Raw genomic sequence first — 142,886 nt, forward strand, 5'->3', positions numbered from 1 at the left:
AAGTACACAAATCCTGGCCAGCCACTGGAGTCCACGTTGGGGCCATGGGCCATATCCTACCCCCATGGTGGGAAATAGGGCCACCTCCTGGCTAGTGCCTCTACCTGGGGCTGGACCCACCCTTGGCCCCCTCATGTCTCCTGTGGCCAGGATCTGCCTTCATCATAGTTCTGTCTCTTGGCGTATATCTTGATGGCTCTAGTGCCATGGTCAGAAACAACAAGAAGAAATAACAAATTTGTAAGCAATGAATACACCCAATTTTCTCTAAACCTCGATCCTTCCCACCCTGATCAACCATATAATCATTATTTTAAAATAAATTTTATTTTAAAAAAATTTTAAATTAAAAAGGGAAAAAAAGAACATTATAAAAATTTGACTTATAGAGAGAAAAGACAAAGGGAGAGAATTTTCTTTTTCCTTTTTTTAAAATAAAGATTTATTTATTTTTATTGGAAAGGCAGGTTTACAGAGGGAAGGGGAGACAGAGAGAAAGATCTTACATTACTGTTTCACTCCCCACGTGGCCCCAGTGGTCAGTGATGAGCTGATTCGAGCCAGGAACAAGAAGTCTCTGCTTGATCTCCCATGCAGGTGCCAGGTCCCAAGGACTTAAGTCACTGCTTTCCCAGACCACAAGCAGGGAGCTGGGTGGGAAGTGAACAGTCGGGACACAAACTGACACCCATATGAGATCCTGGCGCTTGCAAGGCGGGGATTTAGCCACTAAGCCATCACAGCAGACCCTGTGTCCAGTCTTGTAAATCATTGTTGACGCTAGGAAATGAACCCACACTCATCCCACCAGGTTCCCTGTAACATTCTGAGCAGCCACCTACATAGGTAGTCTTTTAAGGCCAAGTGAGACCTGTGGATTCTCATATGTGGAAACAACAGGTGTTGTTCAGGCTGAATGGAGGGCCTGAGGGAACGGTCACCAAGACCCAGCCTCTCTTTTCTGTTTGTGTTCTGGGTACCATCTCCTCCAGGCTGGCCCTGTCCTCTGCCAGGCTCTTTCCAGGCATCATTCAAGTGTCCTGCCCCTCAGCAAGAGTGTCTGCCTCCAGCCCAGCTCACCTTCTTTCCTGAGCCCACTGCCCCATCCAGCCCTCAGTCCTGATCACTCTCACCATCATACAAGCTGCTCCAAAGATCAAAGCCAGCCAGGGAGAGGAATGCACAGGCCACCACCACAGGCCACAGCCACAACCATGACCACGACCATGACCACAACGACAATCATGAACACAGTCACAACCACAGCCCTGACGTGACTATAACCATAACCACAGCCACAATCACAGTGACCACCACCATAATCACAATCACCACAACCACTATCATGACCATGAGGAGTATAGCTCTGAGCTGCTTGGCACTCCAACCAGACCAGAGGAATGGACCAGAGGCATGGTGTTGTGCTCAGCTTTCATTACTTCCAAAGCCCCCATGGCTTCCATTCACAGGCACTGATTTCTTCCCCTCATTTGCTGGTTCCAAGCTGCCGTAGGTTGGACTCGCTGCCTCCACAACTCCCAGCCCACACCCTTCTGACCGTGATGGCTGACAGCAAGGCTAAACACCTCCACCAATGTCATCTCTGCTGTGTGCCATTTGCCCAAGCAACCCAGGTGGCCGAACTCAAAGTTCAGTGTGAGGAAGCACACTTCCCACTGTGTCACAGTGGGGTGGAAGCACAGAATCCATCCCAGAAGGAGAACTCGGGATCCATCATTTAATCCATCCCAGAAGGCAACCAAAGAGTGAAACTGGCTTGTCACAGTGAGTGCTCAGCTCTGAGCACCAATGCCTGACACAGAGGCCTTGTCCACAGTCTCAGCATGAATCTGGGGGAGTGAAGGAAGAAATGGGGGAGCTCTAAGCTCCCAGGGCAGAGCAAAGCACTGGTCCCATAGCCCAGCCTGGGGAAATGAGGAGTATGCGTTAGCCCCTCCTCCCACAGCTGTTTCCGCCTCCAACGACCTTAAGGAGCAAGGTCCGGAAACAGGAAGCAGAGAGCCAGAGCTGAGGCCAGCCCTGGGTGGCCCCTCCATCATGTGGAAGTGGGACAGTGGACAGGCAGGGAGCTCATACAGGGTTGGGGGCTCCCAGCCTGCTTCGTGGGCACCTCTTCAGGCAGCGGGTTTCTGGGGCTTTGCACAGGTCTCTCAGTGGGCCAGAGAAGAATGGGGGAGCAGGGGTAGGGTCAGATCCTACCACAAACTGAGTGGGCCAGGAACCCTCTTCAACTCAGTTTTCTTGTCTGAGGGAAGGGCCTGGATTGGAAGTTGAGAGGCCGGGACTCAAAGTGTCACCCATAAAGGATGTTGGCATAGCAGGTGGCCGCTCCACCTGTTATCTCACAGCGCCAGCCCCATGAAACCCATTTTCCAGCTGAGCAGACTGAGACTCAGCAAGTAAAACAACAGGTGCAGAAGTAGGAAAAAAATAGGACAGGAATTAGATGCCAAGGACTGGACTTGTTCTCCAACATCCCCTGTCACAGGCAGATGAAGACGTGGGGGGGGGGGGTTGATATGGATTCACCAGTGGTGAACTGCATGTCTCCCCCTGGCCTTTCTCCCTCCTATCCCTGGCAGTCAGCTCTTCTTGTTAGAGCACTCTGAGGCCACATCACTTCTTTACCACCTGTCTGTCATCTCCCCACCCTCTCCTCCCACGTCACTGGCTATGCCATTTGTGGTACCCACTTCCTTTGAAGGCTGAGACAGGGTGCCCCCTGAGCAGTGGAGTGGGTCCAGAGCCCATGAACTCCTGCCTAGCCCCTCCAGTTATAAGACCAGGAAGTGCCTCTACCTCCCTCAAGCCCCATACCAGTCCTGCCTGGAGTGAGGATCTGCTGGGCCAGGTGGATCCACCTGCTTTAACCAGCAGAGCCAGCATGGAGGTGCTCCCACCTGCCCTGGCCTGGCCTGCTAGAACCTCCCAGCCCCTTTGTGGCAGGAGAGGCACGTGAGCTGGGGCCCTCAACCCTGACCTGTATAAGCTCGCAGAGGACAACAGTGGTGGCCACCTCCTAATCTCTGGAGCTCTGATTCTCCCTGGAATACCAGCAGGAAGCTGAGAGGCTGGTCGTGGGCTTGATTAAGGCATAGCAGCTGTGGGTCCCCTTAGAGACCTCAGAGCCCTGGGTGAAGCTGCACCTGCAACTGGATGAGCCATTCTTGTGCAATCTAATCTAACCAACCGCAAATCTGCCAACTCCCGGTTATATGAACACTTCGTATTCCAAGTACAGCACTACCTGGAGCAAGCAGCATGTAGAGCCCACTGCTGCTGGAAAGGGAGGGCTTTGTGCATCCTGGCCACCTACAGGGCCACCTGTCTGTCATCTCCAGCTGGCATGAAGGAGGAGCGAAGGTGCCCAGACCCATGGCAAGGGCAAGAGACTTGGCAAAGGGATGCTCGGAAGGCTGGGCTGTTCCAGTCGTGGCAGCTAGGAGAAGCCAAAGAGAAGGCATACTTTTAGAGCACCAACTGGGTGCCAGGCCCTAGCCCAGGGGACTCAGGAGCATCCGGAGCAGTCTGGGATTCTGGCAATGTTGCTTGTAAAAAGTGGAGGCCAGATCTTCCCGCTAATACACATACACACACAGTCCCCAGCTGCCCAGGGCAGGGATGGTGCCTTTGCTCAGGGCCTGGATGTGAAAAGGTTGACAGGGAACTGAGCCAGGCCCAGGGAGGCCTGGGAACCTCGGCAGGTGACTGTAGGTCCTTCAGAGAGGCCAGCAGTTGCGCACGTGTTTTCTCCCCTTCAGCCTCTTTGGACACAGGGGAGGGCTGGCCTGGGATGTGGTCCTGGGGCTGCCCTGTGGAGGCTGTGGCAAGCGTGCCTGGTTCGAGGACCTCAGGAACCCAGGTCACAGCTCTGGGGACCTGCAGGGTCCCATGTCACACTTGTGACCTCTGGACTCAACTCTCCCACCTCCACCGTAGTGGTGCTCCAACCAGACCTCACCCTCTCTGTGCTCTGAGGTGGGGAGAGAAGGGGGGTGGTAAGAGGAGAGGACCAATGGGAGTTGGTCCTGAGCTGTAAACAGATGTTCTGATTGGCCAGTTATTTGGAGGTTGTGTTACTCGGAAGGTCTGGGTTAGGGCCCAGGATTGCAATTTTAGCGAGGCCTCAGGGACTGCCAGCTGCTACAGGTTTCCGCACCACACTGCACAGGGCAAAGCAGCTGCTACATTGTCGCTCCTCCTCCTCAAGGATGTCTGGTTTGGGGGTGTATACGTCCCTGCTCGAGACCACCCTCGCCTAAAGCACTTGCATCCAAAACCACACCTCCCCCACCAACGGCCAGGTGTCCAACTGGAGCATCACCCAAGGGTGCTCAAGTTCTCTGTGTAGCATGTGCACAGGCACCAGCTCCTGGGCCAGGGGCTGTTCCCACTAAAGCAGGAGCCCCTGGCAGGTGACTGCCTCTGCATCATCTGGAGAGACCTCGAGGCTGAGAGCCTGGAGGTGAGGGCCAAGGTCACCAGCTGTATGCCGGTCTATGCAACTTTATGCCAGCAGCCACAGCATCAGCCCCCTGCCCACTGCACAGGCACACACCCACACCCCAACACTGCCACAAGATCAGCCCAGGTCCAAGCTGCACATGGGACCAGTGGGGAACGGACCTGCTCCGTGAGAGCATGGGGACAGCTGAGCTCTTTCTCCACAGTCTGCAAGTGGAGCCACTGGGAAAATCCACATTTAGATTCCCACCCAGGCTTTGAAAGGCGATATCACAGACACCAGTCCAGAGAAGGAGTCACCTGCCACCTGGCTCCTCCTGGTCCAGCACCTGCCGGGGGGACCAGTCTGGGACACTTCCCCCTCCACTCGCAGCCTCCCTCGGAGATTGGGGGCCTTCAGTTCTGCCTCAGCCGCAGTGGCTGCCTGGACTGCCTGAGTTCATTCTGCGTGCCAGAGGCCTCCTGCTGCAGGGAGATGGGGAGCTTGTCAGTAAGTCACTTCCCTCTTCCCACTCCCCTACGTGGCAGCTGGCGCTTGAACTCTGCCCTGCCTAGCCAACACCCCTTCCTGGAGTGCTCTCCTCCCAAGGGGCCCTACCCTCAGGGGAGCTCAGAGTTCAGATATTCCCTGTCGGAATCCCACCCCCAAACAGCACGCATCCCCACCCCAAGAGGGGGACGTCTGCGCAGTGAGGCCATGGTCTGGTGGCCTAGGGCAGCCTGAGCCACCATAAGCAGACTGCTGGGCTTCAGAGGCAGAGGAGGTTAAAGGAGCCAAACTCCTCCCATCCATGACCTTCCACTGATCAGCCCCAATTTCCTCTGGCCACGCCCTCTGCCCTCAGTGGCTGGTTTTATCAGAACTGGGGGGCCCTGGAGCCTTGGTTTGGGCACACTGCCTTCCCAACCAGGCTTTCGAGTAGCCATGGGGGCTGGGTCCCTCCCCAGGGGCGTGCCCTTGTCCCTCTCTGGTGAACCACAGCAAATTAGTCAAGCGCAAGGATATTTCGGCTGAACCAGGCACCACGAAAAGTGTGCACAATGAGACTCTCAGCTTTCAGGCCAGTGTCAGACTGACTGTGTTGCAGACCGTGCGTGGGTCGGTGAGGAGGTAGGTCGCAAGGCAGGGGAGGAGTGCCGGGTGATGCTGCGGGGTGCTGGGGGTGAGGGTGCACGTAGGGGTATGACTTCTATACTCAGGACCTTAACAGGTCCCCTTCTTCCCCTGCAGAGAGCCGCCTGCTAGGCCATGCGGTAGTGGGCACACCAGCATCAGAGAACTGGGACACTGGGATACAATGTTTGGCCAGCCCAAGGAGCTGGTGATGTGCTGGCATGCCCCATGCCACACCACCGAGGCCTGACCCCGCTCCAGGACTGTGTGCCCAGTCCTCGCCCGCATGCACACTGCAGCTCCCCCATGCAGAGATACCTCAGCCAGCATGTCACTGAGCAGCTGAGCCAGCGACATGCTGGACAGAGAGAAAGGGGCAGCCCCGACCCGGCTGGGCCCACCCACGCGTCCCCCCAGGCAACGCCCTGCTGGGTGCTGGTGTGACTGTACAACACTCCCTGGGAGTGCAGGGTGAACGCAGAAAGAGGAATGAAGTGAGGAAGGAAGGAGGGAAGAGAGGCAGGCTGGCTGGCAGCAGCGAACATTAGGAGCTGTGCTCCTTGAACTTCACCTCTGACCTCTCGCAAGTACAAACAAAAGCCGGGCCTCCAGGGCTGCCTGTACACAAGATGTCTCCTTGTTCCTTCTCCTTCATGCCACGGTTACATTTGCCACCTAAAACACACGCAGCCGTAGCTTCAAATTGCGCAGATGGAGCAGAAATTGTGCATTTGGAAAGCAAGCCACTGAGATAGGAGTCTCCTCTGGGGTCCCTGGACAAGACGTGGCAACTGCACTTGTGACCCAAGGGGACCAGGACCTTTCTGGGTCACTTGGAAAAACTGTTTAAGTGTCCTCTCTGCAGAACCAGGGCATACTTGTGCCAGACTCAACCCTGCAAAAACTAAACGGCAAGAAATGAACAGGCTCTCCACTCTGCGGGGGAAAGACGGGGAGCTGGCCTAGGTTGTCTCAAATCCTCTGCATGTCTATGAAATATCTTAAGTATTTAAAATTTGATTTATTTTATTTGAAAGGCAGAATTACAAAGAGAGAGAGAGAGAGAGAGAGAGAGCGCTTCTGTTTGCTAGTTCACTCCCCAAACGACTGCAACACCAAGAGTTTAGTTGACCTGGAGCAGAGAGCCAGAAGCTTCTTTGGGGTCTCCCTTGTGGGTGCAGGCGCCCAAGGATGTGGGCCATCCTTTGCTACTTTCCCAGGCCATAAAAAGGGAGCTGCATGGAGAGTTAAGCAGCCAGCACAGGTACCCATATGGGAGTCAAGTGCCACAGGTGGAGTTTTAGCCTACTAAGCCAGGGTACAGATTACATCCCCCTGTTTCTTTAGGTCTCTTAAAAATTTTCTGAACTGGGTCTGGCGTGATAGCCTAGTGGTTAAAGTCCTCACCTTGAACGCAGCAGGTCCCACATGGGTACCCATTCTAACCCCGGCGGCCCCGCTTCCCATCCAGCTCCCTGCTTGTGGCCTGGGAAAGCAATCGAGGGCGGCCCAAAGCCTTGGGACCCTGCACCTGCGTGGGAGACCTGGAAGAGCTCCTGGTTCCTGGCTTCGGAATAGCTCAGTTCCAGCCATTGCAATCACTTGGGGAGTGAAATCAGACAGAAGATCCTCTCTGTCTCTCCTCCTCTCTGTATATCCACCTTTCCAATAAAAATAAAATAAATCTTAAAAAAATGAATTTTATTTTCAGCCAAATACTCTTGTATGCATTTCATATATTTATGCTTAGGTGTTTTTTGTTTGTTTTTGTTTTGTTTTGTTTTTTATTGCTAATATAAAGATTCTATGGGAGCCTGCTGCTGTGGCACAGCAAATTAATTCCCATATAGGCACCAGTTCAAGTCCCAACTGCTCCACTTCTGGTGCAGCTCCCTGCTTATGCTCCTGGGAAAGCAGTGAAGGATGGCTCAAGTCCTTGGGCCCTGCAGCCCTGTAGGAAGTGCCTGGCTCCTGGCTTTGGATTAGCCAGCTCTAGCCGTTACATCCATTTAGAGAATGAACCAGATGAAGATCTCTCTCTCAGTCTCTGCATCTCTCCTTCTGTATAACTTGGCCTTTCCAACAAAAATACATAAATCTTAAATTAAAAAAAAAAAAGAAAGAAAGCTTTTATTGGGGTTGACACATTGGTTCAAATAGCCACTCCTCTGCCTATAAGCTCCAGCTTCCAATATGAGCACCGATTTGTGTCCTGGCTGCTCCACTTCCCATCCAGCTCCCTGCTTTTGGCCTGGGAAGTAGTTGAGCATGGGCCAAAGCCTTGGGACCCTGCACACATATGGGAGACCTAGAAGAAACTCCTGGATTCAGACTGGCTCAGCTCCGGCCTTTGCGGCCGCTTGGGGAGTGAAGATCTTTCCGTCTCTCCTCTTTACGATTTTTTTTTTAAAGCCTTTTGCTTCACACCGCCTTGCCATCGTCATGGGGAAGCTGAGCCAAGGGGCCAAGCAGCGGCTGCAGCAGCTCTTCAAACGCGGCCACTTTACCATCCACTGCGGAACTGTTTCTCTCATGGTCTACCTGGGTTTTAAGAGGGGTGCAGACCCCAGAACGCCTGAACCAACTGTTTTGGGCCAAATTTGGGGATAAAGGAGTTTCTTCATCTGGACTCAGAAGCAGTAATCAGACAAGTGCAATGTGTGCTCTGGCTGGCATAGGAGCTGGTATACCGTTCAGTCACCAGATGATGGCACGATGTGGCACAGGGCTCTCCCATGATGCATCTGTGGCAGAATGGAACTTCTACTGACTTGTTTATGATAGATTGGTGAAAATAAAATTTTTCAGATGTACCTGAAGTACAGGGTACCAAAAACTCAAGGTAAGTGCTACCAAATTCTTTTTTTTAATTCTTTTAAAATTTTTATTGGAAAGGCAGATATACAGAGAGGAGGAGGAGAGAGAGAGGAAGATCTCCATCTGATGGTTCATTCTTCAAGTAGTCACGATGGCCGGAGCTGTGCTGATCCAAAGCCAGGAGCCTGAAGCCTCTTCCAGGTCTCCCACATGGGTGCAGGGTCCCAAGGCTTTGGGCTGTCCTCGGCTGCTTTCCCAGGCCACAAGCAGGGAGCTGGATGGGAAGGAGGGCTGCCGTGATTAGAACCGGCGCCCATATGGGATCCTGGCATGTTCACAAGGTGAGGACTTTAACCTCTAGGCTATTGTGCTGGGCCTGAAAATAAATATTTTAACAACAAAAAAGCCGTTTCCTTGAAATCATAAGCAGTGTTTAAATTGTGTAAGACAATTTTCAGTTTTCCTTTTATTTTTTTAAGATTTATTGATTTATTTGGCAAGGAAGCATTTTCATGGCAAGGAAGAGAGCCTGAGCGCTCATGCCTGTGCAGTCTAACCCCAGGCACCGCCCTAACGGGATCCTCACCAACTGCTGTGCTGACTTACCCCGCCTTGCCCCGTGGGTCCTGGACACCACTGTCATCTCCTTCGTGTCATGCCCTGGCCCCTCACTGCCCTCTCCAAGGGACTGAATGGGTTTGTTAGTCTTACATTTGGTGTGGTTCAAGGCTAACTGTGGTGGAGCTGTGCAGGGACCAAGGACCTCATGGCCAGCCAGGAGGCAGAGGGGCAGAGACTCACAGACGTCCTCTGTCGGGTCTCCCCCTAGAATCCCAATCTAAGCACTTTCCAAAGGCCCATCAGACACTTGATCAGATTCAATTTCATCCATAGCATGCTAAACCTCTGCTTGTGGTGCTGGCATCCCATACAGATGCCACTTCGAGTCCTAGATGCTCCACTTCTGATTCAGGTCCCTGCTAATGGCCTGGGAAAGCAGCAGAAGATGGTCCAAGTCCTTGGGCCCCTGCACCCAAGTGGGAGACCTGAAAGAAGTTCCAGGTTCCTTCAACCCTGGCCATTGCAGCCATTTAGGGAGTGAATTGGCAGGACAGAAATTCTGTCTTTCCTTCACTCTGTAAATCTGCCTTTAAAAAAAAAAATGGTCCATCTCTAATCCTTGGGCCTTTTGTGGATATGTAAACAATTCCCCAGAGATGCAGGTCCTGCTGAGCTATTCAAGTGTGGCCTCGAGGGAGGAGTCCCTGGCTATAGGGTCTGAAGGCTACTGCTGAGGACAAGGCCACCATGAGGACAAGGCTTTTGTTGCACAGCCATTTGCCAGGGATGTTACATTCTTTACTGGAATTCATGGGGGAGTCTCAGGCATCCTGCTGTTGTAGTGATGAGAGGAGACAATGGTTTTCTCACCCAAGTCCCTAAATCCAGCAGAACTACCCTGGGGCCTTGTTCACAGACTGCCTGGGGAGCTCTCACTTCCAGAAAGCTGCAATCAAGATCCAAGATCCCAGCAGCAAGATCCTTGCCTGCTGAGCCAAGATGTAGGACAAAACAGGCTTGCCTGACCCAGGAACTGGGACAGTAGTCAAAGCAGCCACGTGGGCCTTTGGGGACAGCAACAGAGATCCACAGGGGAGCAGCTGGGCACCCGCCTGGCACTGTCCCAGACCCTACTGGGCTGCTGGAGCTGGAGGGAGCAGGAGAGGAAGCCCTGATGCCACGGACCCACTGCTGCAGGCACGGGCGGGGGCTGGGGGAGAAGGGGACGCTCCAAGCTGACCGGAGCCAGGAGGTGAGGCACCAGAGACTGCACATGACATTTTAAGTGCTGGGAAGAGCCATGTTTGTAAACAGGAGTCACTGGGACAAACTGTCACCTAACAGCAACCGAAACCCCACAGTACTTGCCCTGGATATTGTCCCAAGGGTAGGAAGAAGCCACCTGCCCAGCACATTTGAACAGACAACCAGAAACACAGGCAGTGACAGTCCCTTAGCCTGGCTCTTTCAACACGCTGGCTCTGCCATCATACAGGGGCCTGTGCTAGCTGCCTGTGGTAGGGTTTGCTGACTGATGAACTTCCAGGAAGTGGGTGAATGGATGCTGGATGGAATATGGTGGGGGCATTGTGTGGTGTGTCTGGGGAACCTATCAGAATGGGCTGAGGGCTGAGGGCTGAGGGTGGGGCCAGGCTGGCCAGGTAGGGCATTGCACTGTGATCAGGGCTTCATATCCGGTCCCAAGTTGCAGCCATGACCTCTCACTGTGCCTCTACCACCCCCCACTGGTCAGCTTCCCACCCAGCTCTCTACCTGCGGCCTGGAAGAGCAGAGGAGGTCTTTGGACTTTTGCATCCACATGGGAGACCCGGAAGACGCTCCTGGCTTCAAATTGGCTCAGCTTCAGCTGCTGCAGCCTCTTGGAGAGTAAACCAGCAGCATATGATATATCTCTCCTTCTCTGTAACAGTTTCCAATAGAGAAAGAGAGGGAGAGAGAGAATGAATTCCCTTGGAGGGCTCACATTGCCTGGGCAAACTGTATATTAAAATTCTGGCCACAGTTGAAAGAGAAGAGCTGATAGGATGCTAATTTTTTTAAAGATTTATTATTTATTGGAAAGTCAGGTATACAGAGAGGAGGAGAGACAGAGAGGAAGATCTTCTGTCCGATGATTCACTCCCCAAGTGAGCGCAACAGCCGATCTGAAGCCAGGATCCAGGAACGTCTTCTGGGTCTCCCACATGGGTACAGGGTCCCAAGGCTTTGGGCTGTCCTCGACTGCTTTCCCAGGCCACAAGCAGGGAGCTGGATGGGAAGTGGAGCTGTCGGGATTAGAACCGGCACCCATATGGGATCCCGGTGTGTTCAAGGTGAGGACTTTAGCCACTAGGCCACTCCGCCGGGCCCCAGTATGCTATTTTGACTTGAATTTTATCACCCAGGAGAGAAACCAATGTGAGAAACCTAGCATGTTTTTGAATCCCTATCTCTGTCGACACTAGATGGAGCAGTTGTTTCTCTACCCCTTTAGGAAACCTCAGCAAACCTTTGCACCAACCCCGTTGTCACCAGGCCCTGGGAAGAAACTCATCAATGAAGGCCTTGGTTGACCTTTCTTCCCTGTCAGGTCTACACAGCAAAATGTCCTTGTGTATGTACACATTTCCACACCCGTGTGCTTCTGCACAGAACTCTCGAGGTTCATTCCTAGGGAAGCCAAGTTTAAAAATTCTGTGTTCAAGCAGTGGCGTGGATGTCTTTGTCCTCCAACCACATGGCTGTGGCTGGGAGTACCTGTACCGGCCCAGACTTCCTGCTGGGGATCCTAGCTCCCCGTGCAATGCTACTAGGCAGGGGGAGGGTCCTGGGCTTGTGGGCTGCCAGAGTGCCAACTGGTACCAGGCTCCACCTGTTGGCCTCCTGTGGCAAGCTCTGGGGTCTCAAGGGTATGGAATTACTGTCTAGGGACATCCATGGATAAGACCACTGTACATGCAGTTGAGGAATGGATCCTGAAGGACACAAAGCAACAGGGCCACTGTACCTGCAAGTGAGAGGACTGAAACCTGGTGGCTTGGAGGGGAGAGACCTGAAGATATTTTTGGGTCAGAGCGATGCACCAGCCCACATGGGAGTCCTGGGTTGGGCTTGTTAGCATGGAACATGGCTGACCACTATACACCAGCGCACATGCAAGCTATGGCTGGGGACCTGTATGGCAGGGCTGGATCCCAGTACCTGACAGTGAATGTCATTCAGGGGATGGGTCACATTAGACTGGACCATGACACCAACCAGCACGCAAGAAAACCAGGTTCAGGAGTGGATTCTGTGTGGGATATGTGGGCCCAGCCTTATGGAAATACAAGTCCTACTGGGATGGCAATGGGCTGAGCTAGCCGTGACCATGGAACTCACCGATGCTCACTGGTACTAGGGCTGGGAGTATGCAGGGCAGGTCCAGACTGCAGCACCTGCATGAGAACCCTAAATCAGAGTGTGGGGTGGGCTGGGCCACACCAGCTCATACAAAGCCCAGGACAGATCATGTTGGGTAAGGGCCAAGCACCTGCTGGCATACGTGAGATCTAGGTCTGGGAATGGCCTGAGTGGGGGAACCTGGGAAACTCCCCTGGTGGGGCATAGCTCCCACTGATGAGCATGTGGTTTAGGCCTGGGTGTTGGGCAGGCTGGGCAAGGTAGCTCCATCCACTGGCAAGTGCGTGAGTTGGTTTTGGAAGAGAGCAGACCAGGTGGGGCAGAGCAAACCATAGCCCACTGGCAGGTGCAAAAACCAGGATGGAGTGCAGGTCGTGCCAGGATAGGCTGCCACAGCTAATGGTACACCTGTTGGTGGGTGTCTCTCAGGATTCATTCCTTGCCTACATGTACAGTGGCCTTATCCATGAATGTCCCTTATCCAGCGCTGTCTGAGATCCGTCCTTAGCATGGTTGCTGTGGACAGAGGAAATTCTTGAACCTTGGGCTTGGCCCCTCCCCCCCAACCTAGCAATGTTGCATGGGGAGCTAGGATCCCCAGCAGGAATCCTGTGCCGGCATGGGTACCCCCAGCCACCCATGCCACACAGCTGCTCAGCCTTACTTGATGAATTAAGTTATTTTCAGGCAATATTACTAATCTGTTCACACTGAACATGCTTCAACCCAACCAAACTTACAACCCAAGGGTTTAGACCCAGCCCTGTGACCCTATTTTCTACAAGCTTCTCTCCTTGGCAGAATGAAAACAACTGCAAGATGCTTGCTGGGAATCTCAGGAAGGCACTCAAATGTGAGACATGAACTAATTTATGAGTTGAAATATGACATTATGTCATTTATTTTCAATGTATTTTAAGGAAGGAAATGCTGGTCTCGTGTACTTTTAAACATAGGCTTTTACAAACAAATCCGTTATTATGTTCAGCTATAATCAAGAAAATCATTTCAGGCCCAGTAAGATGGCTCAATTGGCTGATCCTCCTCCTGCACATGCAGGGATCCCATGCTGGGGCTGCTTCATGTCCCGGCTGCTCCACCTCCTGTCTAGCTCCCTGCCTGTGGCCTGGAAAAGCAGTCAAGGACAGCCCAAACTCTTGGTACCTGTGTAGGAGATCCGAGGAAGTTCCTCGCTCCTGGCTTCAGATTGGTTTAGCTCTAGCAGTTGTGGCCACTTGGAGAGATCTTTCTGTCTGGAAGATCTTTCTGTCTTTCCTGTTCTCTGTAAATTTTCCTTTTGGGCCTGGTGTGGTAGCCTAGTAGCTTAAGTCCTTGCTTTGCACACAGCAGGATCCCATATGGTACCAGTTTGTATCCCTGCTGCTCCACTTCCCATCCAGCTCCCTGCTTGTGGCCTGGGAAAGCAGTCGAGGACAGCCCAAAGCCTTGGGACCCTGCACCCGCATGGGAGACCTGGAGGACCCGGAAGAGGCTCTTGACTGCTGGCTTCATTCAGATCTGCTCAGCTCCAGCTGTTGTGGCTGCTTGAGGAGTGAACCAGTGGATGGAAGATCTTTCTCTCAGTAGCTCCTGCTCTCTGTATATTTGCCTTTCCAATAAAATAATCTTTATAAAAATCTGCCTTTCAGGTAGGAATAAATAAATCTTAAAAAAATCATTTCACGTAGAATTCACAATATATGAAGAATGAACAGACCAAAGACTCTCTTTCCCCCTAACACTTTGCCTTAAATTAAAACAAACAAAAAACACAACATACAACTCCAAAACATGAGTGAGGGAAAGCACCGAGGGTGCATGAACACAGCAGGGAAGTGATTTCTGAGCACACGTCTGGCCCGTGTGTGGATGCTCATCTTTGGGGTAGTGCCTGGAATGTAACGGATAAACAGTGAACAAGTGTGTGGGCCTTGGCCTCCTACGGGTCTGCTCCCTGACTCCTCCGCTGCTGGATCACTGCTCAAAGGAAAGGAAGGGGCCGGGGCTGGTGCTATGGCACAGCAGGCTAAGTACGCCTCTCCCTATGGTGTCAGTGTCCTCTATGGGTCCCAGTTCGAGTCCTAGTGGCCCCTCTTCCCATCCAGCTCCCTGCTTGTGGCCTGGGAAAGCAGTAAAGAATAGCCCAAGGCCTTGGGAGCCTGCACCTGTGTGAGGGATCCAGAAGAAGCTTCTCTCTCCTGGCTTTGAATAGGTTCAGCTCCGGCCACTGGGATCATTTGGGGGAGTGAACCAGTGGACGAAAGATCTCTCTTTGTAATTCTGTCCTTCAAATAAAAATAAAATATATATTTCTTAAAACATATATTTTAAACTTCATGAAATTTTCATAGAAAAATAGTTTTATTTAACACAATCCTGTTTTTAAAATATATTTGTTTAAAAGTTAAAAACCCAGTCAATTCATTTGCTTCAGGAGACAGGTCATCTCAGCGCGCCCTCCTTGAAGGGCCGCCGTGTCTTCTCGAGGCGTCAGAAAGGGCCGAGGTGCCAGGCACCATGCTGCCGGGGTGGAAGTCCAGCAGGGAGAAGTCCTGTTGCAGCGGGAAGCTGTTTTCATCTAACACGAAAAGGCTCTGAATCTTCAACACGCAAGGCTCCGCGCTGGCAGCCAGCAGGGAGTGCAGCAGGTCTGCGGCGACCATCCCATAGGTGACCTCGGACGAGGGTACTGAGGAAGGTGAAGACACAGACAAGCACTCAACATGCGGCTGGACACACACACACACACACACACACACACTGCTTCCCGGCTCCTTGTGTCTCAACCACACTTCCAAGTTCTTTCCCAGATCTCTATTTCCATTTCCCACTTACTGACAGTCACGTACATTGACAGCTGCACAAGAAAAGCAGGTGCAGGTGATACGCTGTTCAGACAGAAAACGGCTCCTGTCACAGCACAGCTACCAGCTTCCTAAAACAACACGCTGTTGGGGTTGGGGCTGTGGTATGTTAGGTTAAGCCTCTGCCTGCCACACAGGGACAGGGAACCAGCCTGGCACAGCCCCGGTCACTGTGGCTATCTGAGGAGTGAACTGGTGGGCAGAAGATTCTCTGTCTCTTTTCTCTAACTTTGCCTTTCAAACAAAAAGTACAAGTTTTTTAAGAACAAGTAGAGTATCTTCATTTTGTTCTTAGCCACTCACTATCTCTGGCAGGATGAGCTACGATCTAACAAATCCTCTGACAACAGGCTATGTTCACACACATGAAGTCACATGACCGTTTACTCTGCCAGTACAAAAGCTAGGTCCTGGTGTTTCTGCTGACCCACTGAAAGTCGAACGTACACTTGGGAGCTTCCCTTAGTTCATGTACTAGTTACACTATCCTCCTGTGAATTAAAAAATCTAGACAGAAGCTGCTTTCATTTACAGCAGCTCCAGGATGCCGCCTCCACTCCTGAACTAAGGGTGCTGCCCTAAGAAGCTCTCAGTGCTGTGATGCTCAGTACCCATCACTCACTCAAGGCAGCCTGGCCCGACCCCACCCTGCCCCAAGCAAGCCCTTGGCAGTGCCATGCTCAGTACCCATCACTCAGTCAAGGCAGCCCCGGCCCCAGCCCGGCCAAGCCCTTGGCAGTGCCATGCTCAGTACCTATTACTCGGTCAAGGCAGTCTGGGGAGATGTTGAGCAGAATCTTCTCCATCAGCTCCGAGCCAACATGGACATGAATCTTATAGTTTCCGTCAGCCACGGTCATCAAGGCTGGCCTGTCAGACAGTGGAGAACAGAACTAAGACATCGAGTGACAGCAGGGGCGCTTCGCCCACAGAGCTACAGTTGGCTCCCTGACTTGCCCCTGTCACTCTGCTATGGTTCTGGGTCCTTCCCTCCAAGCTTTCTTCCTGTATCCATCCACAACTTTAACAACCACAAACACCTATGATGCCCCATGGATCTGCTAGGTTCTGTGGATGTACTAGTGACCAGTCCAGCTCCTTCACTCCAGGAACTTCAGTTTTTAGTGCAAAATAAAAAAAAAAGATGCTTTTTTAAAAGATTTTTTTTTCTTTACTAATAAGTCAGATATACAGAGAGGAGAGACAGAGAGGAAGATCTTGCATCTGCTGATTCCCTCCCCAGTTGGCTACAATGGCCAGAGCAGAGCCAATATGAAGCTGGGAGCCCAGGGCCTCTTCTGGGTCTCCCATGCGGGTGCAGGGTCCCAAGGCTTTGGGCCGTCCTTGACTGCTTTCCCAGGCCACAAACAGGGAGCTGGATAGGAAGTGGAACAGTCAGGACATGAACCAGCACCGATATAGGATTCCGGGGTGTGCAAGGCGAGGACTTTAGCCACTAGGCTATCGTGCCGAGCCCAGAAAATACACTATTTTTTTTTTAAAAAAAGATTTATTTATTTTTTATTACAAAGTCAGATGTACAGAGAGGAGGAGAGACAGAGAGGAAGATCTTCCGTGTCTGATGATTCACTCCCCAAGAGAGCACAACGGCTGGAGCTGTGCTGATCCGGAGACAGGAGCCAGGAGCCAGGAACTTCCTTCAGGTCTCCCACATGGGTGCAGGGTCCCAAGGCTTTGGGCTGTCCTCGACTGCTTTCCCAGGCCACAAGCAGGGAGCTGGATGGGAAGTAGAGCTGTTGGAATTAGAACCAGCGCCCATATAGGATCCCAGTGCATTCAAGGCGAGGACTAAGCTGCTAGGCCATGCCGTCGGGCCCCAGAAAATACACTTTTAATGGGGTGCCAAGATGGTTCAATTGAGAAAGGGTAGACTTTTCAAAAAGTCATTTTGGGACAACTGGTTGAACTTGCATTAAAAAAAAAAGATTTATTTTACTCATTTGAAAAGCAGAGTTAGAAGGAGAAAGAGAGAGAGAGAAAGAGATCTTCCTTCCATTGGGTCACTTTCCAAATGGCTCCAGTTGCTGGGGCTTGGGCTAGACCAAAGCCAGGAGGCTGGAGCTTCCTCTGGATCTCCCACTCATTCACTTGACCCTCCTCTGCTGCTTTCCCAGGCATATTAGCAGGGAGCTGGATCAGAAGCTGAGCAGCTGGGACTTGAATCAGCGCCCGTATGGAAAGCCAGAGTCTCAGGTGGTAGCTTTACCCCCTACTCCACATGCTGGTCCTCCTTCCTCTGCTTTCAACTCAATTTCCTGTTAACATGAACGCTGGAAGGCAGCAGATGATGGTGCAAGCACTTAGGTCTCCCTAAACACGGGAGACCAATGGAGTTCCTGGCTCCAGACCAGCCTGTCTCAGCCCCAGGTGGTGCAGACATTTGGGTAGCAGATCAGCAGATGCACTCTCTCTGTCTTTCAAATAAATAAAAATAAACTTAGAACAAAAAAGGAAGAACTAGTCAAATAGGTGTTGAATGTAACTTGGAGTAAATTAGAGAAGTTAAAGAAGTAGCGATGGACGAGGAGTCATTAAAACCGCTGCCTTCCTGGAAGCAGTGTCAGTGGCAGGAAAGAAGTAGTATGAGCTGAATGACTGAGCGGGAACATGTACAACATGGAAGTCGCTTATCACACTTCTGAGGGGTGTGAGCACTTGATGAGGACTCCATTTTTATTACTATGCTATATATCATGCATCTTAGTTCAAATTTCTTTTCCATAAACGCAAACTTTCAAAGCACTAGGAAAATTAATTCATGCACTTGTAACATAAATATATATAAAGAGAAATAAGGCCCATGAGTTAAGACTCTATTCTTATTCTTGAAATACATCACAATGATGTAATGAATATATGTGCATTCGGCTTTTACACCACAGTATTTAGAAAACATTGTGCTACTTCGTAAATAAAGCATGTAATCTACTAGGTAAAAATAAATTATCCACAACTGTGAATATTTGATATCTGAGAAATAATGAGTTTTTCACTGAATTTGTTAGCAATTTTATTGAATACTGATTTTTCTGTCTTTATTCTCTATGATAAAGGTAAGAAAACTGCAGTACATTATGTTCAAACATCTAATTGTCTTCCACAACCCAGGTAAGATCATGTAACATCTCTAATCTTTTTTAAGATTATTTTTATTGGAGAGGCATATTTATATAGAGACAACAGGCAGGTTCACTCCCCAAATGTCCACAATAACAGGAAATGGACCTGTCTAAAACCAGGGGCCTGGAGCTTCTCTCAGGTCTCAAGTGGGTGCAAGGGCGCAAGGACTTGAGCCATCCCTTGCTGCTTTTACCAGGACTTGAATCAGCGTACATAGGGATGCCAGAGCCACAGGCAGAGGCTTGACTGGCTATACAGAGCCAACACCTACATCTTTAACCTTTGAATTCTGATCATATGGTAAGTGGGTAAATGAGTTATTTATGAACCATTTAAATCTCACTTCAAGATTTAAGCCAAGTAAAAAATTTTTTTAGTGTGTCTAACAGTTTGAAAACAGTAAAGTCAGCCCAGCGTGATAGCTCAGTTGGTTAATCCTCCCCTTGCAAGCACCGAGATCCTATATGGGTGCTGATTCATGTCCCTGCTTTTCAACTTCCCATCTAGCTCCTTGCTTATTATGGCTGGGAAAGCAGTAGAGCATGGCCCAAAAGCCTTGAGGATCTGTACCTATGTGGGAGACCCAGAAGAAACTCCTGGCTCCTGTTTTATGATCAGCTCGACTCCAGCCACTGTAGCCAGCTGGGGAGGGAACCAGCAGATGGAAGACCTCTCTGGTTCTCCCCTCTGCAAATATACCTTCCCAATAAAAGTGAACACATCTTAAAAAAAAAAAAAGAAAGAAAAGAAAAGAGTAAAATCTTCCTCAGTTCCTGCTTTAATTTTTTTTTTTTTTGCTTTCCTAAATCGTTATTTGTTACTCAGGAAGTATAGTTTTTTTCTCTCAGAATAGCTCCACTTTGCTGTTGTAAGAAAATAAGGGTTGACCTACTAAACTTGCTAGTCATTTCTCGTCCTATACCATCACATGAGCGTGCGTCACTGCCTTACCTGTAGTACACCTTCTTCGTCGTGCACGGCAAGCAGGTAAAACACTGCTTGTAGATCCTGTTCTCATCTCTCTCTAGTGCCAAGGCGCACTTGGCACAGCCGGTGTATGTGAGCTGGGGAAGACAAGAGAAGACCCTGTGCAGGGACGTGAGCGCATTCAGGGTGACTGTCTCAGCTGCTGCGCCAGGAAACACCAGCTCTAAAACCCGGGCTTTTATCAGGCTCACTCCTAGACAAGGCAGACACAAAGGAACACACTAAATTCGGGCCCCAAACCAATAGGTTACACTGTGTGAAAGCCGCTTTTTATTCCTATTTTCCTGCCTGCTACCACTGATGCTCTCGTGTACGTTAAGCAGCTCTGAGACTCCTGGTTTCCTAAAAAGCTTCATTGATGACTCAGCAGAACCTCTGTCAATGGCTCCCCACCCATTAAACAGACACTATCTGGGATGTGCCAGACAAGCTTTCCTAATCAGTCTCCGTCAATGAAAGACTGGTCTACAGGAGCTTATCTGAACATCACTCTCCCTTCCTCTCCATTTTTAACTTCAAATCTCTCTCAGCCTTCAGATGTGCTTCTTGTCCTGTGGGCACTAGAGCGTTCCAGGGCAACACCTCATCCTGCTGGTCTCAGAGTACAATGGAGGCTCTGCTGCTCTCACCTCTCCTTCCAGTGCCCAAGACGGCTCATCACCTCTTCCAGCCATGCCCTGCACCCCAGGTTAGCAGGAGCGGGCAGCAGCTGTGTAATGACCCACCACAGAAACGCTGCATTACAGCAACACCATCAAGGAAGGAATTCCATCAGTTTGGAAGATGGTTATCATTGTTCCAGTACTGTGTAAATGTACATGCCTCTTTAAGAGAAGCAAATGGGGGCTCAGCGCAGTAGCACAGTGGCTAAAGTCCTCACTTTGCATGCGCCGGGATCCCATATGGGTGCCAGTTCTAATTCCGGTGGCCCCACTTCCCATCTAGCTCCCTGCTTGTGGCCTGGGAAAGCAGTTGAGGACGGCCCAAAGCCTTAGCTCTCTACAAGGAGGCAGAGCCTGTCTTAGCATCCCTCCGGCTGCTGGTAAGCAAGCAGCCCATGATTTCTGAAAGCACCCCCAGCTTCATCCCCAAGCCAGAGGGGCCATGCGCTTGGCACCATTATTCATCAGTACTGCAGCCTCCTACTCGGGTGCCAGCCATGCGGTTATTTTATGTTTAAATCTAAGCTGGGCTCACTAGCTGAACTATATGATCTGGCTATTCCAGCAGGTGTCTGGAAAACAGTAACATTATCATCTGGCACTTGACTGAGGAAGAAGAGACTGGCCTCTTGCTTACATCCTCAGATATAATAAAAAATTTTTGATCTCTATTCCTGATTTCTGGCACAAAATTCTTAAGACCCTTTGATAAAAGTGAGATGACTGGTAACTGGAGGGGGGGGGCAGGGTCAGGAAAACCACAGGAGGATTAGAGGGTTTGAACTTGCATCGCCTCCTCCCTTCCTCCTGGGACAAGGGGCTGGAGACTGAGTTAAGTACCACTGGCCAGTGTCTCAACCATGCCTGCTTCCTGGAATCCTGATAAAACCCTAGGTGGCAGGGTCTGCAGAGCGGCTGGGGTGGTGAGCACAGCTGTGGGCTGAGGGGAGGAGCAATGGGAAAGGGCACAGCACGCGCTGCTCAGTCCGGTGCACCATTCCAGCAAACGGTCACCGCCCAAAGGAGACTGTGGCAACTCCCAATTCTGTGGAGAAGTCAGACAAAAATGTGGACATCTGGCCACTCAAACTCTTCAACCTGACAAGTCAGACACCACCTTTGGGTGTGTGTTCTCAGAAGTACACTGAACTGTGGGACACCCAGCTGGAGTCTGGGAAATTGGGTAACTGGTTGTTGGTGTGGGAAAGAAATCTGGCGTCAGCAGTGTAGCAATTGACACAGTTCATACTCGTGAACAACATAAGAAGCCTATCAAATGCATGACTCAACAATTCAGGAGACATTGAACAATGGACGGCAGGAGAGTGATCCCAGGCGACGGGAGATGAGAGCCGTAAGCCCTGTGATGGCCGCGGCTCACAGACCAGTTTCTGCCTACACTACTGACTGGGAAGCAGACTCCAGCCGGAGCCGGCAGTTCCTCTACGCTCAGATAGAGACAAGTGTGGAGTTTAGAAGGCTGACGTGGCGGGGAGTTCTCAGCAGAGGGCACAGGGCAGCTGGGAGATGCAGCCAGCCAGGACTCTGCAGAGTGCAGCTGAGTATTGTCTAGCAGCCAAGGGCAGAACTGCCCATCAGGAGCAGACAATGAGAAAGCACCCATATCGATGACCTCAATTTCTAGGTTTCATAGGTAATGAGAAAAGGTCGGGGCTGGCACTGCGGCGTATCATCTGCCTGCGGCACCAGCATGCCGTACCGCCTCTGGTGTGTGTGCCAGCTGCTCTACTTCAGATTCAGCCCCTTGCCTGTGGCCTAGGCAAGCTGCACAGGATGCCTCAGGTCCTCAGGCCACTGCACCTACATGGGAGACCTGGAGGAAGTTCCCGGCTCCCGCCTTGGTATTGGCTCAGCTTTGATTGCTGCAGCTATCTGGGGAGTGAACCAGCCAATGGAGGATCTCCGTGTACCTCTCTTGTCTTTCAAATTTAAAAAAGTAACAAATACTTAAAAATTTTTTTAAAAGTGAATTCCAAGTAAGCAGGAGGAAATGATAAAGATCACAGCAAAAATCAATACAGTAGGAAAGATAAAAATAGAGAAAAAACAGTAAAACCAAATGGCAGTTATTTGATAAGATCAATGAAACTGATAAAACCAACTACATTAATCAGAAAAAAAGAAAGAAAGAAAGAAGACACAAAGTGCCAGTATCAGGTAATAACAGTACCACTACAGACTCCACAGGTATTAAAAAGGATAACAACATAATATTATAACTGAAACGGCACCACAGTTTTGTGGCTAAGTCAACAGGCTTGAAGAAATGATTCCATTTCTTGAAGGCTGCTAACTACCAAGCTCGCTGATGTGCGGAGCACAGACACCTGGACAGCATTCCAAGCTGCAAATGACATCTGCTGTCGTTTCAACTCGGAATCAGCATCTTTTTCTGTCTGTCTCATTATAAAGCCCCAGTGAAACCTGCTTCCTACTAAAATCGTATATTCATCAAGTGATTTTGCTAACTGCCGCTTTCTCTCTTCATTCAAAAGTCTATGGCATTTTGAACACTAAGTGAATTTATTAAAAAAGATTTATTTTTATTTCAAAGTCAGATATACAGAGAGGAGGAGAGAGAGAGAGGAAAATTTTCCGTCTAATGGTTCATTCCCCAAATGAATGCAAGGACTGGAGCTGAGCTGATCCAAAGCCAGGAGCCAGGAACTTCCTCCAGTTCCCCCAGGTGGGTGCAGGGTCCCAAGGCTTTGGGCCGCCCTCAATTGCTTTCCCAGGCCACAAGCAGGGAGCTGGATGGGAAGTGGGGCTGCCAGGATTAGAACCGGTGCCCATATGGGCTCCCAGGGTGTTAGGTGAGGACTTTAGGTGATATACTATCATGCTGGACCCAAGTGTACTTTTTTTTACTTCACTCAAGAAAAATTACTTTAGGGCCTAGTGAGGTAGCCTAGAAGCTAAAGTCCTTGCCTTGCACACATTAGGGTTCCATATGGGTACCAGTTCGTATGCCTGCTGCTCCACTTCCCTTCCAGCTCCCTGCTTGTGGTCTGGGAAAGCAGTAGAGGATGGTCCAGAAGAAGCTCCTGGCTTCAGATCAGCTCAGCTCTGGTCACTGTGGCCACTTGGGCAGTGAACCAATGGACAGAAGATCTGTCTCTCTGTAAAGCTGACTTTCCAATTAAAAAAAATCCATTCTCTGATAATGATGTGCCTGGAAAAGCAGCAGAGGATGGCCCAAATCCCTGGACCCCTACTATCAACGTGGAAAACCTAGCTCCCGGTTTAAGCAAGGCCAGGCCTGTCACTCGGCAGGTGAACCAACAGAAGATCTCTTTTACTCACTCTGTCACTCCCCACACCTTCTCACTCCTTAACTCTGCCTTTCAAATAAACAAACACATCTTTTTAAAAAGTCATCACCAACGGCATTTTCCCTTTGGTATACTTTTTTTTTAAGGTTTATTTATATATTTTTTTTGGAAAGGCAGTTTTGCAGAGAGAAGCAGTAACATACATCTTTTGTCCACTGGTTCACTCCCCAAGTGGCCGCAACAGCTGGAGCTGAGCTGACCTGAATCCAGAAGCCTTTTCCAGGTCTTCCATGTGGGTGCAGGGTCCCAAGGCCCCAGGCCATCCTCCGCTGCTTTTCCAGGCCACAAGCAGGGAACTGGATGGAAAGTGGAGCAGCCGGAACACTAACCAGTGCCAACACAGGATCCCGGTACCTGGAGGTGGAGGATCAGCCAGCTGGTATGCTTCTAAGGGATGAATTCTGTCTACACTCACCACACAGGGTTTGGGAAGTATGCCATTACATTCACAAAGCAGTAAATAAAGGTCACATGGTTTATTTTCACAACTGTGTCTAGATGATAGCCAACTGATTTCCTAAGATGTTTATCTCAACAGCGACTCCAGTGAAGGTCAGCCTTTTTCTATTTCAGACTTACCAGAGGATGAGCTGCTGGCAACTATATACCAAAAAGCATTTTAATTGATCCCTAATACTTAGAAATTAACCTCAGAGGACCAGAGGCAGGAAGCTAAGAAGTTGCTAATATCTGGGCCAGCTGTTTGCAAGAATTTACACTTCATTTTAATATTCAACTATACAAATGAAAGCTTCTTTGCATATATTAAAACTAGCAACATTTTAAGTATATAAAAATCTTACCTGAATGCTTATCTTGTAGCTGAGTTGCTAAGTCTGACAGCTTCAAAAAGGAGGGTGTGCGTTTTTGAAATTTTTCTTTGAATGTAATCGCCCTTACATCATCATCAAAGAAGCACTCACAGGATGACCAGGGTGTGGTATGCAGTTCCAGGCTTTCTAGTACACAATTACGCTGAACAAAAAGATATTTAAATTCCCAAATACAATCTTAAACAAAAACAGATAAAAACAAAAAGTCACCAAAAAGGAAAAAGTCTAGGTTCAAAACCAGATGAAATACACTGGTCTGATTATATCAGTTAAACACAAATTCTGTTACTAAAGAATTTGAGTATCAACAGAGAAAACATGTGGCGTTGTTGTTAAAGCCTCTGTCTGTGATGCCAGCATCCATTGAGGGCACTGAGTCCTAGCTACTCCACTTCCAATCCAGCTCCTGCTAATGGACTGCGAAAAGCAGTGGAAGATGGCCCAAGTGTTTGGGCCCCTGCCACCTACATAGCAGACTCAGATGAAGCTTCTGGCTCCTGCCTGGCCCAGGGCTCCCAAGCCACATGCAGGGAGCTGGATGGGAAGTGGAGCAGCCAGGACACAAACCAGTGCCCATATGGGATCCCGGTGAGTTCAAGGTGAGGGTTTCAGCCACCTAGCCATTGTGCTGGGCCCAAGGAGAGGTCTTCTAACACTAATTTTTCTGATAGCAACAACTCTGGTTGTAGTTCCTTACTTACTTCAGACCATAAATCTAACTCACTTTACTAATTCACCTCTTTAGTGGATTCTGTTGGGTTTTTTTCCCAGTGCAAAATTGTCAAACAAATCAGGTAATCATCAGCACATCATTACACAGAACTACAGCAGAGATAATCCAAGTTGCTACATAATAGCCAATTATTATTTTTAAAGTAGCTTTCTTATTTTATTGCAGAATGTATATAAGAAATCACAGACATTAAGTAAATAAATAAAAGCAGCTATAATCTCAACATTCTAAAATGAAATAAGCATTAATGCTCTTGCGGACAACCTATTTTTTGATTTTTTTTATAAAGATTTATTTATTGGAGGGGCAAAATTTTACTGAGAAAAAGATCTTTCATCTGTTGGTTCGCTCCACAAGTGGCCACAATGGCGAGTTGAGCTGATCTGAAGCCAAGAGCCAGGAGTTTCTTCTGGGTCTCCCACGTGGGTGCAGGGTCCCAAGGCCTTGGGCTGTCCTTGAATGCTTTTCCAGGCCACAAGCAGGGAGCTGGATGGGAAGTGGGACAGCCAGGGCATGAACAGACACCCATTTGGGATCCTGGACCATGCAAGGCGAGGACCTTAGCCACTAGTCTACCACACTGGGCCCCCTATTTTGGATTTATCTGAGTTTTACTAACTGTGTCAAATATATGTTTTTAGGCCACTAAGTGTCATTCTAAGTATCTTTAAAAATTACAACATATAACACACACATATGTGTACTATATTAAAACTACAGCAACAAATCAAAATCTTAAATTATACTAATTCTCTACTTTGGGATTCCATTTTTAAATTTAACTTTATTATTATTATTACTAACCATACTATTTGAAAGTATAAACACTTTTGTAAATGATCTTTAGAAATTTAAATTCCCCCCTAAAAAGGTATTATCTTTGGGAACTGAATTGGAAACCATAATTTTTAAATGCTGGCTAAAAATAAATAAATAGATGAACCAAAAAAATCACACCTTAATACGTGCATCAGTAAGTTTCCAATAGTAAGCACACCAGAATCATTAAAAGATTGTGACGTCTCTTTTACTAACCACGTAACTGAGAACCTTAGATGTCCGCAGTGAGCAGCACGTGGCCCGCCTGCCCGCAGCCCCAGCGCCCTCTGACCCACACTTCTGTTCAGCATGCTCCAGACTCGTGCCCCTGGCCGTGACACGCAGGTCAATGATCATGGCTGCTTACCATCAATACATGTTTGCCAGATTTCCTAACTGAACAAATACCTGCCGCTGTTTAATCCCAACTTAAAAGTCAGAAGTCAGACTTCTCATGAATCCTAAGTTACAAGCTATTAATGATTAAGGGAAACAATGTGACAGACCCTACCCTGCATGACTACTGGGTCCGTAGGAGTTTGGGAAGAGACATTAATGTCTTCAGGTAAAATGTGATGGGCCATGCCATGAATCAATCTTTAATTTCGCAGGTAAAATGACGTAAATCCACTAACCAAACTATCCTTCACTGTTAAAAGAGGATATCACAATATAAAAAATGAGACATCATAATCTTTTACTAGAATGTCAACTAAATTTAATTCATTATACCACAAATCATTTAGTTTTAAAATATAACCATGGGTCATATTTTAAATACTAATTTGCGATGGGTGGCTAACAGTGAGTACTTTTAAAACAATTTGAGGGGCCAATGCCAGGGCCTAGTAGGCTAAGCCTCTGCCTATGGTACCAGCATCATGTATAGGTGCAGGTTCGAGTCCTGGTGGCTCCACTTCTCATTCAGCCCCATGATTATGGCCTGGGAAAGGATGGCTCAAGTCTTTGGGTTCCTGTGTCCATGTGGGAAACCTAGAAGAAGCTCTAGGCTCATGGCTTCGGAAAGGCCCATGCCCAGCCATTGTGACCACATGGGGAGTGAACCAGCAGGTGGACTATCTCTCTGCAACTATGCCCTTCAACAAAATAAAATTAAATCTTAAAAAAAAAAAACCTAGAGGTGAGACAAAATGAAGTTTTTAAACTTTGGAACAAAACCACAAAACCCTGAAACATTGTAATTTTTGAGCAGCAACTGTGAGTAACTGTGATTTGAAAGTTGATGTACTCTGCTAATACTTGATCAGAGAGCAACTCATTTTTTGAGAGTGCTATGCCTGAAAAAAAAAATCGGGAATTTTCCCAGAGCTAGATTTTCAAAAAGCACTATTTGAAGGAGACCAAATTTTAACTGAAAAGGTAAAGTGGTAGACATGTGAATAAACAGAAGCCTTTACTCTGACACCATTAATTATAAAACAGGTTTTAGACAACCGAATTGTTACAGAAGGCATAAAATGACAGAAAAGTGGCAGAAGACTCAATCATGGTCACTTGGACTCCAACTGTTGTCTCACCTCTTACTATCTCTTCACCCCAGGAACATAAGCATTAATCATTGACCAAACATAAATAGGCTGTTTTTGGTGTGTTTACCTTTTTTCCTTTGAAGCTGAGGGTACCACGCTGCCCCAGGACCCCACAACACCAGCACGTACTGTTGACCCGGGGTCTGTTCCACTGTTAACACAACCTTCCTTTGCGTCTGTCCTCTGTAACTGTAGGAAGCCTCTGGGAAGGGAGAAGAGAATCTGACCTGATGTGACAATCACCCTTCAGCATCTGCACCCCCCACGGATGCCAAAATCCACGGGTGAGAACAGTGGAGGATTTGGGTAAACCTATGCACTTCCTTCCACACACTTCAGTCTTCTCTAAATTGCCCAGAAAATTCAATGGAGAGTACATGCTGCGTACAGGGTTGTTACACTATCTTGTTCAGGGAATAACGCCAAGGAAAGGAGTGCGTCCACAGTCAGTATCCCTGAAACCTGAAAGGAAGGAGGTCGTCAAGTGCTTACCTGTAAGTACTGTGACATCCACAACTCTCACCACTGCATGGACCAGCGTATCAGACTGGAGCTGCTCCAATTCTACGGACTCTATGCAGTTCACCCTCTGAGGCCGTCTGTGAGGTAGGTCTCTGAGATAGGGATGTTTTGTAGACACATATGCCAGTAAGTCTCTAAGTACAACATCACTAACAACACTGGAATCTAAGGAAGAAACACACACACACACACGGACAAAGGATAGCACCATTATATTTTCCTGACAACATACAGTATTTTCTTAGAGCTGTATTTTATGTTATACGTGTTGATTATATACAAAACCTGACTCCGTCTCTATAAAACAGGTAGCTTGCTCTTGAATCAATTTAGATGTGAAAACAAAGCTTGATACTCCTAATCACTGGAAGCAATCACTATTCTCTAAATAAACTTGCTGTGTCCCCTAACTTCTTCTCTCTTGGGTTAATAATCTTATTTCTCCTCCAATTAACCCAGCTGAAAACTCCCCTATTGTCTTAACTCCCCCAGTCCCTCCCTAAGGTCCCTGCAGTCTGATGGGATCCTGTCTCCTGCACGTCAGACACCAGGACGCCTGCCCAAGGCCCCAGCACCTCACACCCGCCAGACTCCACAGACTGCCAACTGCGTCTCTCCCTACACCCCGTCCTCCTTCCCTTCTCGGCGCCTCATGCCCACCACGTTCAGCTGGGTGCAGGGCTGCCAGCCTCCTTGCTCCCCACCCAGACGCCACACAGAACCACCACCTCAGTAGCCCACAGTGAACCCCCTCCCCGGATCTCTCAGAGATTTTTATCTCCAACTCTCATCTGGCATTTGAGCAGGTGCTACACCAGCTTCTCTTGGTTAGAAGACTTGTGAATTAATTCCTCAGTCCTTATGTTATTTAAAGGCCTTTTTCTCCTTTCCTTCTCCATTTCTTCTCATTTTTAAAAATCAGGTATACTTACAACATACACATATATATTTACACATATATTATATGCATATACATATATATTATATTGGTAATATGTGCAATAAAATACAGTCATTGTAAAGAAACAGACTGATGAGTTTTGCATGTATGCTGTTAATTTGTCTGAAGAGATGTATGTTTGCATATGTGATTGATCGTGTCAAAAACAAGATTTTGGGGGAAAACACACACACACACACACTGACTGCAGAAGCCAGGAGCTGTGCTCTCCTCCTCTTTTTTTTTTAAAGATTTATTTATATTTTTAATTTTTTTTTAGATTTATTTATTTATTGGAAAGTCAGATGTATATACAGAGAGGAGGAGAGACAGAGAGGAAGATCTTCCATCCGATGATTCACTCCCCAAGTGAGCGCAACGGCCGATGCTATGCTGATCCGAAGCCAGGATCCAGGAGCCTCTTCCGGGTCTCCCACACGGGTACAGGGTCCTAAAGCTTTGGGCCGTCCTCCACTGCTTTCCCAGGCCACAGGCAGGGAGCTGGAAGGGAAGTGGAGCTGCCGGGACTAGAACCAGCAACCATATGGGATCCCGGTGTGTTCGAGGCAAGGACCTTAGCTGCTAGGTCACCGCGCCGCTGGGCCAGATTTATTTATTTTTATTGGAAAGTCAGACAAAGAGGAGGAGAGACAGTGAGGAAGATCTTCCGTCTGAAGATTCACTCCCCAAATGACCACAACAGCCAGAGCTGTGCCAATCCAAAGCCAGGAGACAGGATCCTCCTCCAGGTCTCCCATACCGGTGCAGGGTATCAAGGCTTTGGGCCGTTGTCAACTGCTTTCCCAGGACACAAGGAGGGAGCTGGATGGGAAGTGGGACCACTGGGATTAGAATCGGCACCTACGTGGGATCCTGGCACATTCAAGGTGAGGACTTTAGCTGCTAGGCTACCGCGCCAGGCCCTATATTTATGTTTTATCAAATTTACTGACATGTTCTTTGTGACCTAGCAGTTTATCACTTTCTTGGATGTATTGAGAACATGACAAGAATGTCTATTTCTACTATAAGAGTTTCATCTGTATCCATAAACCCAAATCTAGGGTCCTGGCGCAGTAGCCTAGTGGTTGAAGTTCTTGCCTTGCACTCTCCAGGATCTCAGCTGGTCACCGGTTCCTGTCCCGGCTGCTCCATTTCCCACCCAGCTCCCTGCCTGTGGCCTGGGAAAGCAGTGGAGGATGGCCCAAGGCCGTGGGACCCTGCACCCGCGTGGGAGACCTGGGGGAGGCTCTTGGCTTTAGATTGGCTCAGCTTCGGCCATTGCAGCCACTTGGGGAGTGAACCAGTGGATGGAGGATCTTTCTGTCTCTCCTTCTGTCTGTGGTTCTCCCTTCCCAATAAAAATAAATAAACCTTAAAAAAACAACTAAACCTAGATAAGGTAAGGTAAATATTGAATACTATTACACATGATTAGTGGTGCAAAAGACAATCCTTACAACTTAAACATACATTTCGGATTAGAACTTTAAATGGTACAGCCCACTCAGGAAAGTAGTTTGGCAGTCTTACTAAACATGGACATACAAAATACAAGCCACAAAGTGGACTATTGGACATTTCAAACCAAAGAAATAAAAATCTATGTTAACACAAAAACCTGTACTCAGATTTCTATGTTTTCCTGTTTTACTCATAGTAGCTCAAACTGGCTAATAATACAAACGTCATCCAGCAGCTGAATGTTTAAACAAACTCTGGTAAATCAATATATCGGGATACTACTCAAAACTGAAAAGAAGTTAACTACTAAAAAACAGCAAATTATTAAACATTTTTAAAAATTTAAAAGAAGTTAACTACTCATATACGCAACAAACAAATGGCTCCCAAGGCATTACCTTTAGTGGCAAACAGAAATCCCAAGATCGCAAGAAGGAGCAGCACTGTGGGCAGAGGGTTAAGATGCCATCTGCAACATCACTTCCCATATGAACAAGTCCTGGCTGCTCTGCTTCTGTTTTTTTTAAGGATTTATTTATTTTTATGGCAAAGCCAGATATACAAAGAGGAGGAGAGACAGAGACAAAGCCTCTTTGATTCAATGATTCACTCCCCAACTGACCGCAACAATGGCTGGTGCTGAGCTGATCCGAAGCCAGGAGCCAGGAGCTTCCTCCAGGTGTCCCACGCAGGTGCAGGGTCCCAAGGCTTTGGACCATCCTCTACTGCTTTCCAGACCACAAGGAGGGAGCTGGATGGGAAGTGGAGCTGCTGGGATTAGAACTGGGGCCCATGTGGGATCCCAGCACATTCAAGCCAAGGATGTTAGCCATTAGGCAACTGTGCCAGGCCCAGCTGCTCTGCTTCCAATCCAGGTCTCTACTAATGCACCTCAGAAAAACAACAGAAGCTGGCACAAGGTCTGGCCCATACCACCCACATGGGGGATGGACTTCCAGATCTCTGGCTTCAACTTGGAACAGCCTTAGCTGCCCTTTTCTCTCTATTTCTGTCTGTCATTATGCCTTTCAAATATATATATATATATATATATATCATATATAACACACATATATATTTTTTAACGTCACACTGGTGCCCGGTATGACAGCCAAGTAGCTAAAGTCCTTGCCTTGAATGCTCTGGGGTCCCATATGGGCACCAATTCTAATCCCAGCAGCCCCACTTCCCATCCAGCTTCTTGCTTGTGCCCTGGAAAAGCAGTCAAGGATGGCCCAAAGTCTTGGGGTCCTGCTCCCGTGTGGGAGACCCGGAGGAGGCTCCTGGCCCCTGGTTTCAGATTGGCTCTGCTCTGGCCATGTAGTCACTTGAGGAGTGAATCAGTTGATGAAAGATCTTCCTCTCTCCCTCTTCTCCTCTCTGTATATGACTTTCCAATAAAAATAAATCTTTTGAAAAAGGAAAAACAATTTTAAAAAATTTAAAAACTTTAAAAATAAGCTATCATAAGTACCCCCCAGCTATTTAGAAAACATTTAATAAAAGAAGTATTTCAACCATAATCTCTTCTAAATGTTTACATACTTAAAATTTTTAGAGATTCTAAGGAAATGTTACTTTCGTAAGCATCTTACATTCTTCAGGTTGCACGGATGAGTAAGTGCCGAGATTCAGCAGCTGGCTGGTAAATGTTGACTGGAGCACCGTCTCAGCCGCCCACCGATCTTCGTGAATGGTAACATCTAGAGGGGAGAGAGTCTTAGGCATGCCATAAACTCCTTCACATTGCGCAAAGAAGCCAGTGGCAACGATAGTTCAGATGTGTTAACCGACCTGCTGAGGACACAGAGTGACGCAGAGCCAGCCAGAGTCCGAGCTCAGGAAGAACACATTCTCCTTATCCACACACATGTTCAGTGTTGCTGCTACTCACAGTCAACCTCAGTCTGAAAACATTAAATGGAGATCTCGGAAACAGCTGGGAAGCCAGCACTGCTGTGCAGGGCCCTAGACCAATCCCGGCCTGGCCGGCATGTTGTGTGCGTCCTGTGACAGCTGGCACTGAGCATGCTCCTGCACAAGTTCTCAGCCAAGCACATGACGGGTGCATGGTTTGCCTGGACAAGTATGGATCTGGGTGTGAATCATCAACAATGTGACCTCTCAATGAGGCAAGACAAATACGAACAGTACTCATCAACTTTCACACGCAATAGGCTGAGTGTGGTTTGCACATCCTGGCCTTACCCTACAACCAGGAGCCAGGGAGTAACACCAAAATCAAAGAGTTGGCTGCTGGCTATAACGTCACATTCAGAATGCACAGCAAGATCTGCATGAACGTTGATGACACACATTCTTTGTGGAAGTGGATGACAGTCCAGCCGACGGTCAGGGGAATCCTGGGCAACACCCTCAAGTGGAACTTCACCAAGTCCCTCAGCAACAAGAATAGCTGTGTGGTAGGGTGGTACAGCCCCATGGAGGAGTCCCTGGTGACACAGAAGGACTTGCCATGCTATCTCTAGTTCCATAAGTGCCCTGACCCACCCGAGCCTTCCGCCTATGTCCCCATTCCTTCCACCCAGCACAATGATGGCCCATCTCTAAACCAGCCCATTTGTGAAACCGGCCAGAGAACCTGCATTCACCTGCCAGAGGAGGGTCACATGCCACTGGGTGCCAGCTCGGCGTCCCACCTTGGCTGTCTTGTGGGAATAAAGGACAGAAACTTGGGCCCAATGTGATAACTCCGTGGCTAAATCCTCTCCTTACATGCACCAGGATCCCATATGGGCTCCACTTCCCATCCCCGTTACTCCACTTCCCATCCAGCTCCCTGCTTATGGCCTGGGAAAGCAATGAAGGATGTCCCAAGGCCCTGTGTGAGAGAGCCATAGGAAGCTCCTGGCTCCTGGCTTCAGATCAGCTCAGGTCTTGCCAATGCAGCCTCTTGGGGAGTGAACCAGCTGACAAGATTTTTTTTTCTCTGTAAATCTGCTTTTCCAATAAAAATAAATACATGTATTTTTAAAAAGAAACTAAAAAGAAATAAATTAAGAATGAGCAACTGAGAAGCTTCAAATCACACTCCAATCTGAACAGCGTGATGGAATCTCGCAAGACCTGCTCTATCTCCACTCCGCCCGTGAATCATCCTCCGTCCTGGGTGATCACAGTGAACACACTGCCTGCCCCTGAGTCACTGCCTTGGTTATCAGATCAGCTGTCCAGGGGTGGCAGTGCTCACGTGTGAGTAACCCGTGTCTTAGTTAATCATGGCCTCCACGTGCAGCAGCGGCAATGCTGCTGAGCTGAATATGTCAAAGATGAGCCATAAAGTGTCTCCTCCTTGGAGTGAAAAGATAAAGTTCTCCATTTCAAAGGGAAACTTAAAAATTGCATGCTGAGGCCAAATGCCATTCACCTTACCTCACCTTATCTCTCCCTGGTGCTTAATTTAGGAATTAAATTTCCTAACAGGTGCATATGTACTGAAACAGTAAGATACACAGGGAGCTCGGTACTAGCTGCCTCCAGGTATCCAGAGGGGGTCTTGGAACAAAGCCCCTGTGGTCAAGGAATGAAGACCTTTCTCTTTTTATGAACAAAATAACAAACTGCTGCCACAGTCTTATACATCATTAGTATGAATGCTCATTCATCTATGGGGAAAAGTTTAATGGTATCTGTTTGCCTAAAGCAAATGTTACAGTACATATTTATGATAAACTAACATCAATACAACAAGGCATCCTTAAAGGACTCCATCACCTTTCCCTAAAGTGCATGGTCATCATCCCACAGATGCTAAAAGTGAAGGGCCTTGGTAGCAAGAACACTGTCCAATGGGAAAGCAGGAGCTGCAGGAGCTAAGATGGCTAGCAAAGAATCACCTAGTGTAGGCCTAAACGTACCCGCAGGTAGAAAGAATCTAAGCAGAGCAAAAATTGTGCATTGTAAAGACAGAATGAGGGTTATCGTCCAGTTAGCATATAACCAGTATACAAGGTGTTATAAGTATGAAGATTGTGTTGACAGTAACGAAATCATGTGGAGACGATGGGAAAGGAAAACAAGAACACATGAACTCCAAGTGATGACTCCCACATTCACCCCACGCACTCTCAGCTTAAAGCCTGCATATCTGTAACCGCCCAATGGACACTCCTAGTTGGATACTCCACGGGTTCCTCACACTCACACTGCCCGAATGCGCCTTCCCTCTCATATCACCAGCCTCATTTGTTGGCACCAAGTTGCTAATCAGGTAAACTACCCTATGAAGCCAAGTGTCATTTTATCTGCATTATACCACATATTCCTTGCACTCCTAACAGACCTCCTACCTCTGAATACACATCTCACAATGCAGCCAATGGTTCACTGAGAACATTTATGCCATCAGATAACTTGCATAGAAAACACCCAGGGGTTCCCCACTGCCTGGCCAGTTAAGAGCTAGAACAGCAGCATCCATGCCATGATCCTACTCTTCAGAAGGAAAACAGATGAGATATTTTAGGGGGAGCTTTCTGGAAACCAGAATAACCCCCATGTTGGATCAGCGGTGTGTTGATGACTGGCAACCATGGTGCTCCCTTTTGTCCACCCTTGCTGCTTTTTCATCTGCTTCCCAAGGCTGTGTCCCACTTCCTCCTCTCTCTCAACATTGGTCAGGGGTCTCCCTTAGACACTCCTTAGTTACAACATCTCTTCATTATATGGCTAAATTCACAGGACCAAATGCCTACTGCGTATTACTAAATGGAAGTGATACGTTTGTTTGCCATAGGTTTGTTATACAGAACTGTTCAATATAAAGATATCTTTCAATAATATCATGAGCTGTCCAAGATAGGAATATAACAACATACAACTGGATGCTATAAGCTCAAATGTGACTCTACCCATGAATTTCTACATGATTTATTACAATAAGAAGCACAGTGAGGCACTGGCATTATAATGCATTAAATTAAGCCACAACGTACAACGTTGGCATCACATATGAGTGTTGCTTTGAGTTCTGTCTACTCCGTTTCCAACATGCCTTCCTGCTAACATACCTAGAAAAGCCACGGAGGATGGCCCAAGTACTTGGGTCCCCTGTCACCCATGTGGGAGTCCAGGACAGAGTTTCAGGTTCCTGCCTTTAATCTGATCCAGTAGAGGCCATTGCAGCCATTTGAGTAGTGAATCAGTGGATTCACCCAGTACTGTGGTGAACAGCCTTCGCATTGTCTCTTCCTGCTGCTAATATTATCTTTATTATTTATGTGTTACATATTCTGATTACAGAATCATCCATAATGATTCAGAGCTCTCTGATTATCCCTTTGCTTGTGATCTGGCTCCCAAGTTGTAGAACAGACTACAAGTTGGGAACAGGCCTTAAGTATTGTTTCTTTAGGCACTTAATACCTCATTGTAAACGAAAAACAATTTTATTGTAACTTAAACAGAATTTTAATTTGAGAAGCAGAGAGCTATTGCTGTCATCTTCTGGTTCACTGTCATGATGTTAGAGCTGAGCCAGGCTGAAGCTAGCAGCCAGGAACTCCAGCCAGGGTGACAATGATCCAACCACCGGAGCTACTCCTTGCTGCCTCTCAGCGCGCACAGTAGCAGGAACCAGGGACCCCAAGTGGAGCTAGGGTTCAGCTACAAGCAGGCATCCCAACCAGTGGCTTAACCACTAGAACAAATGTCCACCACTGTAAAAAATGTTTTTAAATTATGGTTTTAATGATCTATTTATTTTTATTTGAAAGGCAGATTTACAGAGAGGAGAGACCAATCTTCCATCCACTGATTTGCTCCTCCAATGGCCTCAATGGCTAAAGCTGAGCTGATTTGAAACTGGAAGCCAGGAGTTATTTTAGGTCTCCCAGGGGGATATGTGGACCGAAGGACTTGGGGCATCTGCTGCTTTCCCAGGGCATAAGCAGGGAGTTGCACTGGAGGTGGAATAGCCTGGACTCGAACTGGCATGTGTATGGAATTCTGGTGCCAGAAGTAGAGGGTTAGCCTATTATACCATGACACTGCCCCCAGCCCATTCTCTATTTTTTCCTTTTTTTTAAGATTTATTTTATTTTTATTGGAAAGGCAAATATACAGAGAGGAGGAGAGGCAGAGAGGAAGATCTTCCATCCACCGATTCACTCTCCAAACAGCCACAATGGCCAGAGCTGAGCCAATCTGAAGCCAGGAGCCAGGAGCCAGGAGCTCCTTCTGGGTCTCCCATGCGGGTGCAGGATCCCAAGGCTTTAGCCCATCCTCAACTGCTTTCCCAGGCCACAAGCAGGAAGCTGGATGGGAAGTGGGGCCACCAGGATTAGAATTAGTGCCCATATGAGATCCCAGACATGCAAGGTGAGGACTTTAGCCACTAGGCTATTGTGCTAGACACTCCTTATTTTTTCAAAAACAAACTTTTTTTGAAAGGCAGAGAGGGAGAAAAAGCAGTGGCCAGATAAAACCATTAGCTGAATTACTCCCCAAATGGCTGTAACAGCCAGGGCTAAGCCAGGCTGAAGCTAAGAGCCCGGAACTGTGTCTGGTCTCCCACATGGGTGGCAACGACCCAATCACTTGGGCTCTATCCTCTGTTGCTTCTAGGGGGCTCATTGGCAGGAAGCTGGATCAGAAGCACAATAGCTAGGGCTCAGAGCAGGAATGGTACTGCGGCGTGTAGGTGTCCCAAATGGCAACATAACAGCTACACCAAAAATGTGCCCCTTTATTGTCCTTACTGATTTTTTCTTTTTTTACAATGAGGGAGTCAACTTCTGCCTTTATTTCTGGTTTTTTTTTTTTGTTAAGATTTTTTAATGTTTATTGGCAGAGCACATTTATAGAGAGAATGAGAGACAGGTTTTCCATTCCATCTGTTGTTTCACTTGTCAAATACCTACAACATTTAGGCTGAGCCAGACTGAAGCCAGAAGCCCAAAGCTCAAATCCATGTGCAAATCCAGCCATCACTGCCTCTTTCCTCCTGGAATGTGATTTAACAGGAAGCTGGAATTGGCTGTGGAGTCAGGACTCAAACTCAGGAAGTTCGATAAAGGATGCAGGCACCTCAAGCAGTGCCCTAAACCTCTGTGCCACATGCCTGCTTCACAGATACACATCTTAATAAATGAATAAAAGTAGCTGGCAGGGAGCACTCTACAACCCTGAATCAGCTGGTTATGCGAAGTTACATATTACTAAGAGTTTTTTCCCTTGCATGTTTTCAAATGTGATTAATATAATTTTTAAATGGAAAAGTACCACAGAAATCTCTATCTGTTCCCTTGCTAAGTAAGTTATGTGCACAGTATGATTAGGGAGTAAGCAGCAGCAGAAAAGCCATATCCTTTGATCCCAAGACTATTACAGTTAATAAAAAGGGCTAAAAATAAGACACATCTGACACAGACAAAGCCATCAGACAGCAAGGAACCTGGTTATCTGTCTGAACACTGACATGGGGAATGAACAAGAGCAGACCCGGGAAAGGCTTGTTGGCAGAGAGGGACAGAACAGAGGCCCACAGATAGTCACGCACAGGACGCTGGGCATACTCTACCTGATCAGTCATGCTAGGCCCAGAAGAGGCCAAAAGAAAGAGCCCTAGAAGACTTCAAGAGGAAGGAACAGAAATAAACCAAAACCCCCCAGAGCTTTAGAAAAGACCCACCCCTCTACCACCACGACCTCACCTGTCAGTAAAATCACATCTCCAAGAAACACTGTCAGTGCCCAAAACGCGGCAGTCCTCCACAGGGAAACCTTCCTGGTGGCTTCTGACTGATCCGTTACCACAATCGTCGCTAAGGGCACTTTAGTGCCAGCGTTGGGGCCCGACTTGATGCTGACCTCTTTCAGGTGACATGGAGCTAGCACCATGACTAAACAATTATACTTCTGACTTTTGGAGTCACAGCTTTTGATTAAGGATGTCTTTTTCACACCCTTAGACACCAAAGCAGTCCTCTGGCCCGCTGTCACGGCATAGTTGGCTGTAGGAGAGGCCAGCTTCCTTTTCTTAGGTGCCCGGGGGGCATCAGATGGGGCGTGCCTGTCTTTCGGTGCCCGGGTCCCTTGGGCCGCACTCCTGCAGGAGGTGCTTCGCTGGGAGCAGAGTATTCCGGAGCCACACAGCTCGATCCCGACCTCACTGGGCAGCGGTTCCTCCTCGGAGCTGAAAAGCTCTTGGGATCCTATGTTTTCAACAAGAGCTCTCTTAGAGTTGAGGTCGGTGTGGCTGCTTGTGTCAGAACACATGGGACTGAAAAGTTCAAGCGAGTGGGCTTGGCTTTGGTCGCTCCCGCTTCCTTCTGCTGAGTCGGCACTGGACTGACTCTCCTGGGCTGCAGTTGGTCTCACTTCCCCCAGTCTGGTCTCTGGCTCAGTCTCCATGTTTACAGTCGCTGCATTTACAGATGCCTGCCCTTCATCCTTCCTCATAGCTAAAAAAGCCAGCTGGCTGGAGGTCATCACACTGAGAAACTCAGTGGCAGCAGACACGTGCTGCTCAGAGAGCGTCTGCCCAGCTCCCCGAGGTCCAAGCTCAACCACCTGACACGGGGCTTGTGCTGTTGGCTCCTGCTGGGTTTCCACAGTGCCTGGCCCCATCGCGACTGGCTGGGCACTGAAGGGCACACCGGACATGGCAGCACTCTCGGGATTTAACCTCAAGCCGTCAGTTTGAAAGCCCCGACCACTTGTGCAGGCCTGGTTAGTAAGCAGCTCACTTGTAATTTTCTTGTTTTCCTGCTGCAGCTCATGGTACTTTCCCCCTTCTGTTAACTGCTGAAATCCATGTGGTTGCAACTTAGGGTTAGTCACATCCTTCAGTCCTGACAGGTGGATCTTCACAGATTTTGCACTTCCTGCTTCAGAATGACAATATGTAAATTCATCTTTCTCAGGAATGGATCTATTTATGGGGTTCACTAACACGGGGCCATCAGGAAGCTCTGCTGGGACCTGAGCATGCCCATCACTCTCGTGGGCTAGGTTCTCATCCTTCCCGCCAAGCTGTGGAAGCTGCATTTCCCGCCAGGGCTCAGCAGTGGGGGCTGGAGACACTGCTTCCTGTGATACTGTCATTTTCAGGGGACCAACCGGAGCACCCCAAAAAACATGCACTTGAGCTCCTCTGCTCATGGTTTCTGGAAAAAACGAAAAATACAAAGTTTAGTCAGTAGATTTTTATATGCTGATATTAATTTTATAATGTACCATAAGAAAACTATGACCAAAGCATAATAAAAATTATATCATTTAATATAATTTATAAATAAAAAATCATCAGGAGAAATACAAAAGTCACCATAAAACTTCTCCTGAAGATTTTTTTAAATAAGCTTATCTTTGTACTGTTTTTCTTTGTTAATTTTTTTTTTATTTGAAAGGCAGACTTACAGAGGGAGAGAAAGACAGAAATATTTTCCATCAGCTGATTCATTCCCCAAATGGCTACAACAGCCGGAGCTGAGCCGATCCTAAATCAGGAGCAGGGAGTCTCCCACATGCGTTCAGAGGCCCAAGGAGTTGAGCCATCCTCTGCTGCTTTCCCAGTTCACAAGCAAGGAGCTGGATCAGAAGCAGGGAAATGGATTGAAGTAGGGCAGCTAGGACTCGAACCAGCTGGCATGCTGGCACTGCAGGAGGAGGATTATCCTGTTGAGCCACTGTGGTCAAACTCACATCAAACAAGTGACTAAATGTTCAGTACATTCATATCTGATATTTTTAAAAAGTTGCCCCTATTTAAATAACAAGTAGTAATAAAAGGGGGAAAGGCATTTACTGAATTGTAGTCGTCTTTATTATCTGTGTTTTATTGCACAGATTATCTCAATAAGTATAACACCTTCTTTCTTCAACAATGAATTCAATTCCCATATGCAAAGTAGAAGGCTGAGAAAATTTACAAGTGAGTCTGCCAATTAAAAATATTTATTCTAAAAGTAGAAAGAGAGAGAGATATTCCACCTGCTGATTCACTTCCCAAATGGCTACAATAGCTGGAGCTGGGCCAGACTGAAGTGAGAAGCCAGGAGCTCCAGCCAGGTCTCCCGCATGTGCGGCAGGGACCGGAACACTGCAGTCAACATCTGCTGCCTTCTCCTGAGTTAAACCTGAGACAGAGCAGGAGCCACTCCACCGGCAAGGGGCTCCAATAAAGCAAGGGAGGCTTTTTTTTTTTTTTTTTTTTAAAGCTACAGAGAGAAATGAAGAGAAAAAAAGAAGGCACTTCCATCTGCTGGTACACTCCCAAATTGGTCATAATGGAACAAAGCGGGAACAAAGCCAGAAGACAGGAGTTTCTTCCAAGCCTCCCTTGTATGTTGTGGGGTCCAAAGACTTGAACCATCTTCTGCTGCTTTCTCACATTCATTAGCAGGGAGCTGGATCAGAAATGGAATGGATATGAATTAAAGCAAGGCCTATTTGGGATGCTGGTTTCACAGGCATTAACTTTATCTGCTATGCAACAATATCTCCAACATCCCAAATTGACTTTTTAAAAAACATCCTGGTGGGGCCAGTTGGCTCAGCTGGCTAATTCTCCACCTCCAAGCACTGGCATCCCATAGGATGCTGGTTCATGTTCCAGCTGTTCCACTTTCTATCCAGCTCCCTGCTTGTGGCTTAGGAAGGCAGAGGAGGATGGCCCAAGGCCCTGGCACCCTGCACCCTGCACCCATGTGGGAGACCAGGAAGAGGCTCCTGGCATCTGGCTTTGGATTGGCTCATTTCTGGTTGCTGTGCTAATTGGAAAGTGAAGCGGCAGAGAGACGATCTGTTCTGTCTCTCATCCTCTGTAAATGTCTTTCCAATAAAAATCAATAAATATTTTTCTAAAACATACTAGTGATTGTATTATCTATCTTCATTTTAATACACAATCAATAATTGTTTCTATAGTTTTTAAGCTTCTCTAAAATACAAATAGACTAATTTTAGACATTTTGTAATATGCAAAGAAGAGAAACTCACTATAAAATTTTTTGATTAACTGTGGCATTTGATTCAAATATATCTAAGCCAGTAACATACTAAGATAAAGTATTATAATAACTGATTTTCAAAAGCATTTATTAAATAGATCTAAGGAAACAATTACAATCAGGGGAAGTGTATACCACAGGAGACGGACACTGTAGTAGACATGGTATGAATGAGGATCACTGGTCAGTGGACAGGACCCGATGTAGAAAAAGCAAAGGACTAAACCATGAAAAGCCCAAATGGAAAAACACACTGGATCACTGCCACCTCGGCCAAATCCAATGATCCAGATTATTCCAGATTATACCTTGGGATTTCAACATCCAATGTGGATTTTTTTTTTTTTAAAGATTTATTTTTATTATTTTTTCATTGGAAAGGCGGATATACAGAGAGGAGAGACAGAGAGGAAGATCTTCCATCCGATGATTCACTCCCCAAGTGAGCGCAACGGGTCGATACTATGCTGATCCGAAGCTAGGAGCCTCTTCCGGGTCTCCCACGCGGGTGCAGGTTCCCAAAGCTTTGGGCCGTCCTCGACTGCTTTCCCAGGCCACAGGCAGGGAGCTGGAAGGGAAGCGGGGCTGCCGGGATTAGAACCGGCGCCCATATGGGATCCCGGGCGTGCAAGGCGAGGACCTTAACCACTTGCGCCACCGCGCCGGGCCCGATTTTTTTTTTTTTTAAGCCAGAGAAAAGATAGATAGGGATAAAGACAGAGGAAGACAGACACACACCAGAGAATTTCTTTCTGCTAGTTCACTCCCTGTATATTCTAGGAGCTGGGATGTTAACTCCGGTCTCCCAGCAAGGCAGCAGGGATGCAATTACCTGAGTCATCACTGCTGCCTCCCAGGGTCTGCAGAGTTGGAGTCAGGAGCCAGAGCAGGAATGTAACTTAGTTACTCCAATGTGGCTAAACACCTACTCCCCCTACTTACTGTACTTGACCTCAGTCCTCCGTCCAATCCAGCTCCCTGACAATAACCTGGGAAAAGCAGTGAAAGAGGCCCAAGTGTTTGGGCCCCTGCACTCATGTGCAGATTGGATTAAGCCCCAGGCTTCTGGCTAGCCCAGTGCTGGCTCCTGTAGCTGCCTGGGGAGTGAACCAGCAGATGGAAATTTTCTAAGCATGTCTATCCCTGTAATTCTTTCAAATAAATGAATAAAATTCAAGAAAATTTTTACTAAAAATTTTTATTTATAGTTTATTCATTTGTTGGTGACAGGGGGAGCAATGTGATGTGGAGGAAGGGTGGACTGTCCATTTGCTAGTTCATTCCTCAGATGCCCACATAGCTTGTGCTAGATCAGGACAAAGCCAGGACCAGGAGCTCCATGTGGGTCTCCCACATGGATGGCAGGAATTCAGGTACTCGGGTCACTATCTGCTGGATCAGCAGGAAGCTGAACTGGAAGTGGAAGCAGCACTTGGTCCCAGATTTGGGATGTGAGTAATCCAAGCCTCATCTACTGAAACATAATGCCCACCTCGTAACAACTGGTTTTGAAAACTGGCAAGAAGAATTTTATCCTGTCATTTATACTAACAGTATCTCAGTGATCAAATGGTGAGAGAAAACCCTTATGGGCACTTTGCTAATAAACAATAAAGGAAGGATAGACTCTCATTCTATAATTTTGAATGAACTAGTGGATCTTTCAGGCAATGCTCAGTAATGGCTTTTGACAGCACAAAGTTCAAGGAGAGGGGAAGGGCCCTGCAGACTGAGGCCAATTACAGACCAGTTACTGAGATCAGGACTTGAACAAGCAAAATGCAAACCTGACAAGACAACCAGAGAAACTGAGGCCTTGACTGACATGTGACTTAGTGGGATAATGGGATTCTGGCTGCATATGGAAGACGCAGGTGAGAGCACACAGACCTGTGTGAATCCCAGACTTCTTCAGAATCCTGGAGAGCGGGGAGGGAGTGATTGTGTTGATGACTGTTGGGGCAGGCTGATAGTTCACATGTAGTAACTCACTGTACAAACTAATAAACTATTGTATGGGCTTTAATCATCCTACATTATTGGTTTAGCCCTCTTGTTTTTGCCTTATGAAACATGGCTTAACATTCACAAGACTGGAAAAGATTTTAAATAGTCTGACAAAAATCAAGACTGAGAAACTCTTACAATTATTGGTGCAAGGATGAATTGGCACCCACTACGAGCAACAATTTGGCAAAGCATAGTAAAACTGAATATGCATAAGCCATATAACAAAACAACTCAGAAGTTTCTTACATACAATTCACATTTCTGTAAGAAAACATGTACAAAAGTGAGCATGGGAAACTTCAAAATCCCCCAAGATTAACATAACCTGAAGTCACGGTAACCTAGTGGCTAAAGTCCTCGCCTGGCATGCTCCAGGATCCCATATGGGCACTAGGTATAATCCCGGCGGCCCCGCTTCCCTTCCAGCTCCCTGCTTGTGGCCTAGGAAAGCAGTGAAGGATGGGCCAAAGCCTTGGACCCTGCACCCGTGTGGGAGATCCGGAAGAAGCTCCTGGTTCCTGGCTCATGGCTTTGGATGGGCTCAGCTCTGGCCATTGTGGCTGTTTGGAGAGTGAATCAGTAGATGGAAGATTTTCCTTTCTGCCTCTCCTCCTCTCTGTATATCTGCCGTTCCAATAAAAATAAATAAATCTTTTTTTAAAAAGAAGATACAACAAAAGTTCTTAAAATCTGAAAGACCAGGAAGAAAAGAATGGGTACATTGTGGAAAATTTAGAGAAGGACTGCCATAGGGAAGCATAAGTAAATGAACAGAACATACCAACACACAGGGTACTTCAGAAGGGTCACAGCGGATGGAACTAAGCATAAGCTTATTTGAAAAAAAAAAAAAGAAACCCACGTATATGAGGGGGTTTCCAAAAATCTCAAGAAAGTATATAATGTGGAAAAACTGCAATTTTAGAACTTTTTACAATATAGCTTTTTTTTTTTTCAAGAACTTTGAAGTATCCTTGTGGATATGTCTTACAAATATAAGTTTAAATTTAAAAGATAATTTTAAGAATGTGTAGCTTATGGTATCAATATACTGAGCTTTACAATATGCCTGGAATGGGTAGGCGTTGTTGTTGTGTAGCATGTTAAGCTGCTACCCACAAACCCATGTAGGACTGCAGGTTAGAATCCCAGCTGCTTTTCTTCTGGGAGGCAGCAGAGGATGACCAAAGTACTTGGCCCCTGCCACCCATACAGGAGATGTGGATGGAGTCCCAGGTACTGGCTTCAGCCTGGCCCAAGCACTGAATAATGCAGGCATTTGGGGAGTGAATCAGTGATGGAAGATCGCTCTCCTCTCTCTCTCCCCAACCCTTTCCTCTCACATTCTCTCACTCTACGTTTCAAATAAATAGTACCTTTTAAAAATATACCTGAGGTGGGGCCCGGCGCGGTGGCGCAAGTGGTTAAAGGTCCTCGCCTCGCACGCCCGGGATCCCATATGGGCGCTGATTCTAATCCCGGCAGCCCCGCTTCCCTTCCAGCTCCCTGCCTGTGGCCCGGGAAAGCAGTCGAGGACAGCCCAAAGCTTTGGGAACCTGCACCCGCGTGGGAGACCCGGAAGAGGCTCCTGGCTTCGGATCGGCATAGTATCGGCCCGTTGCGCTCACTTGGGGAGTGAATCATCGGACGGAAGATCTTCCTCTCTGTCTCTCCTCTCTGTATATCCGCCTTTCCAATGAAAAAATAATAAAAATAAATCTTTAAAAAAAAAATATACCTGAGGTGGACCCAGCGTGATGGTTCAATGGCTAAATCTTCAACTTGCAAGTGCCAGGATCCCATATGGGTGCTAGTTTGTGTCCCGGCTGATCCACTTCCCTTCTAGCAGCCTACTTGTGGATTGGGAAAGTAGTAGAGGATGGCCCAAAGCTTTGGGACCTGCACCTGTGTGGGAGATGTGGAAGAAGCTCCTAGTTCCTGGCTTCAGATCAGCTCAGCTCCAGATGTTGCAGATATTTGAGGAGTGAACCTGTGAATAGAAGAGAGAAGCAGAGTCAGAGACAAAGATCTCCCAATTGCTGGTTCACTCTCCAAGTGGCCACGATGGCCAAAGCTAAGCCACTATGAAGCCAGGAGCCAGGAGTCTCTTCTGAGTCACCTACACAGATGCAAGGTCTCAAGGCTTTGGGCATGTTTGACTGCTTTCCCAGGTGACAAGTAGGAAGCTGGATGGAAAGGGAAGCAGTTGAAACACAAAATGGAGTCTATATGGGCACTTGACACAAGATGAGAATTAGCCAACTGAGCCATTGTGCCACGTCCAAAAATAATAAATATATATTTTTAAAAGAATAAATATCTGTTTCTCTGCCTTTTAATTAAATAAAATATAATTTTTATTGTGGTGAACAATAGACAGAATTTTCATAACAATTGTTTGTTTGGTTGGTAATTCAGGCTTTTATAATCTTCAAATCAGAAACAATGTGTCAATGTTATACGACAATGACTATATCTAACACCTTTGTATAAGAGAATAATGGCAGCAACTGATAAATATTAGCAGCTAAATACACTGCAATATTCAAACAGTCCATATTAGGAAGGAAGTCATTAATAAGAAGCAAAATTATGGTAATCTTAGGTATCAAGTTGCAGCTCACTACAAACCAGAAAAACACTAAGCATCCCAGTTGCTACTATATAAACCAGCCTGTTTTACCCTTCACAGAAAGAATAAACAGTGTAAAGAATTACTGACGTATTAGATATTATAGATGGTATAATATATGTGACATTTGACTATTCATGTGTCATCAGTATATCACCACTAGGGGGGCCTAAATAACACGGCGAACGCTTCAAGTTCAGAACACAAGTTCACACCCAGCAGGAGAGAGAGAACAGCGTGTGCTGGTGGGAATACTTAGATCTAGATCTACACAGATCATACGCATACAGATACCAATAATGAACGTCTCTTGAATCTTTGAGCTTACTCTTCAGTAGTTTCTTCCTGTTAGCCCCCAAACTTTAAAAACAAAACAAACTTAGGCTGTCTTTCTCGCTCTCCCTTCCCAACCATGTCAGTAAATATGGCTCGCCAGGCTGCAGCTCTGTGCTAACACTTTCACTACGGAAATGAAAAGCTTTCCAACGGCGGATCCAAAGGTCAGTCTGCAAGCTTCACCTTGCTGCCATTTGAAACTGTATCAATTCCCCTTCCTAACATGTTCTGTTTCCTAAATTCTATGGCACAGCCAAATTGGATTTCTTCTGTGCTTCAAACACCAATGCCACTGGTTTCTCATCACGTACCAGAATCTCTACTGTGCCAGGCGTTATCTGTGGCACTGGGATCTCAGCCACAGTGCCAAGGGGCTTTAAGGTGCTCACAGTCTAACAGGACGAACAAGCCGATAGCATCAGTGACAAGGGCTACCACAGGAGTAAAGGCAGGACTGTCCCTAGAAGACAACTCAATGAATGCTGCCTGGTGCCTGCACTTTTCATAGGCTCATGAGGATATGGTTAACCGTGAAATTTTGAAACTGAATTCTCATAATTTTCAGGAAAGGGGAGTCTAATACAGTCCAGAAGTGATGTTGGTCCCAACACAGGGCCCAGGGAAGTTGTCCTCAGCCAAAGGACAGGCTTAATGCTGAGAATGTAAGTGCACCTCACTTCACACTTACTGCTTCTTCCCAAACGTCCTGCAGTCTGATCTTCACTTTTTAACTCTGCAGACAAGCTCTCTCAGCACTTCACCATTCCGACTGTGAAACTCTTTCCTTGGTTTTAAGAACAAGACTGTTTCCAAACTACTGTTTTTATGCTGTTGATATTTCTTATGCTATTTTTCCTCCTTTGGGTCATCTTTTTCCATTTCACACATTTCTGGATAATTTCATCAGTTTGGCTTAAAAGCCAAGCTCTGTCCTAGCCTGCATTTCCAGCCTATGTGACAGGACCACAGCAGAATTAGGGACAAGGGCATGAGTCACAGATGGCAGAGCACCGGGGTGGCACTGAATGGGCTGAGAGCTGGAGGAAGCCCTCCATGGCTGGAGGTGCCCTGGGTGAGCCGAAGTCTACGGAGAACTAGCTTACTCCTACATGACAGCTTGGGAGAGAGAAACATAACATATCATGCAACAGGCCTTCCCTCAGGTGTCTAATAAATACCTGAAGTGGAACTCCAAACAACTGACTAAAAAGTGGCCCTGGCAATTAAAAGAGCTATTCAAGAAGGAAGGAAAGAGAGAGGAAGGAAGGGATGGAGGGAGGAAGGAAGGAATTGTGGGTCAGTGTTGTGGCACAGCCAGTTAAGCTGCAGCCTGTGATGCTGACATCCCAGAGTAGCACTGGTTTGCGTCTTGGCTGCTCCATTTCTGATCCAGTTTTCTGTGAAGTTGGCAAAGTGACAGAGGAGGCACAAATGCTTAGATCCCTGCCACCTACATTGGAGATCCAGACGGAGTTTCAGTCTTCTGAGTGCAACCTGGTCCAGCCCTGGTCAATGAGATCATTTAGGGAGTAAACCAGCAGGTAAAAGATTAATCTCTCTCTAACTCTGCCCTTCAAATAAATAACTCTTTTAAAAATCAATAATAATAATTCATTTCTATAAATGTTGCTGCTCCGACATACTCCAGTACAGAAGCTGTGAGTATGCGGGTGGGAGGACGGAGAGTGGTAAGGGCAGCAGGGAGACAAATGATCACAATAGAATTGCACAGAGAGAAGAGCTGAAGTATGACAACTGGTGACCGTCAGTGTTTCCAGATGGGCTTTCGGTGTTCTCAGAGGGTGAAAGCTCATTAAGATACGAGACCAAACCTGCCAGGCCATATCCATTAGCACAGTTAATGATTACCTAGTTTCTTAATCTGCAGAAGGCCACTCCGTCACAAAGACCAATACAGCCCCAGCCCTTTATCTTTAGAGTGGTCAGAGTCTGACCGATAGGTCAAAGATTTATGAGGCAGGATGGACTGCATCAGCACGTTCTGTCTTTGCAGAACATGGCAACTGGAAAATGCTTATTACCAAATCCAAGAGATGCACAGACTGCTTTCCCCGTCGGATTACTGCGAAATTTCACTTTTACAATAGGTTACAGCCATGATGAACCCTTTTTATGTCTATCTTATCAAAACACTAAGGAATCATAAAATTACTCACCAGCCTCAAATAACACACGAAAGCATGATTTTTGGAGTAAGGCAGATGTGAGTTCAAATCCCTATTCTGTAATTTATTACAAATGCAAACTTGAAAGTGCTGAAGCCAGCTGACAGCCACTGCAATCCATCACACTGCTGTCTCCATATAATTTCAAAATATCCGTAACAAAAAATTTTCATTTCTTTAAAAAATTTTTATTTATTTTGATTTCATTTAAAAGGCAGAGAGAGATTTTCAACTGGCTGATTCACTCTCCCAAATGCCCACAACAGCGGTTGGCCAAGCTGAAGTCAGGAGCCCAGAACTGAACCGAGGTCTCTCACGAGGGTAGCCCTCATTTACTGCCTGTCAGAATGCGTATTACCAGGGAGCTGAACCAGGATTCAAACACAGGTATTCCCATAGAGGATGCAGATAACCACTGTACCTAACAACTGCCTCAAAATTAAATTTCTCTATTTATCAAAAGATGATTAAGTTTCCCTATCTCTCAGTTAAAAATATATCAATATTGGCCCTGGCATGAGTCCGGGCTGCTCCACTTCCCATCCAGCTCCCTGCTTGTGGCCTGGGAAAGCGGTCCAGGATGGTCCAAAGCCTTGGGACCTTGTACCTGTGTGGGAAACTCAGAAGAAGCTCCTGGCTTTGGAATGACTTGGCTCTGACAGGTGTAGTCACTGGAGAAGTGAACCAGCAGATGGAAGGTCTTTCTCTTTGTGTCTCCTTCTTTCTGTAAATCTGCCTTTCTGACAAAAATAAATAAATCATTAAAAAAACCAATATCAATATCAATTCCTGGGCCCAGCACGGTAGCCTAGCAGCTAAAGCCCCTGTCTTGCATTCGCCAGGATCCCATATGGGTACCAGTTTGTATCCCAGCAGCCCCACTTCCCATCCAGCTCCCTTCTTGTGGCCTGGGAAGGCAGTTGAGAATGGCCAAAAGCTCTGGGACCCTGCACCCACGTGGGAGACCCGGAAGAGGCTCTGGGCTCCTGGCTTCAGATCAACACAGCTCCAGTCATTATGGCCACTTGGCGAGTGAATCAGCGAATGCAAGATATTTCTCTCTGTATCTCCTCCTTTCTGTATACCTTTAAAATATATATTTTAATTCTTGTGGAGGGCAGCAGGACAGATAAATCATGGCACATCATGCAAAAGCAAGCGCTATGCTAGAACAATTTAAAAATGAAGAAAAAAAAGCAATATGTAGTTAATCACTATTAACTCAAAGGCTGGAAACTATATGTGTTTTCCTTGGTAACAGAGTCAAGTGTAGTAAGAAAAAGAATAGTTCTTTTTATTCTTTAATTTCACCAACCTCATTTACCTTAATTGGTTTGTGCTAACAAGCAACACTAAACAATAATAACTCAGACTAGTACAGTGATGCTGATCTCTTCATTCTTTTTTTTTTTAAAAAAAGATTTATTTACTTTTATTGCAAAATCAGATATACAGAGCGGAAGATCTTCCATCCACTAATTCACTTCCCAAGCAGCCGCAATGGCCAGAGCTGAGCCAATCCAAAGCAGGAGCCAGGAGCTTCTTCCAGGTTTCCCACACGGGTGCAGGGTCCTAAGGCTTTGGGCCACCCTTGACTGCCTTCTCAGGCCACAGACAGGGAGCTGGATGGGAAGCAGTGCTGCCAGGATTAGAACAGGTACCCATATGGGATCCCAGTGGATTCGAGGCGAGGACTTTGCCACTAGGTTACTGCACTGGGCCCCCAACCTCTTCATTTTTAAGACTTACCAACAATTACTAAATGCTAGTAACTAACTTTCTGTTTACAGTGATGGAAAACGTGCACATTTTCTGCGCGCAATGGAAGAATGCATGCTGTCTCACTGGCTCCTGCATCTCCTTTCCTAAGCACTGATTCCCTCTGCATCCAAGCGAGACCTCTGTCATCACAGGCTCATCTCCATCTGCCCTAGGGGTGGGCAGGGCACGTGAGCCTCCCTGCTGCTGGCAAGGCAGTGGGAAGTTCTTCTGACTGAGGTTCCAAGAGATCTGTCTTCTACCAATAAACATGAAGCGTTTCAACAGGAAATGAACGTTAACCTAGCTGGTTTTCTGCTTTACCAGTGGAATGACCGTGCACCCGGACTTGCTCAAGCAGGTATCCTGGTGTCTCGCTTCTCCTGTCCCTCTCGGGTTGGAGATGAAGTGTATAGTCTCCCTGTTTGAGAGTCCTTGCATAATCATACAAATACTCTACTAACATTAATAACTGCTCTGCTGCCTGCTAGGACATTTTACTGGAAACGTGGTAAGAACGGTAAAGGAAAGATTCTGTTCAGTGTTCCTGCTGAAATGTTTAAACAGTGAGGGGATACTGATGGAAATACAGTTGAATTACGCATAAAATGACAATGTATATTAGAGACTTTCAAGACAGAATTAAGAAGTAAATGAGATAGGGAAGAGAATTAATCTGATAAATCTGTGTGTGGCGACTAAGAGAGTCAAAAAAGGTCAGGCTGCCAGATCTGTTAGCAGTGAAACTGCACTGGGACGCATGGTGTTGGATTCTTCTTTACTACAGAACGTCTCGGCCAGATGCTAACTGGTCAAGGTCACCCTTCCTAAGGAATGTCAAAGGCACAAGGTCAAAAACAGCACATCTCACTCTTTACCTCCACCACCACGAAAACCCCCAAAGAGAGTTCCTCATAAGGGGATCATCCCGAGCTCAGAGGGTAGGTGCCAGGGGCCTGCCTGCCATTCCTGGGCTTGCTCTCACATCCACTCACATTCTACAAAAGATGGAAAAAACTCCTCTTTGTAACAAGTTTATTAGAGAGAGAAGAGCTCCCACGTGGTAGTTCATTCCCAAATGCCTCCATCGGTCCCTGGTTGAAAATACAATGCAAGTCTCCAGATGCACAGCAGAAACTCAACCACTGGAGCCATCACCACTGCCTTCCAGAGTCTATTCTAGCAGGAGCCAGCAACTGACAGATGGAATCAGGAATAGGGCTCAGGAACCATGTGGACACAGGCAGGCTAATCAGCATTTTACAGCCACTAGGCCAAATGCCCAACTCTGTTTCATTTTTTAATGATTTGGAAAGGTGAGGCCAACTGACAAGAAATTAAACATTCAAATTTTAAAACCTGTTGTTGGGCCCGGCGCCGTGGCCTAGCAGCTAAAGTCCTTGCCTTGAAAGCGCCTGGATCCCATATGGGTGCTGGTTCTAATCCTAGCAGCTCCACTTCTGACTTTGCAATAAAAATAAATAAACCTTAAAAAAAAAAAACACCTGATGCTTAGTAAGTTAAAACAGGAACAAGTACAACAAACTACACATGACAATTACTTCTCTGATCAAAACTTGGAATATATTGTTTCTCTTTCACTTTTAGTATCCCAGAGTATACTTCAGCACCTTTGTACTTGCTATTCCTGTGCTTTGGATATTCTTCCTGTAGAATCATGTCTTTTTATCTGAAGTATAATGAAACAATCAACAATTTGCACAGGTCTTAAGAGTTCCCTATAGGACAGGTATCATAGTGTAACAGGTTAAGACACCTGCAATGCCAGCATTCCATATGGATGCATGTTAACAGTCCTGGCTGCTCCATTTCCAATCCAGTTTCCTGCTCATCACCTAGGAAAGCAGAGGGAAATGACTCAAGACCTTGGGCCCCTGCATCCACATGAGAGACATGTAAGAGGATCCACGCTCCTGGCTTGGGCCCGGGCCCCGGCCACTGTAGCTATCTAGGGAGTGAACCAGTGGGTGGGAAGATCTCTATCTCTCCTCCTCTCTCTATAGTTATGCCTTTCAAATAAATTTTTAAATATATTTTTAAAAGATTTAAAAAATATATTTTTAAATAGACATATACTCAAAATAAGTAAATATTCAAAAGTGACAGCAAAAATTTGTGCAGCAATATTTACAACAGCACCATTTACACTACATAAAAAGTAAAAACAGCACAGACGTCCATCACCTGATAGCAAAAAAATGTGATGATGTCCCAGCTGCAGGCAACTGCCTAGGTCGCCTTGTACCTAGGCAAGTGTTACTCTGTTTGGAGAAAAGCAGCCAACAGCTGGCAGGCATTCCAGACGTGGTTAATGTCAAATCTGTGTTAACTACACTAGTGTACAAGCACAGTTGCCTATTCATTTTTTTTTAAAGACATATATGGGGACCCGGCGTGGCAGACCAGCGGCCAAAGTCCTCACCTTCCCACATGGGCGCCTGTTTGAATCCCAGCAGCCCTGCTTTCCATCCAGCTCCCTGCCTGAGGCCTGGGAAAGCAGTCAAGGATGGCCCAAAGCCTTGGGACCCTGCACCCATGTGGGAAACCTGGAAGAAGCTCCTGGCTTCGGACTGGCTCAGCTCTGGCCATTGCAGTCACTTGGGGAGTGAATCATTGGATGGAAGATGTTCCTCTCTGCATATCAGACATTTCAATAAAAAATAGGTAAATCTTAAAAAAAAAAAGATATATATGAAAGGTAGGGAACTCTGGGCCGGGACACACAACCCTGGCCCCCAGGTTGGGGCAGGGGGTGGCACACAGCCAGGGGAAGAGGGTTCTGTGGACATACTGGAGTGGGAGCAGCTGAGGGCATGTTTGACAGGGGAGGAATAACTTCTGGAGTCTTTCATGAACTGAACCACTGCACGTGAAGATAGGTGAGGGAGCTGAGACTGAATGGGCTAGAGGTGAGAGACCGGAGGACATGTCTAGATCAGGCCAAGGTACCCACACAGTGGGAGACCTGGGCCAGGCTAAATAGCATTACCCCCGCCCACTGGCTCACACAAAAGGTGGAGCTGGGGTAATGTCTGGCTGACTAGGCTGCAGTATGTACCCATCCACAAATGTCAGAGCAGGGGGTGAACCATTCTCCTGGGCAAGTTTTTGACATACCCCTGGGCCTGTAGATTCACTATGGCAGTCTTGGTCAGCCAAAGATGTTCGCAACCCTGGGATAATGAAGCTGACGATATCTAAAAACTATCAAGATGAGTCAAGTAACACTTTCGGAACATTCTTCCCCACATCGGGGTCTCTAAGGTGTCATCAAATGACTATCCACCATCTTTAGGTGCTGCTATAGTCTGAAACCAAGGTGATGCCACTTCCCCTTCCCTTCTCTGAGGACAAGGAAGGGGAAAATACTGAAACATTTATCCCACCCCCTTCCTCCATGCCTTGACCCTCCCCACCCTAAGGGAGACCCACATGTGCATGCCTCTCTCTACACTATGTGAACAACATTAAAAATAAAATAAAAAGATGTTCATTTGTCACAAAAGCTTTCTGAAATCCAGACAGTTTTTTTTTAAGATTTATTTTTATTGCAAAGTCAGAGATATACAGAGAAGAGGAGAGACAGAGAGGAAGATCTTCCATCTGATGACGGAAGTAACCACAACAGCCTGTGCTACGCTGATCCAAAGCCAGGAGCCAGGAACTTCCTCCAGGTCTCCCACGCGGGTGCAGGGTCCCAAGGCTTTGGGCTGTCCTCCACTGCTTACCCAGGCCACAAGCAGGGAGCTGGATGGGAAGTGGAGCTGCTGGGATTAGAACCAGCACCCATATGGGATCCTGGCGTGTTCAAGAAGAGGAGTTTAGCTGCTAAACCATGGCGCTGGGCCACCCCCTCCCCACTTTTTTTTGAAAATCCATTTGAACATCAGAAAGATTTTTTATCTTGTTTACTCCCCAAATTGTCACAATGGTTTGAGTGGGGTCAGTCTGAAGCCAGTAGCCAGAAGCCAGCAGCTGTCCCAGGTCTTCTATATGGTTGTAAAAACTTAAACACTTGGACCATCTTCAGTTACTTTTTCCAAGCTATTAGCAGGGAGCCAGATTAGCAGTAGAGAAGCTGAGATGTGAACAGGTGCTCATATGGGATGCTGACATATCCACTATGTTATGATGTCGATCCCATATTTTTTATATTTTATTATAATTCTCTTTTTAAGATTGTTTACATAGTTGAAAGGGATGCACAGCCATATGGGCCTCTGATTAGGGTGGGGAGGGTCAGGTATGGAGGAAGGTGGGTGGGGCAAATGTTTCAGGTTTTTTTTTTCCTGTGTCCAGGGGTGGGGGGTGGGGAGAGATGGAACCAAGCCTTGCTATCAAACTACATCAGCACCTGAAGATGGAGGCTGGTCATTTGATGATGCTTAGAGACCCTAATGTGGGCAAGAGCATCCCAAGAGTGTTGCTTGAATGGTCTTGATGGTTCTGAGAAGTTGTTGGCTTCATTTCTACATAGTCAAGAAAATCTTTCCAAGTTCTGTTGGTTGACAGAATCCATCTTAGTGCATCCCCAAGCCCAGGAACATGCAGCAAAGCTTGGCCAGGAGAACTGTCCAAACTGTTCTACTTTCCATCCTCTAATGAGGCAATCAGCATCCTCTGCTGGCCTAGATGAGCTGGCATCATGTCCCCCATGTATATCTGGGCATGCAGTTCATTGCACAGGCATCAACCACTGAGGAGGCCCAGACCATGCACAGTTTTTAAAATACTCTCTCTCTCTCTTTTTTAGGTTTATCTGAAAAAGTTACAGAGGGTGAGAAGAAGGAGAGAGAGAGAGATCTTCCAGCCACTGAATTCACTCCCTAAATGGTTGCAATGGCTAGAGCTAACTAATCAGAAGCCAGGGGCCAGCAGCTTCTTTCAGGTTGCCCATGTGGATAGAGGGTCCCAAGGTCTTGGACTATCCTCCACTGCTTTCCCAGGCCACAGTAGACTGCTGGATGGGAAATGGAGCAGCTGGGATTAGAACTAGCACCCATATGGGATCCTGGTGGATGCAAGGCGAGGCTTCAGCACTAGGCTATTGTGCTGGGCCCCCCTCACATATATATATATATATTTTTTAACATTTATTTATTTTTATTGCAAAGTCAGATATAGGGAGGAGAGGAAGACCTTCTATCTGATGATTCACTTGCCAATTGACCGCAACAGCCGGAGCTGAGCCAATCCGGAGCCAGGAGCCAGGAGCAAGGAACTTCTTCCAGGTCTCCCACGCAAGTGCAGGGTCCCAAGGCTTTGGGCTGTCCTCAACTGCTTTCCCAGGCCACCAGCAGGGAGCTGGATGGGAAGCAGGGCTGCCAGGATTAGAACCAGCGCCCATATGGGATCCCAGCACGTTTAAGGCGAAGACTCTAACCAATAGGACACCACGCTGGGCCTCCCCTGTTACTGTTAAAAACTTAAACTGTCAATTTGTATATGACCACAATAAAAATTTAAAATGTATTCTTAAACAATAATAATTCTTTAAAAAATTGTAGAAATGGGGGCCAACATTATGGTGTACAGAGTAAAGCCACTGCCTAAGATGCTGACATCCCACATGGGCACTGGTTCAGCACTGGGCTGCTCTACTTCTGATCCCACTTCCTGACACACCTGCGAAAACAGCAGATGATGGCTCTCGTGCGTGGGTCCTGGCACCCACATGAAGACCAAATTAGGCTCCTGGCTCCTGGCCTCAACCTGGCCCAATCCTGGCCATTTCAATCCTCGGGTGGGTGAACTACAAGACAGAGGATCTCTGTAAGGCAGTTACAGAGAGGGGAAAGACAGGCACCAACTGAGCAAGGTTGATTAAAGCTCTTTAACGAAAAGCTAAGTCTCTCGAGTGTGTTCCTAAATTCCACATGATTAAGTTACTGCCTCTAACCCAACAAAGGCACAATTCTATGGGAATTAGTCTCTGATGAGCATTTCAAATAGAGCGAGGCGAAGTACCCTGGTGGGAGGAGGAGTAAGGAAAACAAGGTTCAAGTGCACACACAGAAAGGCTGAACTCTGAGCGTTCTGCCTCCCCCACTCCAGCTCCAAGACAACTGGCTCACAATCCTCCTCCCACCAGAGAGGAAATGAAAAGATCCCCGTCCTCCCTCTTCACAGAAAATGAGAAGGAGACCAGAGGCTGACATGAACAGCTTCCTAATAAATGACACAGCTGGCCATGCTACCCTACCGTGAACTCATAGTCACTAGTCGGCGGTTCCTGGGTTTTCAGTCCGCTGCCAGACACTTTCAGACAGCCAAGGACCCCCTCTCAGCTGAAGAAAGCCTCCATCAGAAGACACAGAAAACAAAGGAGACAAACAGGGAGTGAGGGAACTGAGCAGGGAGGAAATACATACAAGGTAAAGGAGAAAACTTAAACTTTCAGATTTTTTTTAGCTCTATTGTATCCATATCCTTGGAGAGCTAAGAACAGACAGAAATTCCATCATTCTATAATATCTTTAAAAACAATTCATGGGGCCCAGCGCCATGGCCTAGCAGCTAAAGTTCTCGCCTTGAACACGCCAGGATCCCATATGGGCGCTGGTTCTAAGCCCAGCAGCTCTGCTTCCCATCCAGCTCCCTGCTTGTGGCCTGGGAAAGCAGTCGAGGACGGCCCAAAGCCTTGGGACCCTGTACCCACCTGGGAGACCCGGAAGAAGTTCCTGGATCCTGACTTCGGATCAGCGTAGCACAGGCGGTTGTTGCGCTCACTTGTGGGGGGGGGGGGGTGACATCAGACGGAAGATCTTCCTCTCTGTCTCTCCTCCTCTCTGTTTATCTGACTTTCCAATAAATAAATAAATCTTAAAAAAAAAAACCAAAACAAAATTCATGGAAGGTAAACTTACAGAAATGTATCAGAAAGAATGAAGAATCAAATAGGTGGTAACAAGGATAAAAATTACAAAACCTGGAGGCCCAGTCAAAACAATGTAGCATCAGTACAAGAGGGTTCCAGAGGAGAAAACTGACAGGAAAACTAAATCAATGAAATAGTTCCATAAACTGTCCCAGAATGAAACACATCGCCACAGCAGAAACAGTGTCAAATGTCTACACATGGGGAAGTGACAGCTATCTCCTGGAGATAGCTAAAGATGGGACATCAGATGACTCTGAACTTCAGAACCACGCTTGCACCAGGACACAGTGCAGGCAAGTCAGCAAACACAGAGGGAAATGATTCTCTAATCCAGCGGTGATGTTCATAGTGACTATTAATCAAGGGTGAGAAGAAAGTAAATGTTTTTTTTTAAAGTGCAGCCAATCAAGTATGTGCCTCCTGAAAGACAGTTATTCCTTCTCATGAAGTCAGCAATTACAATGGAAAACACTGCACCAACTATACGTGAACCAAGTAATGGTGAGGCCAGCATTGTTCTATTTCACAATAGGTAAACACTCCAGTGTATGCAGATTGTGTTTTCCAAGTGGAATTACACTATAATTTTGAATTTCAGAAGTATTTTCTCTGATTGGCAAATAACTTATGAAATGGATTTAATATTGCTACACAGAAAAATGGTCATTCTGGAAAAAAAAAGAAATAGATTTTGAAATTGAAATTTTTTTCAAAGGTTTACTTTTATTAGAAAGGCAGATTTACAAAGAGAAGGAGATACAGAAAGATCCTTCATCCAGTTTCACATTCCAGTGGCCACAACATCTGCAGCTGAGCCAATCTAAAGCCAGGAGCCAGGAGTTTCTTCCAGGTCTCCCATATGGATGCAGGGTCCCAAGGCTTTGGGTCATCCTCGACTGCTTTCTCAGGGTACAGGCAGGGAGCTGGATGAGAAGTGGGGCAGCTGGGACACAAACTGATGCCCATATGGGATCTCGGTGTGTGTGAGGCAAGAATTTAGCCACTGAGCCATCACGTTGGGCCCTATATTTGAGATCTTGTGCCATAAACAAAGGCCAATTTAATCCGTAACATGCTGAGTACCAGGAGAAGTAATGACCAGCACTGTGTTGACGGCTTCCAATCACTCCCTCCACACTCTTCTCAGCTAGCAAAGGAGCAGTACTGATCTGAGCTTAGGAATCCTGACACGGTTGCTCTTATCTACCTCATTAATAAGCACAACATTATCTGTAGCACAGTATTTGCTTTCTCTCAGGAGCTTAAACTATTTAATAAATAATGCATAAAAATTCAGTGTACTATTTGAACTGTAATGTTTCTATGTACAGGAGCTCCAGCCATGTAAAAATCATTCCTAATACAAATCAAATTATGGTCACAAATTGCTCAGGCTGCTTCTAAGTATAGGACCTGCCAGCTGTATCAGAGACCTGGTCCTGGGCCCTAGCTTCAACTCAGCCCAGCCCCAGCCAGCGTGAGCATTTGTAAGGTAAGCCAGCAGATGGGAGACCTGTCTTTCTCTAATAACTAATTTTTAAATTAAAAAAACATATTGCTCTAGCTCAGATCCAAGTGTCTATAAATACATATTCCCAAAATGAAGTAGACAGTTACTCAACAATTACAGCAAATTATTTGAAGGGCTAGAACAACTGCAAAACTTGTTAAAAATGACTGAATTTAGTAGACAATGTATTTGATGTAGCAGACAAAATACTGTCCACAACGATACTGATCCTTCTGTTTTAAACCCAAGAGAAATTCACCTTTAAAATGTCCCCTCAGGGCTCCTGTAGCAAAACAGCGGAATCCGGCCGCTGCCTGAGAGACCAGTATCCCTCGCAGAGGACTACACCCGATCCAGCTCACTGCTAACGGCTTGGGGAGGCAGCAGAAGATGGCCTTCATGCTTGGGCTTCTGCATCCAGGTGGGAGACCTGGCAGAGCCTTCAGACTCCTGACTTCCCGTGTGGCCCAGCCCTGGCTGTTGCAGCCATTTGGGGAGTGATCCAGCAGACAGAAGATCTGTCTTTCTCTCCATCTCATTCTCTCCTGGTGAACCTCTAACTTTCAAGGACATAAACAAATCTTTTTCTTTTTATAAAGATTTATTTTTATTATTTTTTTATTGGAAAGGCGGATATACAGAGAGGAGAGACAGAGAGGAAGATCTTCCGTCCGATGATTCACTCCCCAAGTGAGCGCAACAGGTCGATACTATGCCGATCCGAAGCCAGGAGCCTCTTCCGGGTCTCCCACGTGGGTGCAGGGTCCCAAAGCTTTGGGCCGTCCTCGACTGCTTTCCCAGGCCACAGGCAGGTAGCTGGATGGGAAGCGGGGCTGCCGGGATCAGAACTGGCGCCCATATGGGATCCCAGGCGTGCAAGGTGAGGACCTTTAACCACTTGCGCCACCGCGCCGGGCCCTAAACAAATCTTTTTTTAAAAAGATCCCCTCAATTTTACATCACTCTGAGAAAACAAGTCAGTCTTTTATAATATACCCTTAAAGGAATGATTATTTACCCCAGAAACCCAGAGTTCCCTTTAACATTTATGGAATGATTGACAATCTTTTTCCTTGTCCCAAACACAAAATGCCTCCAGACTGATCCCTTACATAAGGCCAGAGAAGCACCTTCACTCCCAGGCACCACTGAAATTGCCCCATAAGTATAATGTACTTCTCTTGAAAACCCTTTCAACTTTGAAAATTCACACCACTAGTGAAACCAGTTGCATATTTCTTTGTAATGATTTCATTGGATGCCCACTAAAATGCCTGTTGAGAGCTGTGAAAGTGAGCACTGGGGATGGCTGGTGGGCGAGCATGGCACCACATGAACAGAGTGATGAGCCGTGACACAGGAACCCACTGAGCCCCCAGCCACAAGAGCCCTGTGTTTCACACAAACATTGTCAAGTTAAGGCTTGGTCTATTTTTGAAAACTATTATTTTCCAACCAAGACAATTTAATTATAGTAATTAAGTCTATTCCTAAGCCTTTAAGCATATCAATTTTTATTTGTAAAAAATATACAAGCATTATCTCTGACATTAAAACAAACTGAGTAAGTTTTACTCACTTGCATTAAGTTCAAATCCTAGATTCAGATTATAAGATCACCCTGAACCAAAAATCTCCTGTAAAACTTTTACTGAAGAACAGTTTTGGGGTCTGGAGTGGTAGCCTAGTAGCTAAAGTCCTTGTCTTACATGCGCCAGGATCCCATATGGACACTGGTTCTAAATCCAGTGGCCCAACTTCCCGCCCAGATCCCTGCCTGAGGCCTGGGAAAGCAGTCAAGGACCAGCCCAAAGCCTTGGAACCCTGTACCCACTGGGGGAGACCTGCAAGAGGCTCCTAGCTCCTGGCTTTGGATCAGCTCAGCTCTGGCCATTGTGGCCACATGAGCAGTGAACCAGCAGATGGAAGATCTTTCTCTCTGTGTCTCCTTCTCTCTTTTTAAATACGCCTTTCCAAAAATAAATAAATAAATAAATCTTTCAAAAGAGAGAGAGAGAATAGGTTTGAGGGAGCTGGCAAAAAGATATAGTTATCAAGGTAATCCTCCGCCTGTGATATCAGCATGCCAAATGGGTACCAATTCTTGCCCCAGCTGTCCCACTTCTGATCCAGCTTCCTGCCTGTATGCCCAAGAAAGCAAGTGGAAGATACCTCAGGCCTGGGGCCCCTGCCAGCCATCTGGGAAACCTGGATGAAGCTCCTGGTTCCTGACTTGGGCCTGGTTCAACCTTAGCTGCTGTACCCATTTTGGGAATCAATAAGCAGATGTGAGATCTTTTTCTTTGTCTCTCCTTACCTTCATAGCTATTACTTTGCCTTTCAAATAAGTAAGTAAAAGTCTTTAAAAATTAAAAAAAAAAAAAAAAAAGGTGGGAGTACATAGCACAATGGCTCAACAGGCTAATCCTCCACCTTGCAGTGCCAGCATCCCATATGGGTACCAATTCATGTCCTGCTTGCTCCAGTTCCAAATCAGCTTCCTGTTTATGGCCTAGGAAAGCAGTCAAAGACAGCTGAAGTTCTTGGGCTCCTGCATTTATGTAGGAGACCTGAAAGTAGTTCTTGGCTCCTGGCTTCGATTCAGCTTGGCTCTGGCCATTGCAGTCGTTTGGGGAGTGAACAAACGGATGGAAAATCTTTCTCTCTCTGTAAATCTGCCTTTCAAATAAAAATAAACAAATCTTTAATCAGTTGTTCAAAAAAGGATGGTTTATATAAAAAGAACAATAAGTGCTGTGCTTTAGTAAACCAGACAATATAAATTCATTAAGAAAAAGCAAAGCAGAAACCAAAATGTCACTTTTCAGCATCTACTGTCATTTATTCCATCCAAAAGTAAGAAACAGAGGTCTAGTTGTTCTGTGCTCTCCCTTCCCCAACTCAAGAAGTTTAATCCCCAAAGTCCTAGAGAGTGGTGCTGAGTGAAAACTGAACCTGACTCTGGCGCTTAGAGGTGGGGTCTCTGTGGAGTGAGGAGTACCGAGGCAGAGCCCCCAGGACTGAATCCTGTGGCTTCGGGCCACAAACAACAACACAGGTGCTGTCTCCACCTTACGGTGATGTGACAGGACATACTCCTTGAGCTCTTGCCAGCCAGAAGGCCACCACCAGGGAGGCCTCCAGGCCATGGGCCTCCAGAACTGGTAGCCCCATAGAACCTTCTTCCTATAAAAGTACCCTTTCCTAAGTATTTCATTAGATCAACAAAATGCTAATAAGTGGAGTAACAAAGGGTAGTGTAACAAAATTGATGCCATTCTCGGGGATAGAGAAATTTTGATGTTTTCATTCTGAAAAGCAAATGAAGCAAACAGAATATTCCAACCAACCTCTGGCTTCCCAGAAGCGTTGTCTTGGATATAAATGTTCTTGGGTCAACATTTCAATAGAATTTTCCCTCATTTATTCCAGTTTTCTCAACATGTGAAACTATATTACACAGTATAGCTGTTTAGGAAAACAGTGCTTTTTGTTTATGTTTTAAAGACTTATTTATTTATTTTATTGGAAAGACAATTTTACAAGAGGAGATACAGACAGAAAGATCTTCCATCTGCTGGTTCATCCCCCAAGTGGCTGCAATGGCCAGAGCTGAGTCCATCCGAAGCCATAAGGCACAAGCTTCTCCCAGCTCTCCCATGGGGGTACAGGGTTGTCCTCTGCTCCTTTCCCAGGCCACAAGCAGGGAGCTGGATGGGAAGTGGAGCAGCTGGGACATCAATCAGCACCCATATGGGATTCTGACACATGCAAGGTAAGAATTTAGGCATTGAGCCATCATGCCAGACTCAGGAAAACATTTTGGCAGTTTCTCAGAAAGTTAAGCAAAGTTACAGTGTTACCAAATAGTCCAGTAACTCAATCTCGGGCACACCTGAAGGAGAACTGAAACCACATCCAGCCCAGTTGCAGGCAACTGCCTGCCCTGTGCCTTGGCAAGTGTTACACTGCTGGAAGAAAAGCAGCCAGTAGCTGGCAGGTGTTCTGCACCTGGTTAATATCAAATTTATATTAATTATACCAATATATACATATTTTATTTTTAATGATAAGGCTGGGACATGCCACTCTGGCCCCCAGTTGGGGGAGGGCTGCAAATTGCCAAAATAAGGGGACGTGGGGACATACTGGAGTGGGAGCAGTTTAGGGCATGTTTGAAAGGGCAGAAATGGCTTCTGGGGGCTTCCACAGACTGGACCACTGCACTGCAGGTAGATTAGGGAGCTGAGACACGGTGATTTAGAGGGGGAAGCCAGAGTGCATGTCTGAGTTAGGCCAAGGCACCAGCCCACAGACAGACCTGGGCTGGACAAAATAGCATCGCCCGCAGCCTGCTGGTGTACCTAAAAGCTGGTGCTGGAAGTAATGCCTTGCTGGGCTAGGCCACAGTATCTGCCAGTGACACCCACCAGAACACAAGAGAACAGGATCTAGGGGGCAGATTCTGTAGGGAATTTGTGCCTTCACTTCTGTAGGACTACAGCACCTGTTGGTTTACAAAGAGAGCTAGGAGCAGTGACTGGCTGAACTAGGCTGGGCTGAACTAGGCTGGACCATAAAACTCACCTGAGAGAAACCCACCTGTTACTTGTAGGAGCTGGAGCTGGGAGAAGACTAGGGTTGGGGGGCAGGCTGTAGTGCCCACTGGCACATGCCAGGGCCAAGACTGAGGACAGACCATGTCAAGTAGGGCCATTGCCCCTGCTGGCACACGTGAGATCTGGGGCTAGAATAGGCCCAGTAGGGGAACACGAGTAATTTCCCCATAAGGCCACACCTCCCACTAGGGAGCACCAGCGGCAGGATTGGGGCTGGGCCAGGCCAGGCTGTAGCATCCACTGGCACAAAGAGATCTAGAACAAGGTGTGGGTCACGTCTAGCTGGGTGAGGTTGCAATAACAGCCAGCAACATCTGAGACTGCAAGTGGACCAAGCCAGGTTGAGCCAAAGCACCAGCCAGTATGTACCAGACCTAGGGTTGGGAACAGACCTGGTAGAGAAACTCTGGGGATTCTTCTGCTGAGTTGTGGCTCCCATTGATAAGTGTGAAAGTCAGGATATGAGAAGACCAGGCTATACAAGGCTGTAGCACTTACTGGCATTTGCAAGAGCCAGAATGGGCATGTGATAGGTCACACTAGGTTGCGGCACCCACCAAATCACATGACAGTGGGTCTGAGGGTGGGCCTGGCTGGGCTAAGCTGTAGCACCTATTGGTGAGAGAATGGGTACAGGCCAGTCATGCTATACCACAGTACCCACTGTAAGTGCCAGGACTGGGGGCTGGCTGTGTCAGGTTGGATAGCAGCAACCATAGACACACACAAGATCTGTTGCTGGGGGTGGGCCTGGTAGGGGAATTGGGGAACTCCCCTGATGGGCCACAGCCCCCATTGGTGAAAGTGAAGGGTGGAGGCAGGTTAGACCAGGCTGGGCTGCAATACCCATTGGTATACATGTTAGCCACATCTGGAAGCAGGTCACGCAAGGTCAATCCATAGCACACAAAGGCTTGAGAGTCAGGACAGGGTACAGGCCAGGCCCGGTTGGATTTCAACACCTGTCAGTTCACATGAGGACTAAGGGTTGGCAAGGCTGGGCTAGGCTATGGCCCACACTGGTAAAAATTGGGACTAGGAACAAATGAGGCTGAACCAGGTTATAGTATCTGCTGGTGAATGCCAAGATGGAGGGTGGCCCATATCAAACTGGGTCACAGCACCTGGTGGCACATGTAAGACCTAGGGCTAGGAGTAGGGCTGATGAGGGAAATTCAGGGACTCTCCTGCTAGGCTGTTGATTCCATTTGTGAGCATGAAAGCTGGGACTGGGGTGGACCAGGCCAGGGGCAGGCTATGTTGGGCTAGGTTGCTACATCTGCTGGAAAATGCCAGAACTGGATACAAATCATGTCAGGCTAGACCAGAGTATCCCCTGGCACATACAGGATCCAGGGCTGGGAACATGCCTTGCAGGGGAATTTTGGGCATTCCCTTGTTAGGCTGTACCTGTCACTGGTGAGCACAAGAACCAGAGCAGGGAGAAAGCTAGGCTGGACAAAGCAGTGGCATACACGAGGGCCAGGTCTGGGGGCAGGTTGGGCTAAGCTAAGTCACAGTACCACAGGTGGGACATGATGGCCAGCTCATCTAGGCCAGCAGAGGATGCTGACTGCCTCATTAGAGGATGGAAAGTAGAACAGTTTGGACAGTTCTCCTGGCCAAGCTTTGCTGCATGTTCCTGGGCTTGGGGATGCACTAAGGTGGATTCTGTCAACCAACAGAACTTGGAAAGATTTTCTTGACTATGGAGCAATGAAACCAACAACTTCTCAGAACTATCAGGACCACTCAAGCAATACCCTTGGGATGCTCTTGCCCGTATCAGGGTCTCTAAGCATCATCAAATGAATGAGTCCCACCCATAGTTCCAGACGTAGTTTGATAGCAAGGAGGCACCTCCCCTCCTGTCCCGGGAACACAGAAGGAAAAAAAAAACTGAAAACATGTATCCCCACACATTCCTCCATACCTGACCCTCCCCACCCTAATTAGAGGCCCACATGAACCCACATACCCACATGCATCCCTCTCAACCATGTAAATATTAAAAATGAAATTCAGGGCCCAGCGTGATAGCCTAATGGCTAAACCCTTACCTTGCATGTGCAAGTTTGTGCGTTCTGCCTGCCCCACTTCTCATCCAGCTCCCTGCTTGTGGTCTGGGAAAACAGTAGAGGACGGCCCAAAGCCTTGGGACCCTGCACCCACATAGGAGACCTGGAGGAAGCTCTTGGCTTCAGATCGGCTCAGCTCCAGCCATTGCAGCCACTTCGGGAGTAAACCAGCAGATGGAAGACTTTCCTCTCTGTCTCTCGTTTTCTCTATAAATCTGTCTTTCCAGTAAAAAACAAATAAATCTTCAAAACAATTTTTTAAGTAAAATACAAAAAAACAAAACACATCCAGACCAAAAAAAATTTCCACATAAATATTCACAGCACCACTTTCCAAAGCAGACAAAAAATGAAAACAGCTGTCCATCAATTGAGCGGATAAATGCACATGTAAACCATGAAAGATTATCCAGCAGTGAAAAGGTATGTAGTTATGCTACAACATGACTAAGCCTTAAAAATACTGAGTGAAAGGAGCCAGTTACCTAAGGCAACATACTGTATGATTCTGTTTACATGAGACATCAGAACACGCCCAGAGAGATCTGTGGCGCCAGAAGCAGGCTCTGGGGGGGAAGGAAGAACAGGGAGTGTCTGTTTAATGAGTAGGAAACTATGAAGTTGGCTGCATAACACCACGAACGTAGCTAATGCCACATTCATCACAGGTAACTACAGTGCGTACTGACATCTATCAAAGTTAGCTTCTAAAAAATATGTTGACTATTTTGGTAATCATATAAAAGTCTTATAGTTGGGTTCAGCCTCCTAGCATAGCAGATAAGCTGCCCTCCTAGGGCACTGGCATCCCATGTGGCTGCCAATTCCCATCCTGGCTGTTCTGCTTCCAATCCAACTCCTGGCTAATGGCATAAGAAGGCAGTGGAAGACAGCTCAAGTCTTTAGGCCCCTGATACCCACACAGATAAACCTCCTGACTCTGTGCTTTCATCTAGCCCAACCTGGCCATTGTGGTCATTTTTCTGTCTCACTTTCTCTCCCTCTGTTTGTAGCTCTGACTTTAAAATAAATACATCTAAAAGCAAAACCCTCAAAACTTTATTGCTAATTAAGTAAAAATAAGCATTTTTCAAATTAAACCTTCTTCTATAATGCCCAATCCTTAAGTTTTTCTATTTAGTATCAAGTGTCAAAAAATCCACAGCATGTGGGACATGGAATGGTAGCCTAGAGGCTTGTATACATGTGCTGTACATATGTGTGCTGGTTTTAATCCCAGAAGCTCCAATTCCCATCCTGCTTGAAGCCTAGGAAAGCAATCGAGGACAGCCCAAAGCCTTGGGACCCTGCACCCGTGTGGGAGACCCGGAAGAAGCTCTGTGCTCCTGGCTTTGGATGGGCTTAGCTCCAGCCGTTGCACTGACTTGGGGAGTGAATCATCGGACGGAAGATCTTCCTCTGTCTCTCCTCTTCTGTATATCTGCCTTTCCAATAAAAATAAACAAATCTTTAAAAAATAACTTTACAATAAAAAATAAAATGTTTTTCTAAAGATTTATTTATTTATTTACTTATTTACTTATTTGAAAGGTACAGAGAGGAGAGACACAGAGAGAGCTTCCTTCAGCTAATTCACTACAAAATCACCACAGTGGCTGGTCCAAAGCCAGGAGTCAGGAATTTCTTCCAGGTCATCCAAGTGGGTGTACAGCCCCAAGCATTCAAGCCATCTTGTGCTGCTTTCCTAGGTCATCAGCAGGGAGCTGCATAGAACAGAACAGGCAGGACTGGAGCCTGCACACAGGAGGGATGTTGGCGCCACACACAGAGGCTTAGTCCCACTTGTTCATTCCTAATGCATACCAACAACACAAAGTAAAACACTTCTTAGATCATTGGGGTCCAGCATGGCGGCTCAACAGGCTAATCCTCCACCTGCAAATATAGCATCAGTTTGTGTCCTGGCTAGTCCACTTCCTATCAAACTCTCTGCTTATGGCCTGAGAAAGCAGTAGAGGATGGCCCAAAGTCTTTGGACCCTGCACCCGCATGGGAAAACCAGAGGCTCCTGGCTTTAAATTGGCTCAGCTCTGGACATTGTGGACACTTGGGAAGTGAACCAGCAGATGGAAGATCTTCCTCACTCTCTCCTTCTCTCTATAAATCTGCCTTAATTCGAAAAGCAAAGTTTCAGAGTGGAGAGAGAGAGAGACTCAGAGAAAAATATCTTCTAGAAAAGGCCAAATTCATCCACCTACATAGAATGTGCCCCAAGTTCATCTGCTGTATCCCTGCCAAGTCCAGTACAGACTAAGCACACAGCATGTGCGTGATGTCTGTGCATTAACTATGGAAATCATCAAATCAAATCAGTTTCCAGCTAAAGTAATAACACTAATTTTAGGTTTACACAACTTGGATGAGTTACATGATTTATAAACACATATAATGACTCACTTTAATGTCATAAGACTTTGCAGATGGATAAGTAACTTGCCTAAGGCTACAACACAAGCATATTGCAAAGCCAAGATTCAAATGGTCTATCAGATATATGCGCTAAGTGTGTACTATAAACATGTATTCACAGTTTAACTGGCAAGTGTTCATATTCTCTCTTAAACACAATATCTAAGTATGCAGAAAATAAGGATGAAGAGTGCTGAAGAAGAACACTGCTGAAGAGTGCAGTGAGGTGTCAAACACACGAGGCACCTCGTACCTGCTGCACACCATGGGCTGTGCCGCCTACAGGTTATGCCTGACCCCTCATGGTCACAGCATAGCCCCTTTTGGTTTTTTGTTTGTTTCTTTGTTTAAGGTTTATGTATTTGTACTGGAAAAGTAGGTTGATAGAGAGAAGGAAATACAGAGAGGAAGATCTTTCATCCACTGGTTCATTCCCCAAGAGGCTGCAATGGCCAGAGCTGAACCAATCTGAAACCAAGAATTTCTTCTGGGTCTCCCACATGGTCCAGGGTCCCAAGGCTTTGGGCCACCCTCTACTGCTTATCCAGGCCACAAGCAAGGAGCTGGATGGGAAGTGGAGCAGTGGGGACACGAAACGGTGCCCATATGGGATCCTGGTGTGTGCAAGGCAAGGATTTAGCCACTGGGGCTTAGTGCTGGGCCCAGAACTGAGTACCTTTGCTTTCATCTCTGCTCTCCACAGTTAAACCTTCTCATAATCTTGTGGGGAATTCAACGTAAAAGATGACAGCAGCCTCACTTCTTGTCTCACATGAAAGAAGAAATTTCAAGGGGACCATTTCCATGTGCAAAGCAAGATTTACTTACGAGAGAGTAAGAGGTCACCTGCCATAGTGACAGAAGGGGGCTCCAAGGGAGGAAAAACCCTGATAGCCTGCTTTTAACATGAGGACTCAAAGCTTAAAGAAAACCTGTCAAGGTTGCAGAAATTATAAGGGGTATCGTTGAGAATAGAAACCAAATGCAGGGCCAGCATAGTGGTGTAATAAGCTAATCCTCTGCCTCTCGGAGCTGGCATTCCATACAGGCATTAATTCATTTCCCAGCTGCTCCACTTCTGATTCAGCTCCCTGTTTATGACTTGGAAAGGCAGCAGAGGATGGCCAGAAGACATAGAAGTTTCTAGTTCTCAGTGTTGGACCTGCCCACTTCTGGCCACTATGGCCTTTTGGGAAGAGCTCTCCTCTCTCTGTACTGACTTTTCAACAAAATAAACAAATCTTAAAAAAAAAAAAAAAAAAGGGCCCGGCGCGATGACGCAGTGGTTAAGGTCCTCGCCTTGCACGCCCGGGATCCCATATTGGTGCCAATTCTAATCCCGGCAGCCCCACTTCCCATCCAGCTCCCTGCCTGTGGCCTGGGAAAGCAGTCGAGGACGGCCCAAAGCTTTGGGACCCTGCACCCACGTGGGAGACCCGGAAAAGGCTCCTGGCTTCGGACTGGCATAGTATCGGCCCGTTGCGCTCACTTGGGGAGTGAATCATCGGACGGAAGATCTTCCTCTCTGTCTCTCCTCTCTGTATATCCACCTTTCCAATAAAAATAAAATAAATCTTTAAAAACCTACATGTTCCATACAAGAACAATTAAAAAAAATTAAAATAAATTTTTAAAAAAGGAAGGAAAGAAAAGAAAGGAAATAAAAGAAAATGGGGAAAGAAAGCAAGGACAGAAGATACCAAAATAAATATTGACTGAGTGCTTTCTATTTACCAGGGCTATAAGAGCTACTTAGAATATTAACAATCTCCACGCATTCTCCACAAACCAAACTGATTTTCTATCAGAGATTAAGCATCCCTATAGATTTTTATTTTAATAACTTTTAAAATGATTGTCCATGTTTAGGTCATATACATTAAGTACCATTTATCAACATCAAAAGGAGACTGCCACAGAAATCTAACACACATCCTGCAGCAAGTGTAAACATATTAATAACTCTGTCCCATACACATGATGTTGAACCAACTGCCAGATAAGACCACTCTGAAAGACACTTCACACCATGAAGTACTCTATGAGGCTTTCAGATTTTAAACAACAGTGACATTTCAGAAGAAAAAAAAAAGAAGTCAGCACCAATGCTGGTTCAATATTAATAATAAGTGAGCTAACACACAGGTCCATGTTTGCCCAGTCAAGCTTTGCTTACGAGGGGAGCCGGAAAGCCAGAAAGAAGCTGGTTTGAACTGCCATACCACCTGTACCATGACAACCTCACTTCAGGGGAAGTGAAGCTGGTATCAGCAAAAGGCACCCTGACACACTGAAAAGTGTTCTTTCCTTTTTCACTATGTTCATAATTCGTTCAAAATATACTTTTGCATCTATCTTCTTAAGCAAGAAAGGGAGGTAACTGACACGGAGAACATTCTATGTCTCACACATACACATACTTTAACATTTAATTCTAGGGACGGGCTAAGCTTCCACTTACAATGCCAGCATCCCATATGCATATCAGTTTGAATCCTGGCTGCTCCACCTCTCACCAGCTCCCTGTCTGTGGCTTGGGGAAACAGTCAGGATGACCCTGCACTCAAGTGGGAGACTTGGAAGAAACTCTTAACTCCCAGCTTCAGACCAGCCCAGCTCTAGCCATTAAGGACATTTGAGGAGTGAGCCAGCAGATGGAAAATCTCTCTTTCTTTCTCACTCTCCTCTCTTTAACTCTGCCTTTCAAACAAAAATAAAAATTAAAACAAAACAAAACAAACTCAAAAAGATTCAATTCTCATAGCCACTCTGCAAGATATTACCCTTCTCTTTTAAAGAAAGAAATATAAGTTTAAAAAAGTGTAGCAACTGGGTCCCCCGGCGCAGTGGCCTAGTGGCTAAAGTCCTTGCTTTGAACACACCAGGATCCCATATAGGCCCTGACAGCTAACCCAGCAGCTCCACTTCCCATCCAGCTCCCTGCTTGTGGCCTGGGAAAGCTGTCAAGGATAGCCCAAGCCTTGGAACCCTGTACCTGTGTGGGAGACCAGGAAAAGGTTCCTGGCTCCTGGCTTCAGATCAGCTCAGCTCCAGCCACTGTGGCCACTGGGGGAGTGAATCAACAGGTGGAAGATTTTTCTCTCTGCCTCTTCTCTGTGTATCTGACTTTCCAATAAATATAAATAAATCTTAAAAATAAAGAATGAAGCTGAATTCCTTTCCTCATTCCATACATAAAATTAATTTAAAATGGATCAAAGATCTAAATGTAGAAGTTAAAACTCTAATACCCTTAGAATAAAACATATTCCCAAATCTCTATGACCTCTGAGTCAAGGGCTGAGGAATCTTTTTCCCACCAAGGGTCATCTGGATATTTATAACATCATTTATGGGCCATATAGACTTTTTTTAAAGACTTATTTATTTATTTATTTTATTGGAAAGGCGGATATACAAAGGAGGAGAGACAGAGAGGAAGATCTTCCATCCGCTGAATCACGCCCCAAGTGACTGCAACGGCCGATGCTATGCCGATCTGAAGCCAGGATCCAGGAACCTCTTCCAGGTCTCCCACGCGGGTGCAGGGTCCCAAGGCTTTGGGCCGTCCTTGACTGCTTTCCCAGGCCACAAGCAGGGAGCAGGATGGGAAGTGGAGCTGCCAGGATTAGAATTGGCACCCATATGGGATCCCAGTGGATGCAAGGTAAGGACTTTAACCACTACACTATCGCACTGGGCCAAGGGCCATATAGACTATTCAACATAAAAATTAGCCTGGCGTATATATATTGAATATCATATTCTACCTGCAGTTGCCTTGACAGAGTCTGAAAAAGCACAGGTGACAACAACAACAAATTTATAAATTGGACTTCATCAAAATTATAAACTTTTGCCTTTGGCGGGAGTTTTAGTATAGCAGATTAAGTCATGCTTGGAATTCCTGCACCCCTACGGGAGTGCCTGAGTTCAAGGCCAGGTTACCACACTCCAAGCCAACTTTCAGCATGCCCTGGCAATCACCAGCTGATTCCTCCAGGAATCTGGGGTCCTTACCAACTCTTTGGGAAACCTGGATGGATTTCCAGAATCCTCACTTAAACCAAGCTGTTGCAGCCATCTGGGGAGTGAACTGGCAGAGGAAATCTCTCTCTGTGTCACTCTGACTCTCAAATACATAAACATTTCATGGTGCTCCAAAGACACCATAAATATGTGAAAATACTTGCAAATCATTTACCTAATTTTCTTACACGTATTCTACAATAAAAAGACAAGTAACTCAACTGCTAACTCTCTGGTTAGGCTTTTCTCTGAGGATACTCCAATTACCAATAAGCAAACTTAACATCATCATCAGCCATCAAAGAAATGCAAATGAGTAAGGCTTCATACTCATTGGGATGACTACAATTAAGACAGATAACATATGTTGGTAAGGGCCCAGCTTGGCGGCCTAGCGGCTAAAGTCCTCACCTTGAATGTGTGGGGATCCCATATGATTGCCAATTCTAATCCTGGTGATTCTAATCCTGGCAACCCTGCTTCCCATCCAGCTCCCTGCTTGTGGCCTGGGGAAGCAGTCAAGGATGGCCCAAAGCCTTGGGACCCTGCACCCGCCTGAGACGCCCAGAAGAGGCTCCTGGCTTTGGATAGGCTCAGCACTGGCCTTCGTGGCCACTTGGGGAGTGAATCAATGGATAGAAGATCTTCCTCTCTGTCTCTCCTCCTTTCTGTACATATCAGACGGTACAATAAAATACATCAATTTTTTTTAAAATGTCAGTGAGGTTGTAGACAAATTTGAACCCTCCTTTCACTGCTGGTAAGAAAATTAATGTGTTGCAGCCACTGTGAAAAAGCTTGATAGTTCCTGAAAACTGAACATGGCATTAACATATGACCTTGGAATTCTATTCAAAAGAACTGAAATTACATCCACATAATTTTTGTGCAAGAATGTTCACATCTGAATGATTCATGCCCAGCAAAAACTATATCAAGGATGAGCAGATTTTAAAAAAGAAAAAAATTGTAGGGTCTAGCACGATGGCCCAGTGGTTAAATCCTCACCTTTCACACCTGGAATCCCGTGCGGGCACTAGTTTCTGTCCCTGCTTGTGGCTTGGGAAAGCAGTGGAAGATGGCCCAAAGCTCTGGGACCCTGTACCTGCCTGGGAGACCCAAAGAAGCTCCTGGCTCCTGGCTTCATATTGGCTCAGCTCAGTTAGGCCACTTGGGGAGTAAGCCAGCAAATGGAAGATCTTTCTCGCTTTCTCTCTGTAAATCTCCCTTTCAGATGGAAAAGAAAAAATCTGAGAGAGAAAGGATCCATATAGAAACATACCTAGAAGGGTTAACATTGTAACACAGCTTGTTAAGTTACAGCCTGAGCTGGCTGCCACTTCCTGCTCTTGATATTCCAGTTCCAATCCAGCTCCCTGCTGATGGCCCAAGTGCTGGGGTAGCCCCCCCACCCCACCACCCACTTAGGGGACCACGATGAGGCTCCTGGCTCCTGACCTCAGGTACAGCTTTGACCTAGCAGTGGTAACCACTTGTGGAGTGAGGCAGAGGTTGGAAGCCTTCTCTGTCTCTTTGTTGTTCTTTTAAAATACATAAATACATATTTTTTTTAATGTAGTAGGACTCACAATGCTGTAAGAAGAAATGAAGTACTGACACGTTACGTGGATAAGCATTTACAAAATGATCCAGCGTCAAAGAAGACAGTCTCTAGGGAGCACACGCTGCCTGATTCCATTTATAAACGTCCAGAATGGACAAATCTGTGAGACAGAAAGCACACACTATCTTTTTAAATAAAATTATTTTTTTCAAATGGCTATCGTCCACATATTCATACATTATGGTTTTCTAAATTCTAACACTCTTTAGCATTTTTAAATGCAATTGAAACCATCAAAGTATGCTCTAGATCAAGAAAAACAGATTCAAAATCCTATCGTAAAACATTGGAAAATTCCTAGAAACCCAGGAGGCAGAACACTAAACTGTCATTGTTGGGTGACATTAAATTACCAAGCACTAAAAGTTAAACTCCGGTCTTGCTTTGAACCAGAAACGACTACCAACAGCTAAACACTGTCTGGATATTTTATAAAGACAATCATATACAATAAAGCTTAAACTCCCTAGACTTGACATCGTAACTAAAACATTTTAAATCAAATGGAATACTGTTTCTTGGAACAGCAGGAACAGCCTAACTGTACACTGAGATGTACTTGACCTTTAGCCTAATCCAGCAAGGTGAGCCAGAGCCACCTCTGTGGTCTTCCAGCCTGTTGCCCCCCAACCCCATTGTTAAAGCAGCAGTTACATGATCTACCTCAGAGTGGAAATGAAAAGACTTCAATTATTTCCTAAATCATGGGGTGTGACTGACAAATGACACTTTAAAAAAATGTTAAGTATCTGTTGTTTGAAGATTTTTACAACTTGAATTTTAAATATAATGAAAGTTGGGGTTTTTTTTTTTCTTTTTTTAAATATCCAATGTGCTTGTTTAGTCTTTTTGCAAGAGCTCTACACACTTCCTGAGATTCCCCTTAGGAAATCCTTCCCGCAGGGCCACCTGCCAAGCCTCATCACCTTCCATGCCTCCCAAAGCCAGGTGAACAAGCCCAAGAGAAAACAAAGGCAAACATTTTTTTTTTTTCCCCAAAAGGTTAAGGTTATCGAGCGAGAGATAAACAAGGATAATAAAACCACTTTCTTCAAAACTCAACCAAAGACTTTTATCTCAGAAGAAAAAAATAGTCTTCCTATTTACTGATGCTAATCAAAAAATTCTGCAATGACAGGTCTGAAGGAGAGAGTGGTGGTAGTTACTCTGCAACCTTATGTAACTTGCAACACAGAATCGCAAAAAAAAAAAAAAAATCAAGTGAAAAGTAAATAAATTTGGTACCTTAATTTTTGATCATAAAGTTGAACTCAGGATTCCGGTCAGGGAACATGTTTGGCTGAAACCTACAAGACAGATACACGACGCCTGTGATTTCTATAGCAAATAAGCTGAACACACACAAGCATCATCAGCATGGGAAGATTTTTGCTCTGGGGATAAGGAAATCTAATTGACTTGACACAGGTTCTGAGAATGAACTTTCCCATCTATTAAGAGGTAAGCATGTGGACAGGTCAGGTAGCTCAAAGTCAAGTCCCGGAGGCACCTTGCACTATGGGAAAGCAGGGCCGGTAACTGGCCCTAGTCCGCGGCTGCTAAAAGGCTGAGTCATTAGATTTTTGCAAGCATCCAAGTGAACCCTCACGCAGCTTCGAGTTTACCCATCACCACCCCAAAGCCCGTGGAGAAACGGCATTACAAGTCGTTTATTCTGGCACAAAACCGTTTCTAAACTCCTGCACGGTTATTTCTCTTTCTTTTTTGCAACGTGCCTTTCCTCATTAACACGCCTCAGTTAGGAATGGATTGCAAACTAACATGGGACAACATTTCTGGAAGTGGGGTGGCAGGTGGGGGGGGGGGTGCAGCCGTATTGGCGCTTCCAGGTCCCCTGCTTTATTTTGGACGATTTCGGAAAACTGCACTTCAAGAGGGACGCGCGGGCCGGCCAGCCTCGGGGAGGCGCGGCCACCTCGCGGTCCAGGGGAAGAGGGCGCCAGGCTCACGCCTGAGGGCAAGGCCAGCCAAGCAGGGATTCCTCCCTCAGCCCTCGGGCTTCCCTTTTCCCCCCGCGGGGCGAGGCCGCTGGGCCTTCCTCCGGGGGACGCGGAAGGGAAGCGGACACCGTGACTCACTGGTCCCGGGCACTCGGCCAGACCGCAGCGGCCGCGCCCCTAACCCCGGGCAGAGCCCCCCGCGGCCGCTCCCCGGACGCCCCTCGCCCATCGGGTCCCCCCGACTTTCCCCTCAGACCTGAGAGCGCCGCGGGCGCGGGGGGGTGGGGGGAGAGCGGGGTAGATCCGGGGCGCCACCGGCGGTGCCCTTCCCCCTCCGGAGCCGCGGAGCATGCGCGCTCCCGCCGCCGCCGCCGCCGGGGAGGCCGGGCAGGCCGGGCAGGGCCGGGCAGGGAGGCCGCGGCGGAGGCGGGGGCCCGGCGGCCCGCGAGTCCGCCCTCCTCCCCGTTAGGCGACGGGCGGCCGAGGGGAGGGGACAGCCAAGGCAGGGCAGGAAGCCGCCGCTTAAAAGGGCAGCCCGCGCCAAGCCCTTCCTCCCTGGGTGCGGAGGTCCGCGAGCTCCAGTGTCTCTTTTTTTTTTGCCCCCTCCGCGTCGCCGCCGCCGCCGCCGCCATGTACCGCTGCCTGGGCGAAGCGCTGCTGCTGTCGCGGGCTGGACCCGCCGCGGCGCTGGGCTCGGCGGTGACCGCCGACTCGGCCTCGCTGTTGGGATGGGCCCGCGGGCAGCCGTGCGCCCCGCAGCCGGGGCTCGCCTTGCCGGCCCGGCGCCACTACAGCGAGGCGGCGGCCGACCGCGAGGACGACCCCAACTTCTTCAAGATGGTGGAGGGCTTCTTCGACCGGGGCGCCAGCATCGTGGAGGACAAGCTGGTGGAGGATCTGCGCACCCGCGAGAGCGAGGAGCAGAAGCGGAAGCGAGTGCGGGGCATCCTGCGGATCATCAAGCCCTGCAACCATGTGCTGAGCCTCTCCTTCCCCATCCGGCGCGACGACGGCTCGTGGGAGGTCATCGAGGGGTACCGGGCCCAGCACAGCCAGCACCGCACGCCCTGCAAGGGAGGTGAGCGCGCCCGCCGGGGCTGCCCTCCCCACGCCTCGGGTGTGGCACACTCGGTCCAGCGGGATGTGGTTGTTTTCTTTCTTTTTTTTCTTTTTTTCTTCCCCGGCTTGAAACCATCCTGTGATGGGCCCGCCTCCTCCCCCGCGAGCCGCCCCGGGTCTCTGCGTGCGTGGATGCTGCTTGCGGGAGCGCACCATTGCACCGGCGGCCCCTTTGGGGTGCTGCCCCGCCGCCCCGAATCTGCCTGGTCAGTTTCCCTGAGTACAAACTGGAAAACAAGTTGCTCTTTTTTACCGCTCACCTTCCCCCACCCCTCAGTCTACTCTGAGAACAGTGACAGGTGACTTAGGGACACGGAACTTGACTTGCCTTCTAGGTTTGAAATCCAGATCGTGTCATTCACCAGGGTAATTTATTCATCACACGTCAGTCTAGTTTCCCACCCTGACTGCCTTCTGTTTGGTACCAGAAGCAAAGACAGAGGGGAAACAAAAAAAAAAAAAAGGGGAAAAACTAAACGAGCAGTCCGGTGTAACATCGCTGGCGAATAAACACTGGGCGTCCTGACAGTAGATCCACTGGGTGTAGGCTGCGGAGCGGCCTGCCAGCCAATGGAATGAAATAGCCCTGGGGGTGTGTACCGGTCCTGGCTAACACCAGATTTTTGCTTCGGGAAAAGATAAATGTAGGGTGAAGAGAGGAGTTGGGAGTCTGTGAGTTGTGCTCTAGCTTACACACACACAGAAATTTGAATGTCCATAGATTTGATTTCTGAAGATGTTATTTTCTGAGCAAATAAAGGTTTTCACCCCCCTCGTTGTATTACACAGTATGCCTTTAGGGGAACCTAAACTAGAGCAAAATCTAGGCTTTTTTTTTTTTTCTGTTGCACAACGGGAAAAAAATGGGAGGTGCAGAGTCTTGCTGAGGCTCAGTGGACTCGTGTGCTCCGGGGATGTCGGGCTAGGCCCTTTGTCTGCCTAAATCTGATCTCTTACCCGTTCTGTTAGGCCCGCTGGCCTAGAATTTCTAGAGGTTCTGGCTTATTAGAAAAGCTGGGACTGGGGGGGGGGAGGGGAGAACAAAGGTGGCTGCAGGGGGTTAATGATTTGCTAAATTTGCATTGGCACTACCCACTTACCCTTGGAGCTTAATTCTGCTCCCGCCCCATAGTTTTTCCTCTGCTCCAAGCTGCATTTGGGGCGCCGCTCTCTTCTGCAGAGTGATATGAAAGGCAAACGCTGTCACTCTCCTACCGTTGTCTTTTTCCTTTCCCACACTCCCTTGTTTCCCAAACCGGGAATAACAAGTTCAGACTCCAATGAAAAACAAACAAGGTTGTTGGAAGAAGCAGTGGAAAGCAAATACTGAATTACAGAGCTTCCTTACCATGGAAATTAAATTTATTTTACTATCCTTTTAGATTTGTTTTTATTTGAAAGGCAGATTTATAGAGAAGGAGAGACAAAGATCTCCCATGAGCTGGTTCTGTTTCACTCCCCAAAAGACGGCGATGGCTCGAACTAAGCTGATGGAAAGCCAGGGGCTAGGAGTTTCTTCCTGGTCTCGCACATAGGTGCAGGGTCCCAAGGGTTTGGGCCAAACCGCTGCTTTTCAGGCCATACCATGGAACAGCCAGAATATGACCCGGTGCCCATAGGGGATGCCAGCATTTGCAGGTGGAGGATTGGCACGCTGAGCCCCTGTGCTGGGCCCTTTATTTTACTGTTGTGGACAACGATTTCCAGTTTCTTAAGTGACATGGGCTGTGTTTTCCCTGGAAGGTCTTGATTTGGCTCTGTAGTTCTTGGCAAGCAAAGCTTTTCAAACTGAACTCCAGTTCACTGGTTGGTCTTCCTTTTGCCGCAGCCACGGTTTAAAATGCCAAAATACCAAACCTGGCTACGTTGCATCACCCAGAGCCCCACCGCTGTTACTGTAGCACTTTGCTGGAAGGGCAGATGCGTTTCTGTTGTATTGTACTGTATTGTCCGGCTCCTGAGAAGGCTAGCCAGCGCAGAAATGCCATTGGTAACTGTTCCTGCTGAGAAACTGATTTATAATTAGTAAACAGTAAGCAGTGCAGGACAGGGGAACCTGAAAGTAAAGGGGCCTTTGTAAGGGGCTAACGAAGGAGGTTGGAAGGTTTTGTGGATTACAGACGGGCATGCAGCTGTGCAAGGCCCTCACTATGCGGTGTGTGAGGGTGTGGGACAGATCAGTGTACTAGACGCTCAGCAAACTGTGGGCCCTGCAGCCTGCCTTGCTTTGCGTCTGAGATCTTCATGCCCGCTCCCCCCCCACTTGATTGTAGTTATGGGTATCCTGTGAGGGACTTGTTTCTAATGGATTTTTTCCCAGCCAAACATTTAAGGCAGTTTTTTTTTTTCTCTAAGATTTATTTACTTGAAACGCAAAAGGAGAGAGATCTTTCATCCACTAGGTCATTCTCCCAAATGGCCGCAACTACCAGGGCTGGGCCAGGTTGAAGCCAGGGGCCTAAGCAGCTTTCCCAGCTGTGTTAGCTGGGAGCTGGATCAGAAGTGGAGTAGCCAGGACTGAATATGGGATGCCAGAATTGCAGACAGTGAGGCTACTCAGCCTGCCACAATGCCACCTTCCACTGCGGTAAAGGTAAACAGAATGTATTTGGTGATTAATATAAAAGGTGCTTTAGAGGATCCGTGTGCACTGAAATCTTTGTATCTGGAGCATATTAGCACTCTCTTCCCCTCCCCAGCGAGTAGACTGTTTGCAAACTAAAACACCTCTTTTGCTCCTCTCTATCCTTCTTAGAACTCTCAGCTTTCTTTGTCTAATCTGTTCTGTGGAATGACCTGAGTTTCATAAAGTAAAATTATCAAGGTTGGAACAAAGCCACCATCTAGTTATCTCTGTAAGGGGAAAGGGGGGACTTTAAGACCTAGGGGTAGCTGATATGTACTTTATTCCAAGTAAATATTTAATAACGTGTGGCCATTGTGTGTCTCACCCTGTAAGCCATGACTCCCTGAGGCTTGCCTCTAATGATGTGCAAAGGAGTGTGCTGCAGGTGCTCAAGGGAAGCTTAAGGGATACCTTCACATTTTCAGTAAAGGGGAATATTAGTGGGAATAAGCAACTGATTTGAGAAGACATGATCAAAATTTCTGATACTTTTGAAAACATTACTGGAGATCATCCTTGCTAATTTGCTGAGTAAGTTCTTCCTTTTTATTGGCCATGATCCTCTATTTTTATAGAAAGGGTATTTTATCATTTGAAAATCAGTGTGTTGGGCAAGCAAGCATTTGAGGGACATCCCCTTCCCCCATTCTGATACTCAGAGTGCCTGGTTCCACTTTGCTGCTTCCTGCTCACGCATACCCTGGGAGGAAGCAGCTGCTGACTCACTTGGCTGGGTTGCTGTCATCCACAGGGGAGACCTGGATTGAGTTCAGGCAGTGCTAGCCTGGGTCAGCCCTATCGTAGGCATTTGGAGAATGAACCAGCAAAGGGCAGACTCCGCTTCCCTCTCAGCCTGATAATGTGTTCCATCCTAGCTCCATTTCTCTCTGTCCCTTAAGTCAAGATTTAAAAGTGAGTTTTAGGGAAGTGTGCTGTTAACAGTTCACTCCTGTTGATTTGATGTTATAGCTGCAGTGCCAGATTTGCCTTGATTCTTACTCATCTAGATACAGTTGATGGGGTATAACTGATGACTCGGATACATTGGCACTGAATCTTTTTAGGGCCATCCTGTGCTGCTTTACCAGGCCACCAGCAGGGAGATGGGTGGGCAGTGGAGCAGCTTGACATGCTCAGCACCCATATGGGATCATGGTGCTTGGAGATGGGAGATTAGCCAGTTGAGCCATCATGCCAGATCCAAAACGAGTGTTTGTATGTAGACCAGTGACTCCTAAGAACAGAAATGCATGAAGAAATAGTGGGAGGTAGCTGGTCTTTGCTATCTTGGGGGACTGGGTGCCAGGGTGGATTGTAGACCCCTTCCTGGGGTGTTGGATGATGGTGTTGTCGATAAGAGTGGAAAGTACTGGTGCTGGGTCGTAGGAGACTCGGAGCCCATGTAGAAGGTGTTCTCGTTTCTTCCAGGTTTTTACTGTGCTGAGTTAGCAACCACCCAAACCTGTGGAGTTGGCAAGCCTGCACTTACATTTTAGTGTGGCTGTATCTGTGTCTGCTGCCATGGAATAAACACGGCCTTTGGAACTGCAGTTTAGGATTTAGTTTCTCAGACTTTGGTTAAAACACAGTAGTCTGCATGTCTTAACTCCCAACCCTTAAGAGCTCAGTGTTTTGTTTTGCTCTTTTATTCTGGGTATTTTAAAATTTATTTTCATTTATTTGAAAGGCAGACTTACAGAGAGAGAGATCTTTCATTTGCTTGTCCACTCTCTAAGTGGCTCAAAGACCAGAGTTGAGCCAGTCCTAAGCCAGGAGTCTGGAGTTTCTTCAGGGCCTCATACATGGTGCCAGGGCCTCAGCACTTGAGCTATCTTCTGCTGCTTTCCCAAGTTCATTAGCAGGAAGCTGGATGGGAAATGGAGCAGCTGGAATTCAGCCTGCACCCAAATGGGATGCTGGTGTCACAGGTGGTAGCTTTACCCACTTCATCACAGTGCCAACCCTTCCATCGTAATCTTTTAAAAAATTCTTTGTAGTTAATTATGAAACTATTGTAATTGTAAAGGTGTCTATTTCATGAAGGTAAATGATTCTGTCTAAACCATAAGAGTGCATTTTTCAGGTATTACTCCCATCGTTTTGTGTGTGATTTAGCAAGTTTGTTTTGGTGGTAAAAATCCTACATACAAGAAGACTGATGCTGTCTACTCATAATGCATGGTGAACTTTGTGTTAAACTCCAATAAAATGTACACAATCAAAGCACATCAACCAACTCATAAATGACCCACCTTTCCTCTACGCAGCAATCCCTGTTCAAATGTAGGTATGCAACTCAAACAGTAATGAAAGCTACCAGAACGAAAAGTGGCATTTGGCAGGGCAGTTAAAGCACTGCTTGGCACACCCACATCCCAGTTCTGAATGCCTGGGTTTTAAGTCCCAGAAATGCTCCCCATTCCAGCTCCCTGGGTGACAGCAGATGGTCACTGCAGTACTTGGACCCCTGCCACCCTAGTGGAAGACCAAGATTGAGTTCCAGGCCTCTGATTTGGCCTGGCTCAGCTCTGACTCTTCCAGGCATTTGGAGATGGACCAGTGGCACTGAAGGGATCTCTCACAACAGTGAAGGTATACACATGTTCCCATGTTTGTGTCACCCCATAGTAAAACACTCATAACGAAGAGCCAGAGAGAGGAAGTGAGTGGCAGAAAGACTGCTACTCCATCTCAGTCCCTTCACGAAGCAGGAGGTGGTACCTCAGTAGGATATACAAATTGTTTTATGGTCTTAGCTAGCATCCTGGTCCCAAATGAGACCAGGTGTGCACTAAAAAAATGGCAGGAGTTGAAGAGGTAAGTTGTGCTTTCAGGGTTATCAGAATTACAGCTCTCTTTAACTTTTTAAAGATTTCCTTATTTGAAAGTTAGGGAGAAAGATCTTTCTTCTGCTCTTTCATTCCCCAAACTGGGCCAACCCCAAACCAGTGGCCAGGAGCTTCTCCCAAGCTTCCCATATGGGTGCAAGGGCTCAAGCACTTGGACCATCTTCTGCTTTCCTAGGCAGGTTGTCAGGGAGCTGAATCAGAAGTGGAATTAGCGGAAAATGGTGCTTTTGTCTACCCATTACACCACAATGCCAGCTCCCTAAACTTCTGACGAGCTCAGCACACCATGTCAAAGCAACATTACCTGCAAACCCTTCGCCGAGATAACCATGAACCATCTTAAATCTGAAGCTGCTGTCTGTCCTCCTTCCCAGAAACACAACTCCATGCAGTTCAAATGCCTCACTATCAAGATGGAGGTATTAACCTGTGAACTGCCACTGATAAAGGCGAATAAGGCCTTGTAAAGGCCAAAACAACCTCACAGGCAGCTGTACCTGGAAAGGTCTCAGGCCTACATGTTTTATTAGCCTGAGGCCAGCTGACAAGACCACAGGGAACAGCAGACCTCTATGGCTCTGTGTATTTCCAACTGTTTGCTAAGGTCTTCATTTGTTGTGCTATTGTGCCTCCTAATAACAGTGTATGCAAGTCCTTTTCATGCGCCAGTACCTTTATGCCTGGTGAAAGACACTGTTGTCCCAGATTTCTAAATACGACTTGCAGAGCTTAAGGGTCAGCATCCTGCAGTACAGTCACAACACCAGTGTGCAGTGGCGTTGGGTTTTCAGACTACAGGAAGCTGATTCCAGCAATCGCTTCTTAATTACTGCTGTCTGAAACTTTCACCATGTACAACAGTTTTCAGTTGTGCATTAGGTAGAGACAAAACTATACCGTGCCAGGGACACGTGGATTCCTAATACTTGGACCATGGATGCCTTTCAAGGTAGTTGAAGAGCAGTCTTCCTGGAAAACAGTGCAAATTCAGACAACTTTGTATCTAATATGCATCATAAACTGTATCTTCAGGACCATTCATTCTAACTGCTCAGACAATGAAATAACATTTTAAAGAGTTTTCCACTAGAAGAGGTTTGAAGGCCCTTGCTGTTTGACAGATTAATGTGTTAGGACAACCAATTTCTCCACCAAAGTAGTATTATATTTAACTTTGGGTTTCCAGTTGAATGATTTTGAAATGGCTTTCTACCATCTGTCTCTTCATTAAAAAATCAACACTAGTCTATTTATCACAAGTTACTGCTATTTCTCTGGATTATTCTTGGAGCAAGTTCAGTCAGGCCTGATTTTTCTGGGTTACTTGTAGGCTGGAGAAAATATGAAAGACAGAATAACAGGCTATCAATGCTGTGCCATGGCCCATTTTGCCACTTATCATTTGAGACAAGTTTGTTATTACTATGATGATGATGATGATGATGATGATGATGATTTATGTAATGAGTAGAGTCAGAGACATCTGTCAGCTGGTTCACTCCCCAAACAGCTATAATGCTTGGGCTGGACCACACCAAAACCAGAAAATTGTTCTAGTTCACTTACATGGTGCAGGGGCCCAAGCCCCTGGGCAATCCTTCACTATTTTCCATCAGCAGTAACAGGGAGTTAGATCGGAAGTGTTGTTCATATTGGATGCTGATGTCACAGTTACCAAATTTACCCATTACACCACAATGTTGACCCCAAGAGATGATTTTTTTGAAACTGCTTTTAGGTTTTTTTTTTTAATTTCCTAGAATGTTTTCCCATTGATTTACCCAAAATCAGAACAGAATCTGAAATTGTTTCTGTCGATCTTAGCTTACTTTACTCTGAGCTGAGCATTATATGTCCACATTTCCCCTTCCTCAAACCATTCAATCTCAATAAATGACACAGTTAAAGAAAGGATTAAATGATGTGTTACTATCATTTTTTAAAAGATTTTTGTTGTTGTTGTTGGAAAGTCAGAGTTACAGAGAAAAGGAGAAATAGAAAGATCCTCCATCTGCTGGTTCACTCTCCAAGTGGCCACAGTGGCCATATAGCTAAGCCAATCTGAAGCCAGGAGCCAGTAGTTTCTTCCAGGTCTCCCACACAGTGCAGGGTCCCAGGCCAAAAGCTTGGAGCTGAATGGGAAGTGGAGCAGCCGGGATACAAACCGGCACCTATATTGGATCCTGACATATGTAAGGCGAGGAATTTAACCACTAGGCTACCGTGCCACGCCCATTACTACCATTATTAACAGGAGTTAAAAATACCTGGGTAGTTGGATAGACTGGACAGGATCAGGGTGAGGGAAAGGTCATTTCCGATAAAGGGAGTAGGGAATGACTTCAGCCTGGGCAGGAGGTGGAACTGTGGAATCAGGGGAGGACAGGGCAGGCCGTTGTCCATAGTGAGACACGGGGATTTGTGGCAAACTCTGAAACCATTGCAGTGACTGCAACATCTCACAAAGCACCTGCATGCTGGGTAGTAGGCACAGTTTGTGTTCTGAGCCTGCTCTGTCTGGGCTCTGGGTGGCTTCAGAATGGAGAATGGGCACCAGGACTTTGAGCCCTGCCCTGCAGTTTCTGGAGCACAGAGAGGAACTTGAAGATTAAATGTTTACAGCCAGTGACCAGTGATAGAGTCAATCTGGCCTATGTAATAGAGCCTCTATTAAAAAAAAAAAAAAAAGGGCCCGGCTCGGTGGCGCAAGTGGTTAAGGTCCTCGCCTTGCACCAGGATCCCATTTGGGCGCCGGTTCTATCCCGGCTGCCCTGCTTCCCTTCCAGCTCCCTGCCTGTGGCCCAGGAAAGCAGTTGAGGACCGCCCAAAGCTTTGGGACCCTGCACCCGCGTGGGAGACCCGGAAGAGGCTCCTGGCTTCGGATCGGCATAGCATCGGCCGTTGCGCTCACTTGGGGAGTGAATCATCGGACGGAAGAGCTTCCTCTCTGTCTCTCCTCTCTGTATATCCGCCTTTCCAATGAAAGAATAATAAAAATAAATCTTTAAAAAAAAAACCTTGATGATGAGGGCAGAGTTCAGAGAACTCAGGGGTGGTAAATTCATCCTTGTGCCGGAAAGGAGGCAACATGCTCCAACTCTGAGGGCAGTCTCCTGCAGTGAGGAACTTTCCAGACACTACAGTGTCTACCTCTGCCTGCATCTGCTGTTCTTTGTCTCGTTTACACTACTGCTTTCCCTGAGTTCTGCTAGATAATGAGCTGTAGGAAGGAATTGGGATCCTCTGATCTATAGCCAAGTTGGACAGAAATAGGGTACCCAGTACTTGGGACTTGGATCTGAAGTAGGTACAATCTTGTAGCACTGTAGCCCTCAGCCAGGGGGTGGTCTGCCTGCCCTGGCTCCGATCGGCTAGTGCCCTCAGCTCCTACCGATACACTGCTGAGAGCTGGAGGCCTGCCTGGCATGGGACGCTCACAGGCTTGCTGTCAGGGGCTGTCAAGCAGCTCTCCTTCTAGATCCCATGGATGTTGATACACCAAGCAGGGTGCAGAACCGAGAATGAAGCGATGAGTCTGTTTCCAGCCAGAAAAATTGGTAAGAAATAAACCCAATGGTATAGTGCACAGCGAAGGGTTACAGTCGCGTCTATGGTTTTGCTATCCACGATCAGTCACAGTATGAAACATTGTGTGGAAAAGTCCAGAAATAAGCAGTTTGTGGTTTCAAGGTGTGTAGCACTGAGTAGTGTGATAAAATCTGCCCCAGGAGATGAGTCATTCCTCTGTCTAACGTGTTGGTGCTCTGCACACTGCCTGCATGTTAGTCACTCAGCTGCTGTCTCCTGCAGCAAATGTGTCTGAGTGCGAGCTTATACTGACGCAGGAGCGGAGTGCAGCTGGTAACTCAGTTATGCCAGATCGAAGCCTTAAAGTACTTCTCTGAAGTGAAAAGGTGAAGCTTTGTTAGAGGTGTGTGTGTGAATCTGTGTGTGTGGAAGAGAAAAGCTTTAGGTACCACCCACGCATTCAGGCATCCACTGGGAGGTTTTGGATTATGTGCCCCAAGGATACAGGAGCCTAGTGTGTAGGGAAGAGGATTGGGTCTTGAAAATGAAGGGCCCGACACAGTAGCCTAGTGGTTAAAGTCCATGCCTTATATGCACCAGGATCCTATATGGGTTCTAATCCTGGCGGCACCACTTCCCATCCAGCTCTTTGCTTGCGACCTGGGAAAGTAGTCAAGGACTGCCCAAAGCCTTGGGACCCTGCATCCACATGGGAGACCAGAAGAGGCTCCTGACTCCTGGCTTCGGATTGGCTCAGCTCCAGCTGTTGCAGTCACTTGGGGAGTGAATCAGACAGAAGATCTTCCTCTCTATCTCTCCTCCTCTCTGTAGATCTGATTTTCCAATAAAAATAAATAAATCTTTAAAAAAAAAAAAAGAAAGTTATGGTTAGTGTTAGAATATTCAGGAAAACTGGAAATACAGGCACGTCTGTCTCCGTCACCCCTTGCACGCGTCCCCCTGCCTGTGGTCAGAGCCCTCTTCCTCCCCCGGCCCCCTATGATCCATTTCTTCCTGTGCAAAACCAATCTCAAATATCACACAGACTCATAAATAATTTATGTGAAACTGGATGTTGGAGCTTGCTGGCCTTTAGTCCCTGAAGTTGCTTTCATCTTTCCCTAAGCGTTATGCGATTTGGTATTCTCTCCAGTTTAATTAACATTGTTTGAGACTTGTTGGTATGAAGCTATAACTTAAGTGTATGCTAATCATTGCCAGTATATAATTGTCTTCCATCTCTTGAACCACTAGTGAAACACCGAATCACAAGGCATAGATATGTATGTTTATAAATGCAGGGAGATGATCTGGAATGTTATATATTTAAATCACTAAGAAAGGTCACTCATGGGCCCAATGCAATATCCTAGCAACTAAAGTCCTCACCTGGAATGCACCAGGATCCCATATGGGCACTGGTTCTAATCCCAGTAGCCCTGTGTCCCATCCAGCTCCCTGCTTGTGGCCTGGGAAGGCAGTCGAGGACGGCCCAAAGCCTTGGGACCCTGCACCCACATGGGAGACCTGGAGGAGAAGCTCCTGGCTCCTGGCTTCAGATTGGCTCAGCTCCATCCGTTGGGGCCACTTGGGGAGTGGATCATCGGACGGAAGATCTTTCTCTCTGTCTCTCCTCCTCTCTGTATGTCTGACTTTCCGATTAAAAAAGCATAAATCTTAAAAGGAGACCAGTAATTAAAGGAGAGTGTTCATGGACATGGTAATGAAAACCAACATATGTGCTGTACTTTCTAAGTTTTAATGAAGGGAAGGAAAGAATTTTCTGCTTAGCATTTGCTTCCCAGAGAACTTACATTTGTCTCTTCAAAATGATTAGGAAAAAAATGTTAACAGTCTAGTTTTCCTGAGAATTTAAGGGTGGGGGTTGTAGGAAATAAATACATAACTAGCTTCCTATAGTCTCAAAAAAAAAAGGGTATAATTTTCCTGCCTTTTCACACAGGGCAGGGCATTGATACCAAAGCAGGTGGCAGTGTTTGGTTTTCTTTAGCCCCTGCCCTCCAGGGGAACGCTGTCTCCTGGTGCTGACTATTGGGGTTTGTGTGTGAAGTGGCTGGCCTAGAGTTTTGGGATGATCGCCTAGAATTCCACAATGCTGCTTATTCTGCACCCTCCTATTTTTTTATTTAAGATTTATTTATTTTTATTAGATCTACAGAGAGAAGGAAAGATAAGTGGCTGCAACGGTTGGAACTGAGCCAGTCCAAGGCCAGGAGCTTCTTCCAGGTCTCCCGTGTGTCCACTCCTCATTGTTAATTAAGCTGTGCTGCTCTACTGTGAGTTAGCAAAGTATGTCAGTATTGAAGAAGTAGGCACTGGTGCTGTGGTGCCTGTGGCACCAGCATCCCATATGGGTACCAGTTTAAGTCCCAGCTGCTCATCAATTCATTGCCCATCAATTCAGTTATCTGCTAATGTGCCTGGGAAAAGCAGCAAAAAGATGTGACCTAGGTCCTTGGCCCTCTGCAGCCACGTGGGAGATCTGGATGAAAGAAGCTTCTGGCTACTGACTTTAGCCTAACCCAGCCCCACCTGATGCATCCATCTGGAGAGTGAGCCTGCAGATGAAGATCTCTCTACTTTTTGAAATAAATAAACCTTAAAAAAAAAAGGAAATGGTGAGAGCATTAGCATTAGTATATACTGTTTTAGGTTTCTAGGGCCTTTTTGTTTCTGTGTGTATTCTGTTTGTGGTAGAACTGTGATGACAATAATAGTTTTGAAGAGAGAGGCTGTAACTGGAAATTTGATTTCTGATATAAAAATTGTACTCTGCTAAGAGAGCCTCATTTGAGTAATTTTAAAGTCCATTTTTGAGTTGTCCTAAGTGTTTAGTTAGTGATTCATCTTAAAACAATGGTAGCTAGAAGCTTGCGTGTGTAGTTCTGAGTCATCTAGCAAAAGGGAAAGAAATTGAAGCAATCGGTTGTGGTTTTCCCTAAATCTTTTTTAAAGCAGTGAACTACTTTGTTTTCTTCATCACCATAGCAACTTCAGCTAGGTTTTGCATCTGAGTTTTATTGCTCCTAGAGAAAGCATACTGGGTCCCAACAGTTAGATTCTTGGGTGCCTTAGCGTGCTAAGGGATGTCTGGTGATTAAGTTCAAAGGCAGCATGCTGCTGTGTGTGCAGGAGAAGCTTGCACATTTCTGCATTTTCTTGATGTTCTTTTAAACATCTGGATATATTGGTAAATGCAGAATAACATAACTGCATACAATCAGTTTCTCTGGAGAAGAAAAACGGAATAGCTCCCATGGTATGAATATTTTCTTCTATCCTGCCTGCCCTTGAGCTGCAGGTAAATAATAATCGTTATGGGTAGGCTTTCTGTAGTTCCCTCCAAAGCAGAGGAGTCAGCAGGATGGAATACATGCCTTTTTGGACCTTCTAAGAACATTGGTTCTCTGGTGCAAACCTATGTAATCCACCCGGTCTTCACTAAAAAAGAATCCACCCTCATTCTCCCGGTCTTATAGTCCAAGGGCCAGGTGGTCTGTTTCCAAGCGCGAGTTAGTGCTGGCCTTCGAAGCGCTGGCAGTGCTGTGTTCTGAAGCGCAATTCCCTTCACCTCTGAAATAAAGTGTTCTTCCAGGTTTCTGTCTTGTGCCCCCGCTCAGTCTTCTTTTGATCCCACTTACCCTAGCCTTCTCTGCCACATACTTATCCTATAAGGAATAAGGCAAAAGATTGTTTTCATGAGAAGTGAGAATTATTCAGGTTGCAGATAAGATTCTTCTGGCTTCATTATTTGAAAGAGAGAAGAGAAAGGAAGAGGTGAGAGTTCTTATATCTACTGGTTTACAGCCAGATGGCCAGCACTGGGCCAGGCCCAAGCCAGCGGCTAGACTGCCATCCTGGTTTCTAACATCCTTGGATGTGCAAGGCCATCCTCTTCCATTCTGAGGCAGATTAGCAGGGAACTAGATTGGAAGTGTGGCAACCTAGACTCACACTGGCACTCCCAAGATGTCAGCGTTGCCTGCTGCACCACGACCTTGTATCAGCTAGTTTGGGCTTTGTTGAATAGCTTTGTTTTCAAATTGGGTGCACTTGAATTGGATGCCATTCAAACTTGCCTTTTTCCCCGAATGTTGAAGTATCCATCATGCACTTAGTGCTTCCTGTGCTCCTCTGCATACCTGATTCTGCCTCCCTTTGACCAGTCACACTCTTGAATCTGCATGTGGAGAATAAATATGCAGAAGAACTCTCAGGTAGCATGTGCTTCATTGTCACCTTTGGTTTCTGCTTGGAGCTGGGCAGTTACCAGCTTTCCTCTGTATTTGCAGGAGTCTCTGATCTAACTGGACACAGTCTCAAATATTGGTACAGAATCGTTTACTTCCGGATACATTTACATTTTTTCCAAGTTTCTTTTTGTTTTGTTTTGTTTTCAGATTGTCAGTTGAAGCTCTCCTTTACTGGTGTCCTTGGCAAGTGCCAGGGGATGCCCCTGCCTTGCGGCATGGCTCATCAGCTGAGCCTGGGCTGCTTCTCAGAACTCCCTTGCCTCAGGGCAACTTGCAGAAAATGCCTGTGCTGTGAGGAGGGGTGGCTGCACAGGGTGTGGCCAGTTTCCATCCACCAGTTCTGACTCATAATTCTGGGACTTTTGAAATAAAACAGACTTTTCTGTTTGTATTTTCTTTTTTTTTAATTTATTTATTTTTATTGCAAAGTCAGATATACAGAGAAAAGGAGAAACAGACAGGAAGATCTTCCGTCCTATGATTCACTCCCCAAGCGACAACAATGGCTGGCACTGAGCTGATCCAAAGCCAGGAGCTTCTTCCAGGTCTCCCACGCAGGTGCAGGGTCCCAAGGCTTTGGGCCGTCCTCGACTGCCTTCCCAGGCCACAAGCAGGGAGCTGGATGGGAAGCAGGGCTGCTGGGATTAGGACTGGCATCCATATGGGATCCCGGTGCATTTAAGGCAAGGACTTTAGCTACTAGGCTACCACATTGGACCATAGCAGTGGTCTACTTAATTAGCATCCACATCTAGAAAAACTAGACTTGCTGTTGAAATACTGTTTGATTTTATGAATATTAACTAAATCAAGTAATTGTTAACTTTACTACTATGTGCACTACATTGTAGGTACTTGTTACAACTAGAAGTCTTGTAGGATTTGTTTTTTTTTTTTAACATTTATATTTTTCGTGCCCAGCACAGTAGCCTATTTAAGTTCTGTTTTAGTTTTTAAGTTAATGGAACTTACTGTATAGAAAAATAAGAAAAAGTAACTTAATGGAACTACTTCTGTAGTCTCTGAAAGAACAATAGAAAAAAGTGATGGGTGTTGAGCACAGCAGTTAAGACACTGCTTGGGACACCCTCAACCCATATCAAAATGTAGCTGGGTGTACGTCCTGGCTCTGCTGTTGGTTTCAGCTTCCTGCTGATGTGCACACCTGGAGGCAGCAGGTGGTGGATGGCTCAAGCATGTAGGCTCCTGTCTCCCCCTGAGACCCAGACTGAGGTCTGGTCTGCTGGTTTCAACCTGGGCCAGCCTTTGCTGTTAGCTTTTGGGGAATAAGCCAGCAAATAGGAAATGTGTATGGCTTAAAATCAGTGAAAAAGAATAAATAAAATTTTAGGGCCTAGCATGGTGGCTCAGTTGGCTGATCCTTCACCTCCAAATCCCAGGATCCCATATGGGTGCTGGTTCTAACCCCAGCTGCTCCACTTTCCATCCAGCTCCCTTCTGGTGGCCTGGGAAAGCAGTGGAGGATGGCCCAAAGTCTTGGGAACCTGCCCCAGCATGGGAGATCTGGAAGAAGCTCTGGCCTCCTGGCTTCAGATCAGCTCGGCTTCAGCCATTGCAGCCATTTGAGGAGTGAACCAGTAGATGGAAGATCTCTTTCAGTCTCTCCTTCTCTCTGTAAATCTGCCCTTCCAATAAAAATAAATGAATCTAAAAAAAAATGTTTTAAATAATATTTTTTGAAAGTGACCTGTCTTTGGTACAGCAAAACATTTCTTTAAGTGAACCTTGTTGTATTGCATGCATGAATTCAGTTTGAGACTAAAAGAAGCCAGAATTTTTTAAGCTGTTTATGCATGCAGATCCTCTCTGTTAGGTCTTTAAAAAAAAAAAAAGGAAATTGCTTTGCTATGTGTCACTTCATGCTTTGTGATGACTTGTCTGGCATGGTGACCGTTGAGTGTGAGTGTTGACTGTGTGGGGGCTCCGTGCCAGCTGTCTCATGTCCCATGCTTGGGGCAGTCCTACACCTGGGCACAGCAGGCCTTGTTAAGACCCCTCCAGGCGAGCAGGTGCCCAGACTGGGACCACCTAGACAAGGCAACAGCTGGAGCCCTCCCCTCCCCAACCCCTGTTTGGAATAATTATTTACTAAGTAATAGGCTATATTACCTAATAGCATTTTTGAAAGATTTTATTATTATTATTATTGGAAAGTCAAATATACAGAGAGGAGGAGAGACAGAAAAGACTACATTCTTTCTGATGATTCACTCCCCAAGTGGCCGCAACGGCCGAAGCCAGGAAGCTAAGAGCTTCCATGTGCATGCAGGGTCCCAAGGCTTTGGGCAGCTGTCCTCGCCTGCCTTCCCAGGCTGCGAGCAGGGAGCAGGATGGAAAGCGGGGGTTGCTGAGCTTAGAGCCGGCCCCCACGTGGAAGCCCAGTGATTCTGTAGAGCTAGGACTTTGGCTGCTGGGATACCGTGCCTGGCCCTTGCAGCATTTTTAATAATTTGAAAACCACATTTTACTTTTAGACACATTTTTGTTTTATAAATAACAATGTTTCATCTTTATATATTCTGGTTTCTGGGAAACTTTTTTTAAGGTCTGGTTTTTTTTAAAGATTTATTTTTATTGGAGAGAATGAGAGACAGAGCTTCCATACACTAGTACACTACCCAAATGGCTGCAACAGCCAGAGCTGAGCCAGTCTGAAACCAGGAGCCAGGAGCCTTCTTTGGGTCTCCCATGCTGGGGCAGATTCCCAACACTTTGCTTCATCTTGCACTGCTTTCCCAGGGAGCTGGATGGGACATGGAGCAGCCAGGACACAAACTGGTGCCCATAGAGGATCACAGCGCTTGGTGGAGAGGATTGGCCAATTGAGCCATTGTGCCGGGCCTTGGTTCTTAAGTACTTTTAGACTTTTTATCATATGTAGCGATGTTTATGGGGAAGCTTAAAATGTATCTAGGTCAGTTTTTATTGGCCACGGCTTTTCCCTCTCTCAACATTAAGTTTCAGTTGTCAGGAAACATTCACATATTCAGTTGGTATTTTTGAATGTCTAGCACACATCATTTCTGTGTTTGGCACCAAGGATTTAGAGCACAAAGCAGAACAAGGAATATCCTGATGATACTAACTTCCCGAGTCAGGAGGCCAGACTAACTGAATGTAAAAGATTGGCATTAAAATACATAAGAAACAAGCAAGGTGGAGAGGCGAAGGCATGGGTGTGAGAGAGAGATGCTGTGGTACACGGAGTAGTTCCCCTGTAGAAACATGAGGCAAATAAGCAGTAAGCTACCCGAAACACCTGCTGTATGCTAGGGGGAAATGCAATAATATGTTCATTTCACTAGTACTTTTTTTTTTTTTGGTTTTCATTAGTATTTTTAAAACTCAGTTTGCAAAATAATTCTAAGAACGCACTCTTCAAAGTAAACTTACTATTTCCTCTGTAAATCAAAGGCATGGCTTTAACCTCAGAGTTGTCTCTTGAAACATGCCAATAATGTTTAGGTTGATGATTTCTGAACATAACAAAGCAGCTTTAGATGGAGCTTGCACAATGTAGATTAACCCTGTGCCTGCAGCACCAGCATCCCGTATAAATACTGGTTAGAGTCTAGGCTCCAGTCCAGCTCCCTGGGAAAGCAGCAGAGAATGAATAACCCACTATTTGGGTCCCTGCTCCTACATGGGAGACCCAGATGGAGTTCCTGGCTCCTGTCATCAGCCTAGCCCAATTCTAGCTGTTGCAGCCATTTGGGGAGCGAATGAGTGAAAGGAAAATTGATCAATCTCTCTCTGTCTTTTTCTGTCTCTCCTCTAATTCTGACATTTCAAATAAAAATTTTTTAAAGATTTATTTATGACAAAGTCAGATATACAGAGAGGAGGAGAGACAGAGAGGAAGATTTTCCATCTGCTGATTCACTCCCCTAGTGACCGCAATGGCCAGTGCTGCGCCGATCCGAAGCCTGGAACCAGGAACCTCTTCTGGGCTTCCCAGGTGGGTGCAGGGTCCCAAGGCTTTGGGCCGTCCTTGACTGCTTTCCCAGGCCACAAGCAAGGAGCTGGATGGGATGTGGAGCTGCCGCGATTAGAACCAGCGCCCATATGGGATTTCGGCGCATTCAAGGCGAGGACTTTAGCCATTAGGCCATGGTGCCGGGCCCTCAAATAAATTTTTTAAAAAATGAACCAGAACTAGAGGGGCAAGCCTGGTGGTATAGCAGGTACCTACAGAATCCCATTTGGGTGCCAGTTTGTGTCCCCCTTCTGATCAAGCTCCTCTTCCTGCCTGGGAGAAGCAGCAGTGTTTGGGCCTCTGCCATCCATATCACTGGCGGCTACAGCCCTGTTCAGTGACCAAGTGGCTGGAACCTCTGTCTCCTTTCTGTAACAATAAAAATAAATATGTAATTTTTTTTTTAATTTTCTCAAACTTCTAATTGGTAAGATGGTATATATTTGCCATCTTAACAATCCTAAATTCCCGAGAGAGATCCCCAGGGCTCCCATCAACTCAGCTGTGACTCCGTGGCTGAAGCTGTTGGGAGAAGGAGGGCAGAAAGGCAGCTGAGGCCCATGTGCTTCACGCACAGGTGCAGCGTTAAGGAGTCGCAGTGCCGTGTGTCGGCCTTGCGGTGGGAAGACTGGACTCTGGAGAAGCAAAGATGCTTAGGCCCCGCAGCTCTTGGAGGGGAGACTGACGTGATCCCCAGAATCAAAGTAGAAGGCATCCCTACTTTCTGTCCCCCCAGAGCTGCTCAGCAGAGGTGGCAGGGCTGCTGGCTGCCTCTGCCTGGCCGCTCGCCTCCTTGCAGTGTGGGCATCTTCACTTTGTAGCTTGTCAGTTGGTGGTTTTGAAACTGTAATGAAAGCTTGTTCTAAATAATTGCCTTCTCCTCTCTCTCCCTGTCTTTTTTTTTAAATACATCCCTCCAGGTATCCGTTACAGCATGGACGTGAGTGTAGATGAAGTGAAAGCGCTGGCTTCTCTGATGACATACAAGTGTGCAGTGGTTGGTAAGTGGCCATCTTTCTTGCTGCCTCAGGAACTCTGGGGGAGTATGTTTGCACACATGCTTCCTGTTAAGGTGCTATAAAAATGTACCTCTCAAAGCCAACTTTGTTTAAGGTAGTCTTTAAGGCCTAACACCTTTAAGTCGGTCTTAATAGTTAAATTTAGACTTTTGGTAAATGGGGGCCTTCATGAGGTAATTGGATCCTATTCACAAGTCCCTTATTTTGTTTTGCGTAAGCAAATATTCCAAAATCCAAAACACTGCTAGAGATGAGCATTTTGGGTCAGGGAGATGCAACTCATTGCGTAGAGCATTCTTCTTTTGATCTTTGTACAGACAACTTTCTGCTTTCCCTTTCAGATGTGCCATTTGGGGGTGCAAAAGCTGGTGTTAAGATCAATCCCAAGAGCTACACGGTAAGTACCAAAGTGGAGCCTCTAAGCCACCATGCCAGGCCCTCCAATTAGTCTTAATTAAGATTTGGTCTTGGGCCCGGCACTATGGCCTAGTGACTAAAGTCCTCGCCTTGAACACACCAGGATCCCATATGGGCACTGGTGCTAATCCTGACAGCCTTGCTTCCTTTCCAGCTCCCTGCTTGTGGCCTGGGAAAGCAGTCGAGGACGGTCCAAAGCCTTGGGACCTTGCACCCTTGTGGGAGAGCCGGAAGAGGTTCCTGGCTCCGGGCTTCAGATCAGTGAAGCACCGTCTGTTGCAGTCACTTGGGGAGTGAATCAGCGGACGGAATATCTGTCTCGCTCTCTCCTCTTCCCTGTATATCTGACTTTGCAATAAAAACAAATAAATCTTTTAAAACAAAAAGATTTGGTCTCTAAGAGGGAGGGATTATATATGAGGGATTATTATATATATAATACAAAGGGAAATTGGGGTTTGCGCCCTTACTATTCTAGCTGATTCTCATAACCTAATTTCTCTTCTTGCCGATTATTTGAGAGACAGAATAAGAAAGCTCCCAGCTGTTAATCTACTCCCCAGGTGTGTGCAGTGGCCAGGGCCAGAGCTAGGAGCAGGATACTCAGTCCGGATCTTCCACATAGTACACATGTGCAGTGGGAACCTTTGCTGCTGTCTCCCAAGGATGTCTAAGTGGGATGCAGGCACCTTAACCTCTAGCCCAGACACCTGCTCCTTAATAAGCCAGTTTCTGGTTGTTTTCTCATTTGCTTCACTTTAAGATGGAACTGCCTACTGTATATCCTGAGAATTGCATCAAAAATGTGAGAATGTCCCATAAACAGAACATATGATGGAATTATTCTCTCCAAGTGATTTTTTTAAAGGATTTATTTATATTTTTGAAAAGTCAGATGTACAGAGAGAAGGAGAGATCAGAGAGGAAGATCTTCAATTCACTGGTTCACTCTCCAACTGGCCACAACAGTCTGAGCCAAGCCGATCTGAAGCCAGGAGCCAGGAACCTCTTCTGGGTCTCCCTCAAGGGTACAGGGTCCCAAGGCCTTGGGCTGTCCTTGACTGCTTTCCCAGACCCACAAGCAGGGAGCTGAATGGGAAATGGAGCCGCTGGGGTACAAACCAGGGCTCATATGGGATCCCAGTGCATGCAAGGTGAGAACTTCAGCTGCTAGGCTACCATACCAAGCCTTCCAAGTGACATTTGTATCACATGTTTATCATTGTTGTTTATTCACAGGATAATGAGTTGGAAAAGATCACAAGGAGGTTTACAATGGAACTAGCCAAGAAAGGCTTTATTGGTATGTATTGCATGGAGAGTAGTTTTTTGCACATTGTGTGGGAAGTACAGGAACGCTGTCGGTGGGGACACCTAAGAAGCCACTGCCATCTTGCTTCTCACTGCCTGGTGGTGTGTTGTTTTGTGTGCGATAGGATTAGTTCTCTGTGATAAATAGATATTTGCCATTTACTCTTTAGATTAGAAGCAGCTTAAATCTTTCTAAATTTTTTTTCCTTAGTCTAGAAAGTTTCTAATTTGGTTGACTAGAACCAAACAAAACAGAACAGATTGAAAAAAGAAAAGAGGTATACCCATACTTGAGGGACCTTCTGGTTTCCTTGTTCACAAGTTTCTAAGAAATTCATTTACCCATGTTTTACCCCATTTTTAGGAAAAAGTGCATGTGATAGACAAATACAAAATCAATAAATATAGGTTAACACTACACTTTGACTAGATTTGGCCCAGCTTTTGTATATAGTTTTAGAGGTATGGAGGTGGGGCCAGCATGGTGGTGCAGCACCTGCAGAGCCACAATCCCTTGTGAGCTCCGGTTGCAGTCACAGTTATTCTGTTCCCAGTCCAGCTTCCTGCTAATGAGCCTGTGAGCAGCTGAGGATAGCCCACATCCTTGGGTCCCTGCGTCCACGAGGGAGGCCTAGGTAGATTCCCAGCTCCTGGCTCCAGCTTCACCCAGCCCGGTTGTTGCGGCCATTTGGGTGTGTGAACTAGCAGACTAGAAAAAAATCATTCCTTGTCTGTCACTCTGCCTTCAACTAAATAAGTACGTTTCTGTAAAGGCATCTGGGTTCTTGCCATGCTGCTTACCTAGGTCTGCTGTGCGCTTTGCATGTACCTTGTCATATAGAAGTGTATTAATGCCTCAGTCACACCTGTCAGTATCTCTTAATTCAAAGATAGGCTGGCTTGAAATCCTGCTGCTAGCTCTCATTTCTTATGCTATATTGCCTCTTAGCCTAAGTCGCAAACATTTAATACTCTTGATTGGTTTGGGGCTTTATTCAGTCATATTTGTTGCCCATCTCTGGAGTGTTTCCATCATTTTGACCACTTTGGTAAGAGTCTTACAGTTACAAACTTTAAAAAATGATCCACTGGCACACGGAAAGCACAGTTTTCGGTGCTAGTTAATGTGACTACTTGGCTCATGTGCGAAGGGCTCATTAACTAACTCATGGCACAAGCAAGCTGGTGTCTGGGCCGGAAAGCTCTGCAGCAGGGAAGGTAGGCAGGGAGTTTTTCCTACTACTCCTGTTGGTTTGGGACTTCACTTCCCACAGAGTTTCATAATGAGGCTCACACCTGAGCTCTGGCCCCATTCCATTTTGTGAGTTTAGCATCCACTTTTTTTTTTTAAGATTTATTTATTTATTTATTTTTATTGCAAAGTCAGATATACTGAGAGGATAACAGAGAGGAAGATCTGCCGTCCAATGATTGACTCAAGTGACCGCCATGGCCGGTGCTGAGCCAATCCAAAGCCAAGCACTCGGAGCTTTCTCCTGGTCTCCCACACAGGTGCAGGGTCCCAAGGCTTTGGGCCGTCCTCGACTGCTTTCCCAGGTCACAAGCAGGTAGCTGGATGGGAAGCGGGGCTGCTGGGATTAGACGGGCAGCCATGTGGGATCCTGGCACGTTCAAGGCAAGGATTTTAGCCAGTAGGCCATGGCGCCGGGCCCTTGTAATTACAGCCAAAAAGACAGCTGGGGATTCAGTAACAATTGTGTTGGATCTGTAGCACAGTGTGTCTTGCCCTCTTTCTTAATTAATTCATGAATTAATAAAGTCTTCCTGTTGATTGAGGTTTCTCAAGTTTCATATTTCTCAGTAGGAAACTCTCCTCAGCATTTTATTTCTTTTAATGCTGTTTTAAGGGATATTGGTATACAGCTTTCTCGTTAATATCAGGTTTATACTGGCCTCATAAGATGAAATGAGAGGTGTTCTTTCCTCTTCTGATTTTTGGACTAACTTGTGAAAAGTTAGTGTTCGTTCCCCTGTGGAGTTCAGTGCTGCTTCTGTTGACTAAGGTTGTATAACTCCCAAGTTGCTCAGCCTGGCGACACTCTGAAGCTGTCTCACTCCTAGCCTGTTCCCATTCAAGTCTTAGGAAGAGATTTATCATATATTTCTGATTCATGCACACGGACCTCAGACATGCCACTTGCCAATAACCCTACTCTGACTGGAATATTATACTTAAAGCAACAAGCTTATTTAACCCTTAATATTGCAAAATGATTTTTTAAAAAAGCACGATAGATAATGTCTAGAAGAACTCAGGAACACTTTGTCATGTATACCTTAGGAGAAAACCAGCCTGGTTAAACAAATTTGTACTGGCTTACAAGCCAGCTCTCTGCTAACATGCCTCGGAAAGCAGCAAGGATGACCTCAGCACCCACGTGGGAGACCCAAATGGAGGTCATGGCTTTGGCCTGACCCAACACCTGCCATTGTTGCAGCCATTTGTGGAGTGAACTAGAGGATGGAAGAATTACAGAACCCGGGCTAGCACTGTGGTTCACCAGTGCTACCATCTGCTTTGTTTTGGACTCAGCTTCCTGTTCGTATACCTGGGAAAGAAGCAGAGGATGACCCAAGTGCCTGGGCCCTTGCACCCCCATGGGATGCTCATGGGAATTACAAGGATCTTTATGTTTAAGATGACTTTATCGTAAAACTAATTCACTGTCTTTCCCTATGCCTCCCAGGTCCTGGCATTGATGTGCCTGCTCCGGACATGAGCACAGGCGAGCGGGAAATGTCCTGGATTGCTGACACCTATGCCAGCACCATAGGGCATTATGTGAGTACCCGGGGGAAACCCCAGGCTTTCTACATTTGCTGTCTGTAAGGTGTAACAGTTCTCCCAACTTACAGGAAAGATAAATCACTGTTTTTTTCATACTGTTTTAACCTTGACATCTTACTTCAGCTCCTCTATTCCTACCTTTGGATTGAGTTTCTACTTTCCCATTGCCCTGGGTCCCTGCCAGGGAGCACCCTCTGTAGAGACCCTGCAAGCAGAGTGAGGAAGCTCATTGTTCTGACTTCTTCCTCAAAGGGCTTGCAGACAAGAACACACATGTAGTGCGGAAATGGCGTCATGTCAGGGGGCATGTGGCAGTTTCTGGAGGAAGGATTTCTGGGGGAGAGATTTTGGCTCTACCTTGAAAAGGTAGAATTTGAGCGAGAATCGCTGAGATATGGAGGTCAAGGACAGGGATGAGTGTGAGAATCAGAATCTGGGGCCCAAGCAGAGTTGTGCCCCCGAACAGAGCCCAGGAGGAAGGCTTTCCCTGTCCCTGAATAGACTGGGATTGTGAAAAGTCAAGCATTTAAAGAGTAGGCTGAGAAACAGAGTTAGAAAAAGACATTCGTGCCTATCACATGCAAGGCCAAGTACGAGCCAGGTAGTCACTGCCCTTGGCAAAAGTGCTGCAAGTTGTTCCAGGCCAATAAAAGGTAATGAGACCAGATTGAGCCTGTGAGGTCAGGTCAGATCAGATAGGGCCTCTTTGGTCTGAACCCTGCAGCATGAGTGGACTTGGCCCAGGGGAAGGAACTGGGCTAGTGCTGGGGCAGAAGGAAGCACCTGGGTGAAGGTTCTGAAAGGCAGAAGGGAATGAACTTGAGAGGCTTGGGGCCAGCCAGTGTTGTGCGCAGGAGGAAGATGAGAAAGGCCAGCAGAGATGGGACACACCGACTTTACTCTTTGTCCTGGAAGCAGAGTGTGTGTGACTCAAGTGAGTTGGGTTTTAAAGGCCTCCTGTAAGTGCAGGGGAGACTAGAGCGGCCCAGACCACAAGGGGATGGAAAGAAAGAAGTGGGGTGTACATTTAGCCCCACCTATAAGTGGACACTGGAGAACATGGCATGCGTGGTGGCACTTGCCCTTAGAGCATGTTGTGTCTGGTGATTTGGCATGTTTATTTGCTATGGCCAGATTTGTTGGTGCAAGATGGTAAGGGTTGTTCTTGCAATAAAATTTTCCAAAGGTATTAAGGGCCCAGGAAACTTTTCTTTGGGACACCCAGTGGAGATGAGAAGAGAGGCAGAGAAAGGAGTGCATTTCCTGAGTGTGGTGCTGGTTTGAGAGCCTGGGCAGGACACTGGATCCCAGGCCTGGCTCCAGCACTGTGCCTTGGTTTTCTTTCATGGAAAAAGACAATAATAAAGTGACTTTGTGAACTTTATAAGGATTACATAGGTGATCAATGTACTTAGAACAGTCCACAGCCCTTTGTAAACACCAAGAGACAAATACAAGAATTACATCATGTGAATTGCACAAGTCCCCTAAAATCAACAATAGTGTTGGACTCTTGAAAGAATTTTGACTGCCATTTCCAAAGGGAATGCTTTTTGCTTTCATGTTAGCTGAGTTCTGGGAATGGCCTGTTTTCAGTAGGTAATGTTTTGTTATTCATAGCTCATTCACAATGGTGAGAGCAAAATTAAAAGGTGTGAGGCACTGCTAACTACGACTTTCCATCTTAAAGTGATAGGAAGCCCAAAATTGAAGCCTAAGGTAAGAAAGCCATAGATGTTAGTCATTTCTAGTTGTGAACTGGAACCCTTTGGCCCTATCTGGAGGTGTGTCACTGGTGGGACAGTGTCCCCCATGGCTGAGGGGAACCATGAGGCATGCTGGGGAGTTGGCAGCTGGTACCAGGCCTGGCCTCAGACTACGTTTCCTTCAACTCCAGCATTGGCATTCTCCTGCTAGAAGCACTTGGCACTAGATGTGCAACTGTATTCGCAAGTATTAATTATTCATGAAAGAAAACTGTGGGAAAACTGCTAATCCTGTAGCTCTTTCAGGAGAGTGCTTTTATCCTTCTGTAATTTTCTGTACAAGAAATACAGTTCTGAGTTCTCTGTAAAAATGCTCAAACAATACAGATAAAGACTAGGACACGTCTTAATTTACACACAGAGCAAATAAGCCTCACAAGTTGACATTCAGTTCTTCCTCATTTTCTTTCCACTTCCTCCTAAAGTCGGAGTGTCTCATTCCTCTGTAGATGTGCAGCAATCTGAGCATGAACTTGATGTCTTGGAAGGGTAGCCTTCCTGCACCCGATTCTGATTCTTGTTTCTGAACACGAGTACATGCACATCCTTAATTTGGAGAATGGAAGGGTGGGCGGTAAAGACTTCCCACTTCACAGAGCTGACTGGTGCTACTAAAGTGTTCTGTTCACGCCCAGGTATCAGGCATGTGCTTTTATGGCACACCCACACCTGCCTTTTTGAAAAATCTTATAAAGCGCTTTTGTTAAATCACTGTAGTAGGTGATTTTTAATTTTTTATTGAAAGGCTAAGTTAAAGTGAGAGAGAGAAAGAGAGGCAGAAAGGTCTGCTATTGCCTGATTTTACTCCCCAGATAGCCACAATGACCAGACAGGAGCCAGGAGCTTCGGCCATCCTCTCATGCTTTCCCAAGCTCTTTAGCAAAGATGTGCATCAGAAGTAGAGCTTCCAGAACTGAAACCTGCATTTACATGGGATGTCAGTGCTGCAGGCATTGGTTTAACCCTCTGCATATACAACATTGTCAGCCCTGAAAGTTTCTTGTTACACAGTAGATTAAGATAGCACTTGGTGCTGCCCACATGGAATGCCACACACCTCTTCCTGCCATGGGCTTGGTTTTGGTGGTGTGAGTGGATTCTTAAACTCTGTGGGTATATGTACACTGGACTTAACATTTGTTAAGGGAGTGATAACTTTAAACCTGGCTGTTTCAATTTTTCTGATATTTTTGTTTGTACTTGAGATTAAATTCCTAAACTTTGTTTTTCTGTTTGGTAAATCAAGTCTACTATGTAGGTATATGCTGGGAGCAGAGAGCTGAAAAACAGACTTGGCCTATTGTCCTGTTGGTAAAAGTATACTTTGAGGCTATGGACAGGGACAAGCGTGTTTAGCATTTAAAATTCTCACATCTCATCCCAGAGAGCATTGTGTGTCCTGAGAGATGGCAGGTGATCGCTCAAGTGCTTGGGTCCCTGCCACCCCTGGATGGAGTCCCTGGCTCCTGCTGCAGTCCCTGGCTCACACTGTGGCAGTGAACTTGGGGATGGGAGCTGGCTCTCTCTAAATTCTCTCTTTGCCTCTCAGGCAAATAAATAGTCACACATATTCCTGATGAGCATAATTTTAGCGAAATGAGAATGTGTGATGAGAAAGGGGGCTTGACATTTCATTGTGTTATATGTTCATTTTATTTGAAAGGAACAGAGAGACAGAAATAATGAGGTCTTCCACTTCCTGTTTTGCTTCCCAAATGCTCACAAAAGCCAAAACTGGACCAGACCTAAGCCAGGAACCTAGAGTTTTTATGTAGGCATCCCCCATGGGTGTCAGGGACCTAAATATGTGGGCCATCATCTGCTACCTGTCAGGATATGCATCAGCAGGGAGCAGAATCAGAAATCCAGAGTAGCAAGGACTTAAGCCAGATGTTGTCCTGTGGAATGCGAACATCACTAGGGCGACTTGAGCTCCCGAGCAAACGCCTTCCCCGGCATTTGAGTGAGGACTTCCTCTTGCAGGATATCAATGCGCATGCCTGTGTCACTGGCAAGCCCATCAGCCAAGGAGGCATCCATGGACGCATCTCTGCTACCGGCCGCGGGCTTTTCCATGGAATTGAAAACTTCATCAACGAAGCCTCTTACATGAGCATTTTGGGGATGACACCGGGATTTGGAGATAAAACATTTGTTGTTCAGGTAAGAGTTTTCTTCTCTTCACGACTGGTGTACACCTAAGTAACGTGTGTTTCTAGTTTAAATTAGCAGTTCTAGAAATCGGATTCTTTTGAATCTCTTTGATTTTAGATGTTTCTTTTCCGAGTAATGCTTCTTTACTGTTTTCGGAGTAATACTTCTTTACTTTTTAGATATCAAAATGATTCCACATGGCTAGAACTGATTTTAGTGTCTCCCAGATACTATGAAATGGTCACCATATTCTTTTTGGCCAGTATTGGAAAGCGAGGCTATATTCAGAAAGGGAGGTCTCACAGCATAATTTTCTTTCTTTTTTTTTTAATTTTATTTTATTTGGGATTCTGCCTCAACAAAACTCCTGCCCCCTGACAGATTTTCCCCATGTTGCTGCAATAGTATAGTGCTTCATAAGGAGTCATAATTCCATCAGTCTCTTATTTAAGTATGCCCCGACATTACTGATACAAACGGTGTCAGACAGTCTGGCATTCCATTGTCTACACATTTACAGCAGTTTCATTGGGAGTCCATCTTTTGTTTGGAAGCAGGGATGCATGTTGCATTATACCCCCACATCTGGATATGGTAGTCCCCCGTGCCCCATCACTGTATATTTCCATAAATGAGAAGCCATGAGACAAGATCAACAACTGGTATGAATTAGAGTAACAGCCACAAAAACAACAACAAATTACGGCACCATGAAAAAACACACCACTGAGTAACCAACACATGGGTGACAAAAAGGAAACACAAGTCTCTTGGGAAAAATGATGCCACTGTGTAATCCATGAGCCAGCAATGAATTTGACAAGAGAAAAGAAGGTATTTGAAATAAATGAAACTGAAATCAAAACAATAAAAACACATGGGATGCAGCCAAAAAAAAAAAAAAGTATAGATAGGGTTATTGAAGTTACACTTTCCATGATGATTTCCTTACATTAGAGAGAACATATGGTATTTCTTCTTTTGTGATTGACTCATTTCACTGAGCAAAATGGTCTCTAGTTGGGACCACCTAGTTGTAAATGGCATAATTTTATTCTTAATAGCTGAATAATATTCCGTGGAGTAGATGTACCACAGTTTCTTTAACCACTCTTCTTTGGATGCACATCTGGATTGTTTCCATTTCTTTGCTATTATAGATTGAGCTGCTGCAAATATAGGATTACAGATCCCCTTCTCATATTGCAAATTTCATTTCTATTGGGTATATTCCTAGGAGCGGGGTAGCTGGGTCATATGGCAGATTTATTTTCACAGCATAATTTTCTAAGTCTGTTATGAGTATACAGAAAGATTTGGACATTGGGACAAATCTGTTTGATGTGTTAACATGCATTTTACTTTGGGGGATCCAAGTTCCCCAAAGTTGAGCTTTAAAATAGAATTCACAATCCTCCAAACCAGTGAAATACCTCCATGGAACAACAGGATGACCAGTCTTTGGGGACTGACCCACACTGGTGAGGCTGACCCCACTGCCGTTTCCTTGTAAGGCAAAGAAGGCCGTGCCAATGAAACCTCTTTAGAGCTGTCTTATGCATAATAGAGCTCCCATATTTTCAAATGGGAAGGTTCTCCTCACCCCTAGTAATTTTTTTAAGATGTATTTATTTTTATTGGAAAATTAGAGTCATAGAGAGCAGAGACAGAAAGGTCGTCCATCTGCTGATTTATTCCCCAAGTGGCCACAATGGCCGGAGCTAAGCCAATCCAAAGCAAGGAACCAGGAGCTTCTTCCGGTTCCACCATGCAGGTGCAGGGTCTCAAGGCTTTGGGCCGTCCTCTGCTGCTTCCCCAGGCCACAAGTAGGGAGCTGGATGGGAAGTGGGGCCGCCAGGATTAGAACCAGTGCCAATATGGGGCCCCAGCAGATGCAAAGCAAGGACTTTTAACCACTAGGTTACCATGCCAGGCCCTCAAGTAGAAGTTTTACTGTTAAAAGCCATTTAGTGTGTGGCTTCTTTTGACAAAAGGATGTTGAGAATTGCTTCTAACCTAACAGAATGCTGGTTTAAATTGCATTAATATATGATTCTTACTATCCGGACTAAGAGTTTCAATTTTTATGTCTCATGGCATTTTCTTCACAGGGGTTTGGTAATGTGGGCCTGCATTCTATGAGATATTTACATCGTTTTGGTGCTAAATGTGTTGGTGTTGGTGAATCCGATGGAAGTATATACAATCCAGATGGTATTGACCCAAAGGAACTGGAGGACTTCAAATTGGTAAGTTACTTAACACCTGACCAGTGTGACCATGATGAACCTTGTAACATTGAAATCAGCCTTATTTAAATTATATCCATTATTTTGTGTGTGTGTGTGTTTTTAAATAAGAAACTCATTTTCCTGTTGTCAATAGTAGATGCGATCGGTTAAGCTCTTACAGCCGTTCATTCTGATTTTCTACCAATGACAGCAACATGGATCCATCCTGGGCTTCCCCAAGGCTAAGGTTTATGAAGGGAGCATTTTGGAGGCTGACTGTGACATACTGATCCCTGCTGCCAGTGAGAAGCAGTTGACCAAAGCCAACGCACCCAGGGTCAAAGCCAAGGTGAGAGCTTATGTAGAATCAAGAAGATTAGCATGGAATAAAGTTAGAGAGGCCATAAAAGAGTCTGAATGCCTTTCTTCATTTTTCTTCTTAGCAAAGTTTTATTGGCATGTAATTCAAATCCCATACATTTCACCCACTTCAAGTAGACAGTTTCATGACTCAGTATATTCAGAGTTGTGCAACCATCAGCAACCTCCAAACCACAATCAGGGAAACTGGGGAGTAATGAATTATTATACCTGGAATTACACTGCTCACTGCCCCCCATCTGTACTTCTGTTGTAGTAGTAGACCCCGACAAATGCCATTTCTGCATGTTCCTGATTCTTACAGATCATTGCCGAAGGTGCCAATGGGCCAACAACTCCCGAAGCTGACAAGATTTTCCTGGAGAGAAACATCATGGTTATCCCAGTAAGTTGTCCATGTTTACAGAATTTTAATATGTACTTAGCTTCATAATTGTTTTTTTGCTAAAAACTAGTGAAGGGAAGAATTACATTTCCCACACTCTAAAATTCACTTTTATTTTGTTTTTAAGAACAATAGGGTAGAACAATATATCTGTCGGTTCACATGGATCTGAACACTCCTTCTGGCTCTGTGCTCGAGGGTGCATTTATCCTGCTATGAGTCTGATGGGCTAGGATATTATGCTAACTTAAAGTCTAAGGCTTCCCACGTGATTCCTGACATTAATTCATTTCACATAGTTCACATAATTCATTCCCATTTTACTTAAAAAGCAATGGGAACAACACGTGCTGAGGTCTTTCAGTGACTACTCGTGGAGTTCATGCTAAAGTTAACTGGACTCTAGTGCATTTACACTAGTGAGTTCACGCTTCAGAGAGAGGGGTGAGGTGGTGTGGAAGAGGGAGCGCACGTCTTTCAGTGAAGTCGAGTTCTTGCTTTCATTTGAAGCGTTGACTAAGCTCTTCGTGTTCTCACTTGTCTTCCTGTCCCGTGTGTGTATCCAGGATCTCTACTTAAATGCAGGAGGTGTGACAGTATCTTACTTCGAGTGGCTGAAGAATCTGAACCATGTCAGCTATGGCCGTTTGACCTTCAAATATGAAAGGGACTCCAATTACCATTTGCTCAGTGAGTTCCAATAATAATTCTCAGTGAATAAGCTTTGGGCAGCCAGGGGATGCCGCATGCATTTCAGAGGACTTCTTCCCTTTGAGAATCTCATCTGAGAACAGAAAGTTTTATTATTCTACTTCATGAGGCTTAGGCCAGAAATTCCCTAGTTTCTTCTTGGTCGTCCCATGTATTAGCTCTCTCTAAGATGTCTGTATACATGGTTTTATTCTGGGGTGTAAGGTTTCAGGCCATCATCTGCACACTAGTAAGTGTTCTGCACTGTTAAAAGTGAACCACATGGCACACACTGACTGTTGAGTTCTCTCTCTGCGAGAGAAGGTGTAGCTTGGGTCAAGAGTCTTCTAATGAGAATGCATGTTTCTCAGACTGGAGTAAGCTTCACACGCACTACAATTGCTCTTCAGGCTGTAATAAGATCAAGACCTCCAAGTGCGCTTCTGTACTTGGCTTTCATAGTGAGCCTGCTCCAAGAAGCTGCTGCAGTGGTCCAGCCACTGCCTTTTCTTGTCTCTCAGCAGTTTCTTTTCACAGAGCCAAGGAAAAACCCTGGTACTGGGTGTTACGGAAACAGAACAGTGACCTAAATTCACTTTTATATAGGAGGTTGGCAGAGTGTTTTATTTATTTATGGGTGTTCAATGATTAACTCTTGTAGCCCCTCGCAGGTTTTTAAAGCCTTGTTTGAGTTTGGGGCTTGTGAATAGAGTTTGGAGTTGTGACTCCCCCCGCCCCCCCAGGAATATCTAACTTTAATCTCTTTTTTCTAGTGTCTGTTCAAGAAAGTTTAGAAAGAAAATTCGGCAAGCATGGTGGAACTATTCCTATCGTCCCCACAGCAGAGTTCCAGGATAGAATATCGGTGAGTGTATACACAGTACCTGCCAAGGCTGGATGGATGGGTGGGATTGAAGATTCAAGTTAATTGAGCTCTGTGTGGCAGTATTGGTTAGATGTTCTCAGTATGAACTAAGAATTCTAATGAGTTGGGCCACCTAAATGGTGTAGTATGTTAAACCCCTACTTGCAACACCAGTATCCTGTGTTAAAGCACCAATTCCAGCTGCTCCTGTTCTGATCCAGCTCCTTGATAGTGCATTCTGAGAAGGCAGCCAACGATGCCGCAGTTGCTTGGACCTCTGTCACCCGTGTGAGGTCCAAGGCTCCTGACTTCATACTGCCCCAGGCCTGACTGTTCTGACCATTTGGGAAGTGAAAACTGCAATTGAACAATTCTCTTACACTCTCCCCCCTCACTCACTCTAGCTTCAAGTAAAAGCAAATCTTTAAAAACAAAGAGAAAAAAAAAGAATTCTAATGGCTAATTCTGATTATGGGAACTTTTGCAAATCAGATGACTCAACAGTGGTTTTAGCCATTGTAAGGGAATATGTACTCCAGCTCCTTTGTTTCAAAGAAGTCAAAGAACTGAAAAGTAAACTTAAGACTTAACCATGTGAAAATTTGAGATTGCTGTCTAGCCAGAAGTCAGAGCTGCAACAGGTTGGAAGTGGGTGTTTTTGTTTTTGTTTTTTATTAACTGTTAACAAACAGGATGTTTTTATAATGGGCACCCATCACAAGAACTTTTATCAGTAAGTGGAGCAGCGTGAACAGTTAAGTCACAGTGTGTGCACCTGGAGAATTGATGCTCACTACTTAGTTAAAAAATAAAGACTCCTTCAGTGCAGTAAATGAACAGAAGCAGGCCGGCGGCTCTGCAAGCAGTTGTCATGACAGTGCAACTTGGTGTAGATCTGGGAAACGTGAAGATTTATTCAAGTGCTCCTGTCCTTTGGTGCACAGACCTCCCCTGCGGAAATTTATTCTAAGAAAGTAATTGAAAAGGAGAATGATTCACTGCAGCTCAGCTCAAGAACTGTTTGCAGTCAGCTTTTCAGTGAGGTTGGATTTAATAGCCCAATAACAGGGAAACAGTTAGAAATACAGTGTCCTGGGCCTGGCGCAATTGCCTAGTAGCTAAAGTCCTAACTTTGCATGCACCAGGATTCCATATAGGTGCCAGTTCGTGTCCCGGTGGCCCCACTGCCCGTACATCTCCCTGCTTGTGGCCCAAAGCCTTGGGACCCTGCATCCACATGGGAGACCCTGAGGAAGCTTCTGGCTTCAGATTGGCTCAGCTCTGGTCGTTACAACCACTTGGGTAGTGAATCAGCGGATGGAAGATCTTCCTCTCCATCTCTCCTTTCTGTGTATCACACTTTCCAATAAAAATAAATCTTATAAAAAAGAAAAAGAAATGCAATGTCCTACAGAATGAGAGATCAAGAAGTTCACGAAAAATGGTATATTATGGAAAATTTTTACCCCCAAATTAACTTTTACTTCCACATTTCCATCTGCTTTTTGAAATCTGCTTGTTTTGTCATGGGAAACCATTGCAGATGAGGCCGTAACATGGGAAAAGTTGAGAGCTTTGTTTTGGAGCAGGCCTGCATTAGCCGCTCTGAGCACACAGTTTCCCCAGCAACCATCCTTCCTCCCTGAGCCACATCTCTGGGCCAGTCGCTCTGCATGGCGTGCTCCTGCCTCTCCCTGCTGCTGTAGCCCTGCAGCTGTAACCTCCTCCTGGCATCCCCTCGTGCCTCATCCATGGTGACCCTGGAGCTCTGGACAGGCTCATTATTGCTCTTGATGTCAGAAGAACTGCTGGCTCCTCCATTTATACTGCTGCGCAGCATTTGCCTGGCATGCAGCAGCTGCTTAGAAGGACATAGCTGTGAGTGACTTTGTTCTTTGTAAAAGACTCTGCTTTTACAATAATTTTCTCAAATGATTTATCTCATTGCTCCTGAGTTTAGACTTTGATATATAGCAGTTGAAAAAAAATTAAATACACACACCCTATTTTTCCCAGCTCTTTCCTCTAGGTAGGTCCTCCTAAGCGCTCCCTGGACCCTACCAGTAACCGTCTCTTTGCCTCCCTCCCATTGTCTCAGTGTCCTCCACCCCCCTTCTGTTTTTGCTTCTCTCTGTATTTGGCTGGTAATTCCATGCTCCATCACTAACGTCACTCCCGAGTGTCATGTTTCTCACATTCCCATGTAAATGCCAGAGCAAGCCCTGATGACGACCAGCTCCCTGCTCCTTCCATGTTTTTCCATGCAGCCGGGTCCTGTGCTGCCATTTCCATCCTCCATCCATTTCCCCTTCCCCTGAGGGGTCACTGTCTGACCTGGGGTCTGCTTGCAGAGGCAGTTGCTTCAGCGGGACAACTGGCACATCTTCCCAGCTTCTGGAGTCTTCCCCTAGAGCTCCTCTCCCAGCTCTGGCTCCCACCCTATTCCATGTCTTGCTCTGGGCCTCAGACAGCTGTGTTCAGCTTCCTAGCTGTTCTAGTAAGCTCACCTCTGCCCACATCACCCTGCCTGTTACTGAGCCACCATGCCCCTCAGCGCTCAAAGCCATTCTTCACCCACTTCTTCTGCTTCCTGCCATTTTTTCTGCACCGTAAATCTCCTTGAAGGTACTGTATTCTGTGTCCAAGTCTTCAGTTTACATATTAGGAGCCGGTTTTGTGGCATGGTGAGTAAGGTTGCCTACGATGCTGACAGGTACTAGTTCATATCCCAGCCATTCTGCTTCTGATCAGCTCCCTGCTGATGAGCCTGGGGGAAACAGCAGAAGAAGGCCTAGTGCTTGGGCCCATGCACTCATATCAGAGACCTAGGAGAAGCTCCTGGCTTTAGCCTGGCCTGATCCTGCCTGTTCCATTGCAGCCATTAGGGAATGAACCACTGGATGGAAGACTTCTCTGTGTCTCTTCCTTTCTCTCTCTCTCTGCGTTGAAAATACATAAACCTTTCTTTAAAAATTGTTTGCAAGGCGGGGTGACACAGATCCTCAGTATGCTGTTCACTCCATAAGTGGCCACAAGAGCTTGAACCAGACTGAAGCCAGGAGCTGACAGTTCCTTCCAGGTCTCCCTTGTAGGTATCAGGAGCTCACGTACATGAGCCATTATCAAGCTCTCAGGCATATTAACAGGAAACTGGATCAGAAGTGACAGGGACCCAAATCAGGCACTCCAGTATGCACACATAGCCTATTGCACAACACACATTGCCAGTTCTTCAACCCACTGTACCAAAACTGTCAAGATAACCAGTGACATTGTCTGCCGAATCCAGGAGTTGCTTTCCAGTCCTCGCCTCGGCCTATCAGCTGTTCTTGTCACAAGTGATCCAGAAAGAGTGTCTTCTCTTAGGACTCCATATTCTTCTGATTCTCTTCCTTGCTCACTTGCCATTTCTTCTTTATCGTTTGCACCTGTCCCTCCTCGTCACTGCCAAGCCTTGGTGCCTGAGCCACTTCTTTCTCTGCTTTGCAAACTTTGCGTCAGGATTTCCAGTCCTTGCATAGTGTAGAAACTCCCTGAGAACTGAGGGTACTGATGAGGCTGTGATGGCCACTACCAGGCACTTCATAGGTACTCAGTAGCTGTGAATAAATGCAGCACCATTCTGCCTGCAAAGCGGGTTTGTTTTCCTAGCTTGATAGAACAAAACAAGTGCTTATTTTAAGACTTTCCAGAATGAACCCAGTATAAATCGGATGGTTCATCATCACAGATACCTTTTTACTCCATTTGAGGGAGAAGCAGGCAAGCAGAGATCTCATCTGCAACCGCTGAGGTTTGGCCAGACCAAAGCCAGGAGCCAGAAACTCAATCCAGGTCTAACACAAGGATAACGGGGACCTTACTGCTTGAGCTATCACCTGTTCCCTTCCAGGGTTGGCAGCTGGAATGAGGCATCAGGCCAGAATTTGGACCCTGGGAATCCCAATATGGCATGCAGATGTCCCTGTTAGCATTATAACTGCTACCCTAAATGTCTGTCCCCTTAAATTTTAAGCTTTTTAAAGAGCAGGATTTGTGCTCTGTAGCTATAGATGTCAAATTAAGAGTAGTGATATCAATTGTCTTAATTTTTTCCAAGTAACATTTAGGAATTTATTGAAACTATCAGTAGACATAAGAAAAAGATCATTTGACTTGATGGTGGAAGACCCTGCATTACAGCTCCATTCTAAAAGTAACTATAACTTGACCAACTTCTGTGCTTGTTGTTCTCCTCATAGAATTAAAGAGATGCTAAGATCCATCTGTTTGTTTTGTTTTTAAAAGATTGACTTATTTGAAAAGTGTAACAGATCTGCATTTACTTATGCACTCAAAATGGCCACAACAGTCAGTGCCAGGCTGGGCTGAAGCCAAGAGCTTCTTCTAGGTCTTCCACATGGGTGGCGGGTGGCAGTTACCCAAGTATTTGGGCCATCTTCCACTGCTCTCCCAGGTACACTTGCAGGTAGCTGGATCAGGAGCAGAGCAGCCAGAACTTGACTGGCACCCATGTAATTTGCTGGCACCTCAGGGAGCAGTTCCCCGCTACTTAGGCCCAGAGCTACTGTTGGCCCTGTGCCCTGGCTGGGGTTTCTGCTCACCTGGTGAATGAGGCGCATGCTCTGTGACATAATTCATGTAACGTGCTGCTGTAGAGTCTGCAAATGAAGGTTGTTGATCTCACAGTGTGGCCTCTTGGTTCTTGGGCCATACCTTTCTATTTCTATGTTCATTGTTTTACTGTGATCTTATTTCATTATTGTGTGTTGTCAGCATAACTAAAACTAAATAGTAGTTAAAATGCAACTTCCTTATTGTGTGGAAGCTATATATATCTTTACTGGAGGACACAACAGTTCTGCCTGGCTACATATTAAGTTAAGAATCTTATGTGTGTTTTTCCCTGACAGGGAGCATCTGAGAAGGACATTGTGCACTCTGGCCTGGCCTACACCATGGAGCGTTCTGCCAGGGTATGTATGCAGGTGCTGTTCGCCTCTGCACACCTCATGCAGCTCTAGGAAGCTACCTTACTATAGTCTTTGATAGAACGAGAAATGTCTTAGACCATTTGGGCACTATTTCAAGACCTTAAATAATTTTTCCATCTAGTTTTCCATGTGTTTTCTTAAGATCCATTTCCATTTACTTGATATAAGTTAAAATATCGCCAATAGATTGTTGATAAAGAGAATGTGCTTCCTAGCGCTGCTGATCTTTTGTGGAGTATGAATGTTACACCATGGATTCATCCCTTCAAGGAACATAGTTCTCTAGCCATTAGCTTATTCTCCAAGTGACATAGTCATTTCAACTGTAAAGTATTTGCATCATCCATGTCTTAGTTCTTTTAAACAGTCACAAAGCATCAAGTGAATTCATTGCAGATAACGGGATATCTGTTAAACCACTCACATCTAAAATGATAAGAGGTAGCTTCCTACCACTGCCTAAAGCAGTTATCATTTGTATTCTTCCAACAAATTGGTCTGTCTTGGTTAGTGGTGGTTCTCCCACCTCAGATAGTTTGTCTGGCTGCTGTGAGACGTTTGCTGACAGAAACCAGGGTGCCTTGTACAGGTGCACGTGTGCTATATATGTTCCTGGCCTGGCTACTTGAGTTGGGTAGTCCTCACCGTGTATTCTTCATTGCAGCAAATTATGCGTACAGCCATGAAGTATAACCTGGGGTTGGACCTGAGAACAGCTGCCTATGTCAACGCTATTGAGAAAGTCTTCAAAGTGTACAATGAGGCCGGCGTGACCTTCACCTAGATGGATAGTGGCTGAGCCCCTCACCCTTCCCACCTGTAACTTCTGCAGATCTATCACAAGTTTACATGTAACCACAAAATCCTTTTCTCTCATGACTCATTAGGTAATGGCCACCACCCTCAACATGTCGATCCAAATCAGCCCCCCTGGAAGAAACAAATCAAGGTTAGGGGATCACATAGCAGCTGACGAGCATAGATACAGAAATGGCGTGTGTCTGAGAACCAATTAGGCATTTCCCTTTAAATAGGAAGCTTCTTCCATCTGCTGTGAGCTGCCCCGCTCCAGCGGCTCTGCCCAGCACTGGCTGTCTGTTGCCAGAGAAGACAAGATAATCAGAAGTAGTCGGCTGCTTGCTGCTTTTGCTTGGAACAAATCCAGGACAGGCTGTCACTTTGACACATTAAGTAGCTATGAGGCATTCAGGTGTCACGGTCCTCAATGAGTTACTGGTATTTTACATCAGCAAAATAACTCAGTTTTACAAGTTGCAAACAAAAATAAAAGCTGTTTCTCCTTATGCATTTTATTCTCCTAGGATAAAATATAAGTACATGCTGCTGTAATAAAATTGCCTTTAATCACTTAACAAGTCTAACTTCAACTCAAGCAGTGAGTACCTATAAACATGATACATGAAAAAAGCTAGTATTTTTATAACATTAAACAATTATCATTTATAGCTTATCAATCATGTGTTGTCCAGCAAAACAAAAGGCCTGATGGAGCGCTCTCTTCAGCCCTACCCATGATGGAGGCTATCTCTAAGGCTGTTGGGATTTACTAACTGTTATTATTATAGTCCAAAGATTATAGTGACTGTTTCATCGTGTGAATTAATTGTTTCTTCCTTTGAAGCTCCATTATGTTGACTAATTGGACAGTACTTCAAGTAGAGTGCACCAGGAAACAACCACTTCGGTTCTTGTTTGGGGTCCACCCGTGGCTGCAGCTCAGCCTGCCTCTGCACCTCCCCTAGGAAAAGGCTTTGCCTGCTGTACCCGGTTTCTGCAAGAGGGGGGCTGCCAGCAGCCGGGGCTCAGGGCTGTGTGGGGAGTTAGCTGGCCAGGGACTTGAAACAGTAGTGTCCCAGTGAAGTACTAGACATTATTTATGTAAGAATGAATGCTTTTTTTTAAATAATGTAAGACCCTTTCAGAAATTTCTAACTACTTTGTACCTGCATGACTTAACCTGTGATAAAAAGCAGTTATTAAAAGTCTACCTTTTCCAAAACTTGTGTTTCTTCGCTGTGTTTTCTTATGAGTACCACCCATATAACATTTCCTTGCACTGTATCATGAAGAAGCACCTCTGGTGCTTTCCTCTGAGGGAACGGAGTAATATGCAGTGCTCTTTGGATGGCCGGGATCTTGTTGGATTAGTTGAGCTGCAGAGCATCACAACTATTTAAGACAAAATACTGACTCTCCTCAGTGGAACTGGGTTCTGCTTCTGATTCCACCAGTTGCTTAGCTGCCAGATTTCAAGAGCATGCTTTCAGTCAACTAGAAAGCTCTGTGACCCATGCCCCGGTAAGCCCTTCGCTGCATTCTAGGTACAGAACTATAGTGTGTTGGCAGAAAGCAGTACAAAAATTCCAAACTGAAGTGTTCTAAGAGATGGAACAGCAAGCTAAAAACGTGCTCCTGGCTTCAGCTCCTGCTGCCTGGAATCTCAAGTTTACATAGTACCCTCGTGACAGCTAACTTTGAGAGCAGCGGGTTTGTACCTCTGCATGGGTGGAAACATATTAAATGGAAAAGTGTAAAGAAACTATTTCCCAGATCAACACAAAGGGAGAATTCAGTAATAACTGACCTGTCCTGCTCTACAGGAAGTTCAGTCCTTCAGGCTTGAAGGGACACTGACTCACATCCACATAAAAAACAAGCAACAGGTAAAGATGACTATACCAATAAATGTAAAAGATGCAATGTGTGTGAGCGTGATAAGCAGAAGGCCGGGGGCGGGGGGTATGGGATAGCTACTTGGGAATAAACTTTGGAATACCATCAAAGTTTAGTTGGTATTAATATGAACTAGTTTATTATGTATTAAATGTTGATTATAGTCACCAAGGCAGCAATGTAAAAGTTATTTGTCACAAGTCTCCTTCAGTCATATTTCTTTATTTCTTTATTTTTATTGGAAAGGTGGATTTATCAAGAGGAGAGACCAAAAGCTCTTCTGTCCACTGGTTCCTTCCAAGTGATGTCAACAGCTGGAGCTGAGCTGATCTGAAGCCAGGAGCTTCTTCCAGGTCTCCCACGCAGGTGCAGGGCCCCAAACTTGGGGTCATCCTCAATTGCTTTCCCAGGCCACAAGCAGGGAGCTGCATGGAAAGTGGAACAGCCAGGAAGGACTTGAGCCACCTGTATGGGATCTCAACATTTGCAAGGCAAGGATTTAGCCACTGAGCCATCACGCTGGGCCATCCTTCATTCTTGACTAATTCATGATATTCTTGATACCTGGCCTTGGTATAGGCTTACCAAGGCTTGACTAAATCCTTGTGCCACTGCACTCATGTGGAAGACCCAGAAGAAGCTCCTGGCCTCCTGGCTTCGTATCGGCTCAGCTCCAGCCATTGTGGCCTCCTTGGGAGTGGACCAGCAGATGAAAGATCTTTCTGTCCGCACTTCTCTCTGTAAATATGACTTTCCAGTAAAAATACATCTTTATTATATATACATACACACATATATGGGGCAAAATGTAGTAGAACTGAAAGAAGTTCTATATTATTGACTTAACTACCCCATTTTGAATAAATATAGCATTAACACCAAAGGCAATTAAACCTAATACGGGACACTCCATCCAATAATGATTGAAAATACTTTCTTCTCCAGTGCACACTTAGAACATTCACCATCAGACTTTAGGTTAGTCTATAAGACAATTCTTAGTAAACTTAAAGCCTTATCAAGTGTTATTCTGAATGGAATCAAACTAAGAACAAAAAACTTGGAAAATTTGCAACAACAACAAAAAAATCAGATAACACTGTTAATCAGTAGTTCAAAGAAATGGCAAAAAAACAAATGCTTTAGTTACAGGGGAAGCAGTGACAGTTCTTGTCACATGTGGACAGATTTCCTCGTGGATGAGGCAATGAGTAAAGCCAGACTTCCTTAGGTCAGGAACCTGCTGAGCAGGCGCGGAAGGGCCTCCAAGAGAGGGTGACCCAGACACAGCTCAGGTGAGCAGGTAACAGCTAACAGTCCTAGGTAGACAATGCAGGCAAAACCCTTCAGTAACAATAACGCAAGGGGTTGGGTTCCTGTCATCTGTGTGAGAGCTTCTACTTAACAGGTTTCTGGTTTCAGCTTGGCCCAATCCCAGCTACTGGATGTATTGGGGAGTGAACCTGGGAAGGTCTTTGTCTCTGCCTTTAAAATAGCAGCAAGCTACCTTTACACCTAAGGTGTGAAAGAGGAGCAAACTAAGAGCCAGCAGAAGGGAGTATTAGAGTAGAGAAAAATTAAGAGTTGACAAAATTAGTTGTAAAGATATAAATAACTAAAACCAGACATTAAAATAGAGGCACTGTTACATCAGAAGTGCAGATTTGAAAACAGAAAACTGCATGCCTCCCCAGCTATGGGCAACTGCCTAGATTGCCTTGTACCTAGGCAAGTGTTACACACTGCTGGGAGAAAAGCAGCCAATAGCCAGCAAGCATTTTGCACTTGGTTAACACCAAATTTGAGATAAGTATGCCAGTATGCCAACACAGGTTCATTTTTTAAAATTTTTTTAATATCTTTTTCTTCTTATTTTTTTATTGCAAAATTACATAAACAGGAGGAGAAACAGAGAGGAAGGTCTTCTGTCCAATGATTCACTCTCCAAGCAGCCGCAACACCTGGAGCTGAACCGATCTGAAGCCAGGAACCAGGAGCTTCTTCCAGGGTCTCCCACACAAGGTGCAGGTTCCCAAGGCTTTGGGCTGTCCTCAGCTGCTTTGCCAGGCCAGAAACAGGGAGCTGGATGGGAAGCGGGGCTGCTGGGATTAGAACTGGTGCCCATTTGGGATCCCGGTGTGTCCAAGGTGAGGACTTTAACCACTAGGCTACCATGCCAGGCCCGATTTTTCAATTTTTTTTTTTTTATTATTTTTATGTTATGTGGGAAAGGGCCAGTGACCAACAGGGCCCGGTGGAAGATAACCCCAGGCCTATGCCAAAAGGGACAGGAAGCCATTGATTACCCAGGGGAGGGTGTTTGGGAATGTATGGGAATGGGATCTGCCAAGGGAGTACCTAACAGGTGTGGAATGACTGCTGGAGGCTCCCATGAACCTAGCCACTGCACTCACAGGCAAACAAGGCAGTTAAGACTGCCCAGTGACTAAAGTCCTCGCCTTACATGTGCTGGGATCCCATATGGGTGCCATTTTGTGTCCTAGCCTTGGCACTTCCCATCCAGCTCCCTGCTTATGGTTTGGGAAAGCAGTCGAGGACAGCCCAAAGCCTTGGGACCCTGCACCTTGTGTGGGAGACCTGGAAGAAGCTCCTGGCTCCTGGCTGCAGATTGGCTCAGGTCCGGTTGTATTGGTCACTTGGGGAATGAATCAGTGGACGAAGATCTTCCTCTCTGTATATCTGACTTTCCAGTAAAAGTTTAAAAAAATTCTTTTTAAAAAGAGAGAGAAAAAGAGAGAGAGAGACTGGGTGGTTTAGAAAGGGGAAACTGGATTAGATCAATGCACCTGCCCATGTGGAGAACCTGGGCTGGGCAAGGTGACATTGCCTGCTGCTGGCTGGCATACATGTAAGATACAGCTGGGGGCATGCCTGGCAGGACTAGGCCCCAGTACCCACCAGTGAGTGTCAGGGCAGAAGACGGGCCATGACACCAACCAACACACAAGAGAACTAAGTCTGGGAACAGATTCTGTAGGGGATAAGTGTGCTCACCATGTGGATCTGCAATACCCATTAATTTGCATGAGAATTGAGGGTGGTAACAGGCCAAGCCAGGCACGACTATGAAACTCACCAACATTTATAGAAACTGGGCGTGGGATCAGCTGGGACGGACCTGTGAGCACACCTGAGAATTATGTTCAGAGGCAGGCCATGCTACAGCACCCATCAACACATGCAAAGGCCAGGACTGGGGATGACTAGACCAGACACAGGCATAGCACCCACCAGAACACATGAGATCTGAGCCTAGAAGGCCTGGTAGGGAAACTTGGGGGAATTTCCTACTGGGCTGCAGCTCCTGCTGATGAGCACAAGAGCTGGAGCTGAGTGTGGGTCAGGTGGGGAAGAATTAAGCCACTTGTCAGTATGTGGGTGGGTCTAGCTGGGTAAGGCCAAGCCTTAGCACCCACTGATCCATATGGGAGCTAGGATGGGGTGTGGGCCATGCTTGGATATGCTGCTTCACCCATAGGTTCACGAGTGCAAGAGATGGGGCTATACTCTTCAGGGCTAGGATGAAATACCCATTAGCCAGAGATGGAACTGGGAATAGATCACCTAGGCCAAGCTGTGTCATCTGCTGATAAGTGCAGAGACTGGATGGGGCAGGGGAAGACAAGCCAGGCTGGGTTGGAGCACCACCAGCATGTGCAAGTTCTGGGTTGGGAGCAAGCCTGGTGGGGAATTAAGACAGCTCCCGTACTTCACCACAATTCTGACTGGTAAACATATAAGCTAGGGTTTGGTTTGGAACAAATGAACGTAGCTGTAGCACCTCTCAGCATGCATGTGGGTTGGGTCTACGAGCAAGCCATACTGGATTAAACACGAGCACCTGCTGTAGCATCCACCACTGAAAGCCATAGTAGGTGAAGCCAAGTCAGGATAAGCTGAGGCATCCACACATTAGTGCCAGGGCTGGGGGTCGGCCAACTCAGACTGGCAAGGACACAAAAGCATGCAAGATACAGCACCTGGAGCTGATCTGAAAGGGAAACATGGGGAACTAACCTGTTACATCATAGCTCCTGCTACTGAGCACAAGAGCCAAGGCTGGGGACAGCCCAGACCAGGTTAGCTACAGTACCCAATGGAATACATAAGGGCCAGGCCTGCAGCTGGCCTGGGCCAGTGCACAGCACCTGCTGGCAGGTGTAAGAGCCAGGATGCAGTGCAGGCCCAAGCAGGGTTGGGCTGCAACACCTGCCACTTCACCCACATGAGGTTGGAGATAGGTGCTGACTGGTCTTGTCTAGGTTGCAGTACCTGCCAGCATAAGCTGAGACTGGGGGCAGGACAGGTAGAGCCATGGTGGGCAGTAAGGAAGCACAGGAAACCTGTGGTTTTCTTGGCTCTGAAAGAGCCAGGGGTGAACATGACCAGTCCATGGGCTGGGAGGGCTGAGTGACACCTGCTAACAGTGACACCTGCATCCCTCAGGGCTGAGCAACCTGGCAGTTAGCACTGTGGGCAAGGGTGAGCCTGTGGCTGCTCCTGACCCCACAGGCTGTCCCTTGTTAGCAGCAGCCTGGTGTCAAAACAATGTGACTGCATCAGTGGCTGCTGCTGGGGAGTCCATTGTGCTAGGCCCCTAAAGCCCTAGTCAGTGACCAGGACAGAAGCCTCCTCGCCACTCTGGATAGTCTGGACCAGGCCAGCTGGGGGTCCCATATAATCCATGCTAAGTTGGCTCCTGGGCCCAACAGCTAATGCAGCCCAAGGAGAGGCAGGAATAAAGCAGGGGAGCCAGCTGGCATTGGAGGTGTGATAGTGGGCTTTGTCTTAGCACAGCAGCTTGTACATGGCATAAACAAGAGGTGAGGTTTATTCGGAAGATGAGAAACAGAAACAAAGAAAAGTGGGTAAAGGAGAAATTGATACATTGTGTCCTAAGGGAAAGAAATCGCTACTTTGTTTTGTTTTGCTGCAGGGAACAAGACAGAGCAGGGGAGAGGGAGCTGGAAAGAGAGAAAAGCAGAAGCGGCCAATCACAGTGTAATTCTGTCCTCCACCCCTCCCCACCCCAGGCCCAGGTAATGATGGGTACACACTAACTGATAAAATGACGCATGGTGGGTGAAAAATATCACCCTGGTGGGGGAAATGTGGCTTCCAGACTCATGACTCTAATTGAATGCCCAGATCAGATCATATGGTCAGGCCTGTGTGGATTACCCAGTGCTGACTTGGTTCAGAAGAAAGAAGCCTGTGCTACAGACATCCCATATGGGCAGTGGTTGGACTCCAGCTGCCACACTCCTGATTCAGCTGCCTGCTCGTGTGCCTGGGCCAGAGGAGAAGATGGCCCAAGTGCTGTGGATCTATGCCATTGCAGGAGACTCAGCTGAAGCTCCTGGCTCCTGACCTCAGCCTGGCTCAGACCTGCCTGTTGCCATCATCTGGGGAGGTAACCGACACATGGAAAATATATTTTTCTGTGTTCTTTCTCATTCCATTTCTTTCTAGAACTGTGCTTTCAAATCAGTGCTTAAAAGTATGTGAATTAAGATGCTTTGACACTTTTAGTGTTATGTAATGACAGAGGGGGAAGAAGAGCAGGAGGTGCAGGTTTCTGGCATGTGGGGTCTCTCAGCAGGTGGTGCAGGGCACTGGCACCCCTGGGTCCATGGGACCCCAGCCACAGCCTTCTCTCTTTGCCTGGCCCTGTGGAGGCCACTTGCTTATCTCTAGTGGCAGTTAGTGAGCCCATGGCTTGGAACCCTGGCCCGCATGCCAGATGCTGCCCCGTGATTGGCTGGCAGAATGCCATGACATCACAGCCACTGGGAATTTCAAACCGGGACATGAGGCAGTCTGGCCAGTAGTGCATCAACTGAGCTACTGAACTGCTGTTGGTAGCGAAGGCTGGAGCACAGCTGAAGGATGCAGATGGGTTCGCGATGGAGGTGAGTGGGACATGGGCTCTGTGTGTGCTGTGGCATGGGACCATCACTCCCAGGGGACAACACTGATCTCAGCTGTCTGTTTGCATGGGTGATGGCCCTAAGCCCTCAGTGGAGACCTGTGAGTAGGGCTTGTATACAGTTGTCACTTCTCATAACTGGACTGTGAGTCTGTGTGGGACATGGGCTCCAGAGTCCATCCTATGGACAGCACTTATGTCAGGTTGGAACAGAGGACGCTGCTCTGAGATCTCTGGAGATGTGGGAGTGGGGCAGGGTGACCCCTGACCTGAGTTGTGACTCTCCCTATGGACAATTGGACACTATGCAGAGGACAAGTGTCCCTCCTCTGGCAAATGGGGCTAGAGGGTGGCTGTCCCTGCCCCATCTTCCCTCTGTCTGCATGCCATGACCAAGTCATCATCTTGAGTCCTCGCCACTTGGGCCTGCATGTATGGGTGTGGGGCTGTCCCGTCAGTGATCATGGGGACAGAGGTGAGGCAGCAGTCCCCATGAGCTCCCCAGTGCTGGGTCACATTTGGACATTTGTCTTCCAGATTGGACATGGCCGCTGTGAGGGCCCGATGGGACCGTGAGCGAGCAGCGACAATTGCCAAATATGAGCAGGTACAGTCAGGGTGCTGGGCAGAGGAGGTGGGTCCTGCCTGAAGTGTGTGGCTGTGAGTGCATGACCCAGCTTCTCTGAGGACACAGAGGGGGATGATTCAGCTCTGAGGGGCTCTGAGCACCCTGGTTTCTCACCTGGTTCCCTCTTGGCTACAGGGCCGCCGAGGTGCGGCACTATTTGAGCCTGAAGAAGAGGATGATGACAGCGGCCACCTCTTCCCAGACAGGCTTGGATTTCTACAGTGAGTCATTCGCACCCCTGCTCCTTCCAGGCCAGGGAACCATTTCAGTATGTCCTGCCTTGAGGCTGAACACCTGTCCCCAGGGCCCTACCTGGGCCCACACTGCAGTCACAGTGCAGGCTCTGGTCAGCATTTGAGCAGATCAGAGACACCCAGCGAGTGACTCAGGACTCAGGCAGGGACCGAGTGGGCATGTGGCAGCAGCTGGGCACTCAGAAACCTGTTTGCATTAAGGACAGTGGGCAGTCTGAGGGTCCAGCTCTGTTCCCAGGGCCCATAGCCTGGGCATCTGCATTCCACTGCAGCATCCAGCGTCAGCATATAAACCAGGCAGATAAACACTCATCCTGGGTGTTTGTGGCCATGCTAACGTCCCGCTGAGGTGTTAAGCCTGAGGGACAGCCAGGGCTGTGGCTTCCATGCAGCACAGGATGCAACAGCACATACGGGGAGGGTGGGGCTTGCAGGTGAGCTCTGGCTGTGCTGGAGGAGAGTGGTGACTGTGATACAGGACCTAGTTTGAGGCTGTTCACCCAGTTGTCCAGGGTAACAGAAGCCCTGTAGCTGGGGTGCTGGGCTCAGGTCACCAGGAGGGGCAGAACCTCGAGCTGCTTCAGGGTGTGTCCTTGTAGCTCACCTCAGGACCAGGATTAAGCAGGGGGGTTCTGGCTGCTCGGTAAGACAGAATCTGGAGGAAAAGCATCCAGAGTGGGTGGTCATGGTCTCAGCTGTCAGATGAGGGACATAGAGGGCAGCTGACATTTGTTAGTTGACATCTGGGACTGACATTTGGGTGAGCAGTGCACCGGGGAGGAAGGTGAACAAGGGGACACACCCAGAAAGGATGTGATGGTGTCCTGTTCATGGGCAGGTGCACACTCTCAGCACTGACTTCTGCAGGGCAGGTGCAGGTTTTGCTGAATCCTCAGATCACTTCTTGGCGATGGCTGATGGGGGCACCCAGACCCTTCATGCCCTCATCCCAGGGCAGCCCAGCTGCTGCCGAGGGCCCTGCTGCACTCCTGGGTGTGGGCCTGACTTGGGACATGGAGTAGCCTTGGACAGTGAGGGTCTGTGCCTGAGCAGAAATGCTCTGTGCTCACGGTCAACGCCCCTCCTGGTTATACGCTGTCAGGATGGCTGCCTCCTCCATTCCCTTCTCTGTCCCTTGGGCTGAGGTGGGGATGCTGGTTCTTCCCCAACCTGCTGTGGATGTAGAAGTGTCTGTATGGAGCCTTCCCTCGCATCTGCCTGTTTTCCCTTCCAGTGAGAAGATGCTGCCCCAGGCCAGTATCCCGGGGACTAAGGTGAGAAGCAGGCCTTGGCCATGGGCCTGTTTTCTGAGGGCAAAATGGGAGCCCGTGGGTGTGGACAGTGATGATTGGGAAAGCCATGAGGTCCTGCCCATGCAGAAATGACAGGCCCGAGTGGGGACACTAACTCCCCTGTCCCAGAACTGATTGCAGCTCTGGGAAACCTGGCCTATGGCCACCTTGACCCAATGGTGTGATGGTGACAGTCTTGACTGTAGCTCAGGAACTCAGCATTGAGGATAGGCTGTGCTGCAGAACCCAGGCCTTGGGTGCTCCCCCAGGCAGCAAGTTCGGGGCTCAGGGTCTGCACTTTTCCTTTCTCCTCCCTTGATTCCTCCCAGGACTCTGGATTGGCATCCAGGGGCCATCCACAGGGGACAGCAGCTGACCTCACACCATCCTTCCTCTCTCCTTTTGCAGCAGAAACATATGGAAACTCGGAGACTCCAAAAGTGGGTCAAAATGTTAAAGAATTATCAGAAATATTGTGACAGCAAGAAGGTACCATGAAGAGAGGGTCCATGGGGAAGAGATTGAGCAGAGCAGGGATGGGTGGTAGCCTTTGCTGAACTGGACACCTGCCTCTCAAATGCCTGGGGCAACTGTCCTGAGTAGACACGGGTCACCTACATCCCTTGACCGTTCATGCAGGTGGCTCTCCTGGTACACAACCCAGTGTCACCACTGGGGAAAATCCCAGATGCAGTCCCACATGCCTCCTCATGCTCCATAGGGAGCAGGCATAGCAAGCCTGTGCCCTCAGCCCTGTCCCTCCTCTCACCGTGGGTCACCACTTCCAGACAGATCCTCCCCCTACTGACACAGACAGAGTCTTCCCCCTCCTGACACCTGCCCCTGCATGCCCTTCCCGGAGCAGCCATGACCCCTTCACCTGATCTCCTCTCTCCTGCAGTTCCATCGGAGATGCTACAAAGGAATCCCCAGCCAGGTGCGGGGAAACGTCTGGATGCTAATGCTTGATGTGAACACGAAGAAAGCCCAGAACGTGGGGAAGTACAAGGTATGACTGTGCACTCAGCCCACAATACACCTGACCTACTCAGGCTGGATCAGGAGACTGGGTATTCCATGGTAGGTGATCCTGTTTTGGGGTGCAGAGCCTCCTCCTGCCTTAATCTTTCTGGATGCTGTCTCTGGGACTCCTCCAAGTTTCCCTAGAGCCAAATAAGCCTTGACATGTGTGCTTCTTGCTGGGGCCCTGCCATTCTCCCTGTTGGGCCTACCTGGGCAGCTGGACACAGGGCAGGTACTGAGGCTGGGTTCATGATGCTAGTGGCTGGAGGCGCCCAAAGGGTTAACATGACTCTGCCCTCAGCTGACAGTGCTGTCACCAGGTCCTGCCTGTGTCTGGCCTCGCCCTGGGAGCAGGGCTCAAGTGGTGTTGCCAGCCCTGCCCTGCCTTGTCTTGATTTTGTGCTACCCTTGGACCTGAACTTGAAGACTAATCATTGCCCAGGAAAAGCTCAGTGCCAAGGACGATATATGATGTCTTGATGGGGACGGGCCCCACTTGCAGGGGTGGCACTGAGGGCTGGCCAAGCTGGGACAAACAGGATAGTCAGGACCTGAGCTGCTATGAGGAGGCTCTGGGGCCTGAAGGTTGCTGAGGGTAAGAGTTTCTGGGATGTGTGGCGGGTGGCCTGGAGTAACACAGAGGGGCCTTGCAGAGTCACCTGGCCTGACACTCACTGTACAGAGACCCCTGGAGGGTCCCCTCTGCAGGGCTGCTGGGCACTGGGGGTGACATGTGCTAAGGTGAGATGGGTGGTCCAGATCCTCCCTAGACTCCAGACGCCCAGGGCAATGAGCTTCCTGCAGGACCCCCCCCCCATCACCTGAAGAGCAGCTGTGGATGGGGTGCTTGCATGGCAGGGGGCATTTTCCTGTTCTTCAGGCTCCTTCCTGCCCTTGGCCTTGCCCTGCAGGCAATGAAGGAGCAGTCCAGGCTGCAATCACTGCAATTCCACCAGATCAACTGGGCTGTGCAAGGGACGTTCCGAAGTCACCTAATGTTCCAAGAACGCTATGGAGCCAGGTGAGGCCTCTGGGCTAGAGTGGCTCCAAGGGGATAGGGAGGAGTAAATGTCCTGGGGAAATGGGGTTCCTGGGGTGGGGCACGAACTGCAGAGCAGTTAATTTAAAATACAAATAAAGGGATCCAGTGTCTTGATTTGCATCAAACACTTGTTGTTTGCAAAAAGACACTGTGGAAAGAGAGAGAGAGTGCAATGAGAAACAAGAAGGCAGGTGCCCTGAGTGCATCCTTGCTTCTGTGGCAGAGAAGTGGCCTGGGCCCTCTGGAATGGCAGGGTCAGGGAGGCAGGGCTGCACTGAGAGCCTCAGCAGGGAAGGAAGCACTGCCTCCTCTCTCTTGCAGGCAGAAGGCTTTGTTTGACGTTCTAATGGCCTACACCGTGTACAATCCCGTGAGTATTCTGGGATCACCTCCCCAGGTCCTATACCCAGGCTGTCCACCCAGGGTGTCCCTTGTCACAGAGAGCCAGGGCTGGCTTGTTGGGACAGCCCCAACTGAGAGATCAAATGCAGAAGCCAGGCTAATGGCCTCTGTGAACCCAGTCTCCAGTTCTGGGGACAGAAGGGCGTGCCTTCCCCCCCAGACAGCTGTATGTATCCCAGGAGCAGGCAGGCTTGGAGATAGTCCTGTGAGTACCACCATTCCACAGGAGGATGGGCAAGCTGTGTGACTGCGCTGTGGTCATCGCTATCGAGGCTGGGTCTTCTAGATGCTATTGCACCCATTAAACACATGGCCTGTGCCACTGGTCTCAATTCCTCTCCACAAGTGCCATAGCCAGAGTCCTCTACTCAGATCTTTCCCATGAGGGGAGCAGCTGCCAGACACCTTGGGCAACCCAGCAAGGACTGGCCCTCCCCATCCTCCTGACCTGCCCCCTACACCCTGCCTTTGCATGTAGCCAGCCTGGATATACACCCATAAAGTGTCCATTCTCTGTCCTGGCAGGCCAAACCCTGGTGCTTCTTCCTTCTGTCTGAAATGGTGCCCACTAGGGCACCCATAGAGCACAGAGCTCCAGGGGCTTCCGTGGGGGTGGAGCTTGGATTCCCACAGCCATCTGCCTCACCCTGAGGTCTAGGGGTTGCACCTGTGTCCTTGCCTCTGGTTTTTCCCCAGCTCTGCCTGAGCTCCTGCCCTGCCTGTTTCTCTCCAGGGACTGTGAGACCTGGTATATGCTCCAGTGCTTAAAGTCATGCACTCAACAGTGTTCTGGGTTCTTGCAGGAGGGGGGCTATGGCCAGGGCCTCAGCCACATAGCAGCTGTATTACTGATGTGGCTCAGTGAGGAAGATGCGTTTTGGGCTCTGGTCCAGCTCATGGAAAACAGGAAATACTCACTGTACGGTAAGTGCATGGGAATGGTGTGTGCACTGCATGCAAGTCCACTCGTGGTCACAAAGCCAGGTGACGGGGTCTTAGTCCCTCACTGGCTCCTGGGTGTGGGGGACGTATCTCCCTAGGACTCCTGAGAAGCCAGGCCTGACAGAGGTCTCCTGTACTGAGCCATATACCCGCTCCCTTCATCCTGCTTCCTTGACCCTACCATCCCTTGTGGGAACCTGCAGGTGAGTCTGTCCTGTCTGTCCATGTGACTCATGTCTCCACTGACCTCTGTGCCTCACATGTATGAACTCAGACTTCTACCCCACTGAGGCACACAAGGGAATTCCATAAGCAGCATCCGCTATGGGGTCACCCCCTACTCATTTGCAAGTATTGGAATAATGATGATGCACCCAGAGTGGCTGTGGACACCCCAGCAGTCAGCAGAGGCAGCCTACTGTGCACCCCAAATTCCTCCTGGCCCCCGTACCCACATTCTGGGCTCCTCTGCCCTGGCCATCTGTCTACCCACCTGGCCCTTTAGGGTCTCCTCACCCCCTGGGTGCTCAGGATGGCTCTGCCCCTTGCCTGTGGCTCTGCAGCCCTCCTGGGAAGAGGCTCTGATCCGAGGGCTGGGGGCTGATCCTACCCAGGTCTCTACAAACCGGGACTCCCAAAGCTGGAGATGCTGCAGAACCACCTGGAAGATGTCGTGCACCGCACCCTCCCTGCTCTCGAGCAGCACCTGGTGAGTAAAGTGCCTCCTTGGCTCCAGCGGGGGCTCTCTTCACAGTGATGGGGAAACAAAGCAGTCCCCAGCCTGTTTATGGTTTGGAAGGTCACTTTCTCACCAAAGCTTGTCCCCTGAGGTTGCATAGATTTAAGGGAACCTGAAGGAGAGGGACTAGAGGGGAGGTTCCCTTCAGGAGCCTGTACACATGCACCTGGTACTAGGCTTCCTGCACCCTGAGGCCCTGCTAAGGGCCCAGACCATGGGGAGTTCAGGCCTGCTTACCACCCTTACCTCCCTATGCCTCTTCCTCAGGAGGAGCAGGGATTGAACCTCAAGGACTGCACTGCACACTGGTTCACACAGTGTTTTCTGGATGTGGTAAGTGCACCCCAAGAGACCCGTTACCAAGAGAGATTCCTGCCCCAGTAATTAGTCTCCACCCCCCCCCCCGAGGACCCAGTTTCCCACAGTAGGCTGAGCTCCTGTAGCTCCAGCAGACACTAGAGGGCATGGCTGTGCCCACTAGGCAGCCCTGCCCTGCAGGGTTTGCCAGGCTGAGGCTGAGGCTCAGGGATAGCAGGCTTGAACATGTCCCTGGAGCACACATGCTGAGAATCCTGCTGAAGGCCAGAGGCCTGCAGGAGGAGGCAGGGGATCCCCTAGGCCTGGGCTGTCCCCCAGGATGCAGCGGGGCTGCTGCTGCTTCAATCCTGCAGGGTAGCCTGGGCTCGGCTCTGCTGAGCCCTGGCCCTCACCCAGATGTGGAGCCTCCTGCATCCCCTGAGCTCCCAAGGGCACAGAGCTCTTGCTGGAGCCCTGGATCCTGGCCATGCTCATGGGGTCTCACCCCTCCTCTCTGGGCTTGGCCCCTCAGTGACCTGGGAAGTGGGCAGTAGCCATGGTCCCACCCAACAGTGAGATGAGTTCCTGTGGTAGAGCATGGGACTCCTGTGACCACCCCTCCCTCGCCAGGCCCTGCACACCCTCCCCACTGTGGCCCTGCTTAGACCCTGCTCTCTCCCCCAGGCTCCATTCCCCCTGGCACTGAGGGTGTGGGACATCTTCATCCTGGAAGGAGAGCATGTGCTCACCACAATGGCCTACACGATGCTGAAGGTTCATAGAAGTAAGTCCTCAGGGCCCCAAGAAGGCAGGGTGCTGGGGATGAGGAACTGGGTCCTTGTGCCCGTCCCCAGTGAGCAGGGATGAGGCCAGGAAGATGAGGTCTCTTGCTTCTCGGGCACCTTGGGGTAGGCTCTGAGGATCCCCCAGCCCAGCACAGTCCACAGGGAGGCCTGGACAGGGCATTCTTCCCTGGTTAATCCCCTCCATGCTTGCCTTGACACCCATGGGTGTCCTAGCTGGCATGCATCCCCTACACAGGCTGGGACAGGGGTCAGAGCAGCTGTGGCTGCTGGGCCATCCCCGTGGCCACTCCAAGCCTGACACCCTCCCTCATGCCTAGAGCGCCTGTTGAAGATGCCCCGGGACCACCTGCAGGAGTTCCTCCAGGAGACCCTGAAGCAGACCTGGGCCCTGGACGATGATGTTTTCATCAAACAGCTTCGGGCCTCGAAGCATGAACTGGAGAAGCTGCACTGTCTCCTCCCTCCCCAAGGTGAGCCCAGCACAGGAATTCGTCCTGATTTTCCCTTGGGGGTGTCCACAGTGGGAGTGCCCACGCCTGGCCATCAGGCCCCAGGGTCTTCTGCCTCTTCTGTGTCACCCTTGGTCTCCCCCTGCTGCTCAGTTCTGCTTGAGAAGCTTCTGAGCACACGGCCTGCCTGGGCCTCAGGCAGCTTCCAGATATGCTCATCAGGGTCGAGGGAGGGTTGCGGTGATGACTTTTTCCATCCCATCTCTGCAGCACCCCACTCCTGTGGGCCAGGCTGTGGGGCTCTCCTGAAGGTCGCTGTGGGGCCCGGTGGTCAGCTGAACTCACTGTGGGGATGGAGGCCAGAGCCTTCTTGGAGCATCCCCATGCAGCACAGGAGCAGGGCCCTCCTGGGACTTCTACTCCCTACCACGTGATCAGTGGCCTTTCCCTGATTAACCCTGTGCAGACACAGAACCTGACAACCACAGCTGAACACCCAGAGCCTCATGGACAGGGGTGAGGGCAGGGATGGAGAGAGATGAGGTTGTGGCTGACCCTGTACAAGCAAGGGCCAAGGCATACAGGCACTTGGTGCTGCTGCCACCAGAGATCTCCTGGAAGGCCCAGGTTCCCTGACCCCATGTGTGGGCATTGCATTTTACCACTGCAGAAGCAGGAACTACGGGCCCCAATGCGAAAGCCAAAGTGCAGCTGAGTGCAGGGCTGTAGGCCCAGCCTGGTGCCCATGTCTCTGATGGCACAGAGGACAGCATGACCTGGAGCATCATCCTCCTGTGTGCAGTGATGGGAAGGGTCCCTGGGTTGTCCATGGCTGCTGCTGTAGCTGACCTGAGCCTGGGTCAGCATGCAGAACAAAGATGGGTTTGTCCAAGTGTGGAGGCTGCAGAGGCAGGCCCAGGTGCAGGCCTGTGCAGGGCCTGGTGAGGCACACCTGTGCCTCCAAGCAGCTGCCCTCCTATGTCCTCGGGCACAGAGGCACTGATGGCGAGTCCCAGCTAAGAGCCAGTGCTCTGTGCTTGGGTGGCAGGGACTCAAGGGCAGAAGCCTCAGGGCAGCCCTGCCATCTTTCGTGTGCCACATGTCCTGACCCCAAGGGCCCTGCCTGTGGCCTCATCTGTCCTGAAGTCCCAGCTCCTACCTCTGGCACCTGAGGGGTCCCTGCCATCCCTGCCGTTTAGGAGGGACACAAGTGCCCTAACTAAGCCATTCCCATGGCAGGGCACGGGGCAGCCTGGGGTTCAGGTTGCAGCAACCTCATGGTCCTGAGGGGATGCCAGGTGTCCACAGAGCTCAGACTGAGAGGCAGGGCAGTTGGGCCATGCACCCCTGGGGGTCTGTCCAGCAGAGTCAGAGGTGTCCCCGACATCGTGCTGGCTCAGCTGCACACACCTTTCCCTCTAGGGTCAGTAACCTAGACGGTGTCCTCAGTGTCACCCCATGTGACAGGGTCCCCAGGGACCCCACCCTCAGGCCTCATGGTGTCCATTTAGATGCAAACCTCTGTCTTTTCCTTGCAGCAAAGCCGGACGAGTGCTGCAGCCTGTGCCTGGGGCTGCCACGTGTTTCTCTGGAGCGGGTGCTTCCCCCAAAGACTCCAAGATGTTCCAACATGGCTCCAGAAACCGAACAGGAGCAGCTTGAGGGGATAACTTCTCACCCAGAAGGGCCTCATCTTCCAGAAAGTTCCTCCCTGCACATGATTTTGAAGAGCAGCCCAGAGGAGGAGGCTGAGAACTCTGCAGAAGAAAACACCAAGTGTGGGGGCTCCGACTCTTTTGGGGTGACCTCCGAGTGTGTGGGAGCCCCCGGCATCTCCCCGGGCCCCAAGAGTGCATGGAAAGGGAGAAGCCTGTCCTCCTGGGCCAGCACCTCTCATCTCAGTGTGCCTGCCAAAGGTGCAGAGTGCCTGCCCCCAGAGCTGGGCAGCCAGCAGGGCCTCGCAGCCCCTTCCACACCTGCCTTAGTCAGGCTGGCACCTGCTCTCATTCATTCACCTGCAGCCCCAGCTGTGGGGCTCAAGACCTCAGACCTGCAGAGCATCCCTGGCAGCCCACCTTGCCATGAGGACAGTCCCAGCCTGGAACCTGCTGGAGTCATTGCTGTGCCAGGACCACAGCCATGGGTGCCCTCACCTGCCAGGGGCCTCCTTGCCACCCGCTTCCTGGGGCAGCTGCAGTTCTCCAGGCTGCTGCAAGAGTGGGCTCACAGCCTGCCCGGTTTCTCCATCTTGGCCTCCATGCTGCACAGAGCTCCCTTCAGGGGCTTCTGTTCCCTCTCCCTGAGGGGTGTCACCCTCGGCCAACTCATGCGTTGATGCCATTCATGTGTTATGGTTGCTTAGAGTGCCCTGAACAGACCACACTCAGGGTACTGTGCCAGGCCCCGTTGGCCGGCAAGCCCTTCACCCCTAACCTCAGACCTTTACCCCCTGTTCTGACCCTGCATTAAACTGTTTGTTTTGGACATACTTGTTCCTGTTTTGTGTCCCCATATCCAGCTCCAGCCAAGCTCCCTCTGGTTCCTCACGTGCGTTTAGGCTCCACGCTCCCAGCCCCTGGAGAGCCCTGGTCAGGACAAACACTGGTCATATCTGTGCTCTGTCCTGGGCTGTCTTGATGCCAGGGCCCCTTGCTGACTCCCCTGGCTCTCCCTGTCTTCCTGAACCTTCCAGAGCCCTGCTCCCCTCCTGGAGCAAGGGAGAGGGCACCAAGTCTGCTGGGTATGTGCTGGGGTGGTGGCAGAATCCCACCAGGATAGGGGACTGCCATGGCCACTCAGAATCCAGAGCCTTGAAGAGACCTGGACAGTGGAGGAGTGCCCTCGTAGGCCAAGAACTCTGAGGTCATCCACTCCCTTTCAGATCTCCCACAAGGGATGGAAGAAGCCCAGCTGCTTCCTCACAGGATCTAATGTCATCGAAACAACACCCAGGAGCCCTGAGCAGTCCTCAGAAACAGCCGTAAACTCCCTTCAGGACTAGGTAGAAGAGCTTTCTCTGGTCCTTACTTAGTTCCAACTTTGGATCCCCACCCTCTCTTGCAATGACCATCAAGGTTGCTCCGGAGGGGCCACCCCCCAAAAAAAATATTAGATTAGGGCTCAGCACGGTGGCTTAGTGGCTAAAGTCCTCGCCTTGAATGTACCAGGATCCCATATGGTTGCTGGTTCTGGTCGGTGGTCTTGCTTCCCATCCAGCTTCCTGCCTGTGGCCTGGGAAGGCAGTTGAGGACAGCCCAAGACCTTGGGACCCTGCACCCACGTGGGAGACCTAGAGGAGCTCCTGACTCCTGGCTTCAGATCGGCGCAGTACTGGCCGTTGTGGTCACTTGGGGAGTGAATCATTGGACGGAAGGTCTTTCTCTCAGTCTCTCCTCTCTGTATGTCTGATTTTGCAGTAAAAATAAAATAAATCTTTTAAAATTTTATATATATTAGATTAGAGAGAGACCAATAAGGAAAGTTTAGAACACACAGGAAACTGTCAGCTTGGACTCACATATACTTCCGAGGCAGGACACAAAAATTAGGTACTCCTCACTAAGGTATTAAAGATTTCTCTGCACACCCCTCCCAAAACTGTTCTGTGCCTTAATTGTTAACATATGCCTTTTTAGAATTAGAAGCCTGTTTGTACCATCCCAAAATTCACCAAGGTCAGTAAAAATCATGCTTCAATACTACAAACTGCTAAATATAAAAATGAAAATAGACACGAGACAGCTGAATAGTGCCCTATAACCATTTTAAGGTGTAGAGCATCCTTAAAATAGCAGGTTGTGTACAAACTAAAATGGAAATGTCAATGAAGTACTCACAGGATGTGGTTACGAACTTGCATTTTCTATTATATTGGTCACTCAATACCATGTCAGTTAACTCCATAGTGTTGTAAATGGTTGTCGATGTTATGTTGTGGTCTTTCATTGGAGGGGGTGATATTCTGCCAGCTCGACTTTCAGACCAGGGATGGTCTCCCAAGGAAACTGTTGAACTTAATCGGGACAATGAGAGGCTGGACTCTATGCACGGTACATGCTCGCGATGAACTGTAATACTGCGAGAACGTGGAGGAATCCAACATGGGGGGAGGGCACGGGGAAGGGTTGGGGGGTCTGAGAGCCTGTGAAACTGTGTCATAAAACAAAAGAATCTTTCCAGAACTCGTATTCTAATCTCACATACAAAAACCTGGTGATTACTCTGACTTGGGGGGAAAAATTGCCTAATTACTAGTAAGACATTTGGGAGTACACAGAGTTGGTAGTATAATAACATTGTCATTGGCTTCATTATGAACTATATATTAACATTGAGTCATTCGCTATAAAATAGAACAGGTTTCAGTAAAGTAGGATTATCAACCATGTACTTGAATTATAGATAGGAAAGATAATACTCATTTATTTGAAAATCAGGGTTGTTGAGAAGGACACACACAGAGAAAGAGAAAGGGGAGGAGAGAGAAAGAGGTTCAGCTGGTTCAGTTCTCAGATATCAACAGTGGCCACAGCTGGGCCAGTCTGAAGCCAAGAGGCAGACATTCCATCTGTGTCTCCCATGTAGTTGGCAGGGGCCAGCATTGCAGGTAGAAGCTTTGCCTGCCATGAAACAACAATGGCCCTTATCTGCATAATGTATATGTGATTATGATACAAAGGAAATAGATCTATACTCCTGGAAGAACACATACAAATTACACATGTTTATATAAAATCACATATTTGATGTAATGTTATAGATCCAATAAGGCATTCCATAAAATTAAGGGAAATTGAGTAGCTGCGATGAAGCATGCCTGTATAAATTTATACACTGTAGGAGCAGTTTTTAAAGTCTTACGACTTACATGAACAAAACTACTTAATCTCATTAATGGATATAAAACAAATGTCTTAACAAATGGAAAGGCAAATGAGGTTTTCAACGAGAAATACATAACCAAAGTACTTAATGCTTTATATTTGACATAAACTCTAATATGAAATTTTTGAAATCATAAGAATACTTTAAAATATATATAACCAAATATAAAGATTGCCCATATACATACAGTGTTAAATAAGAGAGACTGTATTGATTACTTCATATAATTCCGAAAAATACTGATATCTAGCCATTCTGTTATCAGCGTGGGCTAGAGAAATGAACTTGTTAAAGGAAGAAAAAAATCCAGAGGTTGATTATAATTTCCAATGATTGTATTTCAAGCAGAAGTTATATTCCACTTCAAAGGGAAATGATAAATGATGAATAAATATCCTTGACACAGTCAAAAACAAGCAAACAAACAAAAAGCAGAGAGAGAGAGAGAGAGACTTGGGCAGTGGGAGGCAGTATTGCCGCTGCCTTTTCTCATGAGTTTCCTCAGCGGTCCAGTGCCAGTTACTCAGCTCTTGAATGCGGTACTGCCAAGGCATTTGTAGGAACCAATTGCTGGGCTCTGGCCTATTGATATAACAGGCTAATCTTCTGCTTCCAAGTCCTAGTATCCCATAAGGGCATCATTTCTTGTCCCAGTTGTTCCATTTTGATCCAGCTCTTTGAAGGATGGTCCAAGTCTTGAACCTGCACCCATGGGAGATACCTAGAAAAAGTTCTGGCTTCATAGTGGCTCATCTCTGGCCATTGCAGTCATTTAGGGATAAGTCAGCAGATGTCTAAGACAACTCTTTATTTCTCCTTCTGTTCGGAAATCTGTTTTTCAAACAAACATGAATAAATCTTGGGGGAAGAAAAAGAAAAAGCTTGTTGCAGGAAGAAGGCTGAGAGACTAACCTCCTGCTTGGCAGGTCTACAGGGGAGGTAACATGGTCCTGATGCTGCTGGCCAGGCAGGCTGCAGGTCCATGACCACAGGCACTGGAAGACACAGCTCAGGCAGCTGAGGCCTTCCTCTGTGAAATGGCCACCATGGAATGACTCCTTTGAAGGCACAGGCAGTGCGGGGTGTGAGCCAGGCACCTCACTGGAGGTTCCTCTGTATCTTGGGCACAGGAAGGGCCTGAGAAGGTCACCCCCACTTTCTGGGCCACAGGCCTCATCCAGGAACACAAGGAGTCAGCACCTGCACAGGTCAGCACCAGAAGTGATGCCTGAAGTGACTTGGGACAGTGCCAGGAGAGGCACTTTAGGGGACAGGAAAGGAGGGTGCTTCGTGGCCATAGCTCACTCGGGACCCTGTGGACTGCTGTGCGGTCATTTCCGTTCACACAATTTCAGTGGTGAATTTTCCACTTCTCTGCAACACAACATGTCATTTCTGTTTTGAAAGAGATTAGGTAGAGTCTGCACACTGCTATGGGGCATGTGCACGTTTTACCGCATTGATTCTTCCAGCCTGTGAACCGCAGGTACAATTTGATTCTTTGTTTCTTTCAAGATTGCGCATTACATCCTATATTCTCTATTGGATAGATGTTTAGTCTATTGGTTAAGTTTACTGCTAAGTATTTTGATAATGATTGGAGTTGGGCTACTTGCTTGATTTCAACTAATTCCCTCATTAGGCCTGCTAATGTTTGCATGGTACTTTTGGATGGTGCTACTTTCATCTTTTAGTTCTCAAGGTTTTAGTTGACTCCCTGTCATGTGTTATGTGCATAGAAATGCTGTCACTCCCAGAGGGACAGTGTGGCATCGTCCTTTTTTAAGTGGATGCCCATCTCCCCTTCCTTGTGCCACCTGCTCTGAGACTGGGGGCCCTGTGTGTCATGATTTCAATGACAGGAGGTGCCTTGTCTTACTGCAGATCTTAGAAGCCTCCAGTCTGACCCCATCTGACATATTAATAGATGACCTTTATTATGCTTGTGTCTGTTCCTTCTGGAACTGATTTGCTCAGGTTTGTTATCCTGAATTCATTGGGAATACACTATTTTACTTGAAAGGGTTAGAGGGACACAGATCCATCTGGTGGGCTCTCTCCCCAAATAGATGCAATGCCCTATGTTGGGCCAGTCTGAAGCCAGAGCTCAGGAGCCTCCTCTGGGTGTCCCTCATGGGTACAGGGAAAATGACCTACGGCAGTCCTCTGTAGCTTTCCCAGACCATAAGGATCTGAATCAGAAGCAGAGCAGGCAAGGCTCTAAGAGACCTCCATATGGGATGCGAGCTCTGGAGTGACACTGACACACACTCCGAGCCTTAGTCCCAGGCTTGCCATCTCCATGTGTGGGAATAAAGCTTCCTTGTCTATGTATGTACATATATGGAATGTGTATGGCTAAGGACTCCAGTCTGGAGGATGCAGAGTGAGATGGAGACCAACCACAATGTGAGACTTCCAGTAGTGTGACCCTGGGGAGCTTTATCAAGGGTGTGTTTCTCCCCCCACTGGAGTCTGCCTGCTCCCAAGCCCAAGTCAAACTCTGATTGTATCCTTTTCTTTCTGAGCTGAAGCAAGCTACTGCAGCTGTAGGGTTGATGTCAGTCTTTGGAGCTCCAGGCAGCTTCAATGTAGCAAGTGAGCACTGGGTTACTTAGGAGTGTTGCTGAGCTGCTCCACTTGGAGGAAAGGGAGCTTTTAACAGCACTGGAACAGTTAATGTTGAAGGTGCACTATTTGCCCTTAAACTTATAGATGTAATATGTGTTGAGTGTAAATACAAAAGTACAGCAAAGAGCACTGTAAAAAAAATTAAATGAGGGTCTGTTTTCTTATTTGCTGTCAATGTCTGTCTCCTGTGATAAACCAACAGGAGCCTGGACTGAAACCTGGGTTGGAGTCACATATTCAATGGACCTTGAAGAATCTCTTACCTCACTGTCATCTTGCACTCAGGATTCTGTGGCCATTTGACCTGAGAGCCGGTTCTGGGGTCAGATTCTGTAGGGCATATTGAGGTCACCCTGTGGGTCTGTAGAGTGCACTGGTTTGTGTAAGAGCTGGCGGTGGTGATGGGTTCAGCTAGGCATGGCCACGGAAGTCACTGACATGAGAACTAGGAACAGAAGCAAGTCAAACTGTCCCAGGTCACAGCACCCACCAGAACATGCAAAGGCTGGGACTAGGAGTGGACTATGCTAGGCAGGGACTAGCACCGGCCAACACACGTGTGAGATCTGGGTCTAGGAGCAAGCCTGGTGGGGAACCTTGAGGAACTGCCGTACTGGGCTGCAGCTCTAACTGGTGAGCATGAGAGCTGGCATGGGGGTGGGCAAAACCAGGCAGGACTGCACTGCTCATTGGCACCAAGGATTGACTATGGACCACATCAGGCTAGGCTACTTAAGCTGCTAATTCACATGAGAGCTAAGATGGGGATAGGCTGGGCACGGCTAGGCCACAGAACCCTCCAGCCAAAGCAGGGACTGGGGGCAGGCCAGAACAGGACAGGCTGCAGCATCCACTGACAAGTGTCCAGATGGGACAGACGATGTCAGGCTGGCCCAGGATCACACCAGCACACATGAGATCAAGTGAGCTGGTGTGATAGAGGAACTTGCAGAACTCCCCTGTAAGGCTGCAGCTCCTGCTGGTGCATGCAAGAGCCAAAGCTCAGGACCATCCCAGGCCAGGCTGGACCACAATATCCATCCCAGGCCAGGCTGGACCACAATATCCATCAGTATACATATGTGCCAGGTCTTCAGGTTAACTGGGGCTGGGGGTTGGGCAAGTGTGGGTAAGTCTGTAGCACCCGCGAGTAGGTGCAAGAGCCAGGACCACGACAAGGTGCAGGTTGGGCTGGTTTGGAACACAGCACCCACCAGTTCATGTGAGGGAAAGACCTGGGGATTGACTGGGTTTGACAAGGTTGTGGACCCTGCCATCATAAGCTGGGGCTAGGAGCAGGCTGGACAGAGCCATACTGCAGCACATGCTAGCAAAAGCCAAGGCTAAACCTGTCAAGCCAGACTGGGCAACAGCATCTGCTGGCACACACAAGAGCCAGGGCTAGCAGTGAACCTGCTGGTAGGGTTGTGGGGGCTCCCCTGCTGGGCCACTACTCCAACTGGTGAGCATGAGAACTGGAAGAGGGCAGGATTAGCCAGTGCAGGGCTACAACATCCACCAGCCTGCATGTGAGCTGGGTTTGGGGAAGGGCAGGGCTAGGCTAGGCCACCATGCAAGGGCCAAGATAAGTGCAGGCTGGCCAGGGTTTTCTTTTATCTTTTTTTACCCTGTCATTATTATTAGTAGTAGTTTGGATTTTAGATTGGCAGGGTTTTCCACAGGACTGGATGCAAGTCATGTCCAGCTATACAGCAATATGCCTGGAAAGTGCAAGATTCAGGGCTAGGAGTGGGCCCAGTAGAGAAACTGTGGGCATTCCTGTGCTGGGCTTGTAGTTCCTGTTGGTGAGCATGAGTGCCACGGTTGGGGATGGACTACGCCGGACAATGTGGCAGCATCCATTGGCATATGTGTGGGCTGTGTTGTGGTCTGGGGTGGACTGAGCTGAGCCACAGCACCCAGAGACGTGTATGAGATCAGATGGGATTTGGGATGGAATGGACTAGTTTCCTGCACATAGTGGCACATATAGGAGCAGGGTATGGGCACAGACTTGGTGGGGTAATTGGAGACCACCCCAAGTAGACTGCAGTTCCTACTGGTGTAAATAAGGGCTGGTTTTGTGGGGGCTGGTTAAGACATGGGGCTGGAAACAGAAGTGACCATCAGCTACAGTCACCAGTGTGTGCATAGGGTGATGTAGGTGATGGACTGAACCAGACCGTGCACTAGCTAGCACGCACAAGAATAAGGTTTGAAGTCACTCTAGATGGTCTCTTGTGGGAGCCCCAACTGGACAGCTGGGCTCAAAACTCTGGCCACAGGGATTTTGTGGTCCAACCTTGAGATGCATGTGTTGGGACTCAGCCTCCTCAGTTGCTGATGCCTATGCAATGGATGGCATGCCTGGATGCACATGAGGGACATGGCAGCCAACACATTTAGGTCTGCAGAGGATGTTGAATGCCATCAGAAACTGAAAAGCAGAACAGGTTGGACCAGTCTTCAGGCCAAGTAGTGGCAGCATGTGTCTGGGCAAATGAATGCATTAAGGTGGACTTTGTCAGCCAATACACCTTGGAAATTTTTCTCAACCCTGGAGCAGTGAAACCAAGAACATTGCAGAACTATCAAAACCTCTCAAGCAATACCTTCAGATATGCTTCTCCACATCAGGGTTTCTAAGATGAAATCAGGTGGTCATCCCCTATCTCTGGTTGCTAATTTTAGGAGTGACTCCTTCCCTTCCCCTCCCCCACACCTTAAGTTACAGGAAACAAAGGAAAAAAGAATTGGAAGTATTTGTCCTAACTATCCCCTACCCACTCTAATCAGTGGTCCTCATGGACATACATTCTTCTCAACAACATAAGCATCAAAGATAAAATCAAAGCCTAATAATGGAGAATGGGGGCAGGAGGTTGTCATCATCGGCGCTCCAGTGACCTGCTTGCACTGACCAGAGTTGGAGGGAGCATGAGAGCCTGGGGGCTCCCTCCTGCTGGAGACGTGAATTCCACCTGCAGGAAGCCCATCCAGCTCCACACAGGTGGCCGCTGTGCCCACGTCCATCTTAAGGACGCAGGTCCCTGGAAAGCCACTGCCATCATTGTTAGTGGGATGCCAGGAGACTAAAAGTGGGCCATCCTTTCTCATTTTTAAAGATTAGTGGATTGTATTTAAAATGTGCCCAGTGAATGGAGCTGGGCCAGAACCTTGGAACTCCATTCTGGTCTCCATGTGGGTGCAGGGGCCAGAGCACTTGGGCTGTGTTCTGCTGCTTTCCCAGGCATAGTAGTAGGCAGGTGGGATGGAAGTGGAGCAGCTGCAATCCAAAGCAGCGCTAGTATTACAGCATATGGCTTCATCCACTGTGCAACAATGCTGGCCCCTGGACCATCACTATGAACTGCAGGCTCTCTCTGCTCAGAATCAAAATCCTTACTCAGAGCTTGCTAGAAGTTCCAGGGCTCAGCCATGCCTTTGGATCAACTCCTGACAGCCCTTCCAAAGACCACAAGGGTGTGTTCTGAGTATACATTTACCCCATGCACTGGTGCACACATCCTGCCTTTTCTTTCTTCCCATTCACTTCTGTTGCTTGAAAAAGAACCTTTAGCCATCAATGAGGTTGATAATGTCTGATTTTAAAGATTTACTTATTTTTATTGGAAACTTAGATTTTCAGAGAAAAGGAGACAGAGAAAAAGAACTTCTGTCTGCTGGTTCACTCTCCAAGTGGCCACGATGGCCAGAGTTGAGCCGACCCAAAGCCAGGAGCCAGGAGCTTCCTTTGGGTCGCTTATGCAAGTGCACGATCCCAAGGCTTTGAGCCATCCTCCACTGCTTTCCCAGGCCATATGTATGGAGCTGGATGGGAAGTGGAGCAGCCAGGACTAGAAATGTTGCCAATATAAAATCCTGATTCATCTAAGATGAGGATTTATATAACAGGGCATTGCACAGAGCTCCTATACAATTTTGTAAGATATCTATTTTACTTAAAATAAATGTGCTACATCATACTGCTTTTGTGTTGCCAAATAAACATTTATACATTCTTTGTGAACCCTGAGTTGCCATTTGTCCAAATATATCATGAACAATTAGAAATTCTGAGAAAAAAAAATGTTTTGGATTCCAACATTGGAGATTACAAAGCTATATTTCCTTCACCAGGCCTTGTAAGGTAAATTAAAATTCTTTTAGCGATCGCGTCATGACATAGCAAGCCAATCCTCTACCTGCAGTACCAGCATCCTGTATGGGCCCCAGTTGAAATCCTGGCTGCTTCAGTTTCAATCCAGCTCCATGCCAATGGCCTGGGAAAGCATGGGAGGATGGCCCAAATGCTTGGGGCCTACAACCACATAGGTGATCCGGAAGGAGCTCCTGGCTCCCAGCTTCACAACAGCTCAGCTCTGCTCATTGCAGCCAGTTTGGCACTGATCCAACATAAAGAAGATGATTCTCTCTCCACCCCTCCCTCCCTCCCTCCCTCCATCCATCCATCCATCCATCTTTCCTTCACTTCCTCCTTCTTTCCTTCCTTGTTCCATCTCACTAAAGCAAAATAAGTATTTTTTTTTTTTTTGGTATAATAGTTAATTAGGGTAAAAAGGTTCAAGGGCTACAGGAACGTAGGTAAGACTATTATTTTTCCACATTGTTTCCTTCATTTTAAAAGGGGGGTATTAAGGGCGAAGGTCCACCCAATTTCCCACCCTCCCCAGGTCCCGGATGTAGGGTATGCTCTGAGGTTCTTGCTCAAGTGGTTTTGATATTTCAACAGTTATGAATCGCTGCCAATCTTGCCACTCCAAGCACCATGAGGTCTTTGAAGAATCCACTGATTGACCTAATCCATCATAGAGTCTCTGTTTGCCCTGTATTTCGCTGCCAAGATATAGCTGAGACGGTTGGTTGGCCTGTTCTGTCTTCTCTCTTTTCTTGGTTTGGGTTCTGAGTCCAGCATTTAGATTGGGCAGATCTCCAAAGAAACTTTGTCTGAGGTATTCTCAAACCAGATTCTTGTATGTGCTAGCAAGTACAGGGCCTGACACAGTCCATCGCCCTGATCAGCTGGTGGTTGCAATTGCTGGGTTGGTTCTGTTTTCACTCCCGACTTCCACTGGAACCAATGGGTGCTGCAGTCCAGCCTGGTTCTGCCCAGCGCATACTCGGCCCTCATGTAAACCAGTGGGAGCTGCAGCCTAGTTGGAGAGACCCGCAATAACCCCCACCAGGCCCGCCCCCTACCCTGGTTTGCCAGTATGTGTAGCAGTAGTCCAGTCTGTCCCACACCCCATTCCACCCCAGCCCCTGTAGTAGTTTTATGCCCTCCCAAGGCATTGGTAACCCAAGAGGGGGGAAACTACTATTTCCCTCCCAGGTATCTCCCACTCCCAGATTATACACTCTCCAGATAGTTCTGTGGTTTGACTTGACAGAACTAGCCCCCAGTGCCAGCTTCTACCAGCTGATGCTGTGGCTAAGCCCAAACAACCCTCACCCACTCTAATTTTGTTTGCACCAGTAGGAATAATCAGCCCAGCCTGGCTTTTCCCTGATCTAGTCCACATGAGGCGCACAGGTATTGTAGCCCTGCCTAGTTTGCTCTGCCCCCTTCCCAGCCCACGCTCTCCAGCGGGAGTAGCTGTCCAGCAAAGGAACCACCCCTTATTCCCCTGCTAGCTCTGCCCCCTACCTGGTTATCATGCTTGCTGGTTGGGTGCTGTGGTCCCTTCCGGTACGGGCAACCTCACCTTGGCATTCCGTATTGTGCACTAGTCTTTGTTGCGACCGAACCCGTTTGGACCCACACTGTTCTGGGGCTTGGATTTGCCAGTGGATGACGTGGACAGATTCAGCCTGGTCTTCCCCTGACCCCTGCCAAATGTATGCCAGTGGGTAACTTTCCATGCCCTGTTCTGGACTGTTTCCTATCAAGTTTCTTGTGCTTACCTGCTGGATCTGTGTCCTGCCAGAGGAGTTGCCCAGGCTCCTCCATCAGAACCTCTCCCAATGCCAGGTTTCACGCTTACCAGTGGACCCATGAGACAGCCCTACTCAGTCCACCTCCTGTGATAGCAGGAACAGTGCCTTTTCCTGACTGGCCTTCAACCCAAACTGGTCCTTGCTGTTGGATGTTTCAGCCCAGCCATGGTTTGTCCATACCCACAT

General features: G+C 47.4%; 3 protein-coding genes, 1 long non-coding RNA gene and 1 pseudogene across 6 annotated transcripts; 4 read left to right on the top strand and 1 right to left on the bottom strand.

The window, feature by feature from the left end:
• Nucleotides 1–8,041: 8,041 nt before the first annotated feature.
• On the top strand, nucleotides 8,042–8,225 carry LOC121149866 (mitochondrial import receptor subunit TOM7 homolog). The gene has a single exon (XM_040970511.1). The coding sequence runs from the start codon at nucleotides 8,042–8,044 to the stop codon at nucleotides 8,207–8,209; it is 168 nt and encodes a 55-aa protein (XP_040826445.1). The 3' UTR covers nucleotides 8,210–8,225.
• A 6,505-nt stretch (nucleotides 8,226–14,730) lies between these two features.
• On the bottom strand, nucleotides 14,731–75,626 carry SHLD2 (shieldin complex subunit 2). Of its 3 annotated transcripts, none has more exons than XM_040970475.1 (9): nucleotides 74,579–75,626; nucleotides 37,921–39,375; nucleotides 31,843–31,950; nucleotides 27,814–28,008; nucleotides 27,389–27,523; nucleotides 24,190–24,396; nucleotides 19,336–19,564; nucleotides 15,998–16,113; nucleotides 14,731–15,068 (listed from the first exon to the last, which is right to left on the bottom strand). In XM_040970475.1, exons 2-9 carry the CDS (start codon nucleotides 39,368–39,370, stop codon nucleotides 14,827–14,829), a joined length of 2,682 nt encoding a protein of 893 aa, XP_040826409.1. In that variant the 5' UTR covers nucleotides 39,371–39,375; nucleotides 74,579–75,626; the 3' UTR covers nucleotides 14,731–14,826. The 3 variants fall into 3 exon arrangements, with proteins under 3 accessions (XP_040826409.1, XP_040826406.1, XP_040826408.1); XM_040970472.1 differs by lacking the exon at nucleotides 74,579–75,626 and adding an exon at nucleotides 56,366–56,652; XM_040970474.1 differs by lacking the exon at nucleotides 74,579–75,626 and adding an exon at nucleotides 44,969–45,007.
• LOC121149872 lies at nucleotides 32,168–32,736 on the top strand (annotated as a pseudogene).
• A 121-nt stretch (nucleotides 75,627–75,747) lies between the features above and the next one.
• Nucleotides 75,748–114,729, top strand: GLUD1 (glutamate dehydrogenase 1). Its single transcript, XM_040970476.1, has 13 exons — nucleotides 75,748–76,372; nucleotides 94,608–94,688; nucleotides 95,048–95,103; nucleotides 96,363–96,426; nucleotides 99,143–99,237; nucleotides 102,993–103,172; nucleotides 105,275–105,412; nucleotides 105,606–105,743; nucleotides 106,080–106,160; nucleotides 106,727–106,850; nucleotides 107,624–107,715; nucleotides 112,629–112,691; nucleotides 113,374–114,729. Exons 1-13 carry the CDS (start codon nucleotides 75,925–75,927, stop codon nucleotides 113,491–113,493), a joined length of 1,680 nt encoding a protein of 559 aa, XP_040826410.1. The 5' UTR covers nucleotides 75,748–75,924; the 3' UTR covers nucleotides 113,494–114,729.
• A 12,824-nt stretch (nucleotides 114,730–127,553) lies between these two features.
• LOC121149786 lies at nucleotides 127,554–128,730 on the top strand. The gene is made up of 3 exons (XR_005882855.1): nucleotides 127,554–127,645; nucleotides 127,943–128,008; nucleotides 128,657–128,730. It is a non-coding gene; the product is annotated as an uncharacterized LOC121149786 (long non-coding RNA).
• The last annotated feature ends 14,156 nt before the right edge of the window (nucleotides 128,731–142,886 follow it).

The sequence above is a fragment of the Ochotona curzoniae genome, unplaced genomic scaffold, assembly GCF_017591425.1.
Source record: "Ochotona curzoniae isolate NIBS_2020 unplaced genomic scaffold, NIBS_Ocur_1.0 scaffold_4763, whole genome shotgun sequence".
In the NCBI taxonomy this organism is placed as follows: Eukaryota; Metazoa; Chordata; class Mammalia; order Lagomorpha; family Ochotonidae; genus Ochotona; species Ochotona curzoniae.

What these genes read in the sequence shown, in the direction of transcription:
- LOC121149866 (XM_040970511.1), top strand. Translation starts at nt 8,042, where the DNA reads ATGGGGAAGCTGAGCCAAGGGGCCAAGCAGCGGCTGCAGCAGCTCTTC.
- SHLD2 (XM_040970475.1), bottom strand. Translation starts at nt 39,370, where the DNA reads ATGAGCAGAGGAGCTCAAGTGCATGTTTTTTGGGGTGCTCCGGTTGGT. An exon ending in ATCCGTGCAACCTGAAGAAT is followed by an intron (nt 28,009 to 31,842) that starts GTAAGATGCTTA and finishes TTTCTTCCTTAG; the next exon opens with ATTCCAGTGTTGTTAGTGAT. An exon ending in ACGAAGAAGGTGTACTACAG is followed by an intron (nt 16,114 to 19,335) that starts GTAAGGCAGTGA and finishes ACTGTCTGACAG; the next exon opens with GCCAGCCTTGATGACCGTGG.
- GLUD1 (XM_040970476.1), top strand. Translation starts at nt 75,925, where the DNA reads ATGTACCGCTGCCTGGGCGAAGCGCTGCTGCTGTCGCGGGCTGGACCC. An exon ending in AGCCAAGAAAGGCTTTATTG is followed by an intron (nt 96,427 to 99,142) that starts GTATGTATTGCA and finishes TATGCCTCCCAG; the next exon opens with GTCCTGGCATTGATGTGCCT. An exon ending in ATAAAACATTTGTTGTTCAG is followed by an intron (nt 103,173 to 105,274) that starts GTAAGAGTTTTC and finishes TTTTCTTCACAG; the next exon opens with GGGTTTGGTAATGTGGGCCT.